At 42.4% G+C, this 121,896-nt stretch overlaps 3 protein-coding genes and 1 non-coding gene across 20 annotated transcripts; 3 read left to right on the top strand and 1 right to left on the bottom strand.

Annotated features, from left to right (window-relative positions):
• Window positions 1-907: 907 nt before the first annotated feature.
• On the top strand, window positions 908-3,218 carry guca1b (guanylate cyclase activator 1B). Its single transcript, XM_035738683.2, has 4 exons — window positions 908-1,447; window positions 1,598-1,747; window positions 1,867-1,981; window positions 2,279-3,218. Exons 1-4 carry the CDS (start codon window positions 1,244-1,246, stop codon window positions 2,428-2,430), a joined length of 621 nt encoding a protein of 206 aa, XP_035594576.1. The 5' UTR covers window positions 908-1,243; the 3' UTR covers window positions 2,431-3,218.
• A 923-nt stretch (window positions 3,219-4,141) lies between these two features.
• Window positions 4,142-85,142, top strand: LOC118359846 (synaptotagmin-2-like). 4 transcript variants are annotated; one of them, XM_035738681.2, is made up of 13 exons: window positions 4,142-4,459; window positions 5,074-5,200; window positions 5,513-5,625; window positions 5,741-5,798; window positions 9,091-9,146; window positions 68,428-68,644; window positions 69,051-69,211; window positions 73,112-73,243; window positions 73,883-74,050; window positions 76,422-76,589; window positions 76,812-76,929; window positions 77,578-77,711; window positions 78,517-85,142. In XM_035738681.2, exons 6-13 carry the CDS (start codon window positions 68,455-68,457, stop codon window positions 78,730-78,732), a joined length of 1,287 nt encoding a protein of 428 aa, XP_035594574.1. In that variant the 5' UTR covers window positions 4,142-4,459; window positions 5,074-5,200; window positions 5,513-5,625; window positions 5,741-5,798; window positions 9,091-9,146; window positions 68,428-68,454; the 3' UTR covers window positions 78,733-85,142. The 4 variants fall into 4 exon arrangements, with proteins under 4 accessions (XP_035594574.1, XP_035594572.1, XP_052338174.1 ...); XM_035738679.2 differs by having other exon boundaries at window positions 73,106-73,243; XM_052482214.1 differs by lacking the exons at window positions 4,142-4,459; window positions 5,074-5,200; window positions 5,513-5,625; window positions 5,741-5,798 and having other exon boundaries at window positions 8,916-9,146; window positions 73,106-73,243.
• A 149-nt stretch (window positions 85,143-85,291) lies between these two features.
• On the bottom strand, window positions 85,292-120,866 carry LOC118359845 (protein phosphatase 1 regulatory subunit 12B-like). 14 transcript variants are annotated; one of them, XM_052482208.1, is made up of 12 exons: window positions 120,695-120,833; window positions 119,153-119,243; window positions 115,425-115,643; window positions 115,102-115,240; window positions 114,658-114,782; window positions 96,501-96,517; window positions 94,657-94,786; window positions 94,149-94,253; window positions 93,870-93,920; window positions 89,882-89,932; window positions 89,353-89,451; window positions 85,292-86,419 (listed from the first exon to the last, which is right to left on the bottom strand). In XM_052482208.1, exons 1-11 carry the CDS (start codon window positions 120,712-120,714, stop codon window positions 89,404-89,406), a joined length of 996 nt encoding a protein of 331 aa, XP_052338168.1. In that variant the 5' UTR covers window positions 120,715-120,833; the 3' UTR covers window positions 85,292-86,419; window positions 89,353-89,403. The 14 variants fall into 14 exon arrangements, with proteins under 14 accessions (XP_052338168.1, XP_052338166.1, XP_052338169.1 ...); XM_052482206.1 differs by lacking the exon at window positions 89,353-89,451 and adding an exon at window positions 87,622-87,882; XM_052482209.1 differs by having other exon boundaries at window positions 89,353-89,448; window positions 120,695-120,832.
• Window positions 114,175-114,250, top strand: trnaa-ugc (transfer RNA alanine (anticodon UGC)). Its single transcript has one exon. It is a non-coding gene; the product is annotated as a tRNA-Ala (tRNA).
• Window positions 120,867-121,896: the final 1,030 nt, after the last annotated feature.

Genomic DNA, 121,896 nt, shown 5'->3' with positions numbered 1-121,896 from the left:
TCCTGTGTGTAGTGCTAGGGCAAAAAAACTAAACGTGCATTCAGGGGGGGCCCCAGGACCGACTTTGGGAAACCTTGACCTACTTGACAAAAGTGATCTGCTTAATGATGCTCATGGACTACATATTTCACCAGGGAATTTACTGGGTCTTGCCTGTATATGTACTCAATGTACAGGTAACTGCCAAAACAAAGAAACGCTTGAGTAAATTATAGATACAAAGTATAATGAAAGCAGGTGCTTCCACACATGTGGTTCCTGAGTTAATTAAGTAATTCACGTCTCATCATGCTTAGGGGCATGTGTACAATTTCCCAGTTGTCCATTATTTTGGCTACCATGACTAAAATAGGGAAGGGAAAGAGGATATGTAATCAGTTGCACAACTGAATGCATTCAACTGAAATGTGTCTTCTGCATTTAACCCAATCCCTCTGAATTATGGGCCAGTTTCCTGGACCCAGGTTTAACCTTGCCATGGAGGGAGAAAAATCTCAATTGATAGTTTCCATTGAAAGTGCCTTTTAGTCCAGGACTAAACTTAATCTGGGTCTGGGAAACTGGTCCTTTTCCTTTTCTTTAGGTTGATCAATTTCCTCATGTCACACTGTTACTCTGATGTCAAGTCAACGGCTCTTCCTTAGGTTAATAGTAGTCTACATTACCAGTTCAGTTAGCAGTTTGAAACATCTTTATTCCTATTATTTTGTTCAGCACCTGTCTGTTGCAGTAGTTCTAGCAGCTCACTTACCTTGGACTGGCAGGATTCCCCATACTGACCCTTGAGCAATATTTAGGAGATGGACAAAGGCAAATCTTCTCATGATCTCACTATGAACTAATTGATCCAGACAGTGGGTATGTATTCCTAATCCCTTGTGTCATGTGATCCACAACAGTCCTTGCCCAGTTTCTACCCTCAGTGCAACATTGGCAGACCAGGGGTAATACTAACTCACTGTTTCTGTTGCACTATTTTTGTTTATGTATGGAAACATAGCATTTTTCTTTAGTAATAGTACATACACAGTGGATGGATTCAAACGGTGCAGTTGTGATGGTAATGGAGACATAGGTGGAAGAATTTGTTGTTGTGGATGTCCAAAGAGTAGAGCTACACCACTGACTGACAGACAACTTTAAATCATGAGGGACAACCTCTTCAACTAAGGAGTCCAATATAAAATGAGACAACACCTTCAACTAAAGAGGCTCTTCAAAGTATTTGACTACTATTTCCGTGATGGGTCAGCGACTGAGTGAGGAGAGTGACTCAGACCAGGAAATTGATGTTGCAGAGCTGCAGGAGTGGTATAAGAAGTTTGTGGTGGAGTGCCCAAGTGGAACACTCTATATGCACGAGTTCAAGAGCTTCTTCGGCGTTACTAATAACAAGGAGGCAGCGGATTATATTGAGAATATGTTCCGCGCCTTCGACAAGAATGGCGTGAGTAGCATACAGATTACAGTAATCTGATGGGGGCCACAGTGTCCACATGTTGTCTAGTGATAACTGTTGAACACCCTTTCTCTTCATTTCAGTATTTATTGATGAGTATCATTTCAATCTGTTCTGATTTTGTCCCCCTCTTTGCAGGACAACACAATTGATTTTCTAGAGTATGTTGCAGCCCTTAACCTGGTCTTGAGGGGCAAGTTGGAACATAAACTGAAGTGGACTTTTAAAATGTATGACAAAGATGGAAGTGGCTGCATTGACAAGACTGAGCTGCTGGAGATTGTAGAGGTAACAACCAACATTTTCCAGTCGTTGAAAGATTAGTGTATGATTAAATAAAATAGTATTTCTATAGACATGTACAGTATACATATGGGATATAATTCCAAAATGTTATCTTCTCTCAGTCCATCTACCGACTAAAGAAAGCCTGTCATGGAGAACTGGATTCAGAGTGTAACCTCCTGACCCCAGATCAAGTGGTTGACAGAATATTCGAACTGGTGGATGAAAACGGAGATGGTGAGGATGTTTTCTTTACCCACTTACTGTTCTGACAGTTTGATCTGTGCTTTTAATGATTTAGCAGGTTCTCACTGTGATTTCCATACCGTTATGACTGTGTGTAACACACACAGACATGTACAGTATATGCCATTTAGCAGGCTCTTCTATCCAAAGCGACTAAGTCATTAATGGGTGTAACACATTCCAGAGTATTTAGAAAATTGGACCATGGGTGAGAAATGTTTTTCCTTCGGTGTGTGTGTTTTGGTTTCACTAGTTAATGGGTAATGCTAACTATCTCTCCTCTGTCAGGGGAGCTGTCTCTGGATGAGTTCATTGACGGGGCCAGGAGAGACAAGTGGGTGATGAAGATGCTGCAAATGGACGTCAACCCTGGGGACTGGATCAATGAACGGCGACGTAAGAGCTCTGGAGTGAGCTCTGAAGCTGGACCTCTGCAATAAGTTTCTGGACTACTTTCAATCAAAAGTTGAATCCATCTACCAGCAGCTTCAGCTGTCCTGTGCCGGCAGACACTACCACCATGCCCACGTAGACTGTGGACTCTTGTCCAGAGGAGGAAATCACTGCTCTAATAACTCTCCTTCTCTCCCCATAAATAGCAAACACACCATTCTCTTTTTAAATCCCTAATGTGTACATATCAATGTGTTTCTGTTTGCCCTGATGGTTGTGTGTGTTCCACTATTCATGATTGCATTTTGTACGTGCAGGCTACAGTGAAAGGGATCAGTTCTCTCCATCTCATTATGATTGAAAGACATCATGCAGAGGCAGATCGTAGAGTTTATTTTGCAATTATGTTTTGATGGTAAACAAAAGCATCCATCCGATTTGGGGGCTTATACTTGATGAGGTTTTAATAGAGCTGACAATATAGTACACCGGTAGCAGTCTTATTACATTTCTGGCACCATTTTTGCATTTTTAGAACTTTAGGGCACCACCTCTCTTTTTGTGTGTGAACTTAAAATCCATATTCATTGAACAGTAAATGTGTATGAAGTTGCATAATAAACACTGAGCTCAATATTGAACTAAAAGAAGTGTAACGTTACTCCTTCGTCCAAGGACCTTGCATGTTCTGTTTAAAGGGTGAATTGGCTCTGGAAGCCAAAACAGCCAAATGCACCATCTAAAAGTGAATCGATTCTCAATTGCGGTACGGTTCTAGAAACCCTCTACTTTCATATCACATTAAAATAATTAAACAAATGCAAAATACACATGCACTTACTGTAAACTGTTTTAACAGTTACAGCCAACAATATTTCAGTGACAACACGTTTGTGGGCTCTCCACATAGGTGTTCAGAGATGCAGACAGCTAATTGGCACTGTCTTCTATCGGTTTTCCATAAACAAGCACTGTAACATGGAAATATGGCTGTATGGGAACCCTAACCTTATAATTAAAGATGTGTATCAATTTAACTTTTAAATGATTATTTCTCGCTAATATGAAAGATATGGTCCTTATGCTTCCAAAACCATACCACAAGTGATGCGTGTTAATGTTCAGACCGAGTGTTGCGGCTATACTGAAGACGCCTTCATCCAACGACTTATGTGTAGGCCTAATGTAATGTAACGGAGTGATGATCAAGGGCTAATTATAAACTGGGTGATTCGAGATTTGAATGCTGATTGGCTGACAGCTGTGGTATATCATACCATAAACCATTGTTATGACGAAACATTTATTTTTACTTCTCTACTTACATTAGTAACCAGTTTATAATAGCAATAAGGTAACCTTTGGGGGTTTGCAGTGTTTGGCAAATATACCACAGCTAAGGGCTGTATCCAGGCACTGCATTGCGCATAAGAACAGCACTTAGCCATGGTATATTGGCCATATACCACAATCCTCTGGCATTACTGATTAAATAAACACCCATGTTGACCTATTGTATGGTATGTAAGCCTATTATATAGCCCTGGCCCCTGACTAAATGCACTATTCATATAATGGCTCTTTCAAAAAATAAGAATTTGTTCTTAACTGACTTGCCTAGTTAAAATAAAAATAAATATTGATAGTGGAGGTACTGGAGCACGAGCATAATGGACCTCTAGCTCCTCCTACCTTTGATATGAAATGATTGGATTGGTTTAAGCAGTTTCGCCTTGGATATACTGGGACAAATTCCCATCTGTGACACAAAGAGGAAGTCGATTGTTAGCTGATAATGTCCACATCTTGGTTAAATTGAAAGAGAAACCGAACGACTTTGACGCTAGCTCAGTAAATTGCTAAATTAAGAAAAATACATCAAAGCTAGCCTTATACAATAGTCAGCCAAATGTGCTTGTTGTAGTGCTAGCTAATACTGCAGGTTCAAATAATCAAATGTACTTTAATTTAAACAACAATTGCCTATCCCTCCCTCTACCTGGTTGATTACAGTTTACCTGTCGTGTAATGTCAACTGTATCTGAAGAGCCAGTGAGCTCTATTAACAAATATAAGGTAAGTGGCCATCATAAAAACACCTAAATTAGCCAGAATAGATTTCGAGCCTACGCTTTCCACAGCGGCACTGGGTCTGACCGGCTTCTTGTTTAGATTGAAACCACAGAGCCAGCGCGAGAAATGGCTCGGAAAATGTACCTCAATCCAGGAATGAGAAATGCATTGTACTCTGAATTGGCCTATTATCCCAACTGTTACACCAAGAAGATTGAACGACTTCTAGTGTTTTAGAAGTCGTTCAATCTTACTTGTATAGCAGTTGGGACAACTCGGAGTACAACACATTTGTCTTCCCTGGAGTGAGGTATGTTTTTCCATCGTGCTGGCTCTGCGTTGTCGTCTAAACAGGAATCCTGTCAGTGCAGCTGTAAGCAAGCGTATGGTCGGAATCTAGTTAGAAATCACCATATTTAGCTGGTAGGTAATGCCGCCATATTGAATGGCATTTAAACAATGGCCATATTATTGTGTTATAGTCCTACTTAGCAAGCTAACTACTTACCTGGAGCAAATGTAAAGGACCGAGTTTAGAAAACGCTTTGGTATAGCTATCTATATACTTGATGTCTGGTCCTGTGGTGTAATGCTACCCTCTCTTGGCCACATTGCAGAAGGCGGCTGGAGGCTGCGTCATGTGAAGGGGGACCTGTTCTCCTGTCGTGAAGATGAGGTCCTGGCCTGGCATCGCTGTCAAATTCAAGAAACAATTTAGTGGAGTAGATGAGCTGAAGAAACAGAGTGAGTCCTGTGTATTCATGTTTGTTATTATGCACTCTGCATGCTATGGAAGTCTGTTGTGATGTGCCATTTTCACTTCAAAGTTCGCACTACAGATAGAAGGCATAGTATATATCATAAGCCAATGTCATTGATCAAGATCACTGTCTACTGTTTTTTTTTCTTCAGAGAAGGTGCCAGGGCAATGTGCTGTACTGAAAAGAAACAAGCGTTTTGTGTACTACCTAGTAAAATGCTTAGCGCTATATACCAACCAACTGAAACGTATAAAGCCTTTTTATTTTGTGATCTTTTGTGGTGTCTCTCTTACAGATTACAAAAGAAAAATACAGCCACAAACCTATCAATGACAACCTACGGCAGAGCCTCGAGGACATGAAGTCTCATTGCTTACAAAATGGAGTAACTGGAATATCAATGCCTCGGTTTGTATAAATACATTCTACACAAATAAATCACAATTATGTTGACATTTAATTAATTTGCATATTGTTGGTATGCTGACTCGGCTTCCATTTTTCCTATCCTTCTATTCTACAGCATCGGCTGTGGCCTTGATCGACTGAGTTGGGATAAAGTGGAGGAGATGCTTAAGCAGGTATTCTAGCCCACAGATATAAGTCACTGTGTATACTCTCCCTGTAAAACCCACAGGGAAACAAAGTTTCCATTGATGTTTTCTGTAAAGCAAAGTAAATCATGTTTCAGGGACATTTGTTATGGTTATATTCTCTATCACCTTTTGTCATAGGCTCCAAGCCTGTGTTTTTCAACTCTTATTACATTTACATTACATTTAAGTCATTTAGCAGACGCTCTTATCCAGAGCGACTTACAAATTGGTGCATTCACCTTATGACATCCAGTGGAACAGCCACTTTACAATAGTGCATCAAAATCTTTTAAGGGGGGGGGAATTACTTTATCCTATCCTAGGTATTCCTTAAAGAGGTGGGGTTTCAGGTGTCTCCGGAAGGTGGTGATTGACTCCGCTGTCCTGGCGTCGTGAGGGAGTGTTTTCCACCATTGGGGAGCCAGAGCAGCGAACAGTTTTGACTGGGCTGAGCGGGAACTGTACTTCCTCAGTGGTAGGGAGGCGAGCAGGCCAGAGGTGGATGAACGCAGTGCCCTTGTTTGGGTGTAGGGACTGATCAGAGCCTGGAGGTACTGAGGTGCCGTTCCCCTCACAGCTCCGTAGGCAAGCACCATGGTCTTGTAGCGGATGCGAGCTTCAACTGGAAGCCAGTGGAGAGAGCGGAGGAGCGGGGTGACGTGAGAGAACTTGGGAAGGTTGAACACCAGACGGGCTGCGGCGTTCTGGATGAGTTGTAGGGGTTTAATGGCACAGGCAGGGAGCCCAGCCAACAGCGAGTTGCAGTAATCCAGACGGGAGATGACAAGTGCCTGGATTAGGACCTGCGCCGCTTCCTGTGTGAGGCAGGGTCGTACTCTGCGGATGTTGTAGAGCATGAACCTACAGGAACGGGCTACCGCCTTGATGTTAGTTGAGAACGACAGGGTGTTGTCCAGGATCACGCCAAGGTTCTTAGCGCTCTGGGAGGAGGACACAATGGAGTTGTCAACCGTGATGGCGAGATCATGGAACGGGCAGTCCTTCCCCGGGAGGAAGAGCAGCTCCGTCTTGCCGAGGTTCAGCTTGAGGTGGTGATCCGTCATCCACACTGATATGTCTGCCAGACATGCAGAGATGCGATTCACCACCTGGTCATCAGAAGGAGGAAAGGAGAAGATTAATTGTGTGTCGTCTGCATAGCAATGATAGGGAGACCATGTGAGGTTATGACAGAGCCAAGTGACTTGGTGTATAGCGAGAATAGGAATCTTATGACAATGGGTTTTGTGTGAAATAAAACTCAGACCATATTGTGTTGATTGACACAGCGTGTATTTTTAATTGCCAAGTTTACTCAGCATACGGATGGATATGCACCTGTGCAAAGTTTGCTGAAATGTTTACTTTCAAAAGTTAATAAATGAAATCACAAAATGTCGCACTTTACTTTAAGAATCCTTATCCTTTGCCTAATCTTTATTTTACCCCTGTGTGTGATGGTTCTCTGAAATTACAAGTGCATATTTTCATGTTAATTATGATCCTTTAGTAGAGCTATTCTCCACCAGATGGGGGCACCAATTATAGTTTTCTCCACATGGCTTCTGTGGTGTGATCTATACAGATTTGTCATATGCTGTAAATACCCTGTAATGTACAAGTACTTTACATGAGCATGACTTATGAAAACTAGATTGTTATTTTGCAGTAATAAAATAAAATGTGTTGCATACATTTAGCTGAACCTGTGGTTCTTATAATTTGTATATATGTTTAGATTGACTGTCCAGTGTAAATGGTGTTACATCATCTATCGATCACGTTCACCTTATGACTAAATGTATCAATATCACCCGTCATACCATACAGGAGGACAGATGATCTGAACAAATACATTTAGTCATTCCTAATACCCATCTCTTCATCTACTGACTGGGGCTGTGCATCAGGCTTTGCTCATGAGTCACAAGCTTGAAGCTGCGGACTCTGAACGCTACCTTTTAATGTGATTCTAATGCTATGACCATCACAAAAGACATAGCGGGTTGCAGCTGCGGAAGATATGGCCACGGTATTGTATGATGTAATGTTGATCTTTAGTGTACCGTACTGTAAAAGCAGCTGAAAGATGATGCCGGCGCCAGATGTAAGTGAGGGTGGGGGAAGGGTGTAGGGAATCTGACACCACAAAGTCAAACCCACAGAACCATTTTATGTTTAAGCCCTCCAGTACATCAAGCCCTCCTCTACAACATGAAACTTGAGTCGAATGCACACACAACCAGCCATCATTTCGCTGGATTGCCTGTAGTTACATTACTTGAAAGGAATAGCATATTTTGCCATTTACAATGACTATAAACCAAAATATGTTTATGATAACGCGAGCGTACAATAGTTAGCTAGACCGTGTACAGTCTGACAGGTCTTCTAGTGAAAAGACAGAGCAGTAGTCTACTGCCTGGCTTTGCCCCCACCTACTCCCCATGCCTTCTGGGGCACCTTCAATAATTCATGAGGGAAATGCATTTGTCACTGGGTACACTGCGGCTACCTTGATTCCTCTATTCCTGGCTGGATGTCTTTCGGGCATCACTGCATTTGAACCCCTCCTCCCATCCCCCTAACACAGCGATTAGACTGTACTCTGCATCGAGCCCTGGGAAGTCTCCCTTTTATCTGGCCTGAACATCACTGTACTGCATAGGTCCATCACACACTGCAGAAATGCAATGGTCGTCTTTGCTTGTGTCTCAAAAATCCTAACCATGGAAATACACTGAATCCTAGCTCGGCTTGCCTGTGTTTGTCCTATAGCAGCTCACTGATTTGCTACTTTCCTTAGTTCTCCCTCCTAACACTCACTCTGTTTCTCTCATGTCCATCTTCCCTTCCCTTCTTTTTTACGCTCTGTGTATGAATCTGTAGAGCTCGGCACTCTTGTCCACTTTAGAGAAAAGAAGAGCTTGGGGGAGGGGTCCTGATGCACCGTGAAACTGCCCCCTCCCAATTAAAGCACATCGCTTATGTTATTGAAGAGCAGCTCAGCCAATGAGGTGGCGATACCGGCTGATACAGCATAAAAAAAAAACAGCAGAACGAGTGAAGAAAAAACTGCTGTGTGTGTGTAGTTTTTATCCCTCCCCGGAGCTGATTTGTATTAATTTACTGTAGTAATCCATTAGGGTGTGTGTGGATGTGAGGCAAGAGTCCACAGTGTTCTAGAACTATGCACTAGTCCATTATTCTAACACTGGAAATAAGATAAAGTAATTCTTGAAGGAATATTCATTCTCTTTTTTTCTATCTATCTCAGTGCCCTGAAGCTGCCAGAGACGTTTGCCCTGAGGAGGAAGAGACCCAGCACACAAGGTAAACTGCTTTTCACATCTGCTGGTGGGATGCTTTTGAAGTTCTTTTTTTTCCTGATATAATTATAATACCATATTGGAGCTAATTAATTGATCATTCATTTAGAGATTTTTTTATTTTTAAATGTTTACATAATTGAGACTTGACAGGGAAGGAGAGAGAGGGCTTGAGCGGGACTCTGATACTCCAAGCCAAGTTACTCTCCGTGCACACGGTTGTCAAGTGCAGCAGTATCCCATTTCAGTCCATAGATAGTGGAGCTTCCCCAGACCCCAGCATCTTGCTGACATGGGACAGGGGGACTTAACATAACCATGCAGTTTTTGTGAATTCAGAGCAAACTTGAAGTTTCCTGGGACGAGGCATTAAAAAAAAGTTTTTGAAGTTTGACGTTGATGGTTCAAATGAGAGGTCAGGTGGACAGGTGCATCATTTCACGGTGAAACAAATGTACTGCATAATGATAATCCCAAAAGGGGTCGATGTGCGCACTCGTATGTGTGGACTCTCATTTTGTGTGCAGCTGTATGTGAATAAGGATATATAATGTAATATGATGCATGCATTTGGGTTGCTTAGATAACACATGCATTAGGAATGGTGTGTAGAGATTGATCTGTCTTAATTAGAAATGGTGTGTAGAGAACTTGATAGTTCACTAGGGCTCAGTCTGTGCCTGCAGCCCCAGTGAACTATCTCACAGAGAGGGTATGCAGGGCTGGAGGAATCTCCTTCCATGGAAAGAGGAGAGTTTTTCTCTCACCCCTCAGTGGTCACACAGTAGGAACCGCAGAGGAAAGTGAAGGCTAAGGGCAAAGATTTTATGAAGGGCTACTGGACAGATAACGCAATCTAACAGACAGATGGGGTATTTTCAATATAAAAATATATTTTCTTGCGACTTATTTGAGATGTATTTACACTTGTCTATTTTGCTCATCGTGATGTCATTTGATGTGATTATGACCTTGACATTTTTCTGTTTGACTAATCTACAGCGGCCAGCAGTAGGCGCTGTTTCTTTCATCTGTAGCCTATCTAAAAGATTTGCGACGTGAATAAGATAGTACTGTAAAATGAGTGAAGATGATCTTTTAATGATTTTCTGTTTATTTTTAGGGGAAATACTGCTCTCCACAGTTGTAGGCTATTTACTCAGTCTGGAAACCAGGTTCAGTATTCGTTTGGGAGAGTAGTGTGAAGAATCTGTGTTTGTAAAGGATTTACAGACCATGTCCTCTTTCTGTCATTGAAAAGGATACTCCCACTCAGTAGGCAGGACAGGAGGAAAGCTAGGGAGGGTTGGGGACCCATCCTCTCCTGACCAGAGCTGCTGACCCTTAGATCCTTGCTCTGTCGTAGTCTGACCCAATCTCCCAGAGACACGATAGCAGCTTTGTGAGCATATCCACTATACCGTGGCAGTTGTGGACCAGAAAGAGAGAAGCACACTTTATTATTCATGTCTCTCTGCCTTTTGTGAGCATGGTGGCTCTTTCTCTGAGAGACTGCAAAGCTATTTTAGTGTGTCCCATCCTCAATATTTCAAACCAACGTTTTGTTTTACACTACACCACACACACTGTAGCACTGCCATCTAGTACCACAGTGATAGACGATGAGTAGTACTTCCCCAATTCTGTGAGCGACTTCAGCAACTATCACATCCGTTCCTGTGCTTGCAAGTGGCCACAATGAATCACACATTAAAACATAGTCAGAACAATCATATTCAAATGGAAACCATGCTGATTCTGGAGTAGGCCTACCACTGCGTAGCCTAGACTCAGTGAGTTTAACATAAATTTTTCAAAAATGACCAAATTATTCATAATAGGCTTAGATTTTTGCATTCTGGAAAATGAGTAATTTATGAACTAATGTATATTTTTCAGATGAGGTAAATGATTAATGAACACCACTTTAATAACCATTGACATCCATGGAATTATGGAAGACTGTTCCTCTTTACATTATCCTGGGGATGAGTTTGAGAGACTCCCAGCAGGGTAGAGACATCACGCCGAGGAAGACACTGAGATAGCACTGCTGAGAGAACCCAGCTGCTAATAGCAACGCTGCAGTGACACCCCTCACTGTGTCCAAGTATTAGCTGCTGTCCTCTATAAGACTGAAATTGTGAGAAGTTGAGAACCACTGAAGTCTGAAGGAGCCCAAAAAGTACTTATCTTGAATTAGCATAGCGGGATTTGAAACAGTGGATATCTCGCTGTTGGCTAAAATCATTTGAGTATTGTAATCAGGATAGAACAGCTAGTGGAAGGACTGGAATCAGTGTGGTCTTCAGCCAGAGGACGAATCACAGCAGCTGAAGGATGGAACCTGACTGTTGAATGAAATAGTATCGCACTTTACTATCCAATCACTCCTATGAAAGAGACAGATCATGAATAAGGTCATGAAATATCAGACATGTCCTGTGATATACAATGCATTCGGAAAGTATTCAGACCCCTTGACTTTTTCCATATTTTGCTACGTTACAGCCTTTTTCTGAAATTGATGGGGGAAAAAACAATTTCATCCATCTTCACACAATACCCCATAATGGAAATGTTTGCACATCTATGAAAACATTTAAACAGAAATATCACATTTACATAAGTATTCTGACCCTTTACTCAGTACTTTGTTGAAGCACCTTTTGGCAGTGATTACAGCCTTGAGTCTCCTTAGGTATGACGCTACAAGCTTGGCACACCTGTATTTGGGGAGTTTCTCCCATTCTTCTCTGCAGATCCTCTCAAGCTCTGTCAGGTTGGATGGGGAATGGTACCTGCACAGCTTTTTTCAGGTCTCTCTAGAGATGTTCGTTTGGGTTCAAGTCCATGCTCTGGCTGGATCACTCAAGGACATTCAGAGACTTGTCCCCGAAGCCACCCCTGCGTTGTCTTCCCCAGAGCTGTGCCTCGACACAATCCTGTCTCGGAGCTCTACGGACAATTCCTTCGACCTCATGGCTTAGTTTTTGCTCTGACATGCACTGTCAACTGTGGGACCTTATATAGACATATCATGTCCAATCAATTGAATTTACCACAGATGGACTCCAATCAAGTTGTAGAAACATCTCAAAGATGATCAATGGAAACAGGATGCATCTGAGCTGAATTTCAAGTCTCATTGCAAAGGGTCTGAATACTAATGTAATAATGTGTTTCTGTTTTTTATTTTTAATGCATTTACAAAAATGTCTAAAGCTGTTTTCGCTTCCGTCATTATGTTGATTGATGACAGAATTTTTTGGGGGAATCCATTTTAGAATAATGCTGTAACGTAACAAAATGCGGAGAAAGGGAAGGGGTCTGAATACTTTCCGAATGCACTGTAACAAATGAGATTTTAATGTTTTCGTTACCATCAGGTCATTGAAGGTAATGAGAAATAAGTATCATTTAAAACATTTTAATTCCATTGTTTTGAATTGAGACATTATGTGTTCATTCTTTTAGAAGCTTTGGACTTTTGGGTTAATAGATCATTAGGTTCACCTCTGCAGGTATACAATCCATTGTACCCATTGAGTGAATAGCACCTCAGGAAGAGGCAGATCAGTAGAAGTGTCAGGAGTCTTGTCATTGCTCATCCTCTCGGTGTGACACCCCATGTCCCAGATTATGTGACACGTGGTGTTTAGTGCGCCCCTGTTACTGATGGCGAAGGCGATATAGCGGAGCCAACACTGCTGTCACCCTGACACCACAGTTAGCATAGTGCTTAGCTCCGCATGTCAGCCAATTCTGCACTGTGAGCATTCCACCAAACCAAACTACATTACATTAAAACAACTACAGAGACAAACTGAATGGACTGAAATGGAGCCAGAGCTTTATAATGAGAAAATATAATGCTTTGAATGGATAAAATGATATGCAGAAGGGCACAATGAATATTCATAGAAGTTATCCAGCCCTTATGTATTGCTACCACTGAGAAAGAATACAGGAGACAGTAGAGGAAAATAGAGGACATATCAAATGATTAAGGTGAACATTCTCTCCTTGATGAAGTGTCACCCTGAAAAATACAGTTGTGTGCGGGAGGAGAGGAGAGAACAGTATAGTTGTGCATTGCTAGCAACCAAGACCAGAGCACCTCATCACACACCCCGGGGAAATGTGTGCTCAAAGTGAGCATGAGGATAGAAAGTGAGTGATGGAGGAAAGACAGAAATAGAGGGGATTATTAGGATGAAAAGAAAAAAGATGGGAGAGGAAGGGGACGTGAAAGGAAAGTGAAAAAAGATGGAGAATAAGGGAGACAGATGATGAGAGGAAAGAGCGGAGCGGAAGTATATGAGGGAGAGAGAGAGCGAGTGGGTGTGCGGTACAAAGCTTGGAGCACTGCAGCACATTGCAGTGCCCAGCCCCCGCTGTGTTCTTGCCATCCGGTTCCATGCACTGAAAAGACCCCTGCAGCAGAGTGACATAGAGGGCTGCCTGCCTGCTGACGAACAGCACAGCAACCAAAAAAGCAGGAACACAATTGTTCTTTCCACTTGACCTGATATGTCTTTCTGTTATGCTGATTCTGGGGTACTTGAAGTGTGCTATAGAATGTTCAGAGCAAAGAGTTGAATGGACAATACAGGGCAATTCATCTCATGTTAAGGCTTTCCTGGATTATATAAACCTAGAAATACTGCACATTCAGTTCTGCCCAATTTGACCTGGTAGTCATGGGATTGTAATTTATTTCACTGTACAAGCATACTGTAACCATATCAGACCATGCCAAATGTGGCCAATAAGCCCAGTACTGCTGTATGGTACATAATCTTTCCCCCACCTCCATGTTTCTCCCATTAGGAGCATTTGCACACATCACATGCTTTTGTCCCTGGGTAGGCTAGCCTAATGTCCTGGCAAATAAAGCCAGCTCCCTTATGGGACATGTTGAAATGACAACAATGGAAAGGCAAACACATGACCAGAAATCATTTGTGTTTGTCTCATAGCAGTCTGATGTGTTGTTGATGTGCTTTGTTCATTTGGCTCTTTAGTTCTGTTTACACCGAGCCCAGTGGTCAGCTTTCCATTCTAGACACTAATGCATTTTGAATCAAACAGGCTAAGCCTAACTATGGGATGCCTTGTCCAGAAAACTACTAGACACACGGTTGAGATACAGGACAGTGCTAATCTAGGAAATTGAAGATCCAAGTTATTTCTGCTTCCTCAAACAGTTATGTTTCTGCCTTTGGGGCAGTGGCTGAGGCATGAGAGGCTTATCTGCTGTATTTGATCTTAGTTACTATCATGTTGATCTAATGCTGAAGTAACTGACTGACTGTGTATTTGGTGTTGTTTAGATGTATTAGTTCCCCTGAGGGGTTTGATGTTCAATCAGTGTTCCTCTATTTGAAGCGGGCTTGAGTCTGCTATGCCCAGCTGGGTGAGTGTTTGGACTCTGAAGTTTGTTTCCCCACAGCACACCATGCTAAACTTCTCATTTCAGCCGATTGTTTACCTGTTACCTCAGATTCACACTGAGTGTACAAATCATTAGGAACACCTTCCTAATATTGAGTTGCACCCCCTTTTGGCCTCAGAACAGACTCAATTCGTCATGGCATAGACACTGCAAGGTGTCAAGTGTTCCACAGGGATACTGGCCCATGTTGGCTCCAATGCTTCCCACAGTTGTGTCAAGTTGACTGATGTCCTTTGGGTGGTGGACCATACTTGATACACGCGGGAAACTGTTGAGCATGAAAATCCAGCCGTGTTGCAGTTCTTGACACACTCAAACCGGTGCGCCTGGCACCTACTACCATATCCCGTTCAAAGGCGATTAAATATTTTGTCTTGCCCGTTCACTGTCTGAATGGCACACATACACAATCCACGTCTCATTTGTCTCAAGGCTTAAAAATCCTTCTTTAACCTGTCTTCTCCCCTTCATCTACACTGTTTGAAGTGTATTTAACAAGTAACATCAATAAGGGATCATAGCTTTCACCTGGATTCACCTGGTCAGTCTATGTCATGGAAAGAGAAGGTGTTCCTAATATTTTGTACACTCAGTGTTCATTTTAAAGAGCAAACAAGCAGGGCTGAACACATCCTAGGTTGGACATTTGTTTCTGGAAAAGTCTACCCTGTGCTGGAAATGAATGATTTAACTTGGTGAAGTAGTGTAGTTTGTATAACACTTGTTTCATCCCCTGTATATCAAAGGCCTTTCTTTTAATAGAGTGGACTCTCCCCAGTCAGTCCACAAATACATTGAACAGCAAAGAATTAGAATAGAGGGTTCTCTTGGTCCAATTATGTTTGGGCTAACCATGTGTGTAATTGCTGCTTTTCCAATCTTTGTGTGTTTAGAGCAGGGATGCACAAATTTGATGGGGGTGGCTCTGAACTCATCATGGGGGCGCAGTGGCTCGCGGGTCTGCGTACCCACATCCATACATATAGTCAGAGCCCTTTTGGGGCCCTAACCAACATTTTGAAAATGTTTAGACGTTGTAAATTGATCCGCCATCCGAACAAAAGGGCTGCATGGCGCTAGTTGCCAAACCATGGTTTTTAGAGCATCCGCTACAATAAATTCACATGTCTATGACAACACATAACATGATGATATGATAAATGCCATGATGACAGTATCAGAAATTTTCTCATAGCCTGACAAATGAGTGATCGAGATAGCATCAATCTTAGCATGAGTCTTACATGGCATGTCTTGCTACCCGCACAATGGCGCTTAGAGCAAAGCACTGTGATGTGTGTGTTGTGTGTCATCAGTGAGTGTGTGTTGTGTGTCATCAGTGAGTGTGTGTTGGCATTCTTGCACCGAAGAATGTCCCAGCCTTGGTCACGACGCAAGGAAAGAAAAAAGAGAGAGAGCGAGATAGAGACAGAGGCAAACGGAGTGAGAGTGTGTGTGATAAAGCAAGAGAGTGACAGAGTGTGAGATAGAAAGGGAGAGACGAGAGGATGTAGTATAATGTAGTTGCAGTGTGTAGGGGAGAATGGGGGTGGGGGTGAGCCAGCAAGCTGCAGCCGGGACTCCGAGTGCTGCATTAAGCTGCATAATTAATCCAGAGGGGGAGGAGAAAGGGGAGGAGCAAAAGGCGAACCTCCGGTATGAAGAATATAATGAGCGGTAGAGACAGTAATTCTGCTGGAACGGAGCCAGCCTATTCTTGTGTGAAATCTCTGTTCAGAAGGCATGCTGAGCTCTGGACATATTTTCATGCAAAAGCAAATAGGGCACAGGACCCAATGTGTTTCTATTTCTATCAGACATATTCAGTCAGAGAGACTCAAAACTGCTTGGAGTAGGGAGCAGGGAGCAGGGAGCAGGGCCAGGGAGTGAAGGTAAGAGGGGATGCATATTCAGAGGAAGCACCCTCAGCTGTTTGGTCCAGCTCTGCTCTGCTCTGTTATTCTCTGTGTTCCTGTCCCATCTGTTCTCTTGGCCCCTATTATCCAATCACCTTCCACTATACTGTGTGCCAGAACACACTACTTTTCTTTGCAGGGCCCTCTTTCTCTGACTCAGTCTGTTCATAATCAGCCAATTTGCTGTAAAATGCTTTCTTATTATTTGACCCAACTGGTGATAACATACAGATCCAACGGGGGCTTGTTACTATGGGTGTTTCACTGATGTGTTGGGACCTTCGTCGAGGCTAATCCTCCCCTTTTAAAATGTTGTTCTTGAGATGGTGACAGGGACCTTGAGTGTTATGTAAGTATACGCAAGACCCTTTTTATGAAGCCTCCTTCCCGTCCTCTCTCTGTGAGGAGTGTGCAATAAAAGCTTCCAAAGCCTCCTCTCCTCGGTTTTATTTATAACCACTGTTTCCCTGCAGAGGAGACTTTCTGCCAGATCAGTCATGCATTCCACACTGCAGTTTCACACAAGCAATGTGAGCGGTGCGTGTGTGTGCGTGTATATATTTGTGTGGGTGCGTTTGTGTGTGAGAGTAAGAGTGTGCGTTCCTGTGGGGGGGCATGTGTGTCTGTGCGTGCGTGTGTGTGGCAGGTCTTGGCCAAGAAGATGGTGGTGTGTTTTTGGAGTTTACAGTAGGTCACTATCCCTGTCAGAGCTGGCTCCCCACTGGGACTCTGCTGTCACTGGTGATTGTATAATCTGGCCCGTTTCTTCACCCGTGTCATACCACCTGGGAGCACCTCTGTCACCTCACCTACCCATCACTGTGGTTCCCCCAATCTCATCCATTCTAATGCACTGTAACTTGCTAAATCCTCAGTGAGTCTTCACTGCTCTGAGATACTGCATGTGGCTGCACAGGTGTAGTGTCTCTATAAAACTATAGTTTAATACACTCTGAAATCTAATGTATGTATTTGTTGAATGTTTCCTGTGATTTTGTTGCTCCTTAAAAAAACACAATCAAAGAGCACTTTCATGTCTGTCCAGTTTTCTAATCACAGGTAACATTGTGGTAGAAATTGTTAAGTAAGAACTGTCATAGTTTCCTTTAAGATCTGTCTGTTTGTAGGTTGAGGTAAAAAAAAATCATGGGAGCTGAGGAAGAACACAAAGGCATTTGAAATGCACCCCGTGTCGGCCCTGAATCTCCCAAAGCACAGCTGGGGAGCTTGTAATGTTTGCAATCTCATTCCCGTCTCCTGAGAGCCACCAGATCAGACTTAAATTACAAAACAAATGACCCTGTATACCCACTGCAGCAGTGCAAAACTGATATCAAGCACAGAGGTGTGGTCCCTCCAGAAAGGTAAGTGTATATCTCAAATCCATGCTCATGACTTTCCTTTCCATACCTAATGACCAAAATCCTCTCTCCTGCACCTTATGGGTGATTTGTAGGCTGCTACAGTATTGGAGCTTTAAGGCATCCGCATGCTTCTCATCCGAAACAGTTCTGATCAGTTTGTGCATATATTATGACATTTTGTGAAGTTTTGGTCTTCCGAAAGGCTATTCGTGTACGCACATTTTTTGCTCGAGACATGCCGAAGTCTACACCCCTTCATTGGTCAACAGTATTGATTCTTCAATTAAGTGTTTGTTGTCATTCAGAGATAGACAACTCATTTTCATGCACATTTTTTTCACTTGGGAAATACCACACCAAACATCTTAGTTAATATCAAATTGTGCGACTAAGATCTCCTCTGCAAAAACTTCAAAATGAATGACAGATTTCTTGAGTAATCTTAGATTAATTCAGACTATTTTGAGGGAGTGTATGCTGGCTACAGCGTCTCAAGATGGAGAAACAGTACTATTGCTGCATTTTCTCGTCTTTCAAGTGAATGTCTTTTAAGGGACTATGCGAGCACAATAGGGCCCCAGCCGAACCAAAGCACGCGGAAGGTGCTTGGGATGGGTGATGCTTCTGGTTTCCCATTCATGTTCTGCATGGATGTTTCTTCAAAGGGGCATTTGGCATACATTCTGATTTTAAGCTCTCTCCATATACACGCTCCAAGCAAGTGTTACACCATTAAACATAAACAGTGTTTATTTACATCTTCTGTCCACCAAAATCAAAAAAACGAAGAGACATATTCTGGCTCAGTTTTAATTCCACTCCCAGGGGCCTTTCTTTACAGTGCAAAAACAGAGTTGCCATCTCCCAGCAGTACTGGGAAAACTGACCATCTGACATTAAGAATGCGGGAGTGATGTTTTTGCCAGTTCAGAGAAGCTACTAGACCTAACTAATTCAATATCTTCTCAGAAATATTGTTACTACACTGTATTGAACAAATGATGTTATCACCTCACATTAAAAACCATCCCCTTTATATTATATATTTCTATTATGCTAGTTCTAGTACTGTGGTTTACCTATTTGATTGGCCAAACAGATGCTAAAGAAACACAGATTCCAGTGCTGGGAGAAAGTTTGCCAGAGAGAGTGGAATTGGTCCTTTAATGGCTCTGAGTGGTTGCTCAACGACAAGGTTGTTTCAATTCATTGAGTTTTGGAGGCCAGTGAGCAGAGGAAGGACACGGCATACAGAGCAGATCCTGTAGGCGCCATCAGTGCTGCTTCCTGCCTGTCACATTCCCCTTGGTTTTAGAGAGACACATAATAATAACAGGATGGAAAACTCAGAACACAAGAATAAATTATATTTTTGTCGTGCATACAGAAAGAATGGAAATGGCTTTTAATGGAATGGCTTTTCTTGTATTGTGGCATATTCATTTTCAAGAATTGTATGATATTTTTCTGAGGTAAAACAATCAACACATTTGCCACTGACGTCACCAAACAAACATTTCCATATAATAACATGAATTTGTGTTTGAACAGATTTGATGAGTATGAACCTGGATGGTCATAGTTAATTAGAGGATACTACTGATGCTGTAATGTGTACGAGCTGCCTTACATACACTATACAGTGCCTTCAGAAAGTATTCACATCCCTTGAATTTTTCCAAATGTTCTTGTGTTATAGCCTGCATTTAAAACGGATCAAATTGATGTTGTGTTACTGGCACACAATATCCCACAAGAAATGTATAACAAATGAAAAGCTTAAATATCTTATGTCAAGATGTCACCCGTAGCACGCGCTCCAGCAGGTATATCTCACTGGTCACCCCCACAGAAAATTCCTCCTTTGGTCGTCTTTCCTTCCAGTTCTCTGCTGCCCATGACTGGAACGAATTGCAAAAATCTCTGAAGCTGGAGACTCACATCTCCCTCACTAGCTTTAAGCACCAGCTGTCAGAGCAGCTTACAGATCACTACACCTGTACATAGCCCATCTGTAAACAGCCCATCTATCTACCTACCTCATCCCCATACTGGTATTTATTTATTTATTTTGCTCCTTTGCACCCCAGTATCTCTACCTGCACATTCATCTTCTGCCGACCTACCATTCCAGTGTTTAATTGCTATATTTTAATTACTTCGCCACCATGGCCTATTTATTTCCTTAACTAACCTCATTTGCACTCACTGTATATAGACTTTTTGTTTTCTTTTGTTCTACTGTATTATTGACTGTATGTTTGGTTTATTCCATGTGTAACTGTGTTGTTGTATGTGTCAAATTGCTACACTTTATCTTGGCCAGGTCGCAGTTCCAAATGAGAACTTGTTCTCAACTAGCCTACCTGGTTAAATAAAGGTTCAATTAAAAAATATATATAAAAACAAAATAAGGATTCAACCCCTTTGTTATGGCAAGCCTTAATAAGTTAATGTGTAAAGATATGCTTAACATTAGTTGCATGGACTCAGGACTCACTCTGTGTGCAGATCTAGTGTTTAACATGATTTTTGAATGACTACCTCATCTCTGTACTCTACACATACAATTATCTGTAAGGTCCCTCAGTTGAGCAGTGGATTTCAAACACAGATTCAACCACAAAGACCAAGGAGATTTTCCAATGTCTCGTAAAGAAGGGCACGTATTGGTAAATGGGTCAAAAAAAAAGCACACATTGAATATCCCTTTGAGCATGGTGCAATTATAAATGACACTTTGGATGGTGTATCAATACACCCAGTCACAACAAGGATACAGGCCTCCTTCCTAACTCAGTTGCTGGCAAGGAAGGAAGCCGCTCAGGGATTTTACCATAAGGCCAATGGTAACTTCAAAACAGTTACAGAGTTTAATGGCTGTGATAGGAGAAAACTGAAGATGGATCAACAACATTGTAGTTACTCCATAATACTAACCTAATTGACAGAGTGAAAAGAAGGCAGCCTGTACAGAATACAAATATTCCAAAGCATGCATCCTGTAAGCAAAAAGGCACTGAAGTAATACAGTAAAACATTTGTCCTGAATACAAAGTGTTATCTTTGGGGCAAATCCAATACAACACATTACTGAGTACCACTCCATATTTGCAAGCATAGTGGTGGCTGCATCAAATCAAATGTTATTGGTCACTAACACATATTTATCAGATGTTATTGGTCACTAACACATATTTATCAGATGTTATTGAACATTCAAAGCAACTGAAAAACATCCCTGGCAGGCATTGTTGTCACCTTAGCTTGCTACACAACTTCTGAGTGATATGAAGCAGCATCATCACCAAAAAAACTTAGGAACAAAGTTTTGCCCACGCTGCCGGCTGCTATATCGGTCCGCTAATACAGACTATTAAAGACCCAATGCACTACCTTAGTGTGAAGAAAATATATAATCCAGGGTTTTCTTTAATTTGACTATTTTCTACATTGTAGAATAATAGTGAAGACATCAAAACTATGAAATAACACATATGGATCATGTAGTAACCAAAAAAAAGTGTTAGACAAATCAAACTATATTTTATATTTGAGATTCCTCAAAGTACCCTTTACCTTGATGGCAGCTTTTTTGAAAAACCCTGGAATGAGTAGGTGTGTCAACTTTTTACTGGTACTGTATATATTTGTATTCTGTTTTTTTCATGGGGTGCTGCAGCACCCTCAGCACCCCTACCTCCCGCAGCTGTGGAGGGGTGAAATAAAAAATAAGAATACTGTGACACAACAAAATGTGCAATAAGTCCAGGGGTATGAATTCTTTCTGAAGGTCACATTCAACCTTGATGTAGAGTTCCCCATTAAAAGTGTTTGAGTGGCAGGTCACGTAAGATTGTTTAGATTAGAAGAGAGAGAGAGGTGTTGTGTGACCTTCCCCTCTCTGGCCATTGTGCAGATGCCACCCCTAAAGAAATACGACTATTGAATGAGATACGGGGGTGAAGTTAATTTATACTCCTAGGACAACTTGAATTGTGTGTCCCACCATATTGTTAAGAAGGCAGGCCTATTACTCTGCAAGCAAGGCAATCAATTGGGTGATTCTGTCATATTGTGGGACTCTCAAGTCCCAAATGGAATAAATCAGTTTTTGTTCAGTTAGCTAACCTTGGACTGGTCAATGAAAGTACAGTATAAAAGAGAATATAATAGAATATAGTTATTTATGACATGGTTTTGTGACATGGTTTTTGTGTGTCCTGCTCCATGGGCTTTTCAATTAAATTCCAAGCAGCTTGCAGAGGCGTTTTAGATTTCTCCAGTCCTGACAACAAATTGGTCAGGCTCTAAGGCTCCCAGCCCATCTCTTCCAATACATCAAATCCTATCATATTTAACATACAATATTGGCTTAAATTAATCACACTCTCCTCATTCTCATAATCTTTAAACAAATTTGTGAAGAGCTTTCTGAACACATAAACCAGTTGTAAGTTTGTGCTGACCAATTGTCCTTCATATGGTCACTGTAATCATAGTTGTCAATGCCTGGTACATATGTTGAATACGATGATGGATAATGCTTTGGTATAATTCACTTTACTTTGTGTCAAGTTGTTTATTGAGCCCGAGTGTTGTGTTTATTGCAGCATGTCTCTGAGTCCTTCGCAGTTTAGAGTAGTTGTGTAGTGTAATTTCTGACTTCTGCTCAGAATGTAAAAATAGATGTGTTAAATAGAGTGAGGGAACAAAAGAGGAGACCGCTCTGTTGTGTTGTACTATCCAATTTGTACCAAGCACCATTTTAAGACCTGCAGCGATTCATACAAGGTGTATAACAATCTCTGACCGTGTTCCATCGCCTTGTTCTTATCATGAACAAACACATTCACTCATAGCCGCGGGAAGTAGGGGTGCTGAGGGTGCTGCGGCACCACATGACGACAGTACCCCCACCCCAAAACATCTACCCACGGACATGCATTCACTTGCCCGCTGAGGAGAAAATAGAGCACATTGCATCGCAGGCTTAAGTTATAATATCATTGATAGCTAGCTCTCAAAGCAACCATATCCCATTGCCAACAAAAGTATATTAGATTTATACTGAAAATGTGGTCCGAGTACAATTATCCATTTACACTACTAAAAAGCATAACACACCAGATAGACTCAAGAACCACAGTCTGTTGATCCACCTGTACATTGTCCAAACGATGTTGCTGCATGAGAATGAGGGAAGAGAGGAAGGCCTATAGTGTCAAAAGGTGGATCATTCAAAGAAAAGTTGGAGAGCTTGGCCCGACAATCTTTGCCACTGTTCTTGAAGTTCCCGAACAGCAACCCTGACTGACTGTCATAAACGGTCCATCAACAGGCTGCAAGGCTGTCATTTGCTGAGGAAAAGGGTATTAGTGGCTCCTTGCTCCATTCTTACATATCCCTAACAAGGTCTTTCAAGTCAGGTTTGATCATTCCTTCTCATCCATCTGGTTTGTGACAGAAACCCTTATAGACATGATGGTGGACAGTTAAGAGAGCAAGGTAAATTATTAATTTGGGCTGTCTCACTCTTTTACGAAATGATGACAATTCAAGCTGTGGACTGTTTTGTACTCCATATCCGTATGATATTGCTGTGCATGACACTGTGTTGTAGACTGTGTGTGTGATAGAACTGATGTAACTGTTGGGGTAGGAAGGCACCCTTGTGATTCTTACGAGGCTGAATTGCTTTTAAGGTAGCGGGCAACAACTCTTCTCCTCCCACGTAATTGATGTCCCGCTTTCTTCACATCACACTTTTTCTTGCTCTGTTGATTTGTCATCTGCTTAGATCGCCAAGCAGTGAGCGTTACATTGCTTTATATGGTTCTATAAAGCAGGAATAGCCAGTGAGATGAATATTCTCCACCAAGGCAACAACAGGGTGTCAAATTGTGGAGAGAGTCCTGAATTGACATGGTTAACATTAAGAACAACCCATTGGTGTGTATCATATTAATATTCCTGTTATAACGAGAAAGAGCTAGGACTCATTTGATTGGTCTCTACTTTGATTGCATTTCCCTATGAAATAGTATAGCCATGAATAGTTCAATTCCTCTCTGCCACTTTCTGCCATTTAAAAATGCAGCGCTGCTTTAATTTCTTATCAAGGCGGCTGGAAATAGTATGACACAAAGCAAGCAGGAGGACAGAGGACAGGAGATAGAGACTCATTTGATTAGGCAACGAAGCCTCTCTCACCTCCCCATTGGCCTTTTGGAAAAGCTGGTTGTTTCTATCCCACAGTGTTCAGTCTAGTTAACTCAGATTTATACAGTGGCTGTTTGGTGCTTCAAGCACAGAATCCACCTTTTCATTACTGGCCAGCTGCCACTAATCCACTGGGGTCTGAGACAATATTTTTGTGATTTAGCTGTATGTATGTGTTTGTTATTGCCTGTGTATCTGTTTCTCTCTCTCTCTCTCTGTGTGTGTGTGTGTGTGTGTGTGTGTGTGTGTGTGTGTGTGTGTGTGTGTGTGTGTGTGTGTGTGTGTGTGTGTGTGTGTGTGTGTGTGTGTGTGTGTGTGTGTGTGTGTGTGTGTGTGTGTGTGTGTGTGTGATGCCAATTTTTTTCTTCTGCCACGCTTAAAACAAGCATCCATTCGGCGGCACATACACCTACATTAATATTTTGTACACTTTTCACTGTATGCAATATGCATTTCTGTTCTAGATATTGACTTTCAGTTCCACCTCATGGATGTCAAGTCCCTGAAGAATAGGACAGTAAAGCTGCATAGCAGCACAATTGCACAGGGCCGACAGAAAGTATTCACACCCCTTCACATTTTGATGTTACGGCCTGAATTTATAATGGATTCAAAATTGAGATTAATTCATCCCTGACCTACACATAATATCCCATTATGTCAAAGTGAATTATGTTTTTAGACATTTTTACAAATTCATAGAAAATGAAAAGCTGATGGATCAACAACATTGTAATTACTCCACAATACTAACCTAAATGACAGAGTGAAAAGAAGGCAGCCTGTACCAAGTAAACATTTTCAAAAAATGCATCCTGTTTGCAACAAGGCACAAAAGTAGTAATGGCAAAAATAATTTGGCAAAGCAATTCACTTTTTGTCCTGAATACAAAATGTTATGTTTGGGGCAAATCCAATACAACACATTACTGAGTACCACTCTCCATATTTTCGAGCTGCATGTCTCAGTCATGTTATGGGCAGGGGCACAACCTTTGTTTTAGAAGTAGGGGGGTCAGTTGGATATCCAGTCGGATAAACACTCCAAACAGCTTACCTGACCGCTCGGAGGCGTCCGCATGGTCCTAAAGCACACCGGAGCATCGTTTTGTATCACATTCCAATAATAAAATGGGGGAAGAAAAAAAAGTTATTTCAGAATGGGGGGGCATGTGAAAGTTGCACCCCTGGTTATGGGTGTGCTTGTAATCTTTAAGGACTGGGGAGATAAAAATAAAAATAAAAAGTTGCTAAGCACATGCAAAATCCTAGAGGAAAAAATGGTTCAGTCTGCTTTCCACCAGACACTGGGAGATAAATTCCCCTTTCAGCGGGACAATAAGCTAATACACAAGGCCAAATGAACACTGTAGTGGCCGAGTTACACTTTTGACTCGAATCTGCTTGAAAATGTATGGCGAGACCTGAAAATGGTTGTCATCCAATTTGACAGAGCTTCAAGAATTGCAAATATGAGTCTAACATGTCTAACATTTACTCAGGGTGTTGAATATTTATCTCAACAAGATATATTGGGTGTTTTATTTTTTCATTAATACTTTACAAATGTTAGAGTTTTTCTTCTACTTTGACACTACAGAGTATTTTGTGTAGATCTTCAACAACCTAAAAAGACAATTAAATCCACTAAATGTGGAAAGAATCAAGGGGTGTGAATACTTTCTGAAGTCATTGTATGTCCATGGGAATTGACATTGTCTCCTTATCTATTCTGTGTGCTGCTGCCCTAGTATTACTGTAGGTCTACATGTATTCTAATGCTGCAGTAGAAAGGTCATGAAATGCCATCAACAGAGTGTTGTATACCAATGATTAGATCAGTTGTTAGATCAGTCATTCTCCTGCCCAAGTGAATGACAAAAGACTGCATTGAGTATGACAGTCTCAATTGCACATCATCAACAACATAATGAAAGCTGTCCCTGACTGTGTTCTTTTGACATATTTGGCATTTCAGGACATATTAATGCTCACTAACTGAGCCTTCTTCAAACCCTACCAGTTAACAATGGTTAAAGTTGATGCCTACTAAGCCTGTGAACATTAACTTCATTCACAAGGCAGAGGTCAATTGATATTTTGAATGATGAATTCTGAGTATGCTCTTCTTAATGTTTGAAATAACTATTGAATCCAGCCAACCTTCCAGAGGCAAATCATTAATAAAATTGGTTGCGCTTTGAAAACAGTAAATTCATCATAGTTATCAATAATTTAAAACCCTCGAGGGCACATAGTTTCAGTCAGTATTCAGTCGGAGTCTGAGCAGTCGCTCTTATCTAAATACATTAGAATGATTTCAACTCGTGGGAATTAGGTAATTGCAGACCTTTGACTAAGGATGTTTTAACCAAAGCAAAGGGCTGAAACCCCCATCCTTGTATGCGTGAACATTCAGTTCTACTTAGGATCTCACCAAATCATCTTGATTTTAACCTGGGTAGACAGGGGTGGTCGGCAATGTGTTGCTTTCTTTTTCTTTTTTTACCCTTTGCAGACAATGAAGTATGACCTGATATTATTCTTACATTTTTTCATAAATAACATCCTGAACTTAATCCTGTGTTTGTCTGCCCTTAGGCAGAGCTTAACAGGATCCCAGCATTACGGGCCTTGAGGTAAACTAATATTTAAGTCTTGACGCAGGACATTTTGTTCCTTCTGTCACTAAAATGGAGGCTGGAAGCTAAGCTCTGGATAAGAACTCAGTAACCCTACAGGAAAGATACAGGATTTGTGGACCAGGGAAACTCACCTTTGCCTGTTTATTAAGCCTGAATATGTTATGAGTTTTGGGGCAGGTGGGTCTTGAATAACTGCCAAGATGAATGTTTCCTCTGGGTGGCTCGTTGACCATATTTCTACACAAGTTGAAATTAGATTTTTTTTTTTTACAAACCTCATATACTGTACACCAATAAAGTATGTACCACACTGCTCGGGAACACTACCCAGTGCCTTGAAGTCTCAGGAGGGCAATGTCACGGCATGATGCTAAATAACCTTGTCTGTGATCTTAACATTTGTGATAGCTCCCTATACTAATACATAGGCGTTTAGCTCAGTGGGCTAGTGGCCCTAAGGTGTGCAAACACCTAGAATTGGTCACCCATGCCCATATGGATACACATTCACACCTCCAACCAACAGGTCTGAAAGAACTGAATAGCACATTACTCATTTTGACTTCCTGTCAGGATAGACCCTTGCTTTTCCGACACAAGTAGTTTTTGAGGTACAGTGCTCCTCTCTGCTTTCTGATTCACAATGGGTATAAACAGTGTATCTGTGATCAATGTTTCTTCAGTGCTGCTGTGCCCACAGCGACCGTTAGCTTTGACAGGTAGCAGATGGTATGCTGTACACAGATTTACCACAGCATAGCCTTGGGTGCTGTATTTTTGCAAGCATCTCACAATAGGTTTTCCTCCTGAATAATTAATAACATACTGCCAGTTGTATTTTCTGTATGGGCTTGGCCTGCTCGTCAAAGCAAAGGAGAGTTTTTTTGCACATATTCTGAGATGTTTCCAGACCCCCCCATCCTTATGATTTGATCATTGTGGTTCATGGTTAGCTCTGTTAACGTGTTGACATGGTGTTTTTGACAGTAAAAGGGAGCTGAGAAACATCGGATGAATGATGCACTCCTCTCTCCTGAGATGCATGTATGTTGATTGAGTCAACGCTCTATCCTTTACAATAATCTTCCCATAATGGCTGTAGTGGATCGAGTGTTCATGCTACACAATCTACTATAATTTACAACCATCCTGTAGAATACTTTCAACATCACTAACAGAATAGCATATGCACTGGAAAAAGTCTCTAAACCTGTAAATGTATAGATTCTTCTCCCCACCAAAAGAGTCCCTCCTCAACATAACCTCTTGTTGAAGTAATGTCCAGACATCATGATTCATGATAACAGGACAGAACATCTGTATCGTTCTGAGAAGATATGTAGGTATGTATTTCATAATTTACTGTCTCTCATCATGGGCGGCAGGTAGCCTAGCGGTTAGAGTGTCAGGCCATTAACCATAAGGTTTCTAGTTTGAATCCCCAAGCCAACAAAGTGACAAATCTTTTGATGTACCCTTCAGCAAGGCACTTAACCCTAATTGTTCCAAGTTCGCCGTTGATATTGTCTGACCCTGACCGTGACCCCAGTCTTTGATGGTGTCTCAGGAAGAGTTGGGATATGCAAAAAAACACATTTCCAATTCACACATGCTTATTAATACACACCTGTACATATAATAGGACTAATTATTACCAAATTATTAAGTAATACAGAGAGTTTTTTTTAATGTTGTAATTACATGATAGAAACTGCCCAATAACAACAAAATGTGTCACACAGAAGGCAACCATTTTGGAAAATGAGAGAGGACAAGCACTTGATCTATCCATCTAGGAGTTAACCATTTTGGACAATGAGAGAGGACAAGGACTTGATCTATCCATCTAGGAGTTAACCATTTTGGACAATGAGAGAGGACAAGGACTTGATCTATCCATCTAGGAGTTAACCATTTTCAAGGGTGTTTCTGAAAGGGTCATCTAATCTGTGTACCGTAAAGTTAACAGCAGTTCACTGCTGGAAACTGATAACTCCGCAATTACCACAAGGCTCCTAACTGGGCATCGATTGGTCTTGTTTTCTCTCCCCCTGCCCTCAGCTCATCGATTGTTGATGCAGCACCAAGATTACAAGACTGGGTGAGGCCCAGCGGTAATACCCCTATGTCTGGCTGCAGGAACATCTTTGACCTGTGTGTGTACTGTGTGTGTGTGTGTGAGAGAGAGAGAGAAAAAGAAAAGGAAGAATGCCTGAAGTGTCCCTACCAGTGTGTGACAGAAAAATGACTGCAAATGTATAGCTGTTTTCAAGTAGAATAAAATAGACTTCTCATTTCTACAGTAACCAGCTGTGCCGTATGAAGTGTTGTCAATTACGATTACATTTTCAGTTATGTGTTTGAGTAATTGAACCGAGACAATACACACACCTTATTCTCCTCCAACCATCACCAAGGGAGTTTTGTCACATAACCTATTATTGAACCTAGACAGTGTGGAGCCTGGTGTCTGACGAGATCTCAGAGGGGTATTCATCCATGCCAGACCACTGAGTTCTACGAGCTCTACTGAGGTAATGGTACAATGTGGAACTTATGACCAGCCCCTGATCACCAGCCACTGCTACTATATAGGTGTCATAAATATACTATGTTATGTCCTTTATGGAAGCATTCAGTTGATCTCAATACTGTTTAAACTGTTCATGGACATTGCAATACAGTGAAAATAAAAATAACCAGATGCTGATGCCGTTTTGATTCTAATCACTCCTAAGATTCTGATTTAAAATGACAATCAGGAAACAATTTTATAATGGCAGGAGAGGCCCTTGAAAGATAACAATGACAGTTGTAATGTTAATTATAAGTGAGTGTGTTAAAGTACTTGTCCTTGCCTTTCCTCTAGTCTTCCCTGTGCTGGTATGCTTGGAAGGTCAGTGCTTAATTTGGTTTGTAATGAGATTAATTGAAAATGACTCCCTTCTACTTTACAATTGATCTCACAGTTAATTATCACTATGCTCTCAGGTCAAAGCGTTCACATCACAGAAGGAGACACTGAGCCCTAGAAGACACCATCCAAAACACTTATAAGTCCTGCAAATGGTAACAGCTACTTGGAACAAGTACCTTGAAAAAAACAATACCTTCTCTATGTACTGGCACTTCAGGATAAGTGCTTATTGTAATATCTCAAGTGCTTAGAAAAGTCATTTGTCCAAGAGTCAAAAGTTTTTCTAACGCGAGAAGGAGTCATACGTTTTCAGTACTTTGTGCCCACATCAGGTGTCAGCATAATAGGCTCCAAATGAGACGCCATTACTGTGGGCTGATATAAACACAAGTGACCTTGGGAGAACCCTGCTGAGTCACTGGCTGCAGTCCTCCTCCAAGCTGCATATTCATTGGTTGTGTCCGAATACCAAAACTAGCTTATGTACTTAAACATTTAGCAGGTACTGTCTAGTAAAAAGTATGCAGTATGCCACAGCCGCAACGCAGTAGTGGCTCCTGATTGGCTGATTAGGTGGGACTCAGCTGAGTGCTGATGGATTTTTCCAAATTCAACAGATATGCATCCATTAACCAGCCTGATAATAGCTCATTTTATTAATTTCTCTAAACTCTGAATAGAATATGAACGGAGGTATACAGTGCATTAGTAAAGTATTCATACCCCATCCCTTTGTCCACATTTTGGTACATTACAGCCTTATTCTAAAATGGATTAAATAAAATGTTTTTCCTCATCAATCTACACACAATAGCCCATAATGACAAAAGCGAAAACAGGTTTTTAGAAATGTTTGCAACTTAAAAAAAACTCGAAATACCTTATTTACATTCTGTAAGAATTCAGACCCTTTGCTATGAGACTCGAAATTGAGCTCAATTCAGACCCTTTGCTATGAGACTCGAAATTGAGCTCAGGTGCATCCTGTTTCCATTGATCATCCTTAAGATGTTTCTACAACTTGGAGTCCACCCGGGATAAATTCAATTGATTGGACATGATTTGAAAAGACCTGTCTATATAAGGTCACACTGTTGACCGTGCATGTCTGCGCAAAAACCAAGCCATGAGGTTGAAGGAATTACCTGTAGAGCTCCTAGACAGAATTGTGTCACGGTACAGATCAGGGGAAGGGTACCCAAACATTTCTGCAGCATTGAAGGTCGTCCCCAAGAACACAGTGTCCTCCATCATTCAGTTTGGAACCACCAAGACTCTTCTTTGAGCTGGCTGCCCAGCCAAACTGAGCAATCAGAGTGAAGGACCTTGGTCAAGGAGGTGACCAAGATCCCGATGGCCACTCTGACAGAACTCCAGAGTTCCTCTATGGAGATGGAAGAACCTTCCAGAAGGATAACCATTTTCAAAAGAATTATACAAACCTGTTTTCGATTTGGCATTATTGTGTGTAGATTGATGAGTAAAACATTTTATTTAATCCATTTTAGAATAAGGCTGTAACCTAACAAAATGTGAAAAGGGTATTTTTTTTCTTGCCGAATGCGCTGTATAAAAATGTAATCAAATTGCTTAGTACACACACCGAAACTTTTCAAATGTTCAAATCAAAAGACTTGCACAGAAGAACGTGGAGTCGGGAGCATCGCAAATTCAGAACCGCTGGGCAGCAACATAGCTTAGTAAACTATAGCACTGATCACTGGGAACGAGATCAGAATGAGTGCTAAGGCTTGATCCAAAATGTAATAATTGATTAGGTAGCCTAGCCTACACAAATAAAACAAACCGTTAAAATCAAAAGGCCTGATTAACATGACATCAATAACGCAGCCACATCCCGAGTCCCTAGTAACAACACATTCATAAATCAAAAGATGGTTTAGTATTTAGTTTAAAAGCTCTGATGATGACCAAAAAAACACTTTTCAGTGAGAAAACAAAAATCCACGAAAAAATACTTATGTTTTCAAAGATGTAGCCTACGATGCAATACTCGTGATCATTTTAAGGAGAACTGAAACTACTCCGCCTACATTTGAACACCACCGCAGAAGTTCCGGGCATCTTCCCAATTAAGTAGTCTTGATTTGTTTTTGGCTATTTGAAAAGAACTAGGGCTACCACTCCCAGCCCACCTCTTCCACTGCATTGTGATGAAGAGCCAAAATGTGTATACATCCTGGCATTTAAACCATACTCGATTATTTAAATGTTGCATACTATTAAACATATTTCCGTGTACTGAGAATGTGTCATACGTGATTGCGTTGTTTCCCGCTATTCGTTGATTTCGGTAGCGCACCCACATATCTTGTAATTGATCAACTGTTGTCAAAGCCGAAGTGAGTATGATATTCGGGGATTAAAAATATACTAGCTTTTCGAAATGTCGCATACTCAAACGGCCTACTATTTAGGACGCAAGTATGGGTATTCGGACATAACCACTGTCTCAACCCTTACTTTGCTATTCAAGGAGATGCGTCAGGCCAGATTCTAACTAAATTGCCTAGTCCGTTTTACATGCCAGTCATGTCTTAATTGCAAAATCATTATGTCACCCTCCCCCTTTAAATTGCGTGACTAGACGGTTTTCTGAGGTCGATCTGGTTTTCAAAGGGAAGCAGAGTTTTATTTTTGACAGCTGGCGCCGGTTTCCTAGATTTGGTTCACAGAGAGTGTGAATGTGAATGATACCCGTGAGCAGACACAGACAGCTTGTCTATCTCATGACCTACACTAACTCACTGACCACTCAATAACAGGGTCAGGCAGAAACTGAACCCCCTAGTGTCCAGAGTGGTAATGCCAGGATACAGACCAGCAGCCTCTTGAAGGTGGGTTTCATTCCACATCATGCTCTGGATATAGAAGGACTTGGTACTTGTAATGGGGTTTATATTGCTGGCAGTAGTATAGCTGTTCATAGAGTACAAAATGACTCAAACTTACTTGACAGTTCTGGAACTTTTTAAGTCCCCTTGTCAGTTGCTTTCGGTGCTTTTAGGTTGCCTCTATGACTTCATAGCATTTGAGTCTGGAGGGCTTCAGTCCCTCTTGTTATAGACATACTGTAGCTTAAAAAGAAAGCAGATTGATCTATTAATCATCATGAAGAACAAGACATTCTCTATATTTGCGTGATTTTTTTCATCATCATCATCATTTGTTTTTATATTGACTACAGATTTGGAGTGTTCTGGTACATTAGTTGGCAGCCACCACAGAGGGGAGTAATTAATCTTAAACAGTGTGCTCATTTATACCAGTCTGCAGCTGACTGTTTGTTTCTCTGGCACTGGGTGATGGATGGCCTTATTTCTGTACATAAGCACAGCCTTCCTTGTCTCCCACTGAAGAAGCCAGGTAGCTAGACTAGAGGGAGGCCTGCAGGCTGCCACCGCTGCCCTCCATCCACCAAAGATTTATGGCCTGCTGCTTGGTGAAAAATTGCATTTTGTTCAAAGAAGTGAAATGTGATAATCGGTTTTATACAAGTGTTGAACTTGAACAAAAAGTTATGTATAAATAAAACAAAACAAAGGGGTTTCAGATGAGGCAGGCATCGTATGTTTTAGGGTTTGAAGTAGAAGCCATTTTAAATCACTGAACCTCTGTTTTAGAGCACACAGTCCTTGATTCCCTGTCATGGCGCTGTGGTCTCTGCGTTCTTACTGATAAACTGGGAGGGTTGACAGTTTAGAAGGACGGGAGAGAATAAACTTAACTCAAGGTCAAGAGATGCTCCTAGTTTCTGATGATTCATCACACACAGAGATGAGCACTGTGTGTGAGAAAAAGAGAATAGTTTATTAATTGCTCTTTATAAAACACATTAAATATCCAATCTTTAATCATTACACTTCATGAATATTTTCACATGCATCGTTAACTTCGTAATAGGCTAGCTCTGAATCATTTCACAGTTGAAATAAAGTTTGTAAGCCCATGATAGGAGTCAAGCTATACGGTCAGTATGCTCACTGAATTGGTCTGCAGCAAGCAGTCAGTGTATCTGATTTGATTGACGGTGTGGTATTCCCCCTCCTTGCTGTACTGTTCTGTACTGCCTATATCAGCAGTGTAAAGATTGGAGCCAGAGTGTCATTATGTAGGGTTGTTTCTGCTGACGGTGAAAGACACCCACTGTCTGCAATCTGTCATGTATTGTAGCCTAGCCTACACAACAGCCCATCATCCCCTCACCGCCCTCCCACTCTGGGTAACTCTATGGATCAACACAGCAGCTTGCAGAAACCTCTGTCTAGTACAGTAAGTGTCCATTTAAATCCCGATTAGATAAGAGGGAAAATACACTATATATACAAAAGTATGTGGACACCCTTCAAATTAGTGGATTTGGCTATTTCAGTCATGCCTTTTGCTGACATCGAGCACACAGCCATGCAATCTCCATAGACAAACATTGTCAGTAGCATGGCCTTAATGAAGAGCTCAGTGACTTTCAACGTGACCCCGTCATAGGACGCCAGCTTTCCAACAAGTCAGTTCATCAAATTTCTGCCCTGCTAGAGCTGCCCCAGTCAACTGTAAGTGCTATTATTGTGAAGCGGAAACGACTAGGAGCAACAACGGCTCAGCCACATAGTGGTAGGCCACACAAGCTCACAGAATGGGACCGACCAAGTGCTGAAGCATGTAATGCGTAAAAATCGTCAGTCCTCGGTTGCAACACTCACTAACTAGTTCCAAACACTCTAGAGTGATGAATCACGCTTCATCATCTGGCAGTCCGACAGATGACTGTGGGTTTGGCGGATGCCAGGAGAACGCTACCTGCCCCAAAGCATAGTGCCAACTGTAAAGTTTGCAGGAGGAGGAATGATGTGTGGCTGTTTATCATGGTCCAGGCTAGGCCCCTTAGTTCCAGTGAAGGGAAGTCTTAATGCTACATTATACAAAGACATTCTCGATGATTCTGTGCTTCTAACTTTGTGGCAACAGTTTGTGGAAGTCCCTTTCCTGTTTCAGCATGACAATGCCCCTGTGCACATGCACAAAGCGAGGTCCATACAGAAATGTTTTGTCAAGATTGGTGTGGAAGAACTTGACAGGACTGCACAGAGCCCTGGCCTCAACCCCATTGAACACCTTTGGGATGAATTGCAACGTCGACTGCGAGCCAGGCCTAATCCCCTAACACCGGTGCCTGATCTCACTAATGCTCTTGTGACTAAATGGAAGCAAGTCCCCGCAGCAATGTTCCAACATCTAGTGGAAAGCCTTCCCGAAAAGTGGAGGCTGTTGTAGCAGCAAAGGGAGGACCAACTCCATATTAATGCCAATGATTTTGGAATGAGATGTTCGATGGGCAATTTGTTCATATAGTGTATGTACGCCTAGGTGCGGATTTGCAAAGGTCATTTTGAATATTAGGATAAACCAATGAAAAAACTCTGGTGGAACAAATACACAGGACGTACTGTTGACTACTGCAGTCACAAAATTATGAAAATGCACTGTTGGAGTTGATTGACAAGTATACATAATCCTTTATATCCTATTTTTATTCAGACCACATTTTTCTACTCTACCACACTTTATTTATACTGTACCATGATGCCAACTGGGAAGACTGATATGGAATAATGTAAAAGGAGAGAAAGCTTAAGCAGCCACACACAGTCAACATAATTTTTTATTTATCCCTCTCTCGTCCCTCCTTATTTGCTCTCTCAACCCCTTCTTTCTTTGTTTACAACTCTTTTGTCAGCTGTTATCTAAGCGGCTGACTCTCTCCTCGCAGCACTGAAAGCTTCAATTCCCTGGCCTATCTGCTGTCTTACTAATCATTTTTCTGGAGAAGACTGCTCTATAAAATGGGCCTGCATCTGCACGTTGGGGTGTCATGCTGCGGTCTTCTACAGGATATAAACCTGGGAAAACACTTAACCTCTGTGAATGAACCTAGCCTGGCCTAAATGGCTTTTATTTTATATGCAGGGGGGACCTTAAGATAGTATTGAATAATTATCTGAAGCATTCAAATTATAGGAATTGCCTGTGTGCAAAACTGAAGCACAGTGCTGAGTCTGTGCAAGGCTTCCAGTTCTACACTCAGTGGTCAGTTTATTAAGTACACCACCCTGTTCACATGAATGGATTGCTCCTACAGACAGTGAGTCACATGGGCGTGGCTTGCTGTATAAAGCAGGCAGACAGGCATCGAGGCATCCAGTTACTCTTTGATTGAATGTTAGAATATGCAATGCGAGTGACCTAAGCAACTTTGACCATGGTATGATTGTCGGTGCCAGGAGAGACGGATCTAGTATCTCAGAAACAACCACCCTCCTGGGCTTTTCAGACATTACCGTTTCTAGGGTTTACCGAGAATGGTGCGACAAACAAAAAGCATCCAGTCAGCAGCAGTTTTGTGGGCAAAAACAGCTAGTTGATGAGAGAGGTCGAAGGAGAATGGCAAGAATCGTGCAAGCGGGCCACAAACAGACAAATAATGATGCAGTACAACAGTGGTGTGCAGTACGGCAACTCGGACCACACAACTCGTCGATCCTTGTCATGGATGGGCTATTGCAGTAGACCACCACACTGGGTTCCACTCCTATCAGCTAAAAACAAGAAGTGGCTCTACTGGGCACGCGATCACCAACACTGAACAATTGAGGAGTGGAAAAACATTGCCTGGTCCGACGAATCCCGGTACCTGTTGTGTCATGCTGATGGCAGAGTCACGATTTGATGTAAGCAGTATGAGTCCATGGACCCGTCCTGCCTGGTGTCAACGTTACAGGCTGGTAGAGGTGGTGTACTGGTGTGGGGAATGTTTTCCTGGTACACGTTAGGTCCCTTGATACCAATTGAGCAACAAACGTTTCCGGCACCTTGTAGAATCAATTTCCCGGAGAATTCAGGCTGGTCTGGAGGCAAAGGGGATTCCGACCCGGTACTAGATGTGAGTACCTAATAAACTAGCTACTGAGTGTATATGTGTAGGCATGTTACTGAAATGTGTTCACGTCTCCATGTTAAACCCCTGCATTGCAGCAGGCAGCCACAGCCCTTTCTTCGACTACAACCATCCACATCACAATAGAGGGATTACATTTGGGCCAGATCTCTCCAGTGTACAACGCTCCACTACACACAAACTCTTTCTCACATATACACACATGCACACATACACATCTCCCCATGTTCAAAGCTCAAGAGAGCTTGGGGGCAGCTGAGAGCCTTAAAAATCTCTTCGAAGCCACCACTGCCCCATGTGAATTCACCCTCCTGTTTTGTGTGGAAACAGTTTAGTTGTGGAGAGTCACGTGTCTGTGAGGGGGAGAGAGAGAGAGGGAGGGTTAGTTAGGAGGAACATGGGGGGATGCTGAGGGGCTCAGCGATGCAAGGGGCTGTCTCTGCTGCTGCACAATAATCTTGTTAAAGAATAGAAAGGCTCTGTATACTTTGATGGTGAGTGACATTTTCAGCTGTTTTGCTTGTATGTTCCCCCTCTCTGACACAGTGTTCAGTCAGGGAGAAACGGTATTGGAGTGATAAGTGATTACACAGTAGGCTGCTGATTCAGAACACAGATGTGGTGATGTTATGTATGACTTGTTACAGCTCCATGTAATAATCACAGTGCAGCCGTCACCGTTGCCACACAGCAAATAAATTAGAATGGAAGTCTATTCCCCTTGCCTCGACTAACCTTTACGTAAAAGGAAACGGCAATCGTGTTCGACGATGGAATTCTATATGGTGAGAGATGATTCATACAGTTCCCTGGCGTAACTGGGTTAGTATTGAACATACCTCCGTTTTGACATTAAGACAACTATGTTGGCCAACTCTAAAGATCAAAGAGAAGTATTACTCCTATTTTGACAGTTCATCAAAAGTAAATCCTTCTTCATTTCTGGCTTGGGCCCTGGGAGTCCACCTCTAAATGGTGGTTAAACCCTCCGGAGGCATCCAGCAACCAAAGCAAAGTGAAATTGTCCCGTTTACCAATAGCCAATTAAAGACAATCTCAGGCTCAGGCCCATCGTTGCTTGTTTTTCTCTGCTTTACTGTCTTCCCCAGAGGCTACAAATAGGAGGGACCGATCCAATTATCCTCAGTGGGAAAGAATGAGAAAGCAATCCCCTTTGAAGTGATTGTCTCACAGATCTGCCACATTAGGATTGATTTTGCCAAGATCTGTTGTGGACCAACAACTACCGTAATGTCATCAAGGTGATAGTGCTGCAAGCAGTCGTGGTAACATTGGCCAATGGGTAATATTGTAATGTTTTTATGAGAGAGAGAGAGAGAATACACCAGCTCCACACATCTTCTCTCGATACTTTGCTCTGCTGCAGCCCATCTTTTCTGTGAAATAATGATTGTTGCCTTTTAGCTAGAGGTCTGAGTATGGTCCGGCCTGAGCAGTGAGCTAATGGTAGGAAATGTTCTTCACCTCTCTGTCACTCAGCACCTGCAGCTAGCCATAAACACCTCAGAGCTCAGACAGTTTCACAGGCGGCTGCGGCACCACCATGGGCCTGGTGTAGAAGGAGGACTGTGTGGCTCAGTCATAACTCACTGTACTGGAACCTGGAGTCCTGAGCAGTCGTCTACGACCCATAAACTCTCTCTGTCAGCAGCAGCACACTGCAGACTGGGGCTGGGCTAGTTGCTTCACTCATACATTTGTGACATCATATTCTGAAAGGTTTTTGTATGTGACTACTGGCCATCTTGTTCTTGATACTTAATATTCTCGCTGCAGTGACAGTGTCCATGTATGCGGGTGACTCAACACTATACACGTCAGCCACTACAGCGACTGAAATGACTGCAACACTCAACAAAGAGCTGCAGTTCGTTTCAGAGTAGGTGGCAAGGAATAAGTTAGCCCTAAATATTTCTAAAACTAAAAGCATTGTATTTGGAACAAACACTCACTAAACCTCAACTAATAAATAATGTGTTGAGATGACTAAACTGCTTGGAGTAACCCTAGATTGTAAACTGTCATGGTCAAAACATATTGATGCAGTAGTAGCTAAGATGGGGAGATAATAAAGCGATGCTCTGCCTTCTTAACACTATCCACAAGGCAGTCCTACAGGTTCTAGTTTTGTCTCACCTTCACTACTGTTCATTTGTGTGTTTAGTTGCCACAAAAAAGGTCTTAGGAAATTGCAATTGGCTCAGAACAGGGCAGCACGGCTGGCCTTTGGATGAACACAGAAAGCTAATATTAATAATATGAATGCCAATCTCTCCTGGCTGAAAGTGGAGGAGAGATTGACTTCATCACTACTGTTATTTATGAAAGGTATTGACATGATGAATGCACCGAGCTGCCTGTCTAAACTACTGGCACACAGCTCGGACACCCATGCATACCCCACAAGAAGTCTCTTCACAGTCCCCAAGTCCAGAGCAGACTATGGGAGGCACACAGTACTACATAGAGCCATGACTACATGGAACTCTATTCCACATCAAGCAACTGACGCAAAGCAGTAGAATTTGATTTAAAAAACAGAAGAAAAAAAAACTTATGGAGCAGCAGGGACTGTGAAGCAACACAAACATTGGCACACACACACACACACACACACACACACACACACACACACACACACACACACACACACACACACACACACACACACACACACACACACACACACACACACACACACACACACACACACACACACACACACAATAAAATATGCACTATACATACATATAGATTTAGTACTGTAGATATGTGGTAGTGGTGGAGGAGGGGACTGAGGGCACACAGTGTGTTGTGAAATCTGTGAATGTATTGTAATGTTTTTAAAATTGTATAAACTTCCTTAATTTTGCTGGACCCCACAAATACAGGAAGAGAGACAATGGAGTTTTTATTTGATTTTATTTCACCTTTATTTAACCAGGTAGGCTAGTTGAGAACAAGTTCTCATTTGCAACTGCGACCTGGCCAAGATAAAGCATAGCAGTGTGAACAGACAACACAGAGTTACACATGGAGTAAACAATTAACAAGTCAATAACACAGTAGAAAAAATAGTGATGAAAAAGCAAATATTTAACATCATTATTTTCTCAAGATTGCACAGAATTAGACTGAATAAGATGTCACTTTGGATGGCTTTATGAGGCACCTAGGGCAATTCAATCCTATGAATCATGAAATGAATTGTTAAGCGAAATAGTGGAGGAAAATAGACCTTGAATGAAAGACTCTCCAAGGTCTTTAAAATGCCGATGTGGCTGATTGACTATTCATTCAGACAGATCTTCTGATGGATCTTCTGATGGCTGAAAATGTACACAAAGGGCCAATGTTATGCCACACATCCTGTGTTAAATAGATGTTTCTTTCACTGCATCCTGACGGATTTTACATGATTCTGACACTTTTCCCTTTTCAATGTATGGAACCCACATACATTAATAACAAAGTGGGTCAGATTGTGCTTCTTAGGAAATAATCAATCATTCCAAGTGTTCCTGGAATCTTGCATCGACAGTTCCCACAAGTCATAAGAAATATGTGTCTGTGTGAATAGCTCTGGGTTTTTGGGTTTATAATTAAACCCAGGCCCAGAGAACATGCCCATTCAGGTTTACACTTAATGCCAAATATCTGTCCCCTTCTGGCTCTGGAGGGTTGTAGGAGAACCCATTATTAAATGTCAGAGCTCTGTCCAAAAACCTGAGAGCTGGAGAGGCTTTGTTTGGAATCTTCCCCACTTGCCTGTTGTCTCAACTAGATTAGTGGATTAATGGAACAATCACTTACAGTAGCTCTATCCAAAAACCACACAGAGACGTTGAGCATACGTTCAGTACATGCAGTTGAAATAATGTGTGTGCATATGAGTGTGACTGTGCATGCTTGCTTCCGTACATACTTGCTTCAGTGCATTTATTAGTGCGAGTACGTCATCAGCCCACTAAAATATTTATGCACGACTAATGTAGTTAATTATACAGTGGACAGAAAAGTGTCTCTCACCAGTTGGGATCGTGAAGGGCATAGATAGTAACATGAATAACATTTGAGTGTATCTTATTAGAAAATGGGTGTTTATTGTTAGAAAAGTCCAGGTAGACCCGCTCTGTTTGAGTCAGCTTTCTTCTGTGTGGTGCCTAATGAAAATGACCCTGTGCCCTCCATTTGGTGTGTAGGCTTCTGTTCTGGGCCAGGCTGGGTTGTATTGGGCTGCTGTTGCTGAGTCTGTGGCAAAGGATCTGTGGGGTGGGGAGGAGGGAGGAATAGCCATAACAGGGCTATCTTGGTCCTAACCTGCCAATCACAAGCCTCCTCAGCGATACCACCAGGAAATAATTCTGCATTACATTAATTCAATAAATGCAGAGTTGTAATAAGAGGAAGGAGAAGCTTCCAGCATCAGCAAGCACTCATTATTCTGCCTCTTTGTACCAGAGTGGCCTCCAAGCATACATCAGCATGCCCTATGTGGGACTGAGACAACTGTCAGAACCTCTTACCGAGCGTACAAGTTGATTTAGGTTGCTTAACAGTTCCAGAGGGTATGCAGTCCAAATATGGGGGAGCAATATGTGAAATACACATATTTTTAGGTAACCCTTTGCACTCAGTTGCTACTGTGAGCTGCTACTCAGTTGCACAGTTGCTACTGTGTAGTTATACTGCCATTACTAAAGTAACACCATTTTATTCATTGCTATGGTAATTGCTTTGTGATAAACAGTTGGGCAGTTTTGGGGGAATCTCCATCATATTGTGACAGTAGAATGTGGTGAGGGGGATTGTAATCATCTGATTCAGATATGGACCATACTGAGCAGATAGACACACTGAATGTCCTGCCACTTAGCCTGTCACACACCCAGATACTTCAGAGACTGTTTCATATTTTACCCAGTACCAGAATGGAGCTGTCCAGGGCTGAAACAGACATTTGATGCTTCAATGAGATTTCACTCTGATTGTTAGTCCATCCACACTTTAATACAGGCAACTAGATTCAGCCACGGGACCATTTTTGTCGGAGCAGATGGTCGGGGGGGTGGAACATAGTCTAAAAAGAGATTTGTATTGGAATTTTTAAATATTTTCATATCTTGATTACATTGAGACATGATCACATATATTATTTTATTTTGTTTGTGGGAATACTTGGGAACAGATTTCCTAAATTAAACAACATTTTTGCTGGATTTCTGGTGATTTTATTATCAATTATTATAATTTTGTCTACTAAAAACTTTGAGGGCCCCAAAAAAATACTTGCAGTCAGGTTTTAGGTCCGCCGGCCGCTTGTTGTTGACCTCTGCTATAATTTAACTGTGTCATTATTTTCATGTTTCATTTCTAGATCTGCTTGAATAAGGCAACACTCTCATTTTGATCGTGTGGCTACCAATCAAGATTTGGCTGTGAGTATCTGGCTAAGAGGGCAGAATATTGGCATAAAAAGTGTATTTGCAAAGCTGTAAATCTTTAATAAGGGCATATCTGGTGGACTGAACTCACCAGAAGGGTTGCTTAATGGGATAGAGAGATGAGTAAAAGAGAGAGGAGATATAGAAGGAGCAAGAGACAGAAACGATTTATTTATTTTTAATTTTTTGTGTGTTTACATTTTTTTTTTTTACCCCTTTTTCTTCCCAATTTTGTGGTATCCAATTGTTGTAGAAGCTACTATCTTGTCTCATCGCTACAACTCCCGTACGGGCTTGGGAGAGACGAAGGTTGAAAGTCATGCGTCCTCCGATACACAACCCAACCAGCCGCACTGCTTCTTAACACAGCGCCCATCCAACCCGGAAGCCAGCCGCACCAATGTGCCGGAGGAAACACCATGTACCTGGCAACCTTGGTTAGCACGCACTGCGCCCGTCCCGCCACAGGAGTCACTGGTGTGCGATGAGACAAGGACATCCCTACCGGCCAAGCCCTCCCTAACCCGGACGACGCTAGGCCAATTGTGCGTCGCCCCACGGACCTCCCGGTCGCGGCCCTGGGCTCTGTGATGGCACAGCTGGCGCTGCAGTACAGCACCCTTAACCACTGCGCCACCCGGGAGGCTAGAAACTATTTATTGAGTGCAGTCCTTCCTCAAGATGTAGCCGTCACTTCTATCACTGTAATTGGTTCTGGCCTCTTTAACCAGAGACAGTTCACTGCACAAACATCGTTACATGCTGCCTTCCCCTCTACTCAAACCTCCCTCAGAAAGATCATCATCTCTGTTAATTTCAGGAAGCCTCCACTAGTCTCTAGTCTTCAGTCTCTGCTGTAGGCTGCACTGTGGGCATTGACCAGTCTTTGACTGGCCACAGTGTGCTAACTGCCAATGTCACCTGACATAGCATTCTGATCAAGTCGGGGCAAACCACTGAACTGACTGAACCAGTCAATGTAATTGATTAATGAATGACTTATCTTTACTAGAGAATGACTGATCAATTGGTCTTGACATAGAGTATTAATCAGTTAAACAGTTTCCTACACTGTGTCAATGCAAATGATGATGTTCCCCTTTAGGAGCAACCATATACATTGCATTCGGAAAGTATTCAGACCACTTGACTTTTTCCACATTTGTTACATTACAGCCTTACTCCAAAATCAATATGCATACAATACCCCATAATGACAAAGCAAAAACAGGTTTTTAAACATTTTTGCAAATCAAAAATACAAAAATGAAATGTCATTTTTTAAATGATTTTTTATTAGGATCCCCATTAGCTAACATCATAACGCTAGCTAATCTTCCTGGGGTCCAACACCAATTAACCAGACATTACAAACAACCACAATCAAGACTTCACAAACGTTCAACAAATAGACAATACAGATAATTATAATACCTGACAGGAAACACATTTAACATTCAGTTGATGCTTTCCATTTGCTGTCCAGTCATATGGTCTATCACATTAGATGCTCTTTTATTTTTTTATTGAAGGTGGATTTACATTTTACCTGAAAAATATGGATTGGTAAAAAGTTCCATTCAGCTATAGGTCTATATAAGACTGTAGATTTAAGGCGATTTGTCCTTGGCTTGAGTTGTTTTAGCTGCCCTGAAATTGCCTGTCTGGTTTGGTGGGTATGCGTGTTGCTAGTATGTACTAATTGGACTGAAAAATACTGTGTTTTTTTTAAATATAACATTCCTAAAGAAAATCAGAAGACTAGATAGTAATTTGTTTTTAACGTAAAGCAATGAAAGATTGATGCATTTTAATAATATTCATTCGTTTAGATAATCTGGCAGCCCTGTTTTGAGCCATTTTGAGCTTTTTCATATCTTTCTTTGCTGCAGATGACCATATAACCAGACAGTACTCTAACAGTGCTAGATCTTACATACTCTGAACAGCAAGAAAATTCCCTTACCCATCTTAATAACAATATTATCTATAACACCTAGTAGTTGTTTTTTTCACTTGCTCTACATGTATTCTATTTATCAACAAATTAAATTGGGGGTCATCAGCAGGAATATATCTTGAACCAAATACAATACATTTACTTTTAGAAATGTTCATCACCAATTTCATATCAACCCACTCAGACACTATTCTTAGTTCACTGCTCAGTACGTCGGTTAGCTCAGATTCTGATGCTGCACTATACATTGTTGAGTCATCAGCATACATGACCACTCTTGCTTTGTTCATTACTGAAGGTAAATTATTAGTAAAGATAGAGTAGAGCAGTGGGCCTAGGAGGCTTCCTTGAGGACCACCACAATGTATATATTTACTATTTGAAAAGCTACCATTAAAGAACACTTTTTGCCTTCTCCTGGATAGATAGCTTTCCATCCAGGATAGAGCTGCATCCTTAAAACCGCAACACAGGCAGCAAGCTTATAGGATGACTATTATGACCAGTGAATGCAGATTTTTTATCCTTTTTTGTATCCAGATGTTTTATCCTTATGTAATGGAATAGCCTTTAACTCTTTCCAGATTTCTGGGCACATCCCATACATCAAGCACTTATTTAAAAAATGAGCGATTGGTGTAGATACAGTATTTGGTTAGCTGTAACTAAGCAATTTGGCATCTAGATTCTGTTCCAGGCGACTTGTTATCCGAAAGAGACAACAGCATTCTTGCTACCTCTTCCCTTTCTACTTGATGAAATTCTTTATCCCCTTACACTGTGTATAAGACAGTAGTTTTGGAATTGTTAGTTAGATTACTTGTTGGTTATCACTGCATTGTCGGAAATAGAAGCACAAGCATTTCGCTACACTCGCATTAACATCTGCTAACCATGTGTATGTGACAAATACAATTTGATTTTATTTAATATACCCTCTGATTCAACAAAAGAGGCAGACATGTTTGAATTTCTACCCATAAGTGTTCAACGTTCTCCACAGATTTTTCCCATCAACCTTTACTTCATCAATGTTGTGCTGATAGAATCCCTTCTCTTTCCTTTGTTTAGCCTGGTCACAAGATTTCTTAAATTTACTATAGCTTTGCTTATCAAACAAAGTACCTGATTTATCTGCTATTTTTTGGCATCATAATGTTGAATCATTCAATTTCTCAGTTCATCATCAGTCCATGGGGCACCATTTGACCTCACAGTGCATTTTGTTAAAGGGGCGTGCTTATCAGGTATACTCAAATCATTTCAAATCAAATTTTATTTTATTTGTCACATACACATGGTTAGCAGATGTTAATGCGAGTGTAGCGAAATGCTTGTGCTTCTAGTTCCGACAATGCAGTAATAACCAACAAGTAATCTAGTTAACAATTCCAAAAATACTACCTTATAGACACAAGTGTAAGGGGATAAAGAATATGTACATAAGTTATATGAATGAGTGATGGTACAGAGCGGCATAGGCAAGATACAGTAGATGGTACCATAAACAAACTTAGTGACATTTCAGGATCATCCTTACTACACACTTCTAACTGTTGCGCATTCTTAATCTCATCCACAAATGAGTCCTGATTGACCTGCGGTAGATTATCTTAGGGCCAGCCTTTGGTATTTTAGTTTTCCTAGTGAGTGCAACCAAGTTATGATCACTGTAACCTAGTGCCACTGATACAGCTTTAGAACAATGTTCAGGCATGTTATTGAAAATGTGATCGATACAAGTTGATGATGTAATACCAGACCTATTAGTTAACGTTCTGGTTGGTAATGTCATAATTTGGGTTAGGTTACATACTTTGGCAACAGAAATAACTTTGTCTTTGGACAGTTTATTTAAAAAAAAAAATCAATATTCATATCTCCCCAAAAATATATTTCCCTATTTTCATTCAACATTTCGCAAATTACATCAAGATATTTCACATCAGCACTAGGTGGCCTATAGCAGCAACCAACTAGTATAGTTTTCACATGTGGTAAATTGTACCTGCACCCATAGTATTCAGACCCTTTACTCAGTACTTTGTTGCAGCACCTTTGGCAGTGAAGTCTTCTTGGGTATGACGTTACAAGCTTGGCACACCTGTATTTGGGAAGTTTCTCCCATTATTCTCTGCAGATCCTCTCAAGCTCTGTCAGATTGGTCTCTCCAGAGATGTTCGATTTGGGTTCAAGTCCGGGCTCTGGCTGGGCCACTCAAGGACATACAGAGACTTGTCCTGGCTGTGTGCTGGGGTCGTCATCCTGTTTGAAGGTGAACCTTCGCCTCGGTCTGAGGTCCAACAAAATTTTTAAAGTTGTCTGAATAGGGATCTGAATACTTTCCGAATGCACTGTCTTTCCCCTGTGATGTGTTGGGAAGGCTATTCTGAAAATATAGTTAACTACGCTACCAATTACTTCACACTGTAAGAAGTTAAGCTACCCTTAAGTAAAATATAGTTTATTAACTAAAGTTACTTTGAAAATGTAGTTCACTACATCCAAACTACTTTGTGAAAGATTATCATATCTAAATCTGATATGAGGGGGTGCATGGAGGGGGTGCATGGAGGGGGTGTTGTGGGATTATTTAAGATACTCTTTGAAGAGGAAGTGTTTCAAATGTTTTCAGAAGGAGGGCTAACAGACCAGAGGTGGCACAGCGTAGTACTCGGTTGGGGTATAGGGTTGGAGCAGAGCCTGAACACAGGGAGGGGCAGTTCTTCTTGCTGCTCGTTAGGCAAGTACCATGGCCTTGTAGTGGATGCAAACTTCGACTGGACGCCAGTGGAGTGTGTGGAGGAGCGGGGAGACATGGGAGAACTTGGAAAGGTTCAACACCAGGCAGGCTGCAGCATTCTGGATAAATCGCAGGAGTGTGAGGACACAAGCGAGAATCCCAGCCAACAGTGAGTTGCAGTAGTCCAGACGGGAGATGACAAGTGCCTGCATTAGGACCTGCGCCGCTTCCTTTGTGAGGTAGGGTAGTACTCTACAGATGTTGCAGAGCATGAACCTGCAGGAGCGAGTCACTGCTTTGATGTTTGCAGAGAACGACAAGGTGTTGTCCAGGGTCACGGCAAGGTTCTTTGCAATCTGGGAGAGGGACACTGTGGTAAGCACAATATAATTCACATCAGTTCCTATCTCACGGGCATAGCAGTAGTGTTATGTCACTTCAACAGAGCAGGTTTTTATATGGTAGTGTCTAAAGTTACCTCATCATAGTAGGTATTTCTAGTATATATTATTTTATCTCGTTAGCATAGCAGGTATTTATATAGGAGTGTTCATGTTACCCCAGAAGCGCAGAGTATCTTGAGGGGTACTTACTTGTAATTAATGTTTACTTATATAGTACATTACCCATCCTGACAACCTGCCCCTCATTTAATGGCTTCCCGATGTTCCATCCAAGTGGGAGGATAAACTGACTAGTACATCAGAGTACATGATATATCTGCATTAATGTAATTAGACTCCAGAGACCTTTATTGCAGAGTTGTCAGTGTCACGTGGTTTGTGCACGTGCATGTTACACCTCTGTAATTACATACTGCAATTACTACCAGTTGCATGTAGTTATTACAGGTTAACTATGAATTATTGCAATTATTACAATACTTGTTATAATTACATATGTAATTAGACTGTAATAAGGACCCCTTAAAAGGAAGTGTTACCAAAACCCTGTATGTGCATTGAATATGTATTCGGTAATTTATCATATCTGTAATGTTATTGATTTTCTATTGCTATGGCTCGAGCCAGGCATGTGCCATCACCAATCAATCAGATCGTGTTCTCTCTCGGTCTCTGTCTCTCTCCACTGCACAATGATTCTGTCATTTCAGCACCCCACAGTGTGAATTAGCACTAGTATGCGCAGGAATAATGTAACAGTGGCATTTTGGAATTCACAGTGCTTTATGTAATTTAAAAAAATCTTAAAATCGGGCTTTAAACTTACTCTTGAAAGTTGTAATAGTAGAATGGACAAGGTGCAATGTTGACATTGGGTAGTGCATCATCAGCTCCTCTTGTCATGTTAGTCATTACATACCTTAGAGAGTTCCCCAATGCTCCCCGGGGCTCCCGAGTGGCGCAGCGGTCTAAGGCACTGCATCTCAGTGTAAGAAGTGTCACTACAGTCCCTGGTTCGAATCCATCCTGAATCGCATCCCGCCGTGCAGCGCACAATTGGCCCAGCGTCGTTCGGGTTTGACCGGTGTTGGCCATCATTGTAAATAAGAAATTGTTCTTAACTGACTTGCCTAGTTAATAAAACATGTAAATTCCGGATGGTAGGCCCCAAATGAAAAAGTTTCTGAACCCCTGCTCTAGGTGAAAGTGTTCCCTTCCGTCTCATCATGCCAGATTCAAAGTGGGCCAACCACAGCTGAAAGGCACCTTGTTTTGTTTGGAAGATGGGAGAGAATTACCTAAAGAAAAAAAAAAGAGAGAAAGGGTAACATGATAATATATTATTCAAAAATCATGTTAAACACTACTTTTGCACACTGTCATGACTTCAAATCAAATTTTATTTGTCACATACACATGGTTAGCAGATGTTAATGCGAGTGTAGCGAAATGCTTGTGCTTCTAGTTCCGACAATGCAGTGATAACCAACAAGTAATCTAACTAACAATTCCAAAACGACTTTCTTATACACAGTGTAAAAGATGATAAGGTGATAAAGAATATGTACATAAGGATATATGAATGAGTGATGGTACAGAGCAGCATACAGTAGATGGTATCGAGTACAGTATATACATGTGAGATGAGTATGTAGACAAAGTAAACAAAGTGGCATAGTTAAAGTGGCTAGTGATACATGTATTACATAAGGATGCAGTCGATGATGTAGAGTACAGTATATACGTATGCATATGAGATGAATAATGTAGGGTAAGTAACATTATATAAGGTAGCATTGTTTAAAGTGGCTAGTGATATATTTACATAATTTCCCATCAATTCCCATTATTAAAGTGGCTGGAGTTGGGTCAGTGTCAATGACAGTGTGTTGGCAGCAGCCACTCAATGTTAGTGGTGGCTGTTTAACAGTCTGATGGCCTTGAGATAGAAGCTGTTTTTCCAGTCTCTCGGTCCCAGCTTTGATGCACCTGTACTGACCTCGCCTTCTGGATGATAGCGGGGTGAACAGGCAGTGGTTCGGGTGGTTGATGTCCTTGATGATCTTTATGGCCTTCCTGTAACATCAGGTGGTGTAGGTGTCCTGGAGGGCAGGTAGTTTGCCCCCGGTGATGCGTTGTGCAGACCTCACTACCCTCTGGAGAGCCTTACGGTTGAGGGCGGAGCAGTTGCCGTACCAGGCGGTGATACAGCCCGCCAGGATGCTCTCGATTGTGCATCTGTAGAAGTTTGTGAGTGCCTTTGGTGACAAGCCGAATTTCTTCAGCCTCCTGAGGTTGAAGAAGCGCTGCTGCGCCTTCTTCACGACGCTGTCAGTGTGAGTGGACCAATTCAGTTTGTCTGTGATGTGTATGCCGAGGAACTTAAAACTTGCTACCCTCTCCACTATTGTTCCATCGATGTGGATAGGGGGGTGTTCCCTCTGCTGTTTCCTGAAGTCCACAATCATCTCCTTAGTTTTGTTGACGTTGAGTGTAAGGTTATTTTCCTGACACCACACTCCGAGGGCCCTCACCTCCTCCCTGTAGGCCGTCTCGTCGTTGTTGGTAATCAAGCCTACCACTGTTGTGTCGTCCGCAAACTTGATGATTGAGTTGGAGGCGTGCGTGGCCACGCAGTCGTGGGTGAACAGGGAGTACAGGAGAGGGCTCAGAACGCACCCTTGTGGGGCCCCCGTGTTGAGGATCAGCGGGGAGGAGATGTTGTTGCCTACCCTCACCACCTGGGGGCGGCCCGTCAGGAAGTCCAGTACCCAGTTGCACAGGGCGGGGTCGAGACCCAGGGTCTCTTGATGATGAGTTTGGAGGGTACTATGGTGTTGAATGCCGAGCTGTAGTCGATGAACAACATTCTCACATAGGTATTCCTCTTGTCCAGGTGGGTTAGGGCAGTGTGCAGTGTGGTTGAGATTGCGTCGTCTGTGGACCTATTTGGGCGGTAAGCAAATTGGAGTGGGTCTAGGGTGTCAGGTAGGGTGGTCCTTGACTAGTCTCTCAAAGCACTTCATGATGACGGAAGTGAGTGCTACGGGGCGGTAGTCGTTTAGCTCAGTTACCTTAGCTTTCTTGGGAACAGGAACAATGGTGGCCCTCTTGAAGCATGTGGGAACAGCAGACTGGTATAGGGATTGATTGAATATGTCCGTAAACACACCGGCCAGCTGGTCAGCGCATGCTCTGAGGGCGCGGCTGGGGATGCCGTCTGGGCCTGCAGCCTTGCGAGGGTTAACACGTTTAAATGTCTTACTCACCTCGGCTGCAGTGAAGGAGAGACCGCATGTTTTCGTTGCAGGCCGTGTCAGTGGCACTGTATTGTCCTCAAAGCGGGCAAAAAGTTATTTAGTCTGCCTGGGAGCAAGACATCCTGGTCCGTGACTGGGCTGGGTTTCTTCTTGTAGTCCGTGATTGACTGTAGACCCTGCCACATGCCTCTTGTGTCTGAGCCATTGAATTGAGATTCCACTTTGTCTCTGTACTGACGCTTAGCTTGTTTAATAGCCTTGGAGGGAATAGCTGCATTGTTTATATTCGGACATGTTACCAGACACCTTGCCCTGATTAAAAGCAGTGATTCGCGCTTTCAGTTTCACGCGAATGCTGCCATCAATCCACGGTTTCTGGTTAGGGAATGTTTTTATCGTTGCTATGGGAACGACATCTTCGACGCACATTCTAATGAACTCGCACACCGAATCAGCGTATTCGTCAATATTTTTATCTGACGCAATACGAAACATGTCCCAGTCCACGTGATGGAAGCAGTCTTGGAGTGTGGAGTCAGCTTGGTCTGACCAGCGTTGGACAGACCTCAGCGTGGGAGCCTCTTGTTTTAGTTTCTGCCTGTAGGCAGCGATCAGAAAAATGGAGTCGTGGTCAGCTTTTCCGAAAGGGGGGCGGGGCAGGGCCTTATATGCATCGCGGAAGTTAGAGTAACAATGATCCAAGGTTTTACCACCCCTGGTTGCGCAATCGATATGCTGATAAAATTTAGGGAGTCTTGTTTTCAGATTAGCTTTGTTAAAATCCCCAGCTACAATGAATGCAGCCTCCGGATAAATGGTTTCCAGTTTGCAAAGAGTTAAATAAAGTTCGTTCAGAGCCATCAATGTGTCTGCATGGGGGGGATATATACGGCTGTGATTATAATCGAAGAGAATTCTCTTGGAAGATAATGCGGTCTACATTTGATTGTGAGGAATTCTAAATCAGGTGAACAGAAGGATTTGAGTTCCTGTATGTTTCCTTCATCACACCATGTCTCGTTAGTCATGAGGCATACGCCCCCGCCACTCTTCTTACCAGAAAGATGTTTGTTTCTGTCGGCGCGATGCGTGGAGACACCCGTTGGCTGCACCGCATCGGATAGCGTCTCTCCAGTGAGCCATGTTTCCGTGAAGCAGAGAACGTTGCAGTCTCTGATGTCCCTCTGGAATGCTCGGATTTCGTCAACCTTGTTGTCAAGAGACTGGACATTGGCAAGAAGAATGCTGGGGAGTGGTGCGCGATGTGCCCTTTTTCGGAGTCTGACCAGAAGACCGCCTCGTTTCCCTCTTTTTCGGAGTCGTTTTCTTGGGTCGCTGCATGCGATCCATTCCGACTTGCCCTGTTGGTTGAGGATTATAGGTGCCAAATTTTCCTTCCCCCTCTCTCTCCCCACCAGTTTTATGACCGGTCATAAATATAGTCCAAGCGGTTGGAGTGGTCTATGGGCACTTAAAGAACAATTATGTCAGATCAGTTTTGGGATCCCATGAAGGACAGTATAACAACATAACTCTATCTCTGAATGTGTATATTTCCCAGTGATGAGATTCACATCCAAATGTTGGGGAACTGATAGGATTAAATATGAAACTATTTGTGAGAAGATGGAATGTGATGTTAGCCTTCTAAATGAGAGAATTGTTTTTCATATGAAGTCTTAACCAAGTCAGTGGCCACACCCATGTGAGCACAGGCATTATGTCGGCGTCTCAGACTGCATAAAATCCACTTCTGACAAAATGTACATTAGACCAAGCAGGGGAACGGTGTTGAACCGGACGTCACGAATGGTTTGACTCCACCAGACCAGCTTCGTGCAGCGCCAGCTATACACGTTGAAATGGTGAAGGAAACGACAAGACTACACATTCACAGTCTACAGCTTTACATGTAAAATAGTCTAGGAAACTCGACCGAAGACGAGAGAAGAACAATTCTCTCACCACTATAGATACCTCTAAACTATATATTCTAACGAAAAGATCCATTCGAAAGAACATTTCCCTTTCCAACGACCATTGGTACGTCTGGATGATCTGTTCAAACAGACACAACCAGAAACTTTGTCAAATTACTCCCCAGACGGACCACCGATTTCAGAGAGACAAAGGCATACAATCGTAAATATATACATTGCAATTATTTTCTAATGAGCGGCCGTTCATGTGCAAAGTATTAGCATTTCCATGAGCATAGTTATCAGCTGCGTGTATGTTAGTGAAGGCCTTTGTCATTTCACCTGCTCTTTCTTACATGCCCCTCCCTTTTCATTTTGTGTAACAAGCAGTCATATCGGTTTAGTCCACTAGGGACTTTTCATTGCAGTATACAGTAATCAATGAGTAACCTATTCTGTTTGTTTATGTAATTCTGTGTGATTATTTAGTTAATTAGTAAATAAATAATTAAGCCAATTTGAATATCACTGATTCATTATTGATGCTAGGATTTGTGCAAATATCCAAGGATTTTGCAATGTTCAGAATGAGACTGATAGATGGTAAAAAACAGTTAATTAATGACTGATTGATGACTGAAATGTAAGATATTTATATCTTTAGGAGTTAATTCGGAAAACGCTAACTCGTTAAATAAACTTTTTGCATGGTGCCCCAAGTTTGCTGATGAGTTAATTGTTACATGAGTAATTTAATCATCGTATAATTACCGTTAATCGATTTGATAAAACAATAGTCATCGCATTAATGATAGCCAAAGACACGACAAAACAGTGAGTCCATGCAACTTATGTGACTTGTTAAGCTAGATGTGTACTATTTAGGATTGCCATAACAAAGGGGTTGAATACTTATTGACTCAAGACATTTCAGCTTATGTCTAAAAACATAATTCCACTTTGACATTTATGGGGCCAGTGACACAAAATCTGAATTTGATCCAGCTGACTAGCGGCAGCAAAAAAATACATGGATTTAAAGTATTGCGATATGTAACTGTAAAAAAATGTTTTCCCTCCCATCACAAGTATTTTCTAATCTGTTCCATTTCAGTCATTCCAGTACATCAGGAGCACATGTACACACAATTTGAAACGTCTAGGAGCAAAATTAAAAATATTTGAGAAATTAAAGCTAGAATTTGTACATTTTTCTAGGTGTACTGGTGCTCCTACATATAAATTCCAGATTGCACAAAATATTTAGGCTCATGTGAGTTAAATGGTCACACTGTAGAGCCCTGTACATGGCAAATCACTGTGACAGACTCAGTGAATTGACTCATAATTATTGGATCATTTCCAAGCCTAGTAACCATCTATTGAGCATGGAATTGAAATGACTATTGTCAGGTCTTGCAGGAGCAGAGAACAAATTACACTTGCTCTTGTTTCTCCAGGCCTGAGTTGTGAAATTGAGAAAGGCCAACCCTCTCTGTTTCGTTCCCACTGATTGAGGCCTTATTGATTTCATTTTGGAGTGCTCATCGGTGGCCACTTAGGAGGCAGCTTCCCTTATGGGAAGATGATAATTTTCCGTGACACACTATAAAAAGCCCAGAGGGCTCTGAATTGTCTGGCTCAGCAAAGGTCCTACCATACAGAGGCACCATCATATACTATTTTTTTAAAGCTGCAAAAGAGGACAAACACGGACTGTGCCAGTACTAAGACAACCCAAATGAAGGTCTGAAACAGTAAGCTAAGGAAAGAAATCCATGAGAAAGCTAGTGTGTGTTTGCAATGTTTTGGACTACCTCTATCTTTAGTGTCCTGTTGGTTTTGATGCACCTATGAAATTACTACTGCTGTTGTGATTGTTATGACTACATCAACCAGTACTGCTACAGTAATACATAAATGATATTGTAGGGCTACTGCCACAGTGATGACTGTAATCCATCTTTGCTTTTGTCACAGCAGTTTGGAAAAGGTGTGGCAAGGAAAGGTTTAGTCAGCAAGACCCACTGCTGATTCACAGCTTCTGTCAATCTCTTTATAGCTACTTGTGAGATGCCAGCTGGATTTGAGCCCTTACAGAAAATATGAACTACAGTTAAGTTAACATTGTTCCATGCATCCATGATTTACGAATCCCTTTTGGCCCGACAGTCTAGGGGGGGGGGGATGGTAATGAGACCCGTAACATAACTCATGCAATTTATAATAGTGACAAAGTAAAAGTGTGAATGAAATAACCACGACAACTGAAATCTACCGTCAAACTCAGGGTTTATTAATAAACACACGGTAATGGGGGGGGGGGAGCAGGAAAAGGGGCTGAGCTGGACCCAAGGAAACAAGTATTCAAAAACACCCCTAAGCTCGACTAGCCCATTTCAACAACAGCTAACTAACCAAAAATACAGTCGGTGGTCCGCCCAGTTCTAACTAGGTATTTAACAAAGTTTACCTACGGGTAGTGTATGCCCATGGGCGACTTGCCTTGGTTCCCCCTTTTCCCACCAGCAAACAAACAAAAGAACCAAAACAATACTCACAGGTGATGACAAAGTGCTATGGAGGTGCTCAAACAAAAGACAGCTCAATACATAAAGAGATTGCGCTCCAGAGCAAACAACTGACAGGGTTTTTAAACCAAGGGAAAGGAAGTGTGATTGGATAGGAAACAGGAGGAGGTGTGTCTTCTGATTGATGATTGGTGACTGATTAGGGAGTGATGATTTTCACCTGTGAGGGGAGAAGGAGAGAAAAGAAACACACACACACAGGATACTTGTATCCGTAACAAGGACATTAAAATTTCTGCTGCAAAGACTTTAGTGAGTGAGTGAGTGAGTGAGTGTGTGTGTGTGTGTGTGTGTGTGTGTGTGTGTGTGTGTGTGTGTGTGTGTGTGTGTGTGTGTGTATGCGCGCGTGTGACAGTGGACCAACATTAGTCATGTACTGTTGCTGTAGCGTAAACATGCCATACTCCCAGCTTCAAAGAGCCTCGTGAGCATCTGAAAGAGAATCTCTCAGCAGTCACTCATTCAGTGTCAAACTGCCACTTCTGGCTGCAGTGTGTGTGCCACAGAATGCTTTCTCTATTCTTCCTCTGTTCTCTCACTCTACCTTACATCCATTTTTACAGACTCTTACTCTTCCCATTGGCTCTTTTTGTACCCCCATCCTGTTCTCATGTTGTCTTTTTCCTCCTTTTCCTTTCCTGACAGCTAAACTCTGTATCGTTCCCCGAGCTGCTAGACTCTGTAGAATTCCCAGAGGTCTTGGGTGGGGTTTGTTTCAAATGCCGCTAGGTTCTTGATGTGGGTTTGACAGTATTGCATATTGATTCTCTCAGGTTGCCCTTCAGTGTTGGAGCAGGGTGGCAGAGAGGAGTGCTGCATACAGCACAGGGTGAGCAGCATCTCAAATCAGGAGGCTGAGTGAGTGAGTGAGTGAGAGAGAGAGAGAGAGAGCGCTGGAGTGGAGGGAGGGGGTGGAAGATGCGTGGGAGAGGAGAGAGGGAAAGGAGGGGGGATTCACTCAGTGGGGGAAGCAAAAAAGGCACAGAGAGGAGGGGGAAGAGAGAGAGATGAGGGAGAGGAGGAGGGGATTGAGAGAAGGAAGGGTGGGGGTTGTGAGAGAGAGAGAATGTGTGTGTGTGTACGTTCATGTGTGTGTGTGTACAGGAGAGTGAGTACTGCTGCAGCAGGAACAGTGAGAGGAAGACTGCAGTTTCTTGGGCTGATGGGCGAGCGATCGAGGGACGTTATTAAGACACTGTTACATTAACCCTTAAGTGCCTCTCTGGTGAATGGGTTGGCCCATCCATTGTGGATAATAGGATCAAGGAGATTGCTCTGGTAAGGTGTATTCTAACCTTTCTTCCCTGCCTGGCTTTAATTCTTTATGGGGGAATATTGAAGATTATGCAATGGAAAGGAGTGATATTTGTGAAGTGAAACTAAATGCCGCTGTCCGGTGCTGAAACTGTACTGTAGGGAAACTCAGTTGGTACTGGAGGTTGCACTGTGACTCGGTGGATCTGATCTCTGCTTGCATTACACAGTTGGAGAATATTGGTGAAGGGATGTGTATTCTTTGCTTTGCATGTTCTTTTCTAGTGCATACTGTATACGCCTTTATGACAAGCTCGATCTTACATCTTGTGACATTTGTAGATTCTAAAAGATGGTGAAATTATGTAATTTACAAACCTCTTAGCTCCTTGTTTTATCTCAGTTTGTACTGTGACCAATTGCAGTTCTGGCTTGGGATATTTTATATATATATATATTTTTTTTAATATGTTATATTTTGCTTTAGAGACTTTGAATGAACACTATGGTTGTGAATATACAGTAAGTCACTCTCATTGGCCATGGCTCATTTAGCCTGGGTGGTTCTGTGTGTAGTGTAGTGGAGTAGCTACCTATTTTCCTGGAACATTTCCAGGAGGCAGCCCTGCTGACAGCTGCTTTGTTTATCCCACCAGCGTCTATTAACACTTCACCCTGTCCTGCACTGTCAGGAACCAGAACGTGGTGCAGCTACAAACACACGGCACCCCGCCTAACAAACACCAGTCTATTGCACTGTCTGTACCTGTTCTATGCTAGGACAGGAGCCTAGGGTGTACCATGCACTCAAATAGAGTCTGTGTGTAGGCTAAGACAGGACAGAGGAGGAGCAGATAAGACAGAGGCTGACAGATATGCTGAGCAGTATGGAGAGAGGAGACCGAAGAGGGGCCATGGGGGTTTTATGAAGTGCTGTAGGATGCTTCTTTTTTTTTTTACTATGTGTAATGTGGGATGTGTAGCCAGCGCAGGCCGGCAGGCAGAGCTGTGAGGGGACAGTTCCAAGGACAAAGCCCTGGCTATGTGGGGCTGGTCACTTCACACCTCGACAGTGCTGCTGACTCGCATTGTTTGGCTCGGCTCTGCAGCAGCCTGCCCATACATAGTCAGGACAGTAAACTGATGGAGTTCTGCATCAGAACGAAGGATATGGATTATTTCATACAGCTTTTTCATATGAAAATATCACAAAGTGCCTTTGAATCAGGATACATGTATCTGTTGGTAGTTTTATATGTTATTGAGATGAGAGCCACAAATGTTCATTGTTGTTACATGGTAACTTGAATCAAGCGTGTAAGTATTTCCGCCATTCCATCGGAAGTGGAAGTGAAGCGTCTTACGTACTGTAGACTACAGTCTCTGCCCTCCACCAGGCTCTGTGTCCTGAGGTGACTTCCTGAAATGCAAACCAACCAACCACATTGATCCTGTCCCTGGAGACAGAGTCTCAGTCTCTGCTGTTGTACCACTCACACTCAGCTAATCAATTTCAGGGGTCGGAGTGGTCACATGACTATCACAGTATGACACCACAATGCAAAGGGTGCCTAAGAATAATTTAAAATGACTAACTACACAATGATTTATCTAGTGTGTTTTTACGTTCAACTTGTACTTGCAATATATCTCATAAACAAACATAAAGAAAACAAAAAGGCACCATCATGGCCTGAAATCCATCATGGCCTGAAATCCATCATGGCCTGAAATCCATCATGGCCTGAAATCCATCATGGCCTGAAATCCATCATGGCCTGAAATCCATCATGGCCTGAAATCCATCATGGCCTGAAATCCATCATGGCCTGAAATCCATCATGGCCTGAAATCCATCATGGCCTGAAATCCATAGCACCGGTAAAACAACACCCTTCGCTTTCTGACTGCGGCAAATAATTGCTTTAAAATGATCTAGATTGTAGACTGTTGGAAGATAACGTTCTTCAGCCTCCAACACGTTTATATCTCAGCCTGACGAATCCCTTGGTGGCTTTTCGAGTCCACCAGCTTTTGGTTTTTGTCAGCCTCCACCATGAATTGACAGCTGGTGTCCCACTAAAATAAACTTAGAATAGAGCCTCATTTGAACTACTCTGTGTGTCCTGTCCTCCTTTCCCACAGTGTACATACAGTGTCCACCGGAGTGTCCATTTTGCTCTCATCTCAAGAGCTCCTGCAGCTGTTTTGTAAAGAAACAGCCCAGTACTGCAAGTGACAGCTTTCAGATACTTGTCGCTTCCCTAATAATTTCCTGGGTGGAATCAATCATGATTTTTGTATTAATTCGTGAGTGATTGCCTATTTTGTATGTGGGTTAATGTGTGTAATTCTCGAGTTGTAATGCATACTTCCTCATTCTTCATGTGCTTTACCCAGCACAGTCTTAAATGCAAATGTAGAGTCGGTTCATTAGGTATGGACTTGTTTGTTACGAGGAAACGAGGGATAATACTATTTCTCCCTTCACCACGGCTCTAATATACGAACGACTAGCAACAGCAAGCAGATCATGGGAACTAAAATCTTTGAACTTTATATATTTTAGTTGATATGAGACTAAAGGATGTTTTTCAAAGGCTGAACCCAGAGCATACATTTTGTATTTGTTCTCTACTAACAATCTCTCAAGGTCCAAATTCTGTTTGCAGATTGCAGAGCTACCAGCTATCAGAGGTCAAATGAATGCATATGATTAGTATTTGTGACTCTTTCATCTGATACGTCAACCCAACAATAACAACATTTGTGAGTGCTCAGCTGTCCACCTTTTCATGCCAGCCAGGTGAAGGTGAGAGAGTGATAGAGGCGGTCTGGCCTCGTGATGTTGTGCTGCCTGCCAGGCAGATGGGTCAGAGAGAGGCAGAGTGGACGGTCCAGGCCCTGTCATCAATCCCAACCTTCTGCCAACCTCCATGCTGCTGACAAGGCATTTTCAGCACTCTTTAATCTGCAGAGGTGAAAGATAAGCAGCAGGCCGCTTTTAGATCTGCAGATAGCTTTGGGTTGTTGTTGTTGTCCGGAAGTTACTTGGGCTAGATAATAAGTCGTATATTTACCGAGTAGAAGGGGACTGAATCTCTCTGCCAATGACAACGAGGGTTAGAGATTTCCAATTATTCTCTTGATTAATAATGTGTTATCATTATGTTTGGACAACATGGTTATTATTCCAGGTCTCTCAAACATGGTCTCTTCCGATTTCCTTTATAAAACGTGACTCGGAATGTCATCCAGTAACTGACACAGAAACCTTGGGTTATTGTTGCAGGAGCATCCATTGTGTTTGCCCTCCATTTTGAAACAAGAGGCTGTTGGGATCCCAATAGATGTCGTCCTATCTGCATTGCTGCAGAAGCCCGGCTCTTTCTCTGTTTTCACTACAGCTTCACATGCAGATTGGCTCACTATCTCTGTGGCAGTATGATTAATCGGCCTATCTGGGGACAGGCTGGGGAATGGGGGAGGGGAAGAGGAAGACATGGAACTGTAAATGATCCCAGCCCAGGACTCATACGGCATTCAAACAGCAACCCTGACCCTGAGTATTCTGAACGACCCCTCAGACAATAGCTGAGTCACAATCAGCTGCAGGTAGGAGTTAGCTACCATTGTTTTATCCACGCCAGACAGTTTGTAAATCCTTCCTGTGGGACTGTCAGGACACAATGTTAAATGTTAGAGAAAGCTTTTCTTTGGTTCAGTTCAAACAGATCATCCACAAGGCTTTTCTTTTACTTGGAAGTGGTTTTGTGAAGTGACACGAGGGAATGAAATTATACAAGCTATCGACCGTGAAAAGACTTGGATTGCACTGTATTGCAGGTGGATTGAACTTTATCCGGACTGCCAGGTGTCCACAATACATTTCACAGCAGGGCTTTGTGTTCATGCGTGCGTGTTTGTTTGTGTGTGTGTGTGTGTGACTCCATGTCCCTGTAAATGTCCTCTCCTAAGGGACTGCTCAAGCAGAGCTGATGACAAAGTAGTGGTGATCAATGGCTGTATGAATGTGCAAATGTCACCCTCCCTGGTTATATGGCATTAAGCTGGAGAGATCCCTGTCTGTACAGGAATGGGAGAATTGGGGATGGGGAAGAATGTTCTTACCTACTGTAGGCATTGGTGTGGAAACCTGATAAGCTGAACCCTTTCCAGACCTGGTGCATTACTGAATGTCTTCTTGCTATCAAATATTTGTCCAATGCCCAGAGATTAGATTCCTCATTTTATATCTTTCAGAGTAAAGATCACAACCCAATGGCATGCTGTATTCCTGATCCTAAACTAATGTACTCTGATGTGGTCTTTGAGACGGGTTAACACTAGTAGACAAGCATGCCTTTGGGTTTGATGAGACAGGGCTAGGGCTGCGATGAGTCAGCTGGATACTGCCGCTCAATGCCTATTCATTTAATTGCAAGCTTTAATTAAAATAAATTACAGTTCCCTAATTGCAGACTAATACACTACTAGACTATTGGGGGCATTCAGTGTGGCACAAGCCCAGAAGGCTCCGGGTCAGAGTCAAACTGCAGGACACTACATTGTCTTTAGCCCTTTGAATGTGGGCACTCCATTTTGTAAGATTTGACCATAGTCTCTTGACATTTTGTAAGATTTGACCACAGTCTCTTGACATTTTGTAAGATTTGACCATAGTCTCTTGACATTTTGTAAGATTTGACCACAGTCTCTTGACATTTTGTAAGATTTGACCATAGTCTCTTGACATTTTGTAAGATTTGACCACAGTCTCTTGACATTTTGTAAGATTTGACCATAGTCTCTTGACATTTTGTAAGATTTGACCACAGTCTCTTGACATTTTGTAAAATTTGACCATAGTCTCTTGACATTTTGTAAGATTTGACCACAGTCTCTTGACATTTTGTAAGATTTGACCACAGTCTCTTGACATTTTGTAAGATTTGACCATAGTCTCTTGACATTTTGTAAGATTTGACCACAGTCTCTTGACATTTTGTAAGATTTGACCACAGTCTCTTGACATTTTGTAAGATTTGACCATAGTCTCTTGACATTTTGTAAGATTTGACCATAGTCTCTTGACATTTTGTAAGATTTGACCACAGTCTCTTGACATTTTGTAAGATTTGACCACAGTCTCTTGACATTTTGTAAGATTTGACCACAGTCTCTTGACATTTTGTAAGATTTGACCATAGTCTCTTGACATTTTGTAAGATTTGACCATAGTCTCTTGACATTTTGTAAGATTTGACCACAGTCTCTTGACATTTTGTAAGATTTGACCATAGTCTCTTGACATTTTGTAAGATTTGACCACAGTCTCTTGACATTTTGTAAGATTTGACCACAGTCTCTTGACATTTTGTAAGATTTGACCATAGTCTCTTGACATTTTGTAAGATTTGACCACAGTCTCTTGACATTTTGTAAGATTTGACCATAGTCTCTTGACATTTTGTAAGATTTGACCACAGTCTCTTGACATTTTGTAAGATTTGACCATAGTCTCTTGACATTTTGTAAGATTTGACCATAGTCTCTTGACATTTTGTAAGATTTGACCATAGTCTCTTGACATTTTGTAAGATTTGACCACAGTCTCTTGACATTTTGTAAGATTTGACCATAGTCTCTTGACATTTTGTAAGATTTGACCACAGTCTCTTGACATTTTGTAAGATTTGACCATAGTCTCTTGACATTTTGTAAGATTTGACCATAGTCTCTTGACATTTTGTAAGATTTGACCATAGACTCTTGACATTTTGTAAGATTTGACCATAGTCTCTTGACATTTTGTAAGATTTGACCACAGTCTCTTGACATTTTGTAAGATTTGACCACAGTCTCTTGACATTTTGTAAGATTTGACCATAGTCTCTTGACATTTTGTAAGATTTGACCACAGTCTCTTGACATTTTGTAAGATTTGACCATAGTCTCTTGACATTTTGTAAGATTTGACCACAGTCTCTTGACATTTTGTAAGATTTGACCATAGTCTCTTGACATTTTGTAAGATTTGACCATAGTCTCTTGACATTTTGTAAGATTTGACCATAGTCTCTTGACATTTTGTAAGATTTGACCACAGTCTCTTGACATTCTCTGAAAGGACCCCGAAGCAGTGCATACATGCTTTGCGACTAGTTCCAAACGTATCTGACTCTGTCCTCGTTATAGACTGAGCTAAGAGCTCCATAAACCTGCTGTGAGAATGACTGTTGTTTGCTACATAATGGTTGTTGGCTGTGTTAGTAGAAAAGCTTCTGTCTAAAGTACACAGCTTTATTTAGATCACATTCCCCTAATATTTTGATTATTGGAGACAGAGAAATTGCTGCTGCAGATAATGTGTAGGAGGTTGCAGCGAAAAATACTGTCAAAGAAAATGGGGCAAACGCTCCAAACATTGAGCGAGCTATGTGAGAGGATTGCCTGTGTCTCTTTCTGACAGATAACACTTCAAATACCACCTTTAGTCATCATCCACCAAATACAGTGGACATTAATTAAACATAGTGATTTGTGACATATTCAGCAGCCAGCTGTCTTTGAAAGAAACCCAGATAAGTACCAAAGTGTTTTCCACTGTCTCTTGTACTTATTATACTGTTATATTCAGTCCGAAAATATGCGCAATGACTGCACTCATGAGACATTTGTGGCAATCTCAACAACCAAATATTTGAAATAACTTAGTTTCAGAGCCAGTCAGTCAGTCCAGATCAGCCTCTTCATCTCTTTCTCCATCAGATGATACATAAGCAGAGGCAGCAGCCATTCTAGTAGTTTCACAGTAATCCTATTAAAACTTGTGCTCAAACTAGGCCATTAAGGCTCTGGGAGCCCCCGGTCCATTTCAGCAGGGGTAAATTGCCTTTGCCAAGGGAAGTAAAGAGTTTAGGAAACAAATCTGCACATAATATCTAATTGAAATGGCACCAGAAGCCTTTTCCGCTCAACTTCTCTCAGAGTCAGTTAAGATGCGTGGAAACGCAAGTTGACCTATTGGCTAGCATTCTAATGCAAAAAAAGAAAATCACGAAACGAATCACCTGAGGTAGGCCTATAAGCCTAGTAAGTATAAGAGTTGTTCTATAGGATGAGGGGCTTAATATGTTTAGAGTGAAGGCTTGGGTACTCAGTCGAATAAAGAAAAACCACAATAGGCTATATCCAAAAAAGGTGTTCTGTTAAACCTTACGTCTGTCTGTCTGTCTGTCTGTCTGTCTGTCTGTCTGTCTGTCTGTCTGTCTGTCTCCTAATTGAAGTTATGTCCCTCTGTTCTTATAGGACTGGGATGATCAGCTCAAATAGACTCAGGGGAGGGCATCGTCAGGACTCCAGGAGTGAATCAACGTGACTACAGACAATATTTATTCTATTTCCATTAGCGTAAACGAACGCTGATGTTCGTTTATGATGTCGCCGTGCCGTGTCATGTCTTGGAGCAATTAAAAAAAAAAAAAAAAAATTTGTCAACTTATTGCAATTAATTTGTGCCAAGAGTTGCTCTGTGCAATTTGGATGGATATAATTGCTCTGTGTTAAAATGGAAAGGACAAATATGTACACCTCTCTAGAAAATACACAAATCTAAGGCCTATAAAGGACTATCTGAGTAAAAAGGCTGTCTTGACTGTCTTCACTGCTCAGTACAATTTCCATGTGGCAGTAAGATGTCATTCAAATGAATGTATAGAATGCAGGCTGGATCATCTGCAGGTCATATGCACCACCCATACAGTCCCAGATGACAGGCAGAGGCCTGCTGTGGGGGGCTAATACTTCCCATTGGGGTCATACATTAGATCACCCTGTATCTCACAGAGCCCCCGTCAATGCTGTCAAATCTACCCTAACAGCCAACCATCACAACGGCTGACCTTAGCTGAGCTAACAGTCCTTGTAAATATAACAGCCTTTTCACAATGCCCACCGTCCAATACTTAATTTACCGCCCGACTGCTCCCAGCATCCCAGCAACATGCCCCCCAGCCACAGCCCACATGCTCGTATGACCAATTTTCCCTTTACATGAAATGACCATTTTGAGCTGAATATACAGAGGAATATCAGTCAGCTTTGCCATGGTTTAGAATAATGTATTTTCCTTCCAAGTAGAGTAAAGGGGAGTGTAATCAAAATGTTAGCTCACTTCCGGACACAGGCAGGGCACTAGCAAACAGCTGTGCAGGAGTGGGATGGAGGCGAGGTTGTCAGGGACCAGGGGAAAACAGAGGACTTGTCCATCCGTCTGGCTGTAGGAGTGTGTTAATTAATCATAGTCAGGGAACTTGTTGTTGTGTAATGTAGCAGCTGCACTACTACTGCTCAGTGCTTAGTGCTCTCTGTCCTCAGATTATTTTCTGCCAGGACTGACCGGCGTGCTAATCAGCCCTCTGAGAAACAGAGACGCTCTGATGCATATAGATGGAGCTACTAGCAGCCCAGGCAGGAAACTCCCTTCAGCATGGATGATGTTGTCACACTGCCAGTGCATGTTAATCCCATCCACTTCCTCCTACACCTCATCAGCATACTGTACATGTATGTTTTTAAGTGTACGTTTTAAGTATGTCACATCATCCACAGATGGTGAAGTATGATCTCTGTAGCTATATGATACACTATGTTTTGGTTTGTTCTATGCCCTTACTGGACTGTGGTAGGATAATTAGCTAAGCACCTTGCCCATGGGTACCTTTGAAGGGTTCAGAGGGATCCGTTTGGATTTCTTTGCCATTGACCTGTCTGGCCCATAATTACATTTTACTTTTGTTTAAGCTGGGTAATATGTTAGCTAAGAGAACACCAGAACACACAAGGGAAACACAATGAGGTGTGTTTGCATGTGTGTATGTGTGTGTATGTGTGCGTGTGTGAGAGAAAGATAGACTGATAGATAGAGAAATATCCATACTGAGGTGTCCATACTGAGGTGTCCATACTGAGGTGTGACTAGAATGTGCTTTATTCATTACTCAAGGGCTGAAAACCCCAAAAGAAAAATGACCTATAAATAATAAAACAAAGTAGTGCAGCAATTAGATTGTAATTACTGTAATGCCTTCTCTCTACCATAGCAAGATACACCCCCATTACTAATGTACATGGTAATGACAATTGAACAGAGTGCCTCTTTATTGAAGTTTTCTGCCTAAGCTAGCTTTGCCATCATTCGTCAGTGAAACAGAGTAAATATTGAACTGAGGATCATCCAACGCTCCAACATTGAGTCTACCCAAACATTGTTGATTTGAGAAAGCCACGTTCCTCTCTGCTTACCGACAGTAATTCCCCTAGCATCCACATCTCAGCTGGTAGTTCGCAAAAATACTGCAAACCACAAATGAGCTGTATAATTTCCTACCTTTCGTGGTGTGATTATTTGAAGTCAACAACGGTTTCTGAGAGCTGCTCTTTATTCCAGTCTGTTTATACGCAGATGAAGAATACAGGCTAAGAGCCCTTGATTGGCATCCAATTCTGAGGCAGTGTGCTTAGTGATGAGGGCCAGATCATACCAGGAGCCATGTTGCTCAGGGATGTGGAGGACAGCCATTTTGTTTGAAGTTATGAGGAGAAGTAGAGGAGTCAGAAACACACTGAGAGATGGAGCTCTACAGATAAAGCTGTTTCTTGTCACAGATCTGTAGCTAGTTGTTTAGTTAGTACATTTTTCATTTAAAGCAGTGGAAGTAAGTATTTGCCAATGTTTTGTTCGTCTGATATGCTGCCTCTAAGGACACGTCTAGATGGAGTAAATGTTCCTTTAGAATTGTGACGGCAAGGTTTAGAAAAGCTCTGTCCAGACCAGTTGTATAGTCAAACAAAATGATCCATGGGAGACTGCATTTCATGTAGTATTTAGACAGCATATTCATGATAAGATATTGACCAGACTATTGTACACATATAGTTAGGGCATTAAGGCAGAAGAAAGACGTTCTATATATTGATATGTTTGTTTGGCTGTTTATTTGGCTTGTGTTGTAAAGGAGGTATTTCTCATTGAATTTAAAGCCTCCTTCAAAGGGAAAACACCATCTATAATGAATTCACCAGCAGTAAGTGGTAAGAGCTGATCATAAAGCAGGGATAATGACTGCCATGAAGCATTGGACTAACCCTGGTCCTCTGAGCCCTCCCGCGGCCTGCCACCTTTCGACAGGAGAAGACATAAAACGCTTCACCACACCATCTCTCCCAATGTTAATTCAGTTCTGCATAGCCTAGTCTGCCCTAAGGGTCAAACAGAAGGATAAATCTACCCGCCTTAGAGCCTGGCTGGCTGGTGATTATTACTGGGTTGTTGCTCACACAACCCAAACACCCAACACTAAGTCTTCACAGCCAAGAGTTGGACTATGATGACTGTTGTTGGCTATGTGTGACACATACCTCATGTTTAACAAATGTCTGCCCCCTGATACAGCCCATCAAACTTTTGGCATGTTTTGTAACAGACATGCCCCACAGCCAATCAGACGATAGCGTGCTATTTGTAAGAATTTGATTGGGTGGGTTTGCCTTACACAGGTGGAGGAACCACACTGTGATTCCCCCAGTGGCTGGATGTCAGCAATTACTATCAATTCTGGGCAGAGCAAGTACAGACAGGTCGCCTCCCCTAACACCCCTGGCTTACAGGCTGGCTGAACATTCAAAGTCTTTGATGTTAATTTCACATTTACATTTTAGTCATTTATAGCAGACGCTCTTATCCAGAGCGACTTGCAGTTATTAATCTTAAGATAGCTAGGTGAGAATCACATATCACAGTCGTAGTAAGTACATTCAAGACTGAAATGTATAATCCTGTGTTGCTCAGTTGGTAGAGCATGGCGCTTGCTATGCCCGGGGTTGTGGGTTAGATTCCCATGGGGGACCATTATGGAAAGTATGAAAATGTATGCACTCAGAGTAATTTGCTCTGGATTAGAGTGTCTGCTAAATGACTAAAATGTCTTATTTACGATACTCTGTGACCTATCTACTGTATTTCAGCAAAATAGAATGCGTTTAAATGGAAGAGCAATGAAATCCAGACCAGTTTCTGCCTCAAGAGTCTTGAGACAGAGCATTTAGGATGCGCAAGATGGTGGAGAAAGAGGAGAAACTATTAGGCGAGATGTCAGGGAAAACATGTTTACTTGGGGTGTGTGACACAGACAGCATGATGGTACACTATAGCTCCTGTCTGTAGACTGAAAATCTTCCCCAGAGAGAACATATGAATGTAATGTTGTCTTCCCCACAATGCAAGTTATTTCTCCAAACATTCTTTTTTTTTTTTAAACACTGTAGTGTTTGAATAGAATCCTAACTGACTATTACTGTAATTGTGTGGGTGAATTTCCCTCCTCACTAACATTTTCTTTTAAAATGCTTATGATTCACTTCAAAAATGATTTGTTATCCCCTCATGGTCTTCTTTCGCTTAGCCAATTTAGTAGTTGCAGTCTTTCCACAAGCCATTTGTCTTCTGCAACATCAACTTGCATAACGTCGCAAACATACGTTATTCTAGTGTCATACCACATTCCTAACTAGTTCTAGTCCCTCGGAATAATATACAGATGATCCTTTCTGTTGTCAACTTCATTCAATTGTTCACCTGCAGGAATTGAGACAGACAGTATCTTCATCAGTGGAGCGGAGGATTGGCGCTTGAGAAATTAGAAATCCTTTTTGTTTGCCAATATCGCCATTGCTTTAATGGAATCAGATAGAGAAGTCTCCTTTCATTAGGTTTGTCATCCTTCACAGCCCCTCTCTGAATCTGATTACAGCTCAATCACTCATCACTTGACACAATTCTGCTCACACTCCTCTGCTGTTTGTCTCAGTTTGACTCCTAGCCCCGATAACAGCTTTGTGAATAAATAACTGTTTTGACCACGCACAGAGCCAGCATCAGAGAATCAAAGCTGTCTTTTGCTGGCTCTGGCACTTAAACTTCACACTATTCACACTACTACACTGATTTGGCTCAGGCATTCGTGATGCAAAATGCAAAGATAGATACAATGTGCTGCTAAAAGGAGCCGGTGTAGTATTACAAATGATGCACCTGAATAGCAACAGCCTTGCTCCAAGATTGTCCAGAATGTTAAGGACCTGTGTGTGGCCTTTATGACTCGGTGTTAACAGCCCTCTTTCTCTATTCATAGGGACTGTGTTTGGTCTAGCTGTCTAGGATGAAGTGGAACCTGTTCAAGAAAAAGCCTGAAGCCATGGTCGGACCTGAGCCCACCGGGGCTGCTGTCTTAACTGTGGCCCCTGGCCCCGTGGCCTCCACCGCAGCTGACAACTCCACAGAGGCTGTCAAGAACGGCGACTTCGACGATATCAAGAATAAGTTCCTCAATGAGATCGACAAGATCCCATGTGAGTGCCTGTCTGGTGAGAGGCTGGGCTGGACGTTGCACAGCAACTAACACTCAGACCTGTCCAGATGAGATTTCATGACTTTTATTGATAATACTCTAAAAACAATGGCTTTGGAATTAGATCTGTTCTTCCCCTGAAGCCGTTGACGTGCCCATTATGCCATTATTCAGTATCGATCAGGTGGTGTTGTTCCTAATGGCATTCTCTAAAAATCGAATTTGCACCAAATGTTATTGTTAACTAAGCAAGGGCCTCTATACTGTGACTTTGGCCTCTCATATCAATCAGCAGGGAGAAATCATTGGTTGGTCAAATGTCAAACCGTTCTCTTTTTTTGTTATGCGTTTGTGTGTGTCTGTGTTTGTTGTGTTTGTGTGTGTGTGCGTTTGGGTGTGTATATCAGTGCCGTCATGGGCCATCATCGCCATCGCTGTGGTAGCTGCTACCCTGATTCTCACCTGCTGCTTCTGCATCGTTAAGAAGTGCTGTTGCAAGAAGAAGAAGAACAAGAAGGGCAAGAAAGGGAAGGGTGAAATGGGAATGAAGAACATGAAAGAAGGAGAGGTATGTTCAAACCTGGGGGGGTGGGGGGTGTTGTCATGAAGGAGGACCCTGCATTTCACACAAACTAACTTTGGCCTACATTGCCTTAAAGCTATAATGACAAGAAAGCTGCAAAGCTTTAAAGATTGTGGATGCTTAACCTGAGGAATATGTACCAAATAATGCATCCCCAAAAAATGATTTTTTGGATAATGGATCATTCCGACTTGGAAATAATAAATGTATAGTTATAAAACATAAGAAATAAGATGTCAACAAACACTCAAAAAAAGGTTGCTTTTTCAGTAGAATATTTGTCAATAGCAGCATAGAGGACCTATTGTCCCCTAATTAATAACCACATTACTTAGTGGATGGCATGGTGAAAATTGAGCCATGTCTAGACGTTTACAATTTATAGCAATTTAAATATTTCGTAGATACTTTAACCCATCATTGAACTGTCAACATCTCGAGAAAACATTCGCCCTTCCTTCTTCATTTGTTGTTGTTAAATATTGTGTATTTGTCAGAAATGTTTAGTCCTGCTTTCTCTTGTGCATTGGGACCTGGATAAAAATGACACAGCTGAGCACTTTTGCATGGGGGAATTATACTATTGTGGATGGAATATAAAGCGTACCAATTACATGTAGCACAAAACTGCCACGGCAAAATTAAATAGTCCATAGTGGTAATGTGGGGCTAAATGTCTAGTGTGCCTTAGATCATTTTATGAAGTACATTTAGAGTCAATTTAACATTCAACAACAACAACAGAAATATCCAAGCACTGATGGAATTCATTAAAACACAGTGCCCCTTTAGAGCTTGGAGGGGAGTATGATTATGTTAATGTCTACAGTTACTGTCTCAGGTGGGTTCTAGGACTGTGTCATTTTCCCTTGGCCCTATAGTGTAGTTGTTGACTCTGCCTCTGCTCTAATTTCCCTCTCTGGTGTCTGCTGTGAGTTCAATATCTTCCTTTCTCTCTGCTCTCCTCTTCCTCCTTCCTGCTTTGTGTCTTATGTGTGCTCCGTGTATCTTGACTGTGGTGGACTTCTCTGCCTACGGTAGGTCTGACGGCACGCGGCGCCCCTCTCTGGCCACTCTGTGTAAGTGCAGACCAGAGCAGGGGGAAAGGTGGTGGTGGGCTGGGCTTGTGGAAGGGGATTGGCAATGATGACAGTGGGTGCTATGGCTTTCTAAGTCTTGCAAGCTTACTGTAGGTGCTGTGGGTGCTTGAGGGTCTAGCTATGGGAGCGATTAAGCTGCTTCGCAAGTCCACTGATTTGATATGTTGCCACATCGACTGCCATGATGATGTCTTGCGTATCCATGGAGAGGTTGCAATTTGGGTCAAATATATATATTTTTAAACGATATGACCTCTGAAGTGGAAATGTTTGAAATGGTTTTGAAATGAACATGAAACTCATCCTATGGTTGATGGTTGATGAATGATGACGAGTGCACTGAGGCAACCCACTAGAGATCACTAACATGCATGTGCAAAGGGTGAGGTTGGCCATTTGTCAAATTATGGGTGAAACTTTACCTCATTGAGATCATTAAACATGTTTGCACAATCGTGTTATCTAATCAAGCACATTATTGTGCATAGTAATCATCACAGAAGTATTTTACAGTAACTATAATACAAGTATTTTACAGTAACTATAATACAAGTCTTTTACAGTAACGATAATACAAGTATTTTACAGTAACTATAATACAAGTCTTTTCCATGCTCTGCTTTGAGTGTGAAATTCATATGTCATTTCGACAACCTAAATTCAGCTGTGCAAATATGCTCAGAGATCAAGGTGAGATAAAGTGGTTTGTATCTCTTGACAAAGACCAACTCAAGCCCTTTCAGAAGGTACCATTGAATGGCCACAACTTGACTTGAGAGTAATTATCCTGGATGACCCATGATGCTGCTGACCCATTAGGTTTTAGTCAACGTGTCCCTTCCTCCCTGGAGCAGTGGTGTTAGTGGGAAAGAATGGTGGGCCAGAAAGTTTGACCACTGGTTAAAACGTGAGCCGCATTTGACTCCTCGTTAGACAGCATGATTCAAATGTACAACCCAGAGGTAAGTACAGTACACCAATTGACCGCGTAGATTTGGATTTCACAACTCCACGAATGAGCTCACGAACCAAAAGTCATCATAGTTATGACAATGGGGGCATACTTTCGGACATACCGTTCGGTATCCTTAAATCCCACTGCATGTATGGTATGATTTAGACTGGAACTCTCCAAAATAGCATGACTTCCCATGGCTGTGCAATTTTCACATACACAGTTTTTCAGGATTGCGAGGCATGCAATCTTGACTACCAAGATTATTAGTGTTGTTGATACAATCCTTACATGTACATCAGAAGACTATAAGAGACTGGGAAGAACTGAGTCATTTCATCTACATTTTGCTCTCTATACGGACTACTGTATTCTCCTGCATTGTGTGGCCTGGCATGCTCGAATGCAAAGCATTTACCACAACAAATTGACAGAATGCCACTATAAAGAGATGGAGTGTGTGTGTATGTGTGCATGCGTGTGTTTGAAGAGGGAGTGTATGTGGGCTTGTGTGCTTACGTATGCTTGTTGTTGGTTAAAAGTATGCTCAGTTAATGTGAGGTATATACAGTATGTAAGGCTGTGTATGCATCGGTGAATACAGTGTCTGTGTGAATGTGTTAGTAATTGGGTGGGTGTTTGTGTCTGTGAATGTGTGTTGTGTGTGGATGGCTGTCTGTGTTTTAGAATACAACGTAGAATGAGCTGCAGACTGCCCCGGTTCCTCTTCCAGGGTAAGCTCTGTGGTGAATAGCATGGCCCTACTAATTTACATATTGGGTAGTTTATGTGTCATGCACAATATTTAAAAATGAATATTCAAAAAGGTATGCAAAAAAATCCCTTAAATGGGTCAGTAATTCTACCATTAAAAATACAATGTATTTCACCTTTATTTAACCAGGTAGGCCAGTTGAGAACACCTTTATTTAACCAGGTAGGCCAGTTGAGAACACCTTTATTTAACCAGGTAGGCCAGTTGAGAACACCTTTATTTAACCAGGTAGGCCAGTTGAGAACAAGTTCTCATTTACCATTGTGTCATGGTTAGCTATTTTGTTAATTGTATGATCATATGAACTGACAATGGGATTTGTAATTGTTACCAATAACTATAGATACTGTACAATACATCTGTAACAAGCATTGTGTATTAGCAGAAGTTATTAGCTCATATCTGCTATAGAAAAGTGTTGCTTTTTCAGTAATTACGATGATTATGTCAGTGGAGGTGTAATCACTGCAGGACATGTTGTGGTATATTTGACTCTTATCACTCTATTATCACTCTGAGTGTTGCAATGGGATAGATCCTCAACGTTTCAGAAGCATGAGTAGTTACAGAGATCACAATCTCAGATCTGATCCAATCTATAGTACATGTCTGCCTCAAGGATGCTTTTACAAGATCTATAGGGTGCACAGCATTTGTCCTGCCTGGGGCTACCCCTGTTGCAAACTCTGACTACATATTGACTGTTTTACTTCACATTTTCTTATTTTTTTTACATTCAGTATATCCCTCTATTTCTCTCTTCTGTCAATGACTATACAGTAAATAATGAACGATGAATATATAGTGCAAAAGCAAATGGTGTCACCCAAGGAATAGTGAAATCAAGTCATGTTGCAACTAAGGTCATGTATGAAAAGATGTGCTCACTGCACTGGTAACATCTGGGTAAACAAGCGGGGGGGAAGTGGCAGGTAGATGGCCGCTGTGACTAACCAGACTGCTGAAGAAGAACCTATAGGTGCTTTTTACTCTCTCTGTTCAAATGTCTGACGACCCCTCTGCCCCCTCCGGCCCCCTTGTCATTCTAGAAACAGGACGATGATGATTATGATGAAGATGACGCTGAGACTGGTATGACTGGAGATGAGAAAGAGGAAGAGGTGAAGGAGAAAGAAAAGCTCGGGAAGCTTCAGTACTCCATAGATTATGACTTCCAGGACAACAAGGTGGGTGTTTTGACTTGAACAGGTTCTTACGACCCATTAGCTTAAATAGACTATTTTACTGTGTTGGGAAAAAGTCCAAAAATAAGCTTCAGTGCACAAACGGCCTAAGCCTTTAGTCCAAGTTAGTTTTCAAAGCAATTGATTTATGCCATTTGGTGAGTGTTTTTTAGCCTCCAAAAAATGCAGCTTTGAATGAATATGTCTTGGTTGGGCAAAAGCCAAGGACAGCAGTAAATGTGACATTTCTGACACTAAAGGATTGATTCAACCCATCATTCTACAGTTATCCTTTCAGGATAAAATCAGTCAAACTTTTACCAAGACTCCATTCCTGGTTTGTGTTATATAAGCAACGTATGAATGGGTTTCCTTGACCTGTTACGCAGTGTTTGCTCCGTCCTCTTACTCTTCTGTGGAGAATCTTCTTTGTTCACTGAGACCTTGAGGATCTTACAACAGACTAAAGTATCGTAACGTGTTATACAAGCATGAAGCAAAGGCTTTCTTTCATCTGTTCAAATAAATATCTGTTCCAAGAACAGAAGGTCGTCTCCGGAACTGTGAGCTGACACTTTCTGGGTACATAGTGCATTGAGGCAGATTGACTGACCCCTTTGACCCTTGACCCCTGACCCACAGCTCACAGTGGGCCTCCTCCAAGCAGCTGATCTCCTCTCCATGGACAGCGGTGGCACATCGGATCCCTATGTCAAGGTCTACGTCCTCCCAGACAAGAAGAAGCATTTTACCACCAAAGTGCACAAGAAGACACTGAATCCTACCTTCAATGAGACCTTCATCTTCAAGGTAGGCTACTGTACTTTGATCTCGCTCCTATACCGTATATCAGAATTATAAAGATAAATCTAATAGTTCTAAACTATGGTGGATGACCAGACCATAACTCCTGCCAGACAGCCAGTTTCCCAAAGCCTGATGCATCAGCTATGCTTTCTGTCTCATTCGATTCATCTGCTGGACTGATGTTTCAGATAACACCTCATAATTATGTCAGCAGCATACCACCCTGCATACCACTGCTGGCTTGCTTTGAAGCTAAGCAGGGTTGGTCCTGGTCAGTTCCTGGATGGGAGACCAGAAACTGCTGGAAGTGGTGTTGGAGGGCCAGTAGGAGACACTCTTTCCTCTGGTCTAAAAAAATATCTCAATACCCCAGGGCAGTGATTGGGGACACTGCCCTGTGTAGGGTGCCGTCTTTCAGATGGGACATTAAACGGGTGTCCTGACTGTCTGAGGTCATTAAAGATCCCATGGCACTTATTGTAAGAGTAGGGGTGTTAACCCTGGTGTCCTGGCTAATTTCACAATCTGGCCCTCAAACCATCACAGTCACCTAATAATCTCCAGTTTACAATTGGTTTATTCATCCCCCTCCTCTCCCCTGTAACTATTCCCCAGGTTGTTGCTGCAAATGAGAACGGGTTCTCAGTCAACTTACCTGGTAAAATAACGGATAAATAAAATAATGGCGATTCCCCAATCCACTGCAGACTCCCTGCATCTGATACCAGCTAGCCTCCACAAGAGTCAGCGCTTTGCATGTGTAGATGCTCAGATGCTTTTACACACATGTATTCTTTATAAGAGTCGTCCTCCTTTAAAACAATCTCTATTTTTCCCTTGTGTTTGTTTAATTAAATTAGGGTAGAAATAAATCCCTATCTTATAAAACTATCATAAAAATGCCATATATCTGGTAATATCTGAAGTTCAAAGACATTATTAGATGATTTATGAACCATGACTTACAAGCTATTCTTCAGATATTGTGTAACCACTGTCTAATGTGTACAGTATATATATGACTCTAATTTCAGCAACCAGGAATAGCCTCAAGCGTCCCAATGTTAGAATCTAATTAAAGCTACAGTCTGTTCCCAGGTGCTTTCATTAATGTTAGTGTGTGTGTGTGTGTGTGTGTGTGTGTGTGTGTGTGTGTGTGTGTGTGTGTGTGTGTGTGTGTGTGTGTGTGTGTGTGTGTGTGTGTGTGTGTGTGTGTGTGTGTGTGTGTGTGTGTGTGTGTGTGTGTGTGCGCATCTGTGTGCATATGATGGAGATCAGATGTATAGACTATTCATTAAACTCGATTCTGGCTAGAGAACGTGACTGGAAGAGCTTGGCCAGTGATAAAGCAGAACTGTTGAAGCCTATGAGCTGAGCTGATCTGAGCAGGGAATAGGATGGGATTGAGCTGATCTGAGCAGGGGATAGGATGGGATTGAGCTGAGCTGATCTGAACAGGGGATAGGATGGGATTGAGCTGAGCTGATCTGAGCAGGGGATAGGATGGGATTGAGCTGAGCTGATCTGAGCAGGGGATAGGATGGGATTGAGCTGAGCTGATCTGAGCAGGGGATAGGATGGGATTGAGCTGAGCTGATCTGAGCAGGGGATAGGATGGGATTGAGCTGAGCTGATCTGAGCAGGGGATAGGATGGGATTGAGCTGAGCTGATCTGAGCAGGGGATAGGATGGGATTGAGCTGAGCTGATCTGAGCAGGGGATAGGATGGGATTGAGCTGAGCTGATCTGAGCAGGGGATAGGATGGGATTGAGCTGAGCTGATCTGAGCAGGGGATAGGATGGGATTGAGCTGAGCTGATCTGAGCAGGGGATAGGATGGGATTGAGCTGAGCTGATCTGAGCAGGGGATAGGATGGGATTGCAATCCAGTTAAAGGAGAACGCCACCTCCCTTCCTCCTGTTTGACTGCTGACAGGCTGTACTGTTTGGTTCTGCTGAGTGAGCAGCACACAATTCAGGCTGGCTCTGGCCCTATGTTCCTCTTATCCCACTAATCATTCCCATACGCCCATCACTTCTCTGGGGGCAGAGAGAGCATCAGCTCTCATTGCAGAGAAATATAGCCCAGACCCATTATAGAGATGACCAAAGAGGTCCAAGATACTCTGCCCTCATTTATGCACTTCCATATTGTGAGATTCTTTGGATGCTACATACAGCTATTTGTGCATGTCTGGCTCTCATCATTCAAGGTCAAAGTATGTAGAACAGGTAAAAAAAAAAAAATCTAAAATGGCATTGGCAAACCTGTTCTCAAAGATTCGTTAACACTCTCCTCAGCTAAGCAAAGGTGTTCTTGCTTCAGAGGGTAACATTTATAAAAGATGGTGCTAGTAATGTTGATGTTTTTCAGATTCCATTCCAAGAGATGGGTGGCAAGACTTTGGTCATGCAGGTCTTTGACTTTGACCGCTTCTCTAAGCACGACGTCATCGGAGAGGTGAAACTACCCTTGCACAAACTGGACCTGGCCCAGCCACTGGAGGAGTGGAGGGACCTGGACAGTGCAGAGAAAGAAGAGGTAAATGTGGAGTACTATCTCCCCACTTTCACTCAGTCCTTTGAAATATCATGTTCTGAATATCAGTTCAGAGCGATTTTTATCCTCATGGTGTGAATGGTTCCCTTATATAGGTGTTTCTTATGGGTAAGGACATGCATACAATGAACATTGAGGATGAATGTTATTACATTGAATACGTTGTGTTCTCCTCTTCGCCCTCTTCTCCCATCCCACACGCAGCAAGAGAAGCTGGGAGATATCTGCATCTCTCTGCGCTACGTGCCCACTGCCGGGAAACTCACCATCTGCATCCTGGAGGCCAAGAACCTCAAGAAGATGGACGTGGGAGGACTGTCAGGTGAAATATGGAAAGATAATCACTGTGAACAAAACACTGGAAACAGATGCACTGTGGAGTATAAGCTGTCCCTACTTCCCATATCCTGTTTCTATGTTTTCCCCTTGGTCAAGGACAAGGACATTGTGCTGTAAGCACCAGTATTCTACCTCCATTCACACAGTACGAAACCCAAATCTGTATTCCCATTAGAGAGCTAATAAAAAAAGAATACAGCTATTTTCAGTGTTTCTTTGTGCATTATAATGTGGTAGAGGCTAAATACCAGTCAAACCTTGCTGCTGTAGACTACATTGCAAGCAGCCAATCTCCGGGGCGATTCAGTCTGTGCTCACGTGCTGACTCTGCAGTACCCACCACTCTCCTTTCAGTAGCTACACTCCCTTCAGCTAAACTGCACTGCAACCATCTGCTGGCGGTTTACTGCATTGCAGCCACTGCTGGGTTCCTTTGTGTTGTTACTAGAGCGCTGGTGGTAGTGAAGTATTGTGTTTTAAAGATCAAACTCTGCTGAAACTGTGATAAATGGGCAGGAAGCTAAATCTAGTAAACTACAAAAGAGCCATGTTTGTTAATTATCCCAATAGTGAGTCTGTGATCAGGCTTGTTTTAATACCTGGCTGTGTGTATCGCTCGCACTGTGTGCAGATCCCTATGTGAAGATCAACTTGATGCAGAACGGCAAGCGTCTGAAGAAGAAGAAGACCACGGTGAAGAAGAACACTCTGAATCCATACTACAACGAGTCCTTCAGCTTTGAGATCCCTATTGAGCAGATGCAGGTAGAGTGTACAGCTGGGAACAAAGCACAGACAGACAGACAGACAGACAGACAGACAGACAGACAGACAGACAGACAGACAGACAGACAGACAGACAGACAGACAGACAGACAGACAGACAGACAGACAGACAGACAGACAGACAGACAGACAGACAGACAGACAGACAGACAGTCAGTCAGTCAGTCAGTTTATGGAGACTTCCTCTTAATTACACATAATGGTCAATGGCAAATACATCTCAACTGATCCCTCTGAACCCTTCAAATGTGCCCGCGGGCAAAGGCGCTTTGCTAATTATCCTACCACAGTCAAGTAAGGGCATAGAACAAACCAAAATATACTATATCACAAAGCTACAGAGATCATACTTTGCCGTCTGTGGGTGATGTGACATGCTTAAGACATACACTTAAAAACATACATGTACAGTATGCTGATGAGGTGTAGGAGGAAGTGGATGTGATTAACATGCACTGGCAGTGTGACAACATCATCCATGCTGAAGGGAGTTTCCTGCCTGGGCTGCTCGTAGCTCCATCTATATGCGTCTCTGTTTCTCAGAGGGCTGATTAGCACGCCGTGCTAAAACCAGAATTAAATCACACCCCCTTGTGTATCATTGCTTTAATACCTGTGGAATTGGATGATACACCCTAAATGACAGTAATGTGTACAGCTGGGTGGGAACAAAGTGCCCAAAGGCATACAGTACATACACCATGGAATTAGATGATGCAATTGTATTCTGTAAGATCATTATAAATGCCAATAATGTAACACCTTTCTTTTTCTCATTCCCTAGAAAATCCAAGCTGTGGTCACAGTGCTGGATTATGACAAGATTGGTAAAAACGACGCCATCGGAAAGATCTGGGTGGGCAGCAAGGCGACGGGCACCCAGCTGAAGCACTGGTCCGACATGCTGGCCAACCCTCGCCGCCCCATCGCTCAGTGGCATCCACTGCAGCCCGAGGAGGAGATTGATGCTTCGCTGGCAGCCCTGAACGCCAAGAAGTAAACCTCCTCTATCCCAAACACCCATACCCAAACCTACCTATCCACCTCACCCCTGGTCATACACATCTCCCAATACTACATTCCAAACCAACACACCAACCGATTCTACACCCTTCACCTCAAAATATACATAAATATACATATCCTAATTGACGTGATGAAAACATTATAGAGTAGAAAAGCGTTGTATTCCCCCTCAGCTGTGCCATTCCACAAGGAGATGTTACAAGACAGATTACTCATTTCATTGCATTGGAAACATACATTTGTATTGGGGTTGCAGTTAGTAACATGTTATCATGAAGATAGCCTAGCGTGCGAAAACAGGAGTCCGATGTGATGGAGGATGAGGAAAGTACAACCATGTATTCACTCTTTCTGTACCTTTTCAACCCCCTCCCCTTAGAGAAAATGTTTGCTTCAATACTGCTTAATACTTCAAATGCTTTATACTGCCATGTAATAGAAGAAAAACACAAGCAGGTTCATTCCTTGGGTGTATTGTTGCACCATGATCCACACCTGCCAGTTACTTACTGACTAGATGCCATTAGTTTGAACTACATTCCTAGAGTTGGGTAAAGAGTAGGGATAGCCAATATCCAGATACCCCACACTGTTAACACACTGCCTTTTTGATCATTAGCTCATCTGCTCACCCATATTCTCAGGTACACTGAGAGAAAACTGAAACGTCATGCCTTTCTTTCTAAACGGGTTGTCATTCAAAATGCTCCGAAACATGATTTGAAAACCTCTGTCTGGTGCTGGATTGGTTTCTTGTTCAATGATCTGAGACTAGTCTAAGTATATCACTGAAATTAACCAGGGGATAGTCTCTCTAGAGTGTCTCTCGATAGCACAGTTTGTGGCTGTCAATCAACAGAGTTGAGATGTGAGACGTGTTTAGGGTAAAGGGACTATGAGCCACTGTAAGGGTCTAGCTTGGGCTATGCTGGGAAAACATGCGAGAGACAGAGAGAATATCTATGTGGAAACTCGAAGGACTGAATGGGACCCTGGTTGACACAATGTTGTTTGTCAGGTGTCTATTCTACTGCCTGCAATCTACCACCTTCTCCTCCAATGCCTCTAGTATATATAATCTATCTCCCTGTTCAGTGCTACTGCCATTAGTCATGGATTCACAACAAGGATTTCACTTCTTCAAAGGAATCCCTGTATCCGTCTTACAGTCATAAAGGAGACAAGCCTTCTAAGAAATGAAATAAGCAATTCTCAACTACCAGGGACGCCTTCCAATTAGCTGTGTTGTTTTTTACTCACCCTCTTATTTTCAACTTCAAACACTTTTATTCCTCAAGCACTTTAAATCCAAATGTTCTGTTCTGCTTATCCTACTCTCCAAAAACCAGAGCTTTAACAATTTATTTTATGATGAATAATTCCTGGTAAAAAAAAATTAAAAAACAAGAGCAAGAGAGGGAATTTGAGTGAATCATTGTTTTTGTTTGTTTGGTTTGATCATTTGTAACCTTGCCTGTCTTGTGACTATACTTTGATTGTTCTGAGAACATTTTCTCTTAAGTTTGATTGAAAGGATAAGGTCTGGAAGGGGGTACTGTTGTGTGTATGTTATACACAGATGGCCAAACTGCTGAGTCCAATTGCACTATACTGGATATCACTCTGTTATGTGGTTATAGACGTTGTTCTTTGATCTATGTTGTTTTTGTGACGAGATGTTGTGAGTTTGAGTTGGTTGTGGAGTGTACAGCCACACAAGTCAGGTCTCATATTAGAAAGTCTGCTGATTGGGGAAGAGACACGTTTTAGTCAAATGCTGCTCCTCGGATCCTTCACTTGAATGAGTGATTTTTACACTGACTTTTCTCTTGGGATAAATTTGATTATAAAAGTGGGCATATGACTGAATGAAATGTACAATTTGCTTACCCTCTTAAACGTGTAAAAGTCCAAGCAAATATATAATTAGATAAGAGCCACCCTGGTCATTTGATGGAACGTGAATTGTTCCTGTGCACCATCTTGTTCAAAAAAACAAAATGGTACGAAAAACGACTCGATTGTGTTCGAGAACAAGCAAAGCAATTTAATGTTTTAACAGTTTGATAACTTTTATACTGGAATATTTTTGGGAATTACAGTAGTGATTGTTGGTTCATTTATTACTTTTCTCTTTTGGGCAACCATTTCTTCCTTTATATGTCCAGTAGGGGTCAGATGAGTTATGTTTTACATTTCGTAAATTCTCTATGTTCAAAAAGCAACACTAAAGAAAAGACAACATGCAAGCAATCAAACAACCCATCGCTGTGTAGTTTCCTATATACATAGTTCATGCATGTTTCTACAAAATACTGTACATAAGAGCATGTTTTAGAGATAAAGCAATTATATCTTGTGTACGTACGTATGTGGGTGTCATTTGTCATTTTAATACTGTAACAATGGAGGAAAACGATGCACAGTATATTTTCGAAATTAATCAAATGTGTATTATTTTCCATGAATGGGTTATTGGAGAGAATGTCATAATATATTAGAAATACGATCCTGTCCACGCCTGAACTTTTGAGTAAGTGCGTTGTGAAGTACTGTGTGTGAGTTCATGTAGGATGAAAACGTAGCTGCATGCTTGCTATCTAACTCCTTGTGCTATTTCATTTGGACTAATCATCATTTATTTCATATGAATTTATTCATACAATGTTTTATTTTGTGATTATTTAAGTGTATTGTTGTTTTCTTTACAAATATGAAACATTTAGGGGTCTCACAGTTCAAGAAATATATATATCCCGAAGTGGAACTCCAATGATCAGTGCCAATGCTGAAATGAGACAGAAGTGAACCCACACATCTCCACACTGTGAACAAAAAGACCCCTATTTTCCATTTGTTGGTTTTGTTTGACTTTGCGTTGGTTTAATGACCTGATACCCTTTTGCAATTCTGGATATTTGACAGTGTTTATTAAAGGAATATGTGTACGTGTATACAGATAGTTGAATTAGATCAAAACTAAAGCCATAAGACTCAAGCACTAGCTCTTTAGAGCTCTGCTGAGTAACTAGAGTTAGAGAAGTGTTTTTGACGACACATCTATATATTCCTAGTTCAGTGTTTCTCTTCTACATTACCTTCAGAACTCTGTACTCATCTAGATTCCAGAAGGCAAAATACTGAGCAGTTGTGAGTTTAGTAGAGTGGATGTGATTTTGTTTTCTACTATGAAGTTGTTGAAGTTGTCTTTATTTTCTAAATGTAGTAGCAGATTTTTTTCCTGTGATGTCATTTGTATATGCCTTGTTTTGATAGTAGGAATCATGGGTCATGGTCTTCTTATGTCAAAAGATGCTATCGGAAATATTCAAAAGGCGGCATGCAGAACATTTACATGATCCAACTGTGTGTCAGGCTGGTCTGTCGGTGATCCTTGGGCTGAGTGCAATTCATTTAGGACCCTGACTGCGGTCTATGGACCCCTCTATAGGAACTATGCTGTCACGGAACAGCTAAGTTTTCATCCCCAGTGGCTTTACAGACATGACTTATACATATGATATATCGTGATCAACGATATGCCAAACAATCTATATCTAACTTGTAACAATGCCAAGCCTCAGCATCATTGATTTGATCAACATCTGGTGCGTTCATGGTAACCTGTAAAGTTAAGATAAATCATCTACAGCATAATCTTAGCCACTTTGATGGAAACTAGCTGTGTCAAGTCGACATTTCGTCTAATGGCAACATTATTTAAATAATAACAGTGTTGTCTGATGTCCCATTCAACATGTTTGCAACAATGTAATAGCAGGCTCATTGATGTTGCTTCTTCACTCAATGTTACAATCGAACCTGTTGGACTGTGACCGAACCCGAGGCACATTAATCCAGTTGAAGATTTCAGTGTCTTTCTAAAATACTGCCAGTATATCCATCTATATGTACAATTCTATGAAGATCCTCATCAGTAATCTGTTTGAATCTATTTCAGAGCCAAAATAATTCCACTGATGCGGATGCAGATTAGACGATAAGATAACTTTCATTAAAGGTTAATATACAGCACATTTGTGTCAAAAAGATTGTTTCAATGCATTTTACACTGCCACGGTCATTGCAATCAAGACCACCAGCTGGACAGTTAGGTCTATGGAGGAAAGAGACTGAGAACTGTGTGTTTGTCTGTATTTATCTATGTGTGTTATAGCAGAGGTTCTCAAACTTTTTGGGGCCGGTGACCCTTTTTGTGATAGCAAATTCATCAGGGACCCCCTCATAAAAATGTAAAAGAAATATATATATATAGCATACAGGGAGTTTTACTATGACTTCGGAAGTGCATGGCCAGACTAAGGAACATTTTAAAGGCCCACCTCTTGGCATCTGAGAAAATGTTGCAGTTTTCAAGCTAATATCCTGCAATTCTACACTATTTTGCAATGATGCAGAGAGAAAATGTTTCAGTTTTAAAGTTGGAAGTGTTTTGTTTTTTTGCCCTAACACCAAACAGATGATTCACATGATTACAGCGTGATGATTATTTGAATCAGCTGTGGAGTACTATGGCAAAAACCAAAAGGTGCACCCCTTGGTGTCCTGAGGACTGCCTTTGCGGAACCCTTTCTAAATTGAAACAATAACAAAGAACTGTGTTCTGGTAAAAAGCTGAGTGATGAGTCTGGAGAAATGTAACAACTCTTAAATGTATAGACAGAGCTATGGATACAAGGACTGACTGACACAATCAAAATGATAGTTTTAACAATATGTTGAGGCTATGCAGTGTTTGTTTACGTTTACATCGTTTACAAACATTGGAGCAAAACAAGCTTATATTTTGGGTTCTGATAGGGTACGGTATGACAGTTGAACTAAGCTCATGAGGCATTTATAAGTTATATTATGGTATTCCATACCAAAAATGGATGTAGCAACTAAGGATTCTCGCTTTAAATTACAAAGCATTTACGTGTGGGGGAGGTACAATAATTATTAAGAAGAAAAATTGATAATTGGTGGAGCACTGTGGATACCATTATCCCTGTGAGCCTCCCAGGCCCATGTTGTTAAGAACATAGATTCTAGATGAATAATATGACATTGTATTACACCCTCTAAACTTCTTCCACAGATTCATTGAACCTGAAATATGATTTGCGATATGACCATGGACCCCACTTTGAGAACCCCTGTGTCATAGGAACAAAGAGCATAGGGCCTTTCTAAAGTGAGCTGTTGCAGTGTAAAAACACAGTACTACTGGAACTTACTATAGCTAAACATATATATCTGCATGCCCAGAATACATAAACCATGCCTAATTGTACATTTGTGGTGATGAAAATAATTAACAAACATGTTTTTATTTACAATGGTTAATAGAGTTTAAAATGATTGCTATTATAGGATTACATATTTTTTGATAGATACAGTTTATCAATTTAGGCTACCTTATGCACAACTGCTTCAGAAACTAACTGTAGACTATATCTCAGCAGGGGAGAAACAACGGATTGAGAGCATGATGATTCACACACTACATACTACAGTTCTTTTGTACTACTGGCTGCTTTGTTTCTATTAAATGACATTTAAGTACATTATAAAAAGGGGTCAATGGGACTTAAAGAGAAACTCTCCAAACTAAAGTCCATCATATTCTCCAACTTCCATGTCTGCAATGTGTTAGGGGGTGTCATTGGGCATAGGTCACTCACCACCTAACGATGTGTTCTCCTGTCTCTGTTTGCGTAGCTCGCTTTGTACTGTAATAATCACTAGGTTAGTGTTGTGTTTCTTTGTGTTATATTAAGAATGCGAAACTGCAGTAGGGCCAATTGAAGAGACAATTATTGAACTTTTCCACCATGAAGTCACTGTTTTGTCTTACCATTAACGTGCTGTTGTGGAACTGGGCTCGCGGAGGTCTTTGGATCCAGAATTATAATGACAGATTTTCAGAGGAACGTCGTCCTTCACGTTTACAACATGGATATATATATACAGTACTGCCAAAATGCGCAGAATAGTACCAACTCCTTGAACTTTTCCTTCACTCCTCATTCTCCATACTAGGATTGTATTCCAAAAGACTGTTTTCCTTTGTTCTCTCTTCATCCTCTTTTTAAGCCTCAGAGGACCATGAGATTGTGCGTCCTCGGGCTGTGTTTCTCTGTGTCTTAGTGTTGTGGTGCGTGTGTTCATGTCAGTACTTGTGCCTACTGTGGATCGCATGCTTTAGCCCTTGACTGGACACAAAACGTTGCTCAAATACAAACTCCCTACAGCCCGTCAGCGGATGAGCATCGAGGATCCTTGTAAAGTTATCGAGGGAACCAAATAACTCAATACAGATCTATCATAAGTGTTACCAGCTCTGTACGAAACAAATAGGAAATAAAGGCCTTTTAATTAGCTTGGATTCATGTGTTGTCTGTGCATCATGGCTTGACTTTGTTCTTTACAAGGGGATTTCAACTTCAGCATCAGAGGGCTGGATTATGAGCTACCCATTAATTTCACAAGATATCTGGAATGTATGGCACATTGGTAGTGAGAACTCGGATGATTTATTATTTAACCATCTATAGTTTATTAAGCAAGTGATCAAACCACAGCGGTGTGTACAAGTAGAATGTCAGTATTTCGGTCTCGTATAACATTTACATACATGGTAAAGTTATTTCAACATAAAATACTGTCTTTAAATATACGTACAGTTCATTAGACTGATAGCTGTATTGGTCTTTAAGGAAAGGCACATAAAGAAGGCCCTTGTATGTTGTTCCCTGTGCATTACAAATCATGTACATGTTTCACTTCAAATAAAAAGAGGCTGTCCATCTTCCAATATAAGTTACTATGTGGGCTCCAACGGTACGGTTTAATAGGACACATTAATACTATATCGGTACAAATATAGTTGAGTATAGGTTCAAAGATTCTAAACCAAAAAATGCATAAATAAATTATTAAAATATCTAACAAATGTGACATCTCAGAGACTATAGTAGACCACACTGATGAGCAGCTCAGAGAAAAGGGTCTGTGACGGAAATTGAACTACAAACCATAAAGATTGATCATAAACAAGTCACAACATCTCACATCAGAAGCATTCATGGCAATGTGTAATGTTATCACTGCAATGAAAGATTATTGAAAGTAATTCCTATGAGTGCTTTTTCAGTAGTTTGAGAAAAATAAAGTTGTTTTTGCAGTGCACAATTAAGCACAAAATAAATACAGTATGTTTGTGATGTACAGGTAAAATATGTGGATGTGATATTGTTTAGATTGCTGGTCTGGAGCTTCGCAGTTTACTGTACCCCAGACCAACACTCTCTTTGTGCGGACGCTGTGTGCTCTTCACACCTTTGACCTACTGGTATGAAGTGGGCCTAAGAGCATAGAGGTCAAGGGTCGAGGCAGGGGTCATCCGGATTTGGAAGGTTCCTCACCATGCCTCTGAGAACAGCTGGCAGGTAGGTGTCACTAAGCACCATGGTTCAGTGTCAGGGTGGAAGGGTACCGAATGCTAATGATAGTGACACGTTGCAAGCATCAGGGAAGTGTCTGACTTTTTACAGGGGGCACCACCCTTTTTACTTGGACAACTTGCTGATGACACGAATCAGAGCCCCGTTCTCGTCCTTCAGTCTTTGGTTGTCTGATTTGAGCTCTGTCAAGACCTACAGGAACAGAGAGAGCAGCATTAGATTGTCATGGTAGCTTGTTCTCTGTAGGGAACAGTGGTGACTCATACTGTAGACAGAAATATGTGGAAGGGACACTGCCTTGTCTATGTTCCTTCTGCTGAGGGACATTGACAGACATGATATAAACATTGTTTATCATTTTTAGGCAAATTAGGAATGATATTCAATATTTAAATCACCAAGAACTCATTGCTAAATGATTGAACTCTACAGTCACGACATGCAAAGGGTGGACAAAAGACTAGCTTTCAGCAATGAGAGCATGCTGATACAGTATGATAGGGACATTATTTGGGCGTATGGTTCTATTTGCAAACTGCGAACCGAAAGGGAGAGAGATGCAAGGCGATCAACTTCCTCAATCTAGGTCATCTCCCACAGCATGAGTAATGATTAAAAATAGCCACAATCTTTGTCAAAATCTCCCCCATCCCCACAGACAGTGCAGTGAACAATAACATTTTGTGCTTGCATGAAAAAGCCAACACAGAAGATGATGCACTCATCTCTTCACCCCTGTCTAGTCCAGTTACCACAATCAAATAGCAACATATTGTTATGTATTATATTTGACGATGCATACTGCCAATGCCCCTGGAGAACAAGGACTGTTTGTCCTGTTCTGTCTCCGTCAAAGCTGTATGTAGTACACCCACACACTAATGTGCACATGTTTTTTGGGCCAGTGGAAAAGGGTTTAGTGAGTTAATGGATGCCGATGAGATTACACATTCCATTGCCACATGATTGAGACAAAATGTACTAGTTCAAAATGTCAGATTCCCTGTCAGCCACTACATTGGACACTGTAGCAAGAGGCAAACAATGAAATGTTAATCCCTACACAAGGTCCCATTGGTGACTTCGGCACTCGGCCATGCAGCAGTCTCTCAAGCACCGTCCAGACTGTTTCTGGGTTCGTTCAAGCTGTTGATTAAGTGACTCACTTGACTATACTGTAATAATAACCACTGGAGCAACGTCAGGCTGCAACTACTACTGTCCTGGTCTCTACACAGCCTAGTAATTCGCCTATGCAGCTATGTAGCTCAAAATAGATTTAAAGGCAGCGGTCACAAGATTATTTAGGGAGAGGGGTTTTAGAGTCAGCAAGAGGTATGCCACATGAGTGAGAGAGGCCAAAGGTGGAGGAGTGAGAGGTGGGCGGAACCTGCCTGAGAAGAGTACAGCAGCACAGCAGCAGAGAGGGGAGGAGGTGCAGCAGGAGGAGAACCAGGAGGAGGAAGGCAGAGGAGGATGTGTGGCTGAGGAAGAGGGGGGTAGAGAGGTAGAGGCTTGGGGGACAAGGGGGGTTAGAGGTCCTCTGTATCAGGCAGGGAGGCCATCTGGGAAAGGTGGGCGAGGACACGCAGCATGGCCCTGTTCTCAGCCAAGAGACGCTCATTGCCGCTCCGCAGTGCCAGAACAGGGAGGGCCTATACACACAGGAAGATGGAGAGACAGAAAGACAGAGCAGGGGGGTAGGCCAGTGCATGGGAGGAGACCGAGATATAAACACACACAATCACGCACAGAGGCAGACGTACACACTGAGGAGCTCCTCAACAACATTCACACAAATAGATACTGTAAAAGGAAACAAGAAAAATATATGCAAAAGAAAAGCTAAGCACAGCAAGGAGCTATCCTTAGTTCTGCTCTCCACAAACCTGGGCAGTTTTAAAAAGGCAGTGGCTGGGGAGATGCTGTATGGATTACATAGCTTGTCAGTCATGCTGGGGTGAGAAGTGGGCAGGGGACTTTCAATATAACATTACATTTCAGCATAAGTAAGAGAGCTCAATAAGTTATAGGAAAATGGATATTATTAATTTCCCTGGGTTCCCTGTCAAGACTGAGGTAAACATCAGGTCTGGTGATTGACGCCGTTCCTAAGGGAAACCACAGGCACGCAAGGAGGCAGCACACACACACAGAGACAGAGGAAAGTCGAGCCCCATGTGGCTCAGAGAGTGGCTTCAGAGGCTTCCCCTCAGCAACCCAGAGAAGAGAAGAAAGTCAGGTAGAACAGGAAGAAGTTAAGATTAGCCTGAAGGGAAGGGAAAAGCTGGGGGAAAAGGAAGAGAGAAGCCCAGTGAGGAGAAGAAGGCTAGAGAGAAAGAGAGAAGACTAGGGAGAAAGAGATGGAGGAGATCCAGCTGCTAACACCCCAGGGCACTTAGGAGGAAACCATTTCAAGTCTGCCTTTACTCGGACTGAAAAATTCATGGATATGTAAGACTGTTCCTCTGTGCTGTCTCGGTAAGCCTTTCACAACACACTGTTCTGAAGGACCACCATTGAAAAGTTTATCTTGGAGAGGAGAGAGAGAGTAGAGGAGAGAGCCAGAGGGGTGAGATTGAGAGAGAATGCATAGTTATCCATCATGGTGTTTTAACGCTCTTGATCTCTTTGATATCTACCAGAGCTGACTTCACTAAGCCCTGTAGATAAATTCCCAAATGTTGCCAGAGCTGAAGTTTCAGAGGCTGACAGGAATAATCCTAGCCCTTTATTCAAAAGAAGAAAACCAAAGATCAGTGAGCCATAGGGAGTAACCAGAATTTCCACACATTGGACAGACACTGTGGCACAGGGAAAAGTATAGAAACACACCAGAATATGTGAATAGGGGAAAAGCATGTCAGTATAATGTTGCATGTGCATATCTCTATCCCAGTGAGCAAAACTGGTTGCAATGACATCCAAGCAACCTGGTTTCTTGTTGTAATGACATTACAGCCAGCCTGCTGGGATATGACTTTACATAAGTATCTGGTGTATGTACTCTAACGTGTGCAATGTGTATGTTTGTGTGCACAGACATGTGTTCATGCCTAGGTCTCTAAAGAGGTGAGGTGACAGGCAGGTGTCAATCACTTCTCGGTGGCGACCAGACCACTCACCGTCCCGTCCCCCCTCCCTGGCCCTGAGCCAGCCTGCCTCATGCTTGGGGCTCAGGGCTGGTACCCACAGCGGAAATTTCTCACTGGGGCAGCTTCCTGCTGAGGCAACATGGGGTCACAACATGGGGTCAAACATTCTGTTCCCGTCTTCCGTCTCACATCTCTGTGTCACATGCTGAGTAGTCATCATAACCTTTGGATATTGCTAGAAGTGGTTCCAACTTACATTAGGTTCTACTCAGTCCTGAATGATATCCTGCTGCTGTTTTGCTCTCCCCTTGCTCTTTGAAATGCTAAATATGTGTAGCCTATAACAGACAGCAGGCTGTGCTGCTGGGTGTGTGACTGTAGCAGCGTGGAGTTTTTCACTCCCTTTCCTGAGCCCTGACCTTGGCAGGGGATACTCAGAATGATGCTGGATAATGAGCCTGAAATTTGGCCTACTCCCTCAACCTCACCTGTTTTCCTATAATTACCAAGCAGAGCCTTGTACTGACCTCCGCCCTTCCTGTTACAGTGAAGGCCTTACCTTGAGCTCCTCCTCCATGTCTGTTACCCTCTTCTCCAGAGCCTGTTTTTCCTGAGAAGGGTAAATGTTAGAACAGGTCGTTCGGGTCAGAATCAAAATGGATGTTAAGATTTCTACTTTTAAGTTAAGAGTTATTTTTCAATTCTCACACATGATAATGAGCCCATAGTGGAATGAACATACAGAAACCAACACACAGTAATATGACATGGAAGAGATCAGAAGAAAAGAGATTATAAGGGCACAAGGTGAGACCCAAATGCAGACACAGGAGGCAGATGGTGGAGCTCCGATATTTATTACACCAAAAGAGGTAGGCAAAAGACAGGTCGGGGACAGAGTTCATAAACCAGGTCAGAGTCCAAACAGTACCAGGGGATAGGCAGGCTCGAGGTCAGGACAGGCAGGGGTTCAGTGAACAGGTTCGAGTCCAAACAGTACCAGGGGACAGGCAGGCTCGAGGTCAGAACAGGCAGATTCGGCGCCAGGACAGGCAAGGGTCAAAACCAGGAGGGCTAGGAAAAAACAGAGACTGGGAAAAATAGGAGCTAGGAGAAACGCTTGTTGACTTGGCAAAACAAGATGACCTGGCACAGAGAGACAGGAAACGCAGGGATAAATACACCAGGGACTAATGGGGAAAACAGGAGGTGGGTGGAGACAATCACCAAGACAGGTGAAACAGATCAGGGCATGACAGTACCCCCCCCTCTAGGGACGCCACCTGGTGTCCTACCTGGGCGCATACCTGGCTGACCGGGATTTCGGCGGTGAAAGTCGGCAATGAGGGCCGGGTCCAGGATGACTCTAGCGGGAACCCAGCACCTCTCCTCTGGGCCATAACCCTCCCAGTCAACCAGGTACTGTAAACCCCTGCCCCATGGTCGAACACCAAGGAGACGTTTAACCGTGTATGCTGGATGGCCATCGATGACACGGTGGGAGGGATGGGCCTGGAGACAGAAGATAAAGGGCTGTGAGGCACGTGCTTAATCCTAAACACATGGAAAGTTGGGTGAATACGGAGGGTACGCGGTAAAACAAGATGGACAGCAGGGGAACTAAGGACCCTAGAGATGGGAAAAGGACCCCATGAAATGGGGCAGGTCCCGAGTGGAAAGCCATACCCTCTGCGGTAGTGGGGAGCTGGAGGCTGGTGGTGGTCCGCTTATTGACGATACCTGGAGTGGGTCTTGAGAAGTGCCGCCCGAGCTCTTCTCCAGGTACATCGACAGCAATGGACAAACATCTGGTCCGAGGGTACGTTAACCTCCTGCTCTTGTTCTGGTAAGATTGAAGGTTGATAGCACTCAAAAGGGGAGAGTCCCGTGGCTGAATAGGGAAGGGTGTTCTGGGCATACTCCACCCAGACCAGTTGTTGGCTTCAGGTAGTGGGGTTGGTTGAGACCAGGCATCTTAGGGTGGTTTCTAGGTCCTGGTTAGCTCGCTCCGACTGGCCATTGGATTGGGGATGGAATCTGGAGGACAGGTTGGCCGAGGACCCAATAAGGGTGCAGAACGCCTTCCAGAACTGAGACAAGAACTAAGGACCCCGGTTGGAGACCATGTCCACCGGAAGTCCATGGATCCAGAAGACGTGCTGCACCATAAGCTGTGCCGTCTCCTTGGCAGAGGATAGTTTGGGGAGAGGGATGGAATGGGCAGCCTTGGAGAACCGGTCCAATAACGTCAGAATGACAGTGTTACCATCAGATGGAGTGAGCCCAGTGACAAAGTCCAGAGAGATATAGGACCAGGGACAATGAGGGACAGAAGGAGCTTCCCGTGGAGTCTTGTTCTGAGCACACTGTGCACGTGGCGACGAAGGCAGAGATGTCAGGAACCATTGTGGGCCACCAGAAACATTGTCGAACAAACGCTAGGGTACAACGGGAACCTGGATGACAGGTCAGCCTGGAGGAATGAGCCCATTCCAAGACCATATTGAGTTAGGGACAAACAACCGGTTAGCCGGGCCCCATTTAGGTCCAGGCTGGAAGGTTTCAATACCCCAATCCACTGAAGCCGCAAGGCATGAGGTAGGGAGAATGGTTTCGGAGACCGGGGGTGTGGCAGAGGAACTGTATAGGCGGGAGAGGGTGTCAGGCTTCACATTTTTGGAACCTGGGCGGTAGGAAATGGTGAAGTTGAATCTGGTGCACAATAAAGCCCACCAGGCCTGCCTGGAGTTAAGGCGCTTGGCTGTAAGGAGATATTCCACATTTTTATGGTCGGTCCAAACCAAGAATGGCTGTTCTGCTCCTTCCAGCAAGTGTCTCCACTCTTCCAGCGCCATCTTGACGACTAGGTCGCAGTTCCTCTCTGTAGAATTGAGACGATGGGACAGGAAGGCATAGGGATGGAGCTTCTGGTCCTGGGCAGATTGCTGGTGCAGGATAGCCCCCACTCCAATATCAGAAGCATCAACCTCTACCACAAATTGACGGGATAGATCCGGATGGACGAGGATGGGTGCTGTGGTGAACCGATGCCTCAGGTCCACAAGGTCTCTGTCAACCGCTGGAGACCATGTGAACGGTACTTTGGGAGAGGTGAGTGCAGAGAGGGGTGCTGCCAGGGTGCTGTAGCCCCGAATGAAATGGCTGTAGTGAACCCCAGGAAACATAACTGCACCCTGGACGCAGGTTGAGGCCACTCTACCACTGCTTCACTTTTTCAGGATCCATTTGGACATTTCCATCAGTGATGGCATATTCCAGAAAGGAGATTGTAGAGCGGTGGAACTCACACTTCTCGGCTTTCACCAACAATTGGTTCTCCAGGAGGCGCTGAAGGGCTTGTCTGACATGAAGAACGTGTTCTTGGGCAAACCGGGAAAAAAACAGGATGTCGTCAAGGTAGATGAACACGAAATGGTTTAGCATGTCCCGGAGCACATCGTTTACCAGAGCTTGGAAGACAGCAGGGACATTGATGAGTCCAAACGACATGACCTGGTACTCATAATGTCCACTGGCTGTGTTAAATGCTGTCTTCCACTCATCTCCTTCGAGGATCCAAACCAGGTGGTAGGCATTCCGAAGGTCCAGTTTGGAAAAAATGTTGGTCACCTGGAGAGGTTCAAAGGCCGAGGAGAGGAGCGGTAGGGGGGTAACAATTCTTGATCGTTATATAATTCATACCCCAGTAGTTAATGCATGGACGCAGGTTCTTGTCCTTCTCCACAAAGACAAACCCCGCGCCGGCAGGAGATGCAGACAGACGGATACCTCCAGTACCTAGAGAATCCTTAATGTACTCTTCCATGGGCTTGGTCTCCGGGCCAGATAGGGAATATAGACGACCACGAGGTGGTGTGGTGCCTGGTAGGAGATCAATGGCACGATCATAGGATGGTACGGGGGAAGAGAAGTAGCCCGTGCCAAACTGCCAGTTTGTACTATAAGGGCACAAAGTGAGACCCAAATGCAGACACAGGAGGCAGATGGTGGAGCTCCTATATTTATTACACCAAAAGAGGTAGAAAAAGACAGGTCGGGGACAGGAGAGAGTTCCTCTACCAGAGTCCAAACAGAGTCCAAACAGTACCAGGGGATAGGCAGGCTTGAGGTCAGGACAGGCAGAGTGGTCAGGCAGGCAGATTCAGACTCAGGACAGGCAAGGGTCAAAACCAGGAGGGCTAGCAAAAAACAGACTGTGGAAAAATAGGAGCTAGGAGAAACGTTTGTTGACTTGGCAAAACAAGACGAACTGGCACAGAGAGACAGGAAACACAGGGATAAATACACCGGGGACTAATGGGGGAAACAGGGGACACCTGGAGGTGGGTGAAGACAATCACTAAGACAGGTGAAACAGATCAGGGCGTGACAGAGAAGAAAAAAAGAGGAGAGTGAAAGAAAATGTTGACGTCAAGCTGTCAGGATTGAAGGAGAATTGGAGTGGTGAAATCAAGTAGATGAGGCAGATGGCTTCGTGAAAAAAATGAAAAAGATGCCCTCAAGATTTTAGAATAAGTGATAAATACCCTTTTTTCTGATTCAAGTACAGTGGATCTTTCAGATATTCTGTCCTGTTTCTGTAAGATAGAGTGGCACTGTTATCACAAAGTGAAAAAAATAATGCAGTGGGTTGATTTAAAATGGGATAAAACTAAATTTTATATACAGTATGTTTGACAACTTTGTGGGGAGTACACTGGTTCATTCTCTAATCATCTTGCGGTTGCTTTGAACAATGTATTGCTAAAATGCAATATACATGTTGTTGAGACGTGTGAACTAGACTGAGCTTAATTAAGATGTACCTGGTTGACTTTGTCCAGCTGGGAGCGGATCTTGGTCAGCTCATGTTTGCTGTCATCCAGCCGGGACTTGAGCTTGTCATTCTCTGCCAAGGCGTCTTCATACATCTGAAAGAGGACAAACCAAAGAGTTAATGCTTATGCCACTTGGAGATACCTTATCATATGTAAACATTTGTCCTATGATAGTCCAGCTCTGCACCAGGTGAATCAAAACTGTCATCAAGGCAGAAGGTGGATATCTTGAAGAATCTCAAATATAAAATATATTTTGATTTGTTTTAAACTTTTTTTTTTGGTTACTACATGATTCTATGTGTTAGTTCATAGTTTTGATGTCTACAATGTAGAAAAATAGTAAACAATTTAGAAAAACCCTTGAATGAGTAGGTGTCTCCAAACGTTTCACTGGTACTGTATGTTTAGTTTTTTTTGTTTACCAGTTAGTCTAAGATAAAAAAAATGTTTAAAAAAAATCAGCTTCCCTTCTGGGTCCGACAGTACGCCTTACCTTCTTGTAGTCCCTGGGGCTGGTGTCATCCTCCTGCTTGTTCAATGCTGCCAGTCTGGTCTCCCTCCGTGTGTAGGAGCTGGTTCTGCCCAGGGGTTCAGCCTTGCTGTCCCCACCACCAGAGTCCAACCTGGGAGGAAGACGGAAGCACACCTCCTTGAGTGGGTGGTTTACAGCATCCAGCAACACAGCTGACATTGCAACAGTGTTGAAACACTGACATACATTGTTGTTGAAACATTGACATAGATATATATATTTGGAGTGCTGTATGTACAGTACCAGTCAAAAGTTTGGACACAGCTACTCATGGAATCATGTAGTAACCACAAAAGTGTTAAATAAATCTAAATATATTTGAGATTTGAGATTCTTCAAAGTAACCAACCTTTGCCTTGATGACAGCTTTGCACACTATTGGCATTCTCTCAACCAGCTTCATGAGGTAGTCACATGGAATGTATTTAAATTAACAGGTGTGCCTTGTTAATATAATTTGTGTATTTTTTTTCTTTCTTAATGCATTTGAGCCAATCAGTTGTGTTGTGACAAGGTAGGGTTGGTATACAGAAGACAGCACTCTTTGGTAAAAGACCAAGTCCATATTATGGCAAGAACAGAACAAATAAGCAAAGAGAAACAACAGTCCATCACTACTTTAAGATATGAAGGTCAGTCAATACAGAACATTTCAAGAACTTTAAAATATTTCTTAAAGTGCAGTCAAAAAAAACAAACAAGCGCTATGATGAAACTGGCTCTCATGAGGACCGCCACAGGAAATAAAGACCCAGAGTTACCTCTGCTGCAGAGGACAAGTACATTAGAGTTACCTGTCTCAGAAATTGCAGCCCAAATAAATGCTTCACAGAGTTCAAGTAACAGACACATCTCAACATCAACAGTTCAGAGGAGACTGCATGAATCGGGCCTTCATTGTCGAATTGCTGCAAAGAAACCACAACTAAAGGACACCAATAATACGAAGAGACTTGCTTGGGCCAAGAAACAGGAGTAATATACATTAGACCTTTGCAGATCTGTCCTTCGGTCTGATGAGTCCAAATGTGAGATTTTTGGTTCAAAACCCTGTGTCTTTGTGAGATGCAGAGAAGGTGAATGGATGATCTCTGCATGTGTGGTTCCCACCGTGTAGCATAGAGGAGGTGGTGTGATGATGCTTTGCTGGTGACATTGTTGCTGATTTATTTAGAATTCAAGGCATACTTAACCAGCATGGCTAACACAGCATTCTGCAGCAATACGCCATCCCATCTGATTTGCGCTTAGTAGGACTATCATTTGTTTTTGAACAGGGCAATGACCCAACACACCTCCAGGCTGTGTAAGGGCTATTTGACCAAGAAGGAGAATGATGGAGTGCTGCATCAGATGACCTGGCCTCCACAATCACCCAACCCAATTGAGATGGTTTGGGATGAGTTGGACCACATAGTGAAGGTTAAGCAGCCAACAAGTGCTCAGCATATGTGGGAACTCCTGAAAAGCATTCCAGGTGAAGCTGGTTGAGAGGATGCCAAGAGTGTGCAAAGCTGTCATCAAGGCAAAGGGTGGCTACTTTGAAGAATCTAAAATCTAAAATATATTTTGATTTGATTAACACTTTTTTGGTTACTACATGATTCCATATGTGTTATTTCATAGTTTTGATGTCTTCACTATAATTCAACAATGTAGAAAATAGTAAAAATAAGGAAAAACCCTTGAAGGAGTAGATATGTCCAAACTTTTGACTGGTTCTGTATATCTCATGAGCTAAAAAACAAAAATAGCTCTCAAATTTAGAAGAACGCAAGAGAAGGAATATCTAAATCTGTACTTACCTTGATGCCCTGTCATGCTGAAAAGGGACAGAGAAAAGTGAAGTCAGAAACTTAATCACAAACAGCTTTTACTGTATGAAATCAATCTAAGACATTTCCATTGTATGAAGTATCAACCAGAGACTAAAATATTTTCCATTAGGACACCATGCAAAGAAAAAGAGAACCTTTGTAACATCCAAGCCACATTGTGTTCAGATGCCTTGTGTCCCAAAGGACAGGGATTGCATAGGCCTACACAAGTGATCTGCTTGTGATATATCATTCACGGGACCCGGCATGCTCTTCTCTCCTTCTCTGGCACATCCTTCTCTAGTAAGCCCTGTTCATCTTTAAGTGAGTGTTTGCCATCATGTCTCTAAAGGTCCCAGTTTACTGGGTGACAGACTCCAAGTGATGACCTCAGGGTATCCGCCATATCATAATGGCTGTGTCTCAAATAGCACCCTATTCCTTATTTAGTGCACTGCTTTTAACCAGAGCCCTATGGGGATGTAGGGAATAGGATACCATTTGGGACATATTCTGGCTTGGCGTGATCTGGTCCTGACTATATGACTGCAAGGCTGCCCAGGCCTGACCGGAGGTGTTTACTGCCTTTCAGTTGGGTAAATTGTGTACGGATATTAGCCATTTACTTGAATAAAGTGTAAAGTCTAGAATATGTCCGGTCCAACATGTTTCTCTTCAGTTTCCATCTGTGCTCTCTGTTCTTAGTGAGGAAGGCATCAAATATGGTTGTCTGCACTCAGTAATGACTAGGCCTATCAACACTATGTTCAAATTAAATCAAATCATGTACACAGTTAGTAGGTGTTATTGCAGATGCAGTGAAATGCTTATGTTCCTAGTTCAAATGTCAAACAAGCACCTAATACATATATTTTTTTTATATACAGTTGAAGTCGGAAGTTTACATACAATTATGTTGGAATCATTAAAACGCATTTCTCAACCCCACCACAAATGTATTGTTAACCAACTATAGTTTTGGCAAGTCGGTTAGGACATCTACTTTGTGCATGACACAAGTCATTTTCCCAACAATTGTTTACAGACAGATTATTTCACTTATAATTCACTGTATCACAATTCCAGTGGGTCAGAAGTTTACATACACTAAGTTGACTGTGCCTTTAAACAGCTAGTAAAATTCCAGAAAATTATATCATGGCTTAAGAAGCTTCTGATAGGCTAATTGACATCATTTGAGTCAATTGGAGGTGTACCTGTGGATGTATTTCAACGCCTACCTTCAAACTCAGTGCCTCTTTGCTTGACATCATGGGAAAATAAAAAGAAATCAGCGAAGACCTCAGAAAAAAATTGTAGACCTCCACAAGTCTGGTTCATCCTTGGGAGCAATTTCCGAATGCCTGAAGGTACCACGTTCATCTGTACAAACAATAGTACGCAAGTATAAACACCATGGGACCATGCAGCCGTCAAACCGCTCAGGAAGGAGACGCGTTCTGTCTCCTAGAGATGAACATACTTTGGTGTGAAAAGTGCAAATGAAGATGCTGGAGGAAACAGGTACAAGATAATCTATATTCACAGTAAAACGAGTCCTATATCGACATAACCTGAATGTCTGCCCACCAAGGAAGAAGTCACTGCTCCAAAACCGCCATAAAAAAAGCCAGACTACGGTTTGCAACTGCACATGGGGACAAAGATCGTACTTTTTAGAGATATGTCCTCTGGTCTGATGAAACAAAAATAGAACTGTTTGGCCATAATGACCATTGTTATGTTTGGAGGAAAAAGAGGAAGGCTTGCAAGCCGAAGAATACCATCCCAACCGTAAAGCACGGGGGTGGCAGCATCATGTTGTGGGGGTGCTTTGCTGCAGGAGGGACTGGTGCACTTCACAAAATAGATGGCATCATGGGGCGGGAAAATGATTTGGATATATTGAAGCTACATCTCAAGACATCGGTCAGGAAGTAAAAGCTTGGTCGCAAGTGGGTCTTCCAAATGGACAATGACCGCAAGCATACTTCCAAAGTTGTGACAAAATGGCTTATCGACAAAAAAGTCAAGGTATTGGAGTGGCCATCACAACGCCCTGACCTCAGTCCTATAGAAAATGTGTGAGCATAACTGAAAAAGCATGTGCGAGCAAAGTGGCCTACAAACCTGACTCAGTTACACCTGCTCTGTCAGGAGGAATGGGCCAAAATTCACCCAACTTATTGTGGGAAGCTTGTGGAAGGCTACCTGAAACGTTTGACTCAAGTTAAAACATTTAAAGGCAATGCTACCAAATACTAATTGAGTCTATGTAAACATCTGACCCACTGGGAATGTGATGATAGAATCTGAAATATCAAATCTGAAATAAATCATTCTCTCTACTATAATCCTGACATTTCACGTTCTTAAAATAAAGTGGTGATCCTAACTGACCTAAGACAGGGGACTTTTACTAGGATTAAATGTCAGGAATTGTGAAAAACTGAATTTAAATGTATTTGGCTAAGGTGTATGTAAACTTCCGACTTCAACTGTATATAAATAGTATGTCAAAATGTTTAAAGTGACCAGTGTTCATGACTATGTACATAGGGCAGCAGTCCTTAAGGTGCAGGGTAGAGTACCTAATTTTAGCTGGCTAGTGACAGTGACTAAGGGGCAGGAGTAGGGTAGGGTGCTGGACTGAGAGTCAGTAGACATGACCCATGGTTGCTGATCCTTGATAAGTGCACATTATTACATGACACTACAGAGAACATTTTGAAATTGTGAAAAAGAGAGAGCGATAAAAAGAGAACGGGATTGAAAGAGGGAGAAACAGGACAGAGTGTGATATCCTTGTGATGTCTGGACAGATCTCATGTTCTCTTGCATTCTTTGAGATTTGGAGCTGTTCTCCTGCCTGGGAAAGAGAGCCCTTTAAAAACGTACAAAGAGATCAGCTTATTCCCTGGATCTATACTTTGTGGAACCACTCTGGATGACACTCTGGTCTGTCAGTGTTGGGGAAGCTACTCTGAAAATATAGTTTACCAAGCTACCAATTACTTCACACTGGAAGAAGTTGAGCTATAAAGCTACAGAGAAATATAGTTTAGAAAGCTAAAGCTACATTGAAAAAGTAGTTTATTACATCAAAACTAACTGGTGAAAATGTATAATATCTAAATCTGAAACCTTGTTTTATAAGTGCATTGCAGTTCACCATTCAAATACTGCAGATTCCTTTTGTATGGATAGCTGCATGTGATAATGCACTGTTGTTTAGTTTATCAGGATCCCCATTAGCTATTGCACATGCACCAGATACTCTTCCTGGGGTCCACAGAAAAACAAAATACATTACAGAGTACAGAACAGTTATAGACAAGAACAAAATAAGACATTACATACTAAATTAAATAAGAGTTATATATTGTCGAGACAACAAAAATACTATTAACACAATATTCATTTATACATATCAATATAATTTTACACAGTACAGTTAATGAAAGCTCTCTGTTATACAATATGTTTGTTTTTTAAAGCTACAGTTTGCTGTGAGTCTATGCAGGACAAACCCAAGAGCAGAAGCAGACCTAAGTGCCTGGTCTTTATTTGGAGGCTCATACACTGTAACATCCACATGGAGGGGAGGTCAATTCAAGGCGCATCATGCGAGAGAGAGAGTCCTCTCCTCTGTGAATGTTTATACAGCACTGCCAAAGCTGCCTGGCCTTATGTGGTCATGTCTTCGACTCCATCCAGCCTCATCTCCATCCAGGGACAGAGGGATCCCAGTGACATCTGATGAAGAAGGGCCAAGGATGAGAGGGCTAGGATGACTGCTCTGATGAACTGTACAGAATAAAACACTAACACTGGGTGATCTCATGTCTTTGACAATCTATCTACAGTTTCACAGACAGGCAGCTCACTTGAGTCTCGAGGCTACAATTAGTATCCAAACATACATACATTCTCACATTTGATGTACTTTGATGTACTTAAGAGTGCTAATTTGTACTGAACTAATAGTAAAGAAATGTGGGCTTTGAGCAACAAGTCTCCATAAATATTCTTACACTGTGAATAATGGCACTAGTCATTTCCAGGTACCTCCTGGAGCTGGCTTGAAGATAGCAGGGGTACCCAAACCAGTACCACAGTTTGGGAACCACTAATCTAGGTCACGCAGAAACATCCATTGTGACATTTCTAAATCTCCTTCTATTTTAGCTCCAATAGCCTTAGAGTGAGCAGGCCAGAGGCTCGGGGATCAGACATGTGGGAACTATTTCACAGATTAATGAATTACAGAGATGAATTTCCCCAATGTTTTTTTCCCCAGAGCTAATCAAAAAAATCTTGCCAAGTTAATTTATTTCTAATTCTTTTACAATGTGTATGCATCCTGAAACATTGTAAATGAACATAGTCAAACATGTGGGCTTTGATCTCACCTAAAAACATCTGGGTTCCTCAGCATTGGGCCAAAACGCTGCAAAACTTTGTAGTGGGGCCGAGCGGCTATGGAGATGGGCAGTAGGAGTGCCTCAGGATGCAGTTTAGGGATGCAACCTACACTGTGTTCCGAGTTATCTAGCAGAACCTTATAGAATAACAAACAGATATATGATGGGACCCTGATGGCACTGCGCCTGGTCATGGCACTGCGCACAGTCCTCGCTCTCTATTTATAGAAAAAGCATCAGAATCGGCATGGGACTGGATAAGCCATATAAGGCCTAACAGATGCCTGGGGAGTCAACAGGTTAGAAATAACAACACAACCTTAGATTGATGAACTGCACTGTGCGTTCAAACACACAGCCAATGGGGTTACAACTCGTCATGACCAACCAGCACACAGAGGGTCTGCTGCTGTACAGTACACATGCTGGGGGTTGACTGGGCTGCTGTGGAGGGTCTCTCCTTTAGTACACTCCCTACAGTCCCTTCAGAACGTATTCACATGCCTTGTTACAAAGTGGGATTTAATAAACACTGATATATATATATATATATATATATATATATATATATATATAATATATATATACATATATATTAAACAATACAAAACTTACACATACAAATGACAGCATACAAACACACACAAACATCAATGACATCACTCTACCCAGACCCACCTACTCACACCCCCATCTCCAGCGCCCGCATCACTCTCTGCCACATGGCCTCAAACTGCACCATTTTGTTTCTCTCACTGCACCCTCATATGCCATGTCTTTTAATATGCAGACTGATTAAAAGTAAATGTACGTTGTAATTCTTCTCACAGACAACCCATAGCTTTTGGACTTTAAAGCATTCCCCGAAGGCATAGATTATTGAGTCATTGTTAGTTTTACACTTAAGACATGACTGTACTGTACAATTTGTATAATACATTCTAGATATTAGTTTATACTGGAATAATCATACATTTGAGTAAACTGTAATTTCATTAGTTAAGTTCCTAATTCCAATATCATTTCATTTTAAATCTTGGTTCCAATAGTTTATATTTTTTCCTAAGCGACTGTCAGTTGGATAGGATCTCTGCAAGGTTTTGTATATCTTACCTATCATATGAACATCTTTTTCTGACTCAAATAGGATTCTCTCAAGATTGCTCAGATGTCCAATAGATTTCAAATCAAAATTTTGTGATATGAAACTTTGAAGTTGCATGTATTTAAAAAATATCTACATTGGTCAGTCCAAAATGGCTTTTTAATTCTGTAATGGAAATAATTGTATGTCCTATTACCCTCATAATATATGGTTTCTATGCCTTTAGTCTTCCATGCATGCTTAACATTTATTTGATTGTAAGTTTTTCTCAACGATCTAAACAAAATACTAATGTCAAAGTGGATGAACATTTTAAGATTTTATTTTTAATTAATGGAAGATAAAACACTAATAACACTAAACACTAATAACACTAAACACTAAAACACGGATTATATAAGTATTCAATACATGTTACAATCGCTTTTGACAGCAATTGCGGCTCTGAGTCTTTCTGGTTAAGGCTCTAAGAGCCTTGGACACCTGGATTGTACAATATTTGCCCATTATGCTTAAAAAATGTCTTCAAGCTCTGTCAAATTGGTTGTTAGACAGACATTTTCAAGTCTTGCCATATATTTTCAAGATGATTTAAGTGAAAGCTGTAACAATGCCACTCAAGAACATTCAATGTTGACTTGGTAAGCAACTCCAGCGTATATTTGACCTTGTGTTTTAGGTAATTGTCTGGCTGAAAGGTGAATTTGTCTTCCAGTGTCTGTTGGAAAGCAGAGTGAACCAAGTTTTCCTCTAGGATTTTGCCTGTGCTTAGCTCTACTGTAGTCCTTGCCGATGTTCAAGCATACCCATAACATGATGCAGCTACCACCACGCTTGAAAATATGAGGAGTTGTACTCAGTAATGTGTTGTGTTTGCCCCAAACATAAGGCTTTGTACTTCTACCATGCGTCTACATCTGCATTGCTTGCTGTTTGGGGTTTTAGGCTGGGTTTCTGAATAGCATTTTGTGACATCAGCTGATGTTAAAAGGGCTTTATATATACATTTGATTGATTGAAATGTGATTGTATTCAGGACATAAAGTGTATTTCCTTGCCACATTGTTTGCAGTACTTTAGAGCCTTATTGCAAAAAGGATGCATGTTTTGAAAATTTAATTTAGTATTTTTCTCTGTCATTTATGTTAGTTTTGTGGAGTAACTACAATGTTGTTGATCATCCTCAGTTAGGAAGGGTGTCTGTATATTTGTAGTGACTGGGTTTTTGATAGACCATTCAAAGTGTAATTAATAACTGCACCATGTTCAAATGGATATTCAATGTCTGCTTTTAAAAAAATCAATCTACCAATAGGTGCCCCTTTTTGCAAACAACTGGGAAACTTCCCTGGTCTTTGTGGTTGAATATGTGCTTGAAATTCACCACTTGACTGAGGTACCTTACAGATAATTGTATGTGTGGGGTACAGAGAAGGGGTAGTCATTTAAAAACCATGTTAAAAACTATTAGTGCACACAGAGTCCATGCATCTTATTATGTTACTTGTTAATTAAGGACATTTTTACTCCTGAACATATTCAAGCTTGCCATAACAAAATGGTTGAATTCTTATTGACCCAAGACATTTTTTATTTTTTTACATTTTTGTAAACATTTCTTAAAACATAATTCGACTTGGACAATATCCGGACATTGTGTGGAGATCAGTGACACAAAATCTAAATGTAATCCATTTCAAATTCAGGCTGTAACACAACAAAATGTGGAACAGTCAAGGTGTGTGAATACTTTCTGAAGGAAATGTATATAAACACTCCACAGTTACCATCACTCCCCCCTACACACTATCTATGCTTTATAATCAGCTCCCGCCCTGTCCCAGGCCAGATGCAAAGCCTATCAGAGCGAGGCTGTGCTTAATGTTATTGCTCTGCAATGTGTTTCATTTCTTGAAAGACTGTTTTAATGGTCAGCCCCCTCCTCTCTCTTCTTCTCACCTCTTATCCCCGAGGCTGGCTGCCTGGACTCTTGCCCGTTCACCCGCCTGGAAAATATGACTGAGTTCCACCCTACCGGAATGACCATAGGCTACTGTACTATACACATAACCATAAAAGCCTATGCTGCTTTTCCAGCTATTCACTGCAGATCTCACATGTTTCTGGCCATAATTTAGGAAATTACTGATAATAGTAAACAACTAAAGTACCTCCCCATTTTAGCTTATTATTCTCACTTGGACGACTTTTCCTCATCTAAGTACTGAGAGGCGTCAGGACTTCTGGCCAAATTTCCGCTCTTGTCCAAAGTTTGACATTAAGCATTTCCTCTGAGGAGGCAGACGTGTTTGCTTGTTTACAATCAAGGCCTGTAGCTTAATGTCTGCTGCTTTGCTGCACACAACAAAACATCTCCCTTGGCAGAGAGAAATACACCATGTTTCCATCATAAACAATGACGAGAGTTCTAAACATATCACACCATGCCACTTCCAGTCACTTTTTTACGTGCACTTTTTTCTCCCAGGAAAATATTGCAAATATGTCTTCATTCTGTGCTGACATCATGGAAACTTGATGCCTGAGCTCCAGAGCTTTGGAATTCTCCTGACAGTACTGGGAGACCGTGACACTGTCAGTACTGAGGTAGTGGAGGGCCATGGTACTCTACTGTCAGTACTGTGGTAGTGGAAGGCCATGATACTCTACTCTCAGTACTGTGGTAGTGGAAGGCCATGATACTCTACTGTCAGTACTGTGGTAGTGAAGGGCCATGATGCTATACTGTCAGTACTGTGGTAGTGGAGGGCCATGATACTATACTGTCAGTACTGTGGTAGTGGAGGGCCATGGTACTATACTGTCAGTACTGTGGTAGTGGGGGCCATGATACTATCCTGTCAGTACTGTGGTAGTGGAGGGCCATGGTACTATACTGTCAGTACTGTGGTAGTGGAGGGCCATGATACTATACTGTCAGTACTGTGGTAGTGGAGGGCCATGCTACTATACTGTCAGTACTGTGGTAGTGGAGGGCCATGATACTATCCTGTCAGTACTGTGGTAGTGGAGGGCCATGCTACTATACTGTCAGTACTGTGGTAGTGGAGGGCCATGATACTATACTGTCAGTACCGTGGTAGTGGAGGGCCATGATACTATCCTGTCAGTACCGTGGTAGTGGAGGGCCATGATACTATCCTGTCAGTACTCTGGTAGTGGAGGGCCATGATACTGTGTGGTCCTTCTGTAGCACAGTTGGTAGAGCATGGCGCTTGTAACGCCAGGGTAGTGGGTTCGATTCCCGGGACCACCCATACGTAGAATGTATGCACACATGACTGTAAGTCGCTTTGGATAAAAGCGTCTGCTAAATGGCATATATTATTATTATATTATGATACTATACTGTCAGTACCGTGGTAGTGGAGGGCCATGCTACTATACAGTCAGTACGGTGGCAGTGGAGGGCCATGATACTATCCTGTCAGTACTGTGGTAGTGGAGGGCCATGATACTATACTGTCAGTACCGTGGTAGTGGAGGGCCATGATACTATACTGTCAGTACTGTGGTAGTGGAGGGCCATGCTACTATACTATCAGTACTGTGGTAGTGGAGGGCCATGATACTATACTGTCAGTACCGTGGTAGTGGAGGGCCATGATACTATCCTGTCAGTACTCAGTACTGTGGTAGTGGAGGGCCATGATACTATCCTGTCAGTACTGTGGTAGTGGAGGGCCATGCTACTATAATGTCAGTACTGTGGTAGTGGAGGGCCATGATACTATCCTGTCAGTACTGTGGTAGTGGAGGGCCATGCTACTATAATGTCAGTACTGTGGTAGTGGAGGGCTATGATACTATCCTGTCAGTACTGTGGTACTGCAGGGCCATGGTACTATACTGTCAGTACTGTGGTAGTGGAGGGCCATGCTACTATACTGTCAGTACTGTGGTGGTGGAGGGCCATGCTACTATACTGTCAGTACTGTGGTAGTGGAGGGCCATGCTACTATACTGTCAGTACTGTGGTAGTGGAGGGCCATGATACTATCCTGTCAGTACTGTGGTAGTGGAGGGCCATGATACTCTACTGTCAGTACTGTGGTAGTGGAGGGCCATGCTACTATACTGTCAGTACTGTGGTAGTGGAGGGCCATGCTACTATACTGTCAGTACTGTGGTAGTGGAGGGCCATGATACTATACTGTCAGTACTGTGGTAGTGGAAGGCCATGATACTCTACTGTCAGTACTGTGGTAGTGGAGGGCCATGCTACTATACTGTCAGTACTGTGGTAGTGGAGGGCCATGATACTATCCTGTCAGTACTGTGGTAGTGGAGGGCCATGATACTATACTATCAGTACTGTGGTAGTGGAGGGCCATGCTACTATACTGTCAGTACTGTGGTAGTGGAGGGCCATGATACTATACTGTCAGTACGTTGGCAGTGGAGGGCCATGATACTATACTGTCAGTACTGTGGTAGTGGAGGGCCATGGTACTATACTGTCAGTACTGTGGTAGTGGAGGGCCATGGTACTATACTGTCAGTACTGTGGTAGTGGAGGGCCATGGTACTATACTGTCAGTACTGTGGTAGTGGAGGGCCATGATAGTTAAACCCCTGTCTCCATTACTTCCATCTGAAAACCAACTTTTATTTATCTTTTCTTCTTGTGCTTTTTAATGATTTAAATGAGCATATTCCGCTGTGGCTCTGTGCTACCAAGGCAGAGGCAAATACCAAGAGATAATCAGGTAATAAATAACACATCAATAAACGTCAACCATATCAGTTAATAAGACACTGTGAAAAACAACAGGAAATCACAAATGGAATGTTTCAATAGCTAAATATTTTCCAGACTATGCTGCCAGGTACCCCGTGCTTCTGAAGCAGATTCTCCCCAGTCCCACCTCTCTCTTTCAAGGGTTGTGCAACAGTCAGGTGGTTGGCACAGTGACATGTCTGGTCATGTGTCCAGAGCACAGAACTAAATTACATCTAATCTACAGAGAAGCCTTTTCTCTCTCTATGAGCAGCAGATGAAATGAGTCTGGATGATATATCAGATACTAACACCCACATAATGTCAGGTGTTTTTTATTAGGCTTAATTAACGTAGAGTGATATTGGATCAGCACACTAGAGGTGACAATTACAGTAAGAGCTGGGAGTAAACCGGCCACAACATAATCATCATTTAAGAGCCTTTGATAGCCAAGGCGCCCGCCCGCACGCACGCACACGATTAGGGACTATCAGTGATATTTAAATAGAATTCGTAGGAATTCAAACTAGTAGAGAACACTCGTTTCTACAGTTCAAATAAGATTCAAGCGGAAACAGTGGCTACATAAACTACTCTGAGGATCCGACAAGAGAGAGGTAACAGTTGGTGTCTTACTCTGAAGTTCTTGGCCGTGGGAGAGGGTGAGGAGGGTGGTGAGTCTGACAGAGACTTCCTAGTCCTGGACAGCTCCTTGGTGCGTGGGTACATAGATGACATCTCCACACTCTACCCAGAACACAGACGCAGGTCCGGTCAAGCCTCGACAGTACCGTCCACAGACAGAGGCTTCCAATCCAGAACAGAGGAACAGATCCACAGACTGTGGCTGCTGCTGCGCTTAGCCTCACCGGGATCCTGAGCAACAGGTGTATGCGTGTATGAGGAGTCCCGATCCACAGTCCAGAGGGCTGGAGAGAGAGAGCGCTGCTAACTCTGGAATTATTTCTGCTGATATGAACTCGCCCTCTCTTCCTCCCCAAAGTGTAGACAGCAAAACAATCATTAGACAAGAATGAAAACAACCAAAATAAAGTTCTCCTCTTAACTCGTACAACTCCTACAAACACACGCACCCCTGTTTTACTCAAGAGGTAGACTAATCAACTTAGTTGAGGATTGTTAGACCACAGCGTCAGCACTCAGAGACCCTGTTGTACATCAAAGTCCTCGCACCCAAAGACAAACCCAACCACAGTGAACAGTTTGTTCCAGATGATCTCGCTTCCCATGTTTCTCTAAATATTCACTCTCTCCATCTCCCTCCCTCTCCCTCTCCCATCTCCCCAGTCCCAACTGACTCCCTCACCCTTCACTCACTCCCCTCTCTCCCTGCTCACTCCAGCTCTGGCAGTACTCTCTGGCAGGCTGCCAGAGGCTCTGTTGTGTACAGGCTCTGGGCTAAAACTGTCCATTGATGTGGATGAGGATAAGGAAAGGGGGGAGTAGACTGACAGAAGTAGGGGGGAGTCGAGATCAACAGTGACCGGTCAAGTAACCCTGTCCTCCCATGACGCTTCAGGGAGAAGTGATGTTAGTACGAGTGTTGACATTTGGATGTACGGCCACTGCGTCCGAGCCCTCTCTGTTTTTCACAATCTGTTTCATGGTACTTGCCATGCTGCTGTAACAACCATGACAGTGAGCTGAGCTCATGGGCTAATTTTACACTTGATTTCTTCCTGTGTCGTCGGTTAGCACACACAGAGGCAACAATGACTCAATCTGTGGCAACTGCGTGGGGTTCTAGAAGACAGAAATATTAATAAGTCGCTGCGGGATTTCTCTATCTTACACAACCCCCCAAACCCCTGTTCCCCCATCCCCCAATCCTTCCTCTCAGTCTGCACACACAGGCCATAGTCTCACTGTTACTTTCCTTTTATAGAGTTTTGCAGCGATGTGGCTGTTCCTGAACTCTTTTATCTTCCTCATTCATCTACTGAAAAAGACAGACAGAAAAAGCCAGAGAGAGAGAGAGAGAATGAGAGAGAATGAATTCTGGCCTGGCGGTCTAGTTTTGAGCCCTGGCCTGGTGCCCCCTTCCCAACATCTGAGTTATACTGAGGACTGAGGTCCGTCTCTTTGCACAGGGAAAATACAGCCATTCAACTGTAGCAAGGCAACGAGACAAAATCAGAGAAAGTAAATCTGCTAACTGAGATCTGAGTACATTTTCACAGTTTGATCTTTTTCTTTTTAAATGCACATTGGTTTTGCACATTAGACCTGTGTGATTTAAAACCTTAGTGTGATTTAAAACCTGGAGTTTTTGACTTGTGCCATGTCATCTCAATGATACACTATCTGTGCTTTATGGTCCATAGATAAGAACCATAGAAATTTCACATATATCAAATATGAGAATCCAATCTGTCCGTATGAATTGTTCCAGTTCATATTTTACCCAGCCTGCCTCAATGGCCATCTGTGTGCTGGAGAGTCTGTTTGTATCCCAAATGGAACCCTATTCCCTACAACATGCACTACTTTTGGCCAGAGCACTATGGGCCTTGGTCATAAATAGTGCACTATATAGGCAATAGGGTGCTGGACAGTCGGCATTTCTACACAGGAAGTCCAATAGCTTCTCTGTGGCAGTGAACTGCACTGGTTCTGGCTGTGGAGATAGGCCTGCTGAGACCTATATAAAGAGTTGATTTCAGCTGGAGTTCCCCACACTGGATCTGGGGCTTAGGTTGAGTAGACTGACTCTTTCCTTCATGACTTTCCATATGGAACATTCTCATACATCACTTGGCTATGGTCTCCTCCTCTCCTTTCCTCTCTCCCCCTCCGACTCAGAATAACTCTGGTCCTTAAACACTTACTTTGAAGTAATCAGGTTAATGTCATCATATGTTACTCTGGCAGATGTACAATAAATACTAAATAAATACTAAGTTATGAGTGGGCATTGTCTACTAATTGGTTGATGATGTCATTGGAAACACTTATCCTCCTCTATATTTTTCCCTGCAAAACATAGAAATGCGCTATTTTCAAATATGTTGATGTTGGGTGTGTTGCTGGAGATGATGAATATGAAGTAGATTTTTTTTAATGTCCCTTTAAGTGTTACTGGCAGAGACAGATCCCTGGTGTGGGGTCATTCTACAAGTCTAAGAGAGGCCAAAACCCAAACAGTCACGGGGAGACAGACACACATAATAACACATACAGATACATTCAGACTGTGAGACTCTCTCTCCATCTGTTTTCTTGCCTTCGCTGGTCTGTCAAGATCTTTAGCATCTTTACGGGGGGATGAGCTGTACCTTGGCCTAAGTCACAGCTTAGAGATGATGAGTTCTAAGAACCTCAGAGTTTACAGATACTCTGGAGTTCTAATACTACTCTCAACCCTCCTAAGCCAACCTGCTCTCTGCAACAACAGAGCTGCTGAATCTCTGTAGCACACACAGCTAAGCTCCTTGCCGTGATGGGCTATACAGAACGAGCTCTCCTTACACTGAGAGTAGGCCTATCAAACACTCCTGTGTTTATCTCTGAATAATGGAATAATACATCATAATCATGTTGGGAAATGAGGAAAGTAGAGGGAACAGGAAGCTCTCTGATAACATAATCTCGACGTCAGGAGCTGAAGAAAGTAGAACTTATGCCTAGGAGCAAAGTCTTTCTCTCTAGGGTTTTTTCTCTTTCTTTCTCTCGTTCCCTCAGCCTCCACGTTAATTATCCCATTTCAGAGTAGTGAAAGACTGGAGAGGACTCCAGCTGAGATCTACTGCACCTGTCTCTGGCCTGGGTTCTGCTAAGATCATTATAGACACAGAGGCAAGCAGAGTTCATTGTTGGTAATGTGGCCTGTGGTCACCTTTCCGTCCTTTCCAGATAAAACCTTGCTGTCTGGTTAGGGGGGCGATTATCACAGTCAGATTTAGGCCTGGGTTTAAAAGCTGAGGAACGCTCATGTTACGGACTGTCCATGTCTGGGATTCCGCCATGGGACAGCCGGACTGCAATAGAGACAGTGAGCTCAAAAAGCAATCACTACCCCTCTCACACTACAGTACACCATCCCCAAGTTAATCTACATTATTCTCTGGGACTCCCCTCCACTGCACCGGCATCCCCCTTTCCCCCCTGTTAGTATCTGTTTCTGGGAATCTCCATTTCACTGTAGGGGGAGAGTGGGGTAAGTTGAGAAATGTTTTACATTCAGCATTACTCCATCAAGGGAAATATAGTATTATTTCTAACAAAGATATTTACATATATTTGAGGATGTTGTGTATCCCTGGAAATATTCCAGTTTTTAAAACATACCGTACCTTGTCCAAAAATAATAATAATAATAATAATAATAATAATAATAATAAGGTGGTCTCTTGGCACAGATGAGCACAGATGAGCCTCGGGAAAGTAAGTTAAGCCACCTACAGATTTCTGTAATGAATTAAACATTACCACTACCGTTTTAAAACCATGCCTATCTTCATTTCCCAAACCCAATTCAACACAATGCAAAAGCTTTTTTGCCTTTTAATAAGTACTTATTTTAACACACCTAACAAACACAGTGTACTTTTTGAACACTTTTAACATAGGCCAGGCCAGGTTGTTACCTCACATCCCAGCCATAATGCCTTGCATTACTTACGCCTGGGACGAAAACACAGCCCGTACAAGGATGCACTTTCACGCTAGGTTTAGGACCTCATATTGAAGCTTCTAGAGATCCCAACTGATTTCTAGAGCAATCTTAAAAGTATCTGCTTTGGTTTAGATGCAAGCATCATGAAACCTCTAACACAGGGATAGGCAACTTCGATGTAGGTGGGGGCCACCAAAAATCTGAACTCATCATGAGTGGCTTGCGTGTCTGCGTACCCACATCCATACCCACATAAGCCTTTTATGGGGCCCCAAGTGAGATTTTATTGCGAGCAAAACATTTTAGTGTGCCCCCATCTTGACAGCAGAGAGAACATTTTTACGTTTTAGAGTTCATTTCCTGCAATTCTACACATTTTGCCATGGGGGCAGAGAGAAGATTTGTGCAGATGTCTAACCTACAGGTAGAAGGAAAACACCATTAGAGAAAGACAGACAGAGAGAGAGAGAGAGAGAGAGAGAACAGTATGATTCTGGCTGCAGAATTCAAGGCTAAGACGCAGGAGAGAAGCTCCCCGTTTTGCCCAATATGGTATGGAATGTCAAGATACCTGGAGCATGCGATGTGGTTGAAGAAGGAAAGGGAAGGAGAGGGTCACAGTTGTAAATGAGAACTTGTTCTCAACTGACCTGTCTGGTTAAATGAAGGTGAAATAAAATTAAAATGGGGTTTGTGGGTGCTGCTCCCTGCCCTGGACTCTCTCCCTGTGTGACACAACAGCTCTATCACAAACATTCAAACTACACTAACATTGCAGTACAGCTCCTCTGGCAATACACAACACTTTCACGGCCTGTGTATGCGACACTACTGATCAGATGTTAATCAATACTTTGTATCAAAGAAAAGCAAGCACATGTAAACACACACGCACACACATACAGTGCCTTCGGAAAACATTCAGACCCCCTTGACTTTTTCCACATTTTGTTAGGTTACAGCCTTTTTCCAAAATTAATGTTGTTGTGTTTTCATTAATCTAGACACAATACCCCATAATGACAAAGCAAATATTACATTTACATTAGCATTCAGACCCTTTACTCAGAACTTTGTTGAAGCATATTTGGCAGCGATTACAACCTAGAGTCTTCTTGGGTATGACGCTACAAGCTGGGAACACCTGTATTTGGGAAGTTTCTCCCATTCTTCTCTGCAGATCCTCTCAAGCTCTGTCATGTTGGATGGGGAGCGTCGCTGCACAGCTATTTTCAGGTCTCTCCAGAGATGTTCGATCAGGTTTAAGTCCGGGCTCTGGATGGGCCAATGAAGGACATTCAGAGACTTGTCCCGAAGCCACTCCTGCGTTGTCTTGGCTGTGTGCTTAGGGTCGTTGTCCTGTTGGAAGGTGAACCTTCACTCCAGTCTGAGGTCCTGAGAGCCCTGGAGCAGGTTTTCATCAAGGATTTCTCTGTACTTTTCTTTTAATCTTTGCTTCAATCCTGACTAGTCTCCCAGTCCCACAACCCCACAGCATGATGTTGCCACCACCATACTTCACCGTAGGGATGATGCCAGGTTTCCTCCAGACATGATGCTTGGCATTCAGGCCAAATAATCTTGGTTTCATCCGACCAGAGAATCTTGAAGAGAAGCGGGCTGTCATGTGCCTTTTACTGAGGAATGGCTTCCGTCTGGCCACTCTACCATAAAAGCCTGATTGGTGGAGTGCAGCAGAGATGGTTGTCCTTCTGGAAGGTTTTCCCATCTCCACAGAGGAACTCTAGAGCTCTGTCAGAGTGACCATTGGGTTCTTGGTCACCTCACTGACCAAAGCGCTTCTCCCCTGATTGCTCAGTTTGGCCGGGCGGGAGCAAAAACAGCTCAGCCCCAAAGGTGGTAGGCCAGACAAGCTCACAGAACGGGACCGCCAAAGCACATAAAAATTGTTTGTCCTCGGTTGCAACACTCACTACCGAGTTCCAAACGGCCTCTGGAAGCAACATCAACACAATAACTGCTCGTCGGGAGCTTCATGAAATGGGTTTCCATTGCCAAACAACCGCACACAAGCCTAAGACCACCGCAGGCAATGCCAAGCTTCGGCTTGAATGGTGTAAAGCTCGCTGCCATTGGACTGGAGCAGTGGAAATGCGTTATCTGGAGTGATGAATCACGCTTCATCATTTGGCAGTCTGACGAAAAAACCTGGGTTTGGTGGATGCCAGGAGAACGAAACCTGCCTGAATGCATACCGCCAACTGTAAAGTTTGATGGAAGAAGAAGAATGGTCCGGGGCTGCTTTTCATGGTTCGGGCTAGGCCCTTTAGTTCCAGTGAAGGGAAATCTTAATGCTACTGCATACAATGACATTCTAGACGATTCTGTGCTTCCAACTTTTTGGCAATAGTTTGGGGAAGGCCCTTTCCTGTTTCATCATGACAATGCCCCCGTGCACAAAGTGAGGTCCATACAGAAATGGCTTCTCAAGATTGATGTGGAAGAACTTGACTGGACTGCAAAGGGCCCTGACCTCAACCCCATCGAAGGCCTTTGGGATGAATTGGGACGCCGACTGCGAGCCATGCCTAATCGCCCAACATCAGTGCCCAACCTCACTAATGCTCTTGTGGCTGAATGGAAGCAAGTCCCCGCAGCAATGTTCCAACATCTAGTAGAAAACCTTCCTAGAAGAGTGGAGGCCGTTCTAGCAGCAAAAGGGGGATCAACTCCCTTTTAATGCCCATGATTTTTGAATGAGATGTTTGACGAACAGGTGTCCACATACTTTTGGTCCTGTGTGGCTCAGTTGGCAGAGCATGGCACTTGCAATGCCATGGTTGTGGGTTTGATTCCCACAGGGGACCAGTACAAACAAATATGAACATTTCAACGTGGCATTCAACGTCACTACTTTAAGTCACTCTGAAATTAGAGAGTCTGCTAAATGACTAGAATGAATGAATGAATGTGAATGTAGTGTATTTCAAGAATCATAGAAATCTCCTGCTATTACTCTGACAATATAGTCAGTGAAGTGTGTAATAGAATATAATTACAACTCCCCATTGCAAATGCAACTAATGTTGCTCAACAAATGGCCCATCATCGGGGAGGAGAATGGCACTGTACTGAAATAATACTTTATTTTGTCACCACCTAGTGGTAGCTGAAAATGTCACAGATGGTGTTTATATTTTTTGGTTGTTCAAGTCTGAAAAATGTCAAATCTATGAGATCATAGCTTTAACGTTGGTAGTGAATTTGATACATACCTTAAAAGTCTGGTAGGTTTCATCGGCCTCTTGGTCACAGAAGCAAAGATGTTTCTCTCTTGTGGCGAGGCCACGTTTGGAGGGATCCTCAACGGGGTTCTGGTTTTCATCTTTCCATTCAACTTCTACAGTATTCACATGATAAGATACAATCACTAAACAGTTACTGCGCCTAACCATGCCAAGTTATTTATCCTATAGAGTTCTTAAAAAAATAACAATAAAACAAATTAAAACGGATGGACTGAGACAGTTTTATAGGACGAAGGGTGTCAGGTACAACAATTTATTTCTATGGTACATAATGTACATCACATGACAAGGATATATCGATACAGTAAAATTTCTGTAGCAAAGCAACTTCCTTAAAACGTGCTTGAGTAAAATACAAACATCTCGATTCAGTCGTTTCTGTGTGACTGTGTACAATGTGTGGTTGCTGACCTTTGGAGAATGTGCGAATGGCCAGGCTGGAGGAGAAAGGCAGGGTATAGAGCCCACTGGCAGAGGGAGATATGAGCCCTGGTCCTGCAGTGGAATACTCTGCCTCCATGGTCTCCAGCCTTGATCTATGATTTCCAAGCTTAAAATGGAAAAACAGTGCATCAATACTTGGCTCATCTGAACCTTAAACGACACAGCTACTATAGTACAAGATGACCTCTCACAACATGCCATTCATAGATTATCTATAAACAATAACCAATGACAATAATAAGATCCTGAGGTGAAAGGTCAATGCTAAATGACTCAAGTTTTATCCCCACCTCGTCTAGCTCCCTGCTCCATGTAGGACTGTGATCCTCTGTCTCCACATACTGGGCCAGGCTGGACCTGGCCTCTCCTCTGTCCTCCGTAGACCCTCTCCCCGGCAGACAGGACCTGTCAGTCAGTCTACTACATCCATCCTCTGTCTGTCTGTCTCTGTCCAGAGGAGACAGACTGTAGGTCCTCTGAGCCTCCTTCAGTTCAGACAGGGTCACACCCTGACGAAGATGCAGACAGTACATCCTAAGATCAACAAGATACTATAGATCAGTGGTTCCCAAACTTTTTATGGTCCCGTACACCTTCAAACATTCAACCTCCAGCTGCGTACTCGCCCTAGCACCATGGTCAGCGCACTATCAAATGTTGTTTTTTGCCATCATTGTAAGCCTGCCACACACACAATATACAATACATTTATTAAACATAAGAATGAGTGTGAGTTTTGCCACAACCCAGCTCGTGGGAAGTGACAAAGAGCTCTTATAGCACTGGGGCACAAATAATAATATCATAATAATCAATAATTTTGCTCTTTATTTAGCCATCTTACATATAAAACCGTATTTGTTCATCAAACATTGTGACTAACTCATCACAGGTTAATGAGAAGGGTGTGCTTGAAAAGATGCACATAACTCTGCAATGGTGGGTTGTATTGGAGAGTCTCAGTCATAAATCATTTGCCACACACAGTCTGTGCCTGTATTTAGTTTTCATGCTAGTGAGGGCTGAGAATCCACTCTTACATAGGTACGTGGTTGCATAGGGCATCAGTGTCTTAATAGCGAGATATGGCAAGGCAAGAAATTGAGCACAGCCCAATCCAGAAATCTGGCAGTGGCTTCTGATTAATTCAAATTTTCACAGATCCGCCTGTTGCAATTTCGATGAGGCTCTCTTGTTCAGATATCGGTAAATGGACTGGAGGCAGGGCATAAAAGGGATAACAAATCCAGTTGTTTGAGTCGTCCGTTTAGGGAAAGTACCTGCGTAATTGCGCAACCAGCTCACTCAGGTGCTTCGCTATATCACATTTGACATTGTCTGTAAACTTGAGTTAATTTGCACACAAAAAAATCATACAATGATGGAAAGAGCTGTGTGTTGTCCTTGTTAATGCAGACATAAAAGAGCTATAACTTCTTAATCATAGCCTCAATTTTGTCCCTCACATTGAATATAGTTGCGGAGAGTCCCTGTAATCCCAGATAGGCCAGTGACAAGTGAAAATTATGGTCAATTCAAAAAAATGTGTCAAAACTTTGCCCCTTGATAACCAGCGCACTTCTGTATGTTGTAAAAGTGTTACATGGTCGCTGCCCATATCAATGTATAATGCAGAAAATGTTCAGGGGCCCATTTTCACTGTCGTGTCCAAAACGTCTTTCAAGCTGTCAGGCATTCCCTTGGCAGCAAGAGCCTCTCGGTGGATGCTGCAGTGTACCCAAGTGGCGTCGGGAGCAACTTCTTGCACGCACGTTACCACTCCACTATGTCTCCCTGCGATGGTTTTTGTCCCATCAGTACAGACACCAAAGTCCATTTGATGTCACAAAGCTGTCCAGCACTTTAAAAACATCCTCTCATGTTGTCCTGGTTTCTAGTGGTTTGCTGAAGAGGATCTCTTCCTTAATTGACCCCCTATAAACGTAACGGACATATAACAGGAGCTGTCCCAAGCCCGCCACATCTGTTGACTCATCCATCTGTAACACATAATTCACTGGCTTATATGCGAAGCAGTATTTGTTTCAAAACATCTCCTGCCATGTCACTGATGCGTTGTGAAACAGTGTTGTTTGATGAAGGCATTGTCTGTATAGTTTTTTGGTCTTTTCCCCCAGCATTGCCCCAGCCATATCTGCAGCAGCATGAAGAATTAAGTCCTCCACAACAGTATGGGGCTTGCCTGTCCTAGCTCACTATATGGTATCTGTTGCTTTTATACATTTCTTACTACTCGAAAGTCATCTTTATTCACGCTCAAAAAACTCTTGTGGCTAATTTTTCAAATGGTCATGTTTCGTTTCTAAAGGTCTGCGAAAGAGTGAAGGTTTGCCACGAGAGAGTAACGGTTAAAGTGATTGGATGTTAATTATTTGTCTAGGCTACCTGTATTTCACATTGTTGTTCTTTTGCTGATTTTTGGCAGTGAAACGAGGCTACTCTCCTGAGAAACAAACCTCACTCAAATTTTTACACATGGAATAAACAAACATACAGTCAGTAATAAAATAGAAAAAGTCTATATACAGTGTGTGCAAATGAGGTAGGATAAGGGAGGAAGGATAAGGGAGGAACCCTAACCCTAAGGCAATAAATAGGCCATAGTAGTGAAATAATTACAACATAGCAATTAAACACAGGAGTGATAGATGTGCAGAAGATGAGTGTGCAAGTGGAGATACTGGGGTGCAAAGGAGCAAAATAAATAAAATAAATAACAGTGTGGGGATGAGGTAGTTGGATGGGCTATTTACAGATGGGCTATGTACAGGTGCAGTGATCTGTGAGCTGCTCAAAGTTAGTGAGGGAGATATGAGTCTCCAGCTTCAGTGATTTCTGCAGTTCGTTCCGGTCATTGGCAGCAGAGAACTGGAAGGAAAGGTGGCCAAAGGAGGAATTGGCTTTGGGGGTGACCAGTGAAATATACCTGCTGGAGCACGTGCTACGGGTAGGTGCTGCTATAGTGACCAGTGAGTGGAGATAAGACGGGGCTTTACCTAGCAAAGACTTATAGATGACCTTAGGCCAGTGGGTTTGGCGATGGATATGAAGTGAGGGCCAGCCAACGAGAGCATACAGGTCGCAGTGGTGGGTAGTATATGGGGCTTTGGTGACAAAACGGATGGCACTGTGATAGACTACATCCAATTTGCTGAGTAGAGTGTTGGAAGCTATTTTGTAAATGATATCGCCGAAGTCGATGATCGGTAGGATGGTCAGTTTTACGAGGGTATGTTTGGCAGCATGAGTGAAGGATGCTTTGTTGCGAAATAGGGAGTCGATTCTAGATTTAATTGTGGATTGGAGATGCTTAATGTGAGTTTGGAAGGATAGTTTATAGTCTAACCAGACACCTGGGTATTTGTCCACATATTCTAAGTCAGAACCATCCAGGGTAGTGATGCTGGACAGGCGGGCAGGTGTGAGCAGCGATCGGTTGAAGAGCATGTATTTAGTTTTACTTGCATTTAAGAGCAGTTGGAGTCCACAGAAGGAGGGTTGTATTGCATTGCAGCTTGTCTGGAGGTTAGTTAACACAGTGTCCAAAGAAGGGCCAGAAGTATACAGAATGGTATCGTCTGCGTAGAAGTGGATCAGAGAATCACCATCAGCAAGAGCGGCATCATTGATGTATACAGAGGAGAGAGTCGGCCTGAGGATTGAACTTTGTGGCACCCCAATAGAGACTGCCAGAAGTCCGGACAAAATGTATAGCCCTGTTGAAAATATAAATATACTGTTTGAAAATGTGAAGAAAAAATATTTTTTTATTTGGTGTACCCCCAACGGCATTTCGAGGACCCCAGTTTGGAAATACCTGCTATAGATAAATAGCACAATAAAACCACATGAATAGTAAAGCATATCTTGGGGTTGGGTTCCCTGACACAGACGAAACCTTGTCTTGTATTCCTAATGGAGAATTTCCATTGACCATGCATTTTCACTCCAGGACTAGACTTAATCTGTATCTGGGAAATTGGCCCTTGTGTTGCACCTGTGTGGATCTGCGGGTTTGCCTGGCCTGGCGAGACCTGGCCTTCCTCTGAGACTCTGCCTCCTCATCTCTCACCGGGGTTAGATATGACCTGCAGGGTTGGAAACAGGACAGCTGCACTTTTGAGGACATAGCTGTCATGCCCTATAAATAGTTTCAATGAACTCTAGACACACTGTCACGTAGTACTCGAGCACAGCACGAGGTAACAAAGTATCAGGGTGAATTGACATTAGGCTCAAATGATCAACCTTTAAGAAGAAATAAGAGGGTAGCAGTGCAATCAAAGACATCCATAATCTTCATGGGAAGTGATCACTCTGAAAGGTACTACCAAAACAGATATTCAGAGCAGGTTACATGTAATTGCGTCCTCATTATGTTGAAGTGGCTCTTCATTCCAACAACTTAAACAACTTAGTTATTCATATCATGATATACTTAATGAAAGACCACAGACCGCAAATCACAATAGAGCAATGGACTACACAAAGTACACAATAAGTTCACAATAATAACCAAAGGACTGAATCACCTCCTCAATGCTTGGCGCTATAATCAATAGTACAATTCTCTTAGGACTGTGTGGTATTCCTTTCATGATTATGTTTCATGTCTCAGTAACCAATCAATGAACCCGGAGTGACAGCCACGTAAGCAGGCATTGAGTTCCAAAGACAGAGAGAGGAAAAGTTGAGTAAGCAGCATTCAGGGTAATGGCTAATGTTGTTCCCACTAGTACCGGCTACAGGCTGCTCTCCCTCCCTCCCTTTTACTGTACTGAGTATTGCTTGATCAGCCTCTGCTCTGCCAGGGAGGCACCCTCCACACCCTCCATCCTGAGAGAAAGCCTAAGTAGGCTGTCTGTCAGGACCTCAGTCTACTGCATTATTTAACACTGATTAAAAGGCTGTGGATGGTTACATTACCAGCAGCTGGGATTCTGTAGCAACATTACAGTCATATTTCTACACAGTAGCAGATTCACAATCACAAAAAAAGACTTTAGGCAAAAGTGATATAGGAGATAACATACTTTTGCATACGTTTCAAAAACACTTGATTTAAGCATGTCAAATTTGAGACCAAATATTTATATAGGATGCATTTGGGGTTGGGGTTGTAATTTAAACATGCTGGTGGGAGGTATTTTAGTTCCAATGCACCAGCATCTACTATTCCATTTATAATGACCGTATTATTAAACCTGACCAACAAAATGTAATGACCCTAAATGGGGTATGTGAAGAAACATTTATTTCCTTCCATTGAGTGTACTAAATATGTACAGCACTTTAGCTATACACTCTCACTCCTGGGTTGTGCGCTAACACACACAACCCAGGGGCACCAACTTCCCACACAGTACAATACAAATACCAGGGAAGGGAATACCGTCCAATACCAAACACCAGTGAGGGGGCCACACCACCATCTCGGATCAAAGTAAAAGAAGTAGCTAGCTTTTTCATTCTGCATGTAAAAACACAGGGAAGTCATGCAGATAAGGGGATAGGATAAGGGTCGGGGTGAGTTCCATACCTGGGCAGACAGGCTTGCATGGTCCCAGGCTAGCTGAAGGTCAGAGACTGAGGCCGGTGGAGAGAGACTGCAGTGGGAGAGGCCGGATAGGATCCTGGGAGAGGGAGGAGTGATAACAGGGAGGGGGAGAGAAGGAAAAGGAGAGAGAGAGAGACTGTTTCCTCTCCATCAGCTAGGCAAGGCGAGGCACAGTGCAGTCAATACACAGACTCATACAGTAGGCGGGCCGCGAGGCAATCTGAGCCAATTGTGTCTCCAAGAGCCTGATGCAAGAGCTGCAGTTTACACACTACACAAGCGTGCGAGGGGATTGGCCTGAGCAAGCTGCTGCAACGATTTGCTAAACTTGATCACATTACAAGGGTGCAAGATGATTTGTAGATCAGTGATTCAGTGCAGATACACAAAATGGTTGTAGTCTTCACAAATTTAGAAATAATTGCATAACGATACTAATCCATTGTGCATTGTTACAAAGCAATGTCATGTTTGTGTTGTATTTTAGTTTGTTTTACATTGCATCTGATATTGATTCTATTTTGTCTTATGAATTGTACACTGAGTATACAAAACATTAGGAACACCTGCTCTTTCCATGACAGACTGAGCAGGTGAAAGATATGATCCCTTATTGATATCACTTGTTAAATCCACTTCAGTCAGTGTAGATGACAGGTTAAAGACAAATGTTTAAGCTTTGAGACAATTAACACATGGATTGTGAATGTGTGCCATTCAGAGAGTGAATGGGCAAGACAAAAGATTTAAGTGCCTTTGAACGGGGTATGGTAGTAGGTGCCAGGCACACCGGATTGAATGTGTCAGGAAAAACAGCGCTTTTCACACTCAACAGCTTCCGGTATGTATCAAGAATGGTCCACCATCCAAAGGACATCCAGCCAACTTGACACAACCGTGTCAAGCATTGGAGTCAACATCGGTCAGCATCCCTATGGAACGCTTTCGACACCTTGTATAGTCCCATTTCCCAACTAATTAAGACTGTTCTGAGGGCAAAGGGGTTGCAACTCAATATTAGGAAGGTGTTCTTAATGTTTTGTGCACTCAGTGTATTTGCAGGGCTCCCTTATGAAAGAGACCCTGGTCTAAATGGTGATTCCTGTTCAAATAAAGGTAAAGTAAAATACAACTTCCTGTGACCTTATCCTTTACCATGTAAAAATGTAATAATACACTGAACA

The sequence above is a fragment of the Oncorhynchus keta genome, chromosome 27 (genome assembly GCF_023373465.1).
Source record: "Oncorhynchus keta strain PuntledgeMale-10-30-2019 chromosome 27, Oket_V2, whole genome shotgun sequence".
Classification (NCBI taxonomy): Eukaryota; Metazoa; Chordata; class Actinopteri; order Salmoniformes; family Salmonidae; genus Oncorhynchus; species Oncorhynchus keta.
This window is presented reverse-complemented; position numbering and strand designations above follow the sequence as displayed.

What these genes read in the sequence shown, in the direction of transcription:
- guca1b (XM_035738683.2), top strand. Translation starts at nt 1,244, where the DNA reads ATGGGTCAGCGACTGAGTGAGGAGAGTGACTCAGACCAGGAAATTGAT. An exon ending in AGCTGCTGGAGATTGTAGAG is followed by an intron (nt 1,748 to 1,866) that starts GTAACAACCAAC and finishes ATCTTCTCTCAG; the next exon opens with TCCATCTACCGACTAAAGAA. An exon ending in GGTGGATGAAAACGGAGATG is followed by an intron (nt 1,982 to 2,278) that starts GTGAGGATGTTT and finishes CTCCTCTGTCAG; the next exon opens with GGGAGCTGTCTCTGGATGAG.
- LOC118359846 (XM_035738679.2), top strand. Translation starts at nt 68,455, where the DNA reads ATGAAGTGGAACCTGTTCAAGAAAAAGCCTGAAGCCATGGTCGGACCT. An exon ending in AGAACATGAAAGAAGGAGAG is followed by an intron (nt 69,212 to 73,105) that starts GTATGTTCAAAC and finishes TTGTCATTCTAG; the next exon opens with AAACAGGACGATGATGATTA. An exon ending in TCCCTATTGAGCAGATGCAG is followed by an intron (nt 77,712 to 78,516) that starts GTAGAGTGTACA and finishes CTCATTCCCTAG; the next exon opens with AAAATCCAAGCTGTGGTCAC.
- LOC118359845 (XM_035738670.2), bottom strand. Translation starts at nt 120,714, where the DNA reads ATGCAAGCCTGTCTGCCCAG. An exon ending in GCCCCAGGGACTACAAGAAG is followed by an intron (nt 94,254 to 94,656) that starts GTAAGGCGTACT and finishes GTCCTCTTTCAG; the next exon opens with ATGTATGAAGACGCCTTGGC. An exon ending in TCAGCCAGGTATGCGCCCAG is followed by an intron (nt 90,397 to 90,617) that starts GTAGGACACCAG and finishes GTTTTTTCCTAG; the next exon opens with CCCTCCTGGTTTTGACCCTT.